General features: G+C 36.0%; 2 protein-coding genes across 3 annotated transcripts; both read right to left on the reverse strand.

Moving 5' to 3' along the window:
- Window positions 1–295: 295 nt before the first annotated feature.
- MTCL1 (microtubule crosslinking factor 1) lies at window positions 296–89722 on the reverse strand. 2 transcript variants are annotated; one of them, XM_087931056.1, is made up of 16 exons: window positions 88160–89722; window positions 71003–71227; window positions 69194–69352; window positions 47198–47257; window positions 38916–40241; window positions 37914–38069; window positions 28180–28272; window positions 24691–24921; window positions 23220–23408; window positions 20491–20658; window positions 18733–18981; window positions 14690–14992; window positions 13035–13066; window positions 11164–12703; window positions 6930–6987; window positions 1360–1450 (listed from the first exon to the last, which is right to left on the reverse strand). In XM_087931056.1, exons 1-15 carry the CDS (start codon window positions 89129–89131, stop codon window positions 6949–6951), a joined length of 5742 nt encoding a protein of 1913 aa, XP_087787182.1. In that variant the 5' UTR covers window positions 89132–89722; the 3' UTR covers window positions 1360–1450; window positions 6930–6948. The 2 variants fall into 2 exon arrangements, with proteins under 2 accessions (XP_026555170.2, XP_087787182.1); XM_026699385.2 differs by lacking the exon at window positions 6930–6987 and having other exon boundaries at window positions 296–1450.
- A 21072-nt stretch (window positions 89723–110794) lies between these two features.
- Window positions 110795–130033, reverse strand: RAB12 (RAB12, member RAS oncogene family). The gene is made up of 6 exons (XM_026699384.2): window positions 129587–130033; window positions 122659–122719; window positions 115796–115934; window positions 115026–115115; window positions 114358–114462; window positions 110795–112975 (listed from the first exon to the last, which is right to left on the reverse strand). Exons 1-6 carry the CDS (start codon window positions 129837–129839, stop codon window positions 112862–112864), a joined length of 762 nt encoding a protein of 253 aa, XP_026555169.1. The 5' UTR covers window positions 129840–130033; the 3' UTR covers window positions 110795–112861.
- Window positions 130034–144179: the final 14146 nt, after the last annotated feature.

Genomic DNA, 144179 nt, shown 5'->3' on the forward strand with positions numbered 1-144179 from the left:
TGCTATTTCTTACAAGAGACGTGTGAAAAGATACAAATCTGTTTTAAAGTTGACTTTTAATTTATTCTGCTTGATAGGTATTATTAGCATGTTCCCGTTATCAAATATTATTCATGTATACATAATAATTATCAAAAGAAATATGAAGAAAAACATCTGTCATACTAATAACTAATAATTGTCTTTTACATACACACTATTAATAGCATTGTCATTTCTTTCTAATGTTTTGAGAAAACCTGATAATTTGCTTGAATATGTGCATCATTATAACAAAATTCAAGAAACTCCAGGGATCTGTAAATGCTGACAAGTTTATTTCCACACCACATGGTCTCAAGGGACTCTTGAAACAAGACCAGTTACAGTTTAGTATGCCCAGAGTTCTCAGTGCTTTTCCCCAAACAAGGGAAAATTTTTAATAGACACGGTACATATTCAATTCAACTATTTGACAGCCATTTAAAAACCTTTTTGTACAATCAATGCAAGAATACCGACATTAAAAGTACAGTACAGATAAATTCACAACCATATAACAGTGAAAGAGATTGAGATCTAGACAGTGAGAGTACTGAAGCATCGTGTACATGCACTAAAGTGCTAACAATCTAAAGACATGCAGATCTTGAGTGTATGTTTACTGTACAGCTCACTTTCAGTCTTCCTCCTCCCTTTTCTAAACATTTCAAATTCTCTATATTCCCTTCTAATTTAAGATAATTTTAGTCAACCAATTCAAGGGCTTCCTTCACTAACAACATTTACTGCTTCAGTCATGCTAAAGCACCTTTATGAAATTTCTTTTTTTTAAACGAAACCAAAATGAATAAAATTAAGAAATCTGATATTAAACCAAGGAGGCAGAAAAATAGCCAAATAACCCAAATCTCAACAGTGCAAACGTATTACAAGGCAGTCAGCAGTTAGAGCAAGAGAGAGAACAGAACCCCCTGTCTCTTCAAAAATGAAATTTATTTATTTAAAATCTTACCTTAATCTGTATAATTTTTAGATTCTTTTAGTTAATATACTGTGTGTAGAAAAGATGATGGCAAAAATAGTTTTCTGAGCTATGAAAAAATAAGTTATTAACAGGCACATTAGCTGTTTCATTCTAGAAACATCATGGTTTCTCTAGTTGTGTACTAAGAAGCTGCATTCTAGAACATTCTTTGAACACTGGAACTTGATCTCTTCTCACTGATAGAGACTGGCCATGATAATGGATCCATCATACAAAAGATAGTAAATTATTATGTGACAATTCATGCAGGTTTGTGTCATTGGTTTCAATTCTCTAATAGCAGTTCCTGGTTTACATAGTCTTCTGAAGTGAGGCAGTAGGAGAATGTAAAGCCCATCGGGAAGGTGGGCGCTGATTTGCTGGTCTCTCAGGTCTGGAGAAGCAGGATTCTAAGGATGGAGCTAGTGCAGAACAAGGTAGTTCCTTAATTGTGAGAAAAATGAAAAAGAACAAATTTACTAATTCATACATTGTACAAGGGAAGAAATCAATATTTAAATATGTACATATATAACTTGAAAAAAGCATTTTTGCATTTTATTTTGAAATGATTGGTCTATTCCACTTACAGAATAAAATGGATGAAAGAGTTGTATGTAGTAAAGCAATCTGTAACCCATTCTCATAACAGCCCCAGTTTAGCAAGAATAATCTTAATAAGATGCTGGGATTGTACGTCAGCAATCTCTAGAGGATCATAGCTTACATGGACTTAAAGGATCTGGTAATCATTCATTCACATTCTATAACCACATAAATAAACAAAACAAGATAATGGTAAAATTCAGTCCTGCCCAAAAGATTGAAGAACAGTGTCATAGCTTTATAGGATAAAAGGGTGTCACCAATTATGCTTTCCTACAAATTTTCTAGCCAGTTGAGGGTAACTTCTAAATTTGCAATTCCCATCCAAAAATAGGACACAATTTGCTATTCAAATTTCATCTGATCATGCAACCATCATGCAACCATCTGATCATACATACATCATGTAACATTCACTTTAGGTCAAAATACACACACACACACACACACACACACACACACGTTTGCTTCCAAGTTCAATTTAAGATGTTGATTAGCATCTTTAAAGCTCTTCATGGCACGGGTCCAGGTTATCTGAAGAACCTGAGGGTATGCTGCGAACCCCATAGTCAAGGAAGTTCAGCTGACGGGATTCAGGAGAAGAACCTTTTCTGCCATGTCTCCTCTCCTTTGGAACATTGTAGCCCCTCAGGTGAGATCCACACCCTCTCGTTTCATTTTCAATAATGGCCTGAAGACTTGGCTCCGCCAATAGGCATGGGGACCCATTCTGGAGATGGCTATTTGATTAGGAAAGATCCCACCTCTCTCCATGTATTTCTTGTTCCATTCTTCCTCATCTTTTAATGCTTTTTATTTTAGTTTTTATTGTTTTATTATTTTAATGTGTACTAATGTGTTTTAATATATTTAAGCCCGCCCAGAGTGGCCTCTAATGAGATGGATGGCACATAAATTTAATAAACAAACAAACAAATAAATATCCTTGAAAATGATATATATATATATTCATCATTGTTATGAAATCTAGCTAAAATACAAAATGTAGCTAAAATAGATGATCAGATTATTTATTTTATGTAAAACCTCATCCCCAGCATCCATTAAATAATTCTGTATTATGTTGGCCCTGAGTTAGGCTATTTAAGAATTACAGCCTTCAAATTAAAATATAATATTTAGTTGAAGAAAAGACATAGAATGTAATAACTTTTAGTATATTAAATTTGAACCTAAGAGCAACAAGCTCTGGTATACAGGTAGGCCTCGACTTAACAACAGTGACCATTCAAAGTTACAATGGCACTGAAAAAAAGTGACTTATGGCCATTTTTCACACCTATGGCATCCCCATAATTAAATTATTTATATTTGGATGTTTGACCACCAACTCACGTTTATGACAGTAGCAGTGTCATGGGTACTTTGATTACTTTTGGCAACCTTCTGACAAGCAAAGTCCATGGGGAAACCAGATTCACTTAACAACTGTGTTACTAATTTAACAACTGCAGTGACTCAGTTAACAAATATGGTAAAAAAATCGTAAAATGGTGCAAAACTCACTGAACAAATTTGTCACTTAACAACATAAATTTTGGGCTCAATTGGTATCATAAGTTGAGGACTACCTGCATCACAAATCATCATCACTAATTTAAAACACTCCTAAATAAACCACAGCTAATCAACACTTACTACTAATAGAATCACCATGTTGCTTTCATATAGGCAACTTTTAGTTCTGTCAACCCAAATTTCATTTTATGTAAATAGTTCCAGTTAAAGACAATCTGAGATATTTTTGTATTTATGAAAAATCAACATGTTTCTTATTGCTCCCACAACTCTTGATTATTGTTCATCTAAAAAATGGAGACAGCACAGTTAAACAATACTGTAGATATAAATTTGGTGCCACATTTGGAATTTTTAATTAAACAGTTCCAGATTGCTTCAAGTTGTATTCTGTAATTGTATAAATTTGCTCTGCAACATTATATTAAAGGGGAAAACTAAAAAATTAAATGTAATGGAAGGTTATTCCATTATCCCATTATATTAGCACAATATCAAGACCTACTTTTGTTTGAAAGATGTTATATTGTACAGTGGCAGTTTATTTATATTTCAGAGCCGATAATGATTGTTAACAGGGATTGAGTTTTCAAAACAGAACAGAACAGACCATTTTGCACACAGTATGCTGCAAGGTAAAATAAAGTTCAGAGGTGTAAAATTATAAAAGCAGAATTTCAAGAGCCCTTGAGCTTTTTCCTTAAAAATCTAAAAGGAAAAAAGTGTTGGAGTTGCTGAGATAAAAAGGTGTGTTCACAAAGTTCTAGTTCTTTTGCAGGTGAGAGGGACATGCAAAGACATGCTCAATAAGATACAAATGTACCCAGCAACATATAAAATAGAATCTTTTAACACACAGGTAAGAGTAAGGAATGGCAAGTGCCAAAAACACAAGTTAAATAAAGCGATGGATTTTTTTTCTCTACTATGCTATACAGATGGAACAAAGATTACAGAAAATGGTATTTGATAAGATGATCTGAAAGGGACCAAATACTATCCCAATTTGTTTATCCAAAGAGAAGTCCCATGAAAATTCAGCATGTACACAGGAGAAAGAACATATGGAAGCAGAAGATGTAATGAAATGAAGAAAGAGAAAATTGTTGTACTTATGCTGCTGCCTTTAAACTACTTCAAGAATCAGGTGCTTTTACAGAGACAAAAAAAATTCAAACACTTTGTGAACAATGTCTGAAAATGAGTAGGAAATATTGTATATAATTCTCACATACATACTTCCCTGAAACTGCTGGTGCTGGAGATATTACAAGAGCTAAATATAAAGTAATCAGTCTAAATGGTTACTTTTCAAGATCTCTTCACCAGTATTTAAAATTAGGAATAGCATGAATATAATGGAGCTAGGATTTTTAAAAACAAATCTATATTTTTTTTTGTTTTAAAAGCTTTTCAAGAAACAATGAAGGTAAGAATACAGCCACCCGCCCATTTTAAAGGCATTCATGATTGCTGCATCAAGTACTATTCTGTGGCTTATTTCCTGACTGCTTGTTCCTTTACCCTTGATAATTGATGCTAAAATGCTGAAGCTATCTTGGGGTGGGTGGAAGTGCTTTTGAATCAATACTGACTGGTGATTGCCTGGGCTAGTCACTGCGTTTTTCAGATTTCAGAAATGCTTTGCCAATGCCTTCTTTCTAGGGCTGAGAGGGTGTTGCTGGTCCAACATTACCCAGCTGATTTTGTGCCTGTCAGAACTAGAACTCACAGTCCGATTTCTAGCCCATTGCTTTAGCCATTGTGCTAAACTGGCTCTCACTAGCCTGAAAACTGATTTTCAGAGGCTATCTACCAGATCAATGACTTTGTTGTCAATTTTAGGTTGGTATTCTTTAAATTTGTTCCTTGACCTTTAGTACTAGGGCTGGCAGATCCCTTGCATTTTCAGCCTTTAGCATAGAGCCATTAGCATAATTCAGGTTATTGATGTTTCTTCCTCCAGTTTTTAAAACATGCTAATCTTCTAGTCGGACATATAGGTTGAATAAATAAGGAGCAAATATATAGCTTTGTCTCACTTCTTTATCAATCTGGAGCCAGTATATTTTGCCATTTTCTGTCTGTATGATGATTTAGGAGTGTGTATAAGTTTCACCTAAAGACAATGAGATGTTCCAGGATTACTATTTTTCTGAGCATATTCCCTACTTGATGTGATCCACACAAGGCCTTTCTATAACCAATGGAGCACATACAGTACTGACTTATTTTTGATATTCTTGGCTTTGTCAATTATCCAGTACACAGGTGTCAAACTCATAGCGTCACATTGCCATCACGTGACATATCGTAATGTGTTCCCCCTTTGCAGACCTGGGGGTGGGCGTAGCCTAAGGGTGGTGCATCCAGCCTGTGGGCCACCAGTTTGACACCCCTGATCCAGTATATCTCAGCAATAATGTCTTGTTTCCCACAGCTTTTTCTAAAGCTAGCTTGAATATTTGGCATCTCCTTTCCCATGTAGGTCTCTAAATTGTGTTGGTTGAGCTTAAGCATTATTTTACTAGCACATGAAATTAAGGTTATTAATTACACTGTGCGCATTAGATTGGAAGAAATAAGTACATTCTCCTCCTTTGTTCTGACCCAGCTCCCCAAACACGACAAACCCTCTGAAGTTAACTCAAAGATTCCTTTATTCGGAGTGCCAGCATCCCCAGCTAAAAGTTGCTCTCTCACCGGAGGCTAACAAGTCCATCTGTCAGTTTAGGAGATGAATAGTTGTCTGCCACATTATAAAGTTCTTCTATCCTTCACGCTCTTAATTAGATATAGTTTCAACTGAACCATGTGACTTAAATATAAAAAGATATGATTGATTGTGTAAGCTATTTATTCTGTCTTCCCCATCTGTGTTTTCAAGCAGAATTTCAATGTATTAATAATATGCATAACTGGCTTTACTAGAAATATTTGGGATTGGTTTCTTCTGTAAATTGGAACTCTGGAAAAGTCCCCAGAAGTCGTAGCTCTTGGATTCCATAGGTTAGTGCATACTCTTAGAATGAAATAAAATAATGAGATAATGTCATCCATTTTTCTTATATGTCTTGTTTTCTTTCTATTTAAGATAAATATGTTAAGTATCTATGTAATGAAAGCTTTTGCACTGATGAAATTAAGATGCTGTAATGGAACTCATCCCATGAATAAAATGGAAACCTGTATGTCTTTTTGGTCCAGAAATATTACATATACAGAACCTGTGATTCTTGCCATTTTACCTCTAGCTTTTTGACTTCTAGAATTAACTTTTACAGACTTTGATCTTATAAATGAATTTACATTATTACCTTACAAACAAAGTAAAGTATATAGCATTGTGTCTATAGCTGATGATTTGCAGTGATTTAAAACTGCAAATCACCTAGTGGATGCAAAAATGATTGGGAAATACAAAATAGCAAAGATAAAACATATCCCTTTGAACATTCAATATGGCTGTTATGGGAAGAACCCTAACTCTAGCATATTTCTGAAAACTATGTCTCATGGAATGAATCTGGTTTAAGATGAAACACTTAGATTATATGATTTCAGAGCAATCATATAAATAATGATCCATAAGAACTATTTTAATGACAATCCAGGACTCAAACGCTTGCTAGCCATTTCAAATCCAATGCTGCTTTTTGCTAAGATCAGGAATGCTGTTGCTTATGCACTTCATACTTTTTCCATCAAGCAAAAGTTGTTGTTTTTTCTTCTTTTTTTAAAGTAAATACTTTTTGAAGCAAAGGTAGGAAAGACTTACAGTACTGAGGCAGGCAGGGTTAGGGTCCCCAAGGGGCAGTTAGTAAGACAGTTTGGTTCTGGACACAGACAAGACAGGGGAAAAAAAGCAAGCAGATTGGAATGAATATTTAAACAAGAAATTTTTAATCAGCACTGAAGCACTCTCCCAAATTTAATTTATTAGTAGCTTTTTTAAAATTAGCAAGGCTGGAATATAGAAGAGATAAACTTAACTTTACATTTAGAAAACAAATGCAGACACATCCTAAGTGAGATTATGATTGTAAAGAGTACATATATTTTTTAGAAACTATTACAACTTTCATTTAAATCAGAATTCATTCCAAATGAGAAAGTTCCTTTTCTTACCCCCACCTGCCCCTCCCCCACAAGCTAAGGAAAAATGTATTACATGGTACTATGTTTAGTAGACATGAATTTACCATCAGAGATCTATTTAGCAAAGAGAAAATGAAATATAAGGTAAAGAAAACAATATATTACCATATGCTATCCCCTATAAAATTATGTCAGAGGTTAAAACCGCAAAACTATGTTATTAGGAAGAAAACATGGAGGAGAAAAAGAACATCATCTAGCCTTTTTGTCAGATAATATGACTTTCTTCAACTTTCTTCAGATTCTTGGAAAAAAAGTCTGATGACTGATTTTTTCCTAGCTCAAACTGGAAAATGTTTTAATTTAATTTAAGAGTAAAAGAATCAGTATTATCAGTATTGCAGCTTAATATTTAGCTTAATACTATAATTTCAATGTAATGAAATGATTGTCCAACTACTTAAAACTGCAATTTATTATCTAACCCTTGGCACAAGTAAAATAATACCTACTCCTAAGCATTTTATATATCTGTAACTAAATCTATGCCTGTCTATCTACCTTTGTGTGAACATATGTGTGTGTGTGTGTGTACAGACAAAATACATCTGCATTTCTCAGACGTGCCTATGTTTTATCAAATATCACAGAATGTTTCCTAACTGAATCATTTTAAGATTGCAGTGGGAAATAGCACAAATGAAATACTAAAAATCTCTTCCATTCAAACATTCAGAACCAGCAAAACCCATGCTAAAACAGCAGGATTGTCCTTCAAAATAATTGATTAGCAAAGAAAAATAATACATGTTTTCCAACAAACAAACGAAACGTATGCCTGACAAAGCATGGCTTTACTTCACACAGAATGCCATTTCAGACTGCAGCCTAGAAATTCTGAACGGAAGCCATTAGCTGTAAAAACTTTTGCAATAAGCAACTTCTTATTATAAGCTTAATCACACTTTTTGAAAATCTATATTTTGATGCTGTATTTTTCAAAGCTTGCATTTAAAAATTTACACATTTTTAGAAAATTTAAATTACTATAGCAGCAGCACATGGGAACAAAGAATAAAATTAATAGGACATTGGCATAAACAAGACTTGTAAATAGACTTATTAATACAATTCTTGCAGTTAGTCAATCTAATAAATTGAAGGTAGTCTTATTCTGAATGGATTTGCACTGATCATGTTCAGTACAGGAGGGCTTCTTGATATACAATTATCACTGGATTTACATTTGATGGCTGTGATCAGCAACACATTTACACAGTTGCAATTAAAATACCAATTTACCAAACTTTCTAAACTAGTCCTGTTCAACAATTGCCTGATAGGTATATTTTAAGGTGCTGGTATAGCCTAAAGCCCAGAAGTTTAAAACCTGGTTTTCTTAGGTATCATGTCTCCCACTGTGAATCACCTCTCCAATCAGCAGTAAAGTCTTTTTTGAAGTTCCATTATTGGCTATATATGGGAATCCTATGAATTCTGTGTGATTCGCTGATTCTTGAATATATTTATCAAGAAGATAATATATTTATTTGGCTCACATATTTTAGAATTTAGATAAATGGCATGAACAGCCAAGCTTTCAATTGTTCATAATGTTAACGTTAAATTTTAATATTCCTTTTAGTTATATTAATTTCATTATGTTTTGTACAATTTTATTGTTGTAAGTTAGAAATGTTGGAATAAACGGAAATGCAGTATATAAATAAAAAAACCAAATACACATAGAAAAAAACAATATATACTTGTTTTTTTGAATCTAGTTGAATCTATTGAAGACAGTAATTCTTTTAAGAAAATATCCATAGAATTACACTATAAATTAATTCAAGTGAAGCTGCTGTCATTTCAACAAGGTCCACTCAAAAGCCATTATAAGAATTGCTGCATTAAAAATAATCAGCTGTGCTTTCCCCCTTATTTATGACAATTTGATAAATGTTTAGGGAATTTGTGAATATAAACATATCTTATTTTTATAAGGATTTATTTTTGAATTTGATAAAGGTAGTCAATCTTTAATGAATAGAAACATTAAAAACTTCTAACACACCATTAGAGCTGTGGTTACACAGTGGTTAGAATGCAGTATTGCAGGCTGACCGTGTCCACTGTCAGGAGTTCGATCCTGATGGCTCAAGATTGACTCAGCCTTCCATCCTTCTGAGGTTGATAAAATGTGGACCCAGATTGTTGGAGGCAATATGCAGACTCTGTAAACTGCTTAGAGGGGGCTGTAAGGCACTACAAAGCACTACATGCTAATTCTATTACATACACATTAATCTATCAGTGCAAATTAGATATATTTTCTATTATTGTCCATTAAAAGTTGACTAACTTTATGCACTTCAAAAATAAATATACTAAACTGTGTTTAGCTATCATAATGAAATTTCATTCAGTCATATATCCTATATACTGTACTAAAGAAGTTCCTCTTCCTCCATCCCTAAACCTGAACATTTTTATTTGGAAAAGGACATTTTACTCTGCTAGAATATGCCAATTCAACTACATGACCTAGAAGAATTCATTTGCACTTTCTTTCTCCATGTTTCTTTACATTACCCAAACCAGTTTCAGTGTACTACTGTTTGAATTCCGCACTAATTTGGAAACTAGTTTAGTTGGAAACTAAATTAGTAAATATACAGCATGCAGTTAAAAGGATCCAATTTGTTTTCAATCTAATAGTTGTAACCTCACATTCAATTCTGCTTAATCAATGCACATTCTAGAGAGCCATTCTTTGCAGCTGTTATATAAGGATGGTGTAAAATGGGAGCACAGCGTGATATGTAAAAATATTTCCTGAATGCTATACTTTCCTGAACTTTATCTTCTAGGTATGTTCACTTCCCATAATCTTTGCCTCACTTCTCCTCACTGTACTTGCTATCTCTTACTCACTCTACTTGCTTATGAGTGTTAGTAATAAAAAATAAATAAAAATGGGCTACTAGGGAATTAAAATACAATGCATGTAAAGGGTATTACGTGTTATATAGAAAGTAACTGATATTAATATGCACACTTCAGTTATTCAGTTATTCTAACTGAATTCTAACCATACTGTACCAAATATGCAAAAGATATTTGAAGTTTGAAATTGCAATAGTGGCACTATATATTATATATATTGATGTATTTGCTACCTTCCAGATAGGAGTACCATCATCAGGATATGTAGTCTTGTGAAAAAATATTCATATCTTTTTCTAATTTGTTATTTTTTATGTATCTTTGTAATTGATTGTTCTCAGAGCTTTATGTAGGAATCTGATGAAAAATGCCACCAGATAGCAAAAGTTGTACAAAATTTATTTTGAGCATGTTTTCAATCTGTATGGTGAGGATTTCATTATTACAATAATGAAAGTCAAAGCTATTAGATTTATATACATAAATCAGTCCTTATTGTTCAATGAGCTAATAATAATAAATACCTAATTATCCCTGCAGTTGAATTAATTAAATCAAGAAATAATTATTTTTCCATATTGTTGAATTCCTTTTTTATTAAATAAATGAAACAAGCACCAAGTCTCCAGTAGCAGTTATTTTGGGCATCATTAGGGCCCACATGAAGCTCTGATAATATTAAGTGGCAGAGAAATGCAAAAATTCCAAAAGAGAGTGAATTTTTTTTCCCACAGAATTACGTTCATTTTAGAAATCCAACTTCAAGTGCTCTGTGATTTATCACATAGAAACACTATGTCTCCAAAAATCCATTTGGAAATTAATGATGTTATCAAGTTCTTCAAAAATTCACAACATACATAATAGCAATTCTTTTTAAGTCAAAACAATATAAGTATTAAACAGCACTTACAAACTACACGAATATTTCTAATTTGTTTTACTAATATAAGGACAAAACTTATTACCTCAATGGATCCTGGGTCAACTAGGACTACTTCTTTTGGGTGATAGTTTTCATTGCTAAGACTTGGAGGGGTATGTGAAGCTAAAGCATTCTCTATAAATTTCTTGTTCAGGATTCTGGCAGCATTTTCTGTTAGCATGTATCCTGGAGGAGCAGATAAATCTTGCCTGATACTTGTAATTTCACCTGTTTCATCTTTTTGTGGTTCTGTACCCAAACGGAGAGGACTGGGTGACCTGCCCCGTATATCTGTGCACATATCTGGCATAGACCCAAGTTCTGGCCTGGGTTCGGCTGATCTTGATCGGCTGATGGACCTGGAGCATCTTTGGAACGTATCATAAGCGATAGGGGTATGGTCAATGATATTGAATAAACTAGAGAGGCCATCATTTATTGTAGTGTGAACTGGACTCTCTCTTGTAGTGGTGGATCTGGCCCAAGCAGATTCACTAAATCCTTTCTGAGGTGTGCTTGGTAATGTCCGGTTAATTGGCTGGTCTATTTTGGAACAAACTTTTTTCTGCAATTTTGGGGAGCCATATTTTGGAGAACAACATGGTCGTTCATATTTGCCCTGGACCTTTTCAATAGCAGTAGCCATTTGCCTGCTTCTTAAACTTCTTGATGGTGATGAAATAGGTGTAGAGCCCCCCTTTGGTGTCAGACATTTATGTGGACTGCTGGTGATTGTACGCAAAGTGTCTGTCTGTAAGCCCACATTGATAGTTTGAGTAGTCTGGGTCCCCATTGTTCTCATTCCATTAGTTTGACAAGCTGTGTCTCTGAATTGAAGATCTGTTGAGCTTGAATGTATTGCGTTTCTGACAGAAAAAGCTACCTCTTTCATATCATCGCTCATGTTTTTGGACAGCTCCAGATTGTGCAAGGATGAGGCAAAACCCACTGTAGTACAAATTGGATGTTCAATTGGATGAAGGCCAGTTTCTAGGAAATCGTGATGATGTTTGGAGAGGTCACAGGACCATCTTCCAAATACTTCTGATGAAGTACTTTTTATCTCACTCACATTTCCTTTAGCTTTGGTCACAGGAAACAAAAAGTCTGTCTCAGGGTGATTTTTCCCTTCATTACCAGGGACATGTGAATTATCAAACCTGCGAACCAATGGAGGACTATGGAAGACTCTAACTCCTATTTTTTCTGTGACAATGTGACTTCTTAGTGACTGTTTCTGGCAGTGTTCAGGACTTGTCATGGTGTTAGTTGTCATAGTAACACTTGTGGTAAGGTACCATGGAGATGGCTGGAATGGATCTGGAACAGAATTATTTCCTGCCTTTCCCATCTCTGTCCTTTCTGCCCATGTATCTGAAGGCCTTTCTAAAGTTCCACTCTGGCTTCCAGTAGTGTTGTAATCCCAAGTTTTGTTAAATTCCTCTATGTATTTCAAATCATCAGGAGATAGTGGAGGTGTTGTATCTTCTTTGGTGTTAGAGGATGGCATAGTCTTTTCAGGAAGAAAGGGAGAAATGTCCATCAAACGCTTGAACTCTGACATGGAGGAAACTGACATTGCCCTAAAGGAAGGAAGAAAGGAAAGAAGGAAAGAAAAGAAGAAGAAAGGAAGATAGGAAGGTAGGAGGGAAGGAAGGAAATCATATGAAAAACCTTTAAAAGATATTGATATTGATTCATTCCTACTTTAAACTGTGGACTTCATTTTAAGCACTGAATGCTTGTGCAAAAAAAATAAACACAGCTACCAAACAACTGTCAGAGAAAAATTCTAATAATTTTCAAATGAGAATATTGAAAATGAAATAAAAAAGAAACTCACTGCAAATGTTGGTAAATGTGTTAATATATTACAGTGTTCATTTGTGATTTCTTTTTTTCATCTTTACTTACCTTTGTAGATTTCCCTTGTGCATTTCTTCTTCCTGGTGAAAAATTAAAAAATTAATTTTGGATCTTGCATATATATACATCAGTGGCTGTGTTTGCATTAATTTACTTAATTGTTGGAATATATGCAAATCCTTTGAATTATATATAGAAATCCTTTCTACATAATGGCTTCTGAGAGGATTTTGATGCCTTGATAGTTCACGTAGAAAAGTATAAGAAGTTCTAGACAATTATAGAATTTGTAATTCTTTAATTCAATATCATCAGGGAGGGGACAGGATGCAAAAGGATTCATTATTTTAAGGGATCATGGCACCTCAAAGTTTGAAAACCCTCCATCAAAACACATTTGGAGCTTTATTAGTATTAAAAGCATAATGCCTCTTCCAAAAAAATGAATGACATAAGAGTAGCATCTTTTTTCTATCTTTTGTTTTGAAGTAAACTCAATAATACACTACCACAGCAATACAATGAATGCCAATAATACATTCTCTATGGATAAAGAATGCCCATTTCCCAAATTAAAAAAGCTCCAGAACCCTTTTCTTTCAGCAAACTACACTACACCGAAAGGCAGTAGTAGAGCTTCTTCTGCTCTAAAATAATTGATCAAAATAATTCTTGGATATTTAATTTTAGGTTTGGGTTAAAAGCACTTTTGAAAAGTTTACTGAATGGCATGGCTGGACTTGAAAGTTAAATGCATTGCCAGCCTGGACTCCTGCAGATCACACAAAATGCAAAATAGTAATTGTCTTGGCCTTCAATTAAGTTTGTGGGAAAACTTTTATATTATGTTAACATCTATTAGAATATTTCTGCTTCAAAAGTTGCCATCCACAAAAATCTAGCATGAGTATCTCCTATCGAATATTCTTCTTCCTCTTCCAATGAAATTCACCATTTCACCAGTTCCCCATAGAGAACTTTAGTACCTTGCCAAGAACATCTTGTTCTGGTACTTTGAAAGGTAAGATTCTTAAGTCTACAGAAGGTTTATATTTGCCATATAACTGCAAACTCCTCTAGAGAAAGATCTATCTATTTTTGTCCAAATTAGAATCCCTTTTCCCTAACTTATCTTGATATGCTGAAATTTTCCTTAAAATGGTTCAGGAAACTTTTCACATGATAACATTTGTTTTTGTGTGTGTACATACATGTTTGTCTATGCATGTATGAATATATACACACACACACGCACATACATAACTATCTCTATTGCATTATATTTGGGAAACCCTTTCACTTTGATTTGGGTTATTTGCCCAAGGATGCAAATACCCAAATAAATAAAATAAATATTCAAACATTAATATGCATCAAGAATATCCCCAAGATCAGGCTGTCTAGAGAGCAATATAAGAAGATATAATGTTATGTTTAACGTTATGTTAATTTCCCCTTATTTGCACAGTTTCACTACTGTACTTTAGAAATATTATTTGATTATGTTACTGCTTTGTTTTTGTACAAGGCTTATACTTTAAATACTCTTGATATTTGATTTCAGTTCATAGTACATAATAAAAATAAAGATCAGGATGAAGTTTCCACTGGCTTATAAACTATAGGTATTTGATGAAAACGTATGTCATAATAGCAGTATTAATTATCATATAATTGATAGCATAAAAGTGAAGGCACATTACCTCACTTACACAAGTTAACAACCTCTCCCGTTCCGCTTTTTGAGATTGTGGTTCATCAGAATCATCTGGAGAATCGAGGGACAAGGTATCTAGAAATAAGTTTTCTGTGGCAGTGCATCTGTCACTTTCCTTCAATTTAGACAGTGATCGATCTTCAAATTGCATGGTTTCTGAATCAGAATAGGACCTTGACCCCAATGAATGAGGCACATGATGGCTCCCTTGGTGTGAAAATGAATGAAAGGCAGTTTCTTTTGAATCATAAAGGATGCTGTCCCCCCTTGATGGATTTACTTTTGGAGGCTGAGAAAGAGATTAATAATGGACAAGACATTAATACAGAGACTTTTCTTAAGAGAGATAGAAAGTATGCAAGGTCTTCCTCGGTATTTCAGGCTACTTCTTTCTATCTATCTATCTATCTATCTATCTATCTATCTATCTATCTATCTGCATTATTTATATGAAACTTAATTATTGCACCCAGCCAAAATAAAGGTAGAGGTTAAAACTGTACAGTGTCTAAGTTAAAGTATCTGAATAAATGCTGGAAAGAATTGCACTACTATTATTGCTTTAAAGCACCATTATTCTATAGTTGCTTTAGGATAAAAATTGGAGGGGGTAAAATTAATGTGGTAAAAAGTCTAACTGATGAATTCCTCCTTGCAGGCATTACTATTGCAGTTCGGGTGGAAAAATTAATCCCGGAAAAAGTATTCTGTTTAGACTGTTACGTTTTCTATTGATAGTATGTAGGAAGACATGCCATGGATACCATATTAAGTATAAACTGGACATCATTCCACTTGCAGTTATTAGAACCACCATTTAGGATAATCAAACTTTTTCTAGATGTATATGACAAAGGTGAGTCTGAATGCTGATTAGTCTGAATTGAATACACTGAAAACACTGAATTTAAGATTAATGTAGGCATTTATTATTTGGCATTGAGTTTTATGTTTATATGTAATAATCTGGAATAATAAAATTGGAGAATAACAAAAATGATCTGTGAAACATGTAATATCAGCAGTCACAGGCAGGATAAAATTAGATTTGATAGGTCTGAGGAGAAACTATAACCATAAATTTGAAAGGTCTAATTCCTTTAAAATGTAGGTCAACAATATATAAGCTAATACTACTATCACAAATGAGGCATACTTTGTATTTTTAGAAATATTTCTCTTTTCAGTCACCTGAATTAAATTGTCAGGATAAAATGATTAAGGATTACGAATTTGTTTATTTAGTTGTTTAGTTATTCAATTTCTATAGTCAATTTCCCAACTCAATCAAGTGAAGGTTGCGAGGTTAAAAAAATTATAAAACAATTAAAACAATTTAAAAAACAATTTAAAACAATAAAAACCTCAACAAAATAAATAAGTACAAATAGCGTCCATGATGATTAGTCAACTAAGTAAGGGGTCCCAACATATCAGTTTTGGAATCTGTTATTGTCAAGTTGTTATCTGTTAGATTGTTATATCTAGCCCTTTTTCTAGAAGCTCACAGCGGTTTTTCTTCATTCTCCACTGAGCTGAAGGGACAATCCAGGATGGGTAGTTTCTAGTCTCATAGCTCTACAGACTGAGTTGAAAAACTGAGGACACACCCCCTGGTAAAGGTCCCCAGTTCTTCACTTGGTCTCAGCGTGTTCAAACCACTCTTAAAGGGCTCTGAATAGTTAAGTGTAGAAGAATCTCCCCCTGGATTGAGTTTTTTCTCTTCGAGAGACTTAGAGCAGGTTTGACAGCTAACCGGCTTACTGGTTAGCACTTTTTTCGCATTTTTTTTTACTGCCTTTAAAAAAAATTCTTGGCTGGTGGACTGGTTATTTTGCAATTGTGATTGTAAATTTGGTTGGAGGTGCCCCTGAAAGCCCGTGTGGCCCGGGCTATCTTGGATCAGCACCTTATGCTGCCTTCCATTATTTTGAAAGTTTCAAATTATTATCTTTTTCCCACCATTGTTCATATTCAGACACTGAATTCACAAATGACCACCCAGCCCTACAAATGTTGTTTCATTGTTAATATATGAAGAAAATTCCAGATTTCCAATTGCTATTCTGTAACTGATCCATAGTCCAGTCTTCTTTATAGTTTTCTTTCATTTATTGGAAGATAACCAAAGTATTACATTTTGGAGATTGGAAAACTCAGCTAATGTCAGAAAAGCATTTTTATTATGATTTTAAATGCCAACAAGAGATATATTGATTGTGTAGTACTTTTACTGGTGTTAGGAATATCTATTAATTTCAGCTGTTGTATTCATTGATGTAGAAATCTATATGACATTTGTAAGTACAGTTTGTTTATAAAACAAAATAATAGTGATTGGGCACATGAATCTTTGGAGACTACGTATAAGCCTTCTTGAACATTTATTATAAAAATTAGGAGCACAAAATCTAGTTTAAATAATTTATGGGCAGAAATTCAGGCTAGAAAATATCCTCTATGTGAAAACATCTGTCATGCCCCTGGTGAAGACTGACTCTGAGGGAGAGGAGGAACAGCCGACAGGGAGTGGAAGTGTGGCTCTGGAGGTTGTGGAGGAGGCTGGGGAAGGGCAAAGGCCGGCGGAGCAGTCAGAGGCCCACCCCCTATCCATCCTAGGGCACGCAGGGAGGAGAGGATAAGAGAGAGATGTGGTCTACTTGGGAGGAGAGGGCCTTGATTCTCTTCATGGGCTGCAGATGTGAGAACTGCATAAGAGTTAGGACCTGCGTTCTGGCAAACATTGAAGACAAAGCGTGTTTTATTTTGGTTTGAGGTTATCTTGGTTGGCATCCTTCCAACAGACTGTGCCTTGTTATCTCTTTGAATTTGGTAAATACTTCTCCTGTTCCGTTGTAGAAATTTCATCATTGTAGTTTGTTTGTTTTTTATTTTCACCTCTATCTGCTCATTAAATTTGGACTGTATTGCTTTCTTTTGAAGACTATTTTTGAATACATTTTATCTGCAACTGAGAATTATTGAACAGTGGGGCCGAGTTGGAGGCATTAAAGGACATTTATGTACGTTTTAGATTTTGTTACATTTGTGTTATACTCTGGGTCATTACAATGTCTATCTCTGTAAAATTTCTATTGAAGAGCGATATATTATACTTTATAGGCAGGATAATCCATTTTTCATATATTTTTGAAGCTGGCCATCATATTTAAGATTATCTGAAACTTAGCTAGTTTCAACATTGAAATAAATAAGCATTTAGATTATAAGTACTTTAATAAGAAACATTCTAAATATTTCTTTGACTTTTTTGTTATAAATGCTGGGAAATGCATAAAAAGGTTTTCTTTGATGAATAAGAACATCTTAAACAGATCTGCACAACATTATGCATACCTATATTTGGGGACAAAGAAAAAAAATGTCTAAGATAAGGACTCATAACAAAAATATTTAAAACAAGCATTTCTGAGACTAAAGTATCCATCAATAAAATGAAGAAAAAAAAGTATCTAATAAAGTGAAGACTTGTTCATGAAAGTTCATGCCACTGGTTGGTTTTTAACACGGTAGAAGAGGTTGCTGCTTTTGTTACAAAAGACTATCATGTTTGCAAAATCCTAATTCTCCTGGTTCCATATACAGAGCCATAGAAACTTCAAAATACACTTGTATTTTCCTATAGCTGATCACCTGTTAGGTAACTATGCTGGAGTTTACAAATATTTTCCTGCTTTTACTTGTGATGAGAATCTCTAAAAATAATCACTGTGGATTTTGATTTTCAACAGTAAAGATTTTTTTGGGGGTGCTGAGAAACAAAACAGTACTTTTGACAAAAATGAAATACACAAGAAAAGAATTGTAATCTTTAGCAAATTTCCCAGGTACTAATAAGGGTGCTTTTGATTTGGTTGTAGACTTTGTAGAAAGGAAGCCATCTTAGTATATGATGGCAACAAACTAGAAGGAGTCTGGTAGCTTCTTTTCTGATTAACAGATTTCATTGAAGGCATAAATCTAATACTCTTAGATGTATCTTGTTTTAATCAAAATATAACAACTTACCTGCTCTATCTTCCCGAGCAGATCCTTTTTTTGCCTCTCCCACTCTCGCCGGTCTTTGTCAAGTCTTTCTAAAAGCTCTACTTTTTCTCTTTTCCAGTTTTTTTCATTGTGCTGAATCTGCCATTGCAAGTCCATTACTAATCGATGACTCTCTGCTAAGAGATTCTTGTGTTCCTCTCTCTCCCTTTTGAAAGCTGTTGTGGCATCAAGGCCAGTCTGGCTCTGTGCTTTTTCAGTCTTCCCTTCCAGCTGTAAATTAAAACAAAACTTCCCCATGGAACAATGGTATTTTATAGAAATTAACAGGATTTGCTACCAAATTTGGACATAAGCTTTGACATTTTGATTTGAAAGAACAACTATAAAATGGGAACAATGTTTATCTAATTTATAGCTTAAGATTGCAATTCAATTAAAAATCTCACTGAAGTTTATGGTTCATGGCTCAGAATGTATATTAACTCTGATGCTTTATAGTACAAAGGGAGTTCAAATGAAAACCTATTTCCAGTACCAACTTTCTTTACCTGACAGCTGGTTATAGCATCTTATGTAATTATATTTATATGATGTAAATATATATTAAATAAATAATATACATAATTATAAATAAAGAATATAAAAAGAATATGGCTATTACAACTATAGGTGATGCTGCAAGCTCAATAAGAAAATAGGATAAAAAATAATTTTCATTTTATAAGTTATAAATACTATTTTCAAAAATAGAAATGTATTATTTCTTCACTGAAACCCACAATTTGAATTGTTTAGATTTGGTACACTCTCAGATTTTCTAATATTCCCTGAGGAATTTCTACATTAGGACATTTCCACATAGCCAACTTCATCATTTTCCAAATACTCGGAGCTACTTCTCAACTGCCTTGCCTTTGTGAGAATCCAAGATGAGGCATCAGACTATACAGCTGATCAAAAAGGAAACAAGATCTTCACCTCCCACAAGAACCCCATTCCTATCTTCACAGCATGCTTATTGTATAGTGTGATAAACTGTTTTTTAAGAGCAGCTATTAATTGCAAAGCAAGTTTGAAGCCTGAGGCAAACATTTTGGGTCACTAACGAAGTTTAGCAGCTATTGCGTAAAAAACAAAAGCAGCAGACATGTTGATTCTTCTAGTAAGTAACTTTTGCCAACTGTCTCACTTCTCATATCTGTTAAGGTTCAACATCACAAATGGGAAAACTGTGATTATGCTATATGAGCTATGCAAAAAAAGGCAATCTCAGTTATTCAATGCCAATGATGGCACAGGCTCAGAAGAGGCACAATGCCAGTACAGAATACCACCTGAAAGTACACTCATTCTAAAGCAACAGAGACCTTACAGAGAAAATATACAATAACATTCCATATCCCAAGGGGTAGAACTTGTACCATAAATTAATTCTTAATTTTGTGCTTTCATGTCAGTTTTTGATGCCAGTGACTGCCAGGACAAATCCTGACAGCTTTCCGGGCAAGATTTTTGGAAGCAGTTTGCCATTGGGTCTTTCCTAGGGTTGAGAGAAAATGACTGGCCCAAAATCACCCAGTTGGACTTCATGCCTAAGGGAGGAATAGAAATCAACGTTTCCTGGTTTCTAGCCTGATGCCTTAACCACTAGACCAAACTGACTTTCATGTTTTCCAACTGTTGATGAAATCATCAGATCATGGACATATCTTTGCAGGGACCTGTACCTCACTTACAGCGTCATGCCCTTTGACTCAAATTATGGGGAAAAAAACATACCTGCTCCAGCTGACACTTCAGTTTAGTCCATTCCATTTCCCATGCAGCTTTGTCAGTGGCATATTGTTGTTGCAGATCATGACGCTCTTGCTCATCGTCTTGGAGTTCTGATTGGAAGTTATCCAACACTATTTTCAGGGCATGCAAGAGTCGGCTATTATCCTTTGCCTGAAAAAAAGTAAAGCTGTCTGCAGTTCTGAAATATTATAATTCAACCATCACTTTACAAACTGTGGGATCAGAATGTCTATGGAGATTCTCAGTCATCCAGGACATGGTTGTCTCAAAGGTGCTTTTTCAAGAGGCAACTGGACTTTCTGATTTTTCTTTGAAGATGCTTCACTTTTCATCCAAGCTTCTTGGATGAGAAGTGAAACATCTTCAAAGAAAAACCAGAAAGTCCAGTTGCCTCTTGAAAAAGCACCTTTGGGATATGGAATCAAAACATTTCTCTTCCCTAATGTATTTGTGAGCTTCAAAAGAGAAGATAATCTGGAAAAAAAAGGAATATTCAGCAAGTCCACAAAAGACTTGACACTTCTTCCAATTAATAATAAGTTTTAACAACATGATTGAACTTTTTAGAACATTCAGGAGAGTTATTTAAACAGTAAATATTGGTCCCTAACACACACACAACAACAGAAAGGGCAGTCTACAGTCTAGCTTGATGGCTAACCTTTTTGGCCAGGCACTCCAGAGCACAGATGTGCGTCAGTGCTGCAGGCTGGAGGGTTGGGGCTGTGCAAGAAGCCTGCTCAGGGGGGAGGGAGGGAAGCTCTGGCCTGCCCGTCCATGCCTCCGCTGCCCTCTCGCTCCCTGTGTCAGCAGTGGCTGTTGGGCTGCCACTTCCAGGCGGAATGCTGGAGGAGGAGCTTCTGGCAGGGAGGTGAGCTGCCTGAATGGAGATGCCGCTGAGGGCCTAATTGCCAGCGTGCTGAGCTGGGTGGGTGGAATGTCAGGGACAGAAGTGCTCATGCCTGCTTGGCAAAAGTGGTTGGAAGGGGAGGCAGTGCGGTGGGTGGCCGGCTCTTCTGGGGTGCCCAAGCCGGCCAGGCGCTCCGGAGTTATGGATGCACCATGGGCTGGAGCCGTGCAAGAACCCCACTCAGGTGGAGAGGGAAGAAAGCCCTGGCCTGCCCGTCCTGGCCTTCAGCTCTGCCCTTCTCCAGGTCTTTTGGCATGCACGCCCAATACTCTTTCCTTTGCTGATCTTTGCACCCGCATGCACACCAGAAACCAGAAGACCAAGTGGCCGATGCACATGCACACATTGGAAACAAGATCTTCCTGGAGTGTGCATGTGTTCCAGGTCAGTGCTCTTCTGGTTTTTGGTGCATATGCACATGTGAAGTCCAGCTGGCTAACGCGCTGGAACCCAGAAGAGCAACAGGCGATGGGTCCGTGTGCCTGGAGAAATAGCTCTGCGTGCCACTTCCGGCACGCGTGCCATAGGTTCGCCATCACGGGTCTAGCCTTTAAATCCTAGCTGGATTCTACAGGCAGTCAGATAGACAGCTAAAGCTTGCCAAGAATCAGTGTCCTCCATTTTCTGACACAAGTTTTAGAGATCACTTTACTTCAGAGGAAAAAAGCTGCAGAAAGTTTTTCTCTCCTTGCTAGTTTGTTCCTCTAACTCTTCAGCCTGGAGTCAAGATAAGGTTTTTAAAAAGAGATATTGGTTGGAGGCAGAGGGAAAGTTTAGTTTTAACACCTAAGTGGTGGGGGTGGGGGGAAGATTTATAGGTCAGCTTTTTGTTTTTTATTGAAGAAATATGGCTGGTGGGTGGAGAAGATCAAGTTAGGGAAACTCATCCTGAAGCTGCCTTTTATGCAAGGTCCAAAGCCTAGAGAGAGAGGAGAGCTTTGCAGCCTCTCTGCTTTTCAGCAGGTCGGGGCCAGAAGATAGGCACAGGAAACTCAGAAAGCAGCTGCCATTTTAGAGGTGCTGAAAATGGCGGCTTCTCCCAGCTGTCATGGGGATCAGGTTAAGTACTGGAGGGGGGGAGAGAGACAGGCAAGGGAGGTTTTTACAGCACCTCTGCGGTCTGTCATAAGTGCAAATGATGGGAGGAGCACTGCATCTGTCATAACTTTGAAACAGGTTCATTTATAGTTTTGGGGTGTTGTTTGAACTAAATCAGTGGTCCCCAACCTTTTTGGCCGCACAGAATGATGCCAGCAGAAGCATGGGGGTAGGGGATGGTTTCAGTGTACAACCTAATTCTGCACATGCACAAATAAAGTTTCATGGGCTCTCCCATCACTTGTACTGCCCGGTTCCCAATGGATCGTGGACCAGTACCAGTCCACAGCCTGGAGGTTGCCAGTAGTTTTACAGAAACTGAATTGAACTGAAGCTCAATGATGGTATTGGGAAAGGAGATTGCTAATTAATCTCTTGGTATATTTTGATGTCTAAACACTGCATCTGTATGTAGGTCATGCCCCAAATTGGAAACTCTCTCAATACATTTGTGAGAAAAAGATTAAAGTGAATTAACTCTTACAGTAGTGATTGAGAATTAAATTGCTATGGAAATGCTTAGGTGAAATAAACATGTATATTCTGCATACCACCATTGAACGCGACACCATCAATTGAGCACTACTTCCTATTTGAGATAATCATTTACATTACAAAATAGAATAGACAAAATGGATAAAACAACAAAATCACAGAGATAACTCTCATGACAGAATAAGCACCTGTACATTTGCCTTGATACCTGCTTTTGTAGCTGTAACACCTCTGCTGTCTGTAGTTGTGGTCCATGGCTGCGTATTTCTACTGTGGAATGATGGGAGTAATTTGTTATTGCAAAAACAGTATCTTCTTCCTCCTCTTCCTCCCCCTCTTCGTCACCTTTTTGTTCAGACTGAAAGGTGAATTCTAGCATGGGATCAAGGTGTTCCACCTAAAATTGCAAATGAATTAAAATAAATACAATCTCATATGAAACAAATAAATTCCTACCTGAAATAACTGCCAATTTTATAGATTTTCCTTATTTCTTTCTATGAGCTCATGGATGCTTAATTGTTTATGAAATCAAATTGATGAAGTGGATAAAAATTTGTTACATCCTACAAATAAGTTACTCCCTATTTTTTTAATGTATAGTTTGTTCAATGACAGGTATTAACTAGGCTTCCAACATTTATGGTAGTACCCTCAGAATTCTATAAGAGTGAACTTGGAATTAAAGCGCCTCGGTGGTGCAGTGGTTAGAGTGCAATACTGCACATTACTTCTGCTGCAGCCAGCTGCCTGATTTGACAGATTGAATCTCACCAGGCTCAGGGTTGACTCAGCCTTCCATCCTTCTGAGGTGGGTAAAATGAGGACCCAAATTGTTGGGGTCAATATGCTGACTCTGTAAACTGCTTAGAGAGGGCTGTAAAGCACTATAAAGCAGACTACAAAGCAGTATATAAGTAAGTGCTATTGCTATTGAGGACTGTAGTTTGCAAAAAGACCGATCTAATTAATAAACTTCAATATTAAAAATCAATATATACCGTATATAAACAAACCATTATTTTAATCTTATTGAACAAATCCTTTAATTTCTGAGATTTCTAGAATCATAGATCTAATCTTATACTGGGCAAAAATTAACACAATAGGCTTTGTAATTAACTTATTGATTTGGCCTCTATATTGCTGATATAGTATATAAAATTATTAGTCTATAAATGAATTTAAAAAGAGAATATACTGCTATATAATTTTATTGCTCCTGCTTTTAATTAAAACCAAACACATAATGAACAGAGTAAATTATAATTCTATATCCGCACACAGTATTTTTAAATTGGAATGTAAAATATCATTTGGTTCTTCTGAAGGAAGATTCTCTAAACTGCAGGAGAGACAGAAAAACGGGTTTGTAAAGTTATTGTTTTATCTCACAGTCCTATGGCAACTTTAGAATTTAAAGGTAATAGGTAACCTGGGATAACTGCACAAATGAATATATATTACTGCCTTTTTTCTTTGATGAGCCTGATTAGTTTCAAGTACTAATTTGATTTCTTTTCTGCTTAAAAACTTTGTGACATGAGATTACAATGACATAATGAAAATAGTTCTGGCATCTGAACTTGAAGTAATGTTATTTCTTAAAATGTATTGTGCCTATAATAAAACTATTATCATCACATTTCTAGCTTTATTAAATAATATGGGATAGTTACCTCAAGTATGTCTTCTTCTTGCTTCTCTATTTGCCTGCCATGTCGCCAATGTTTTAGCAACCATTTCAATTTCACATATAGGATAAAAATGTTCTGCTTGAAATGTCTGAGTTCTTGCTCCATCAGAATTTTCTCCTGACTCCAGGTTTTCTCTTCTAATTTGTTCTGCAAAGTCAAGCTCTGTACCTCCAAATCTTTTCTTTGTAAGTTTTGCAGATGGTCTTCTTCCAACTTTAAATAAAACAAGTATGCACAACATGAATATTGTCCTTAAGCAGCTTGTTAGTGGAATATTCCCCCTCCTCCATTTGAGCAAAAAAATAAGATTGCCAATTTTTATCACCTGATTTTATCAAGGGATCCATCTTTCAAGAAACCCAAAGATCTCAGGTTGAAGACTTAATTTAATTAACCATAATAGCCTGCTGGAAAAAAAATCACACAGCTCATTTATTGTAACAAGCTGGATTAGATTTCTGTAATGTAAGCATATGTATTCTCTGGGTATAAACAGTGTCTCTTCACTGAATCCTTTCAATGTATTGCTCACATGATTCTCAACTTGATATTGCTATATGGGGGACTACAATTTCTAACTTCATTTTGAACTAATAATTAGAAAAACTAATAGGGTTTAATGATTTCAAATTATTTCTTTTCCCTATGGATGAGGATTTTTTTTGAGAAATACAGTACTATTTTTATGTTTTAAGAAAGAGAGATTCTTACTTTCCAACCAATTTTTGAAAGGAAAGGGCCTTAGTAATGAATCATCCTTGAAAATTTTAGTGGAACAAACTATCCAAAGAATATGATATCATTATGAACTATCCAGGTACAAAATATGAAGAATCTCTCTTGATTCAAATGTTTGAATAACCAGCAAAATATTTGATATTTTACTTTCTTTAAGATGCCAATGTTGAGTTTTTAAACAAAGAAACATACTATACATATATATTTTCTTAAGTTTTCGCGGGTACTTACATGTATGGTATTCAGCTTTGTTTGGGTATTTTCCCACGTCACTATAGTTGTGCTTTTAAAGTTGTAGCAACATTTCGGCAGAATCTCATCTACCATCATCAGGCTTCTGTATTGTGTTTGTCTGTGAGTCAGACTTTCACAGCTGTTTCAGTTTTAAATTTGGGTCTAGCCTACTGCTGTGCCAGAAAGGTTTTTTCTTCATCCTGATTGGTTGGGAGTCTTGGTCTGTGTTTATTGGTCTTGGAGTTGGCTGTGTTCTGCTTGATTGGTGTTTCTAATATCTTCTGTCTGTTTTGTGGCTTTTTTTTTTTGTCTTGATTGGCTGGCAACATTGTGTTCCTGTATTGGAGGCTTTTAGTGTGGCTTGGCTCCAAGTAAATGGATGGCTATCATTTATTAGGAAGCTAGGTTTCACCTGGGTGCTGTGTTTGAGCTGGAGGTATCAGGGGGCATCTGTTTGTGCCCAGGTGTTTGCCTGGCTTGTGGTATGGAGATTTTTTTGTTTGTGAGTGCAGGCTTCCAAATAATTGACAGATGTCCTGCCCTACATAAGAGGTACTACAGACAAAATCAGTAAGATACTACACAGGCATCACATCAAGACTGCCTTCAAAACAGAAAGAAAAATAGCAGCCATCCTAAGAAACCCCAAAGATAAAATTGACCTGGAAAACCAAGGCATATATGAAGTCCCCTATGCATCATGCCCTGTCACATACATTGGACAGACCAATAGAAGAATAAGTACCTGCCTAGATGAACACAAAAATGCAGTAAAAAAGCTGGAACACACTTCCTCACTAGTCCAACACATGAAAGCCACAAGTCATAGCATCAACTTCAATGGCACCAAAACCCTAGCCACTATAGAAAACCCCAGCTACAGAATTATCAGAGAAGCCATAGAGATTGAAAAAAAACCTGAAAGCATGAATAGAAGAGATGACTCCACCAGACTGTCAATTATCTGGAAGCCTGCACTCACAAACAAAAAAAACCCTCCACACCACAAGCCAGGCAAATACCTGGGCACAAACAGATCCCCCTGATACCTCCAGCTCAAACACACCCCAACCAGGCACCCAGATGAAACCTAGCTTCCTAATAAATGATAACCATCCATTTACTTGGAGCCAAGCTGCACTAAAAGCCTCCAATACAGGAACACAATGTTGCCAGCCAATCAAGACAAAAAAAGCCACAAAACAGACAGAAGATATTAGAAACACAAATCAAGCAGAACACAGCAAACTCCAAGACCAATAAACACAGACCAAGACTCCCAACCAATCAGGATGAGGAAAAAACCATTCTGGCACAGCGTAGGCTAGCACCAAATTTAAAACAGAAATGGCTGTGAAAGTCTGACTCATAGACTAACACAATACAGAAGCCTGATGATGGTAGATGAGATTCTGCCAAAACGTTGCTACAACTTTAAAAGCACAACTATAATGACATGAGAAAGTACCCGAACAAAGCTGAATACCATACATATAAATACCCGCAAAAACTTAAGAAACTATATATATATATATACAAACATTATATACATATACATACACACACACACACACACACACACACTATATAGCCCAGTGATGGTGAACTTTTGGGCCCTGATTGCCCAAAGCGTGCGTGCGCATACAAAAAATGCAAAGTGTGCCCCCATGCATGTGCATGCATACATACGCCCCCACCCCTGCACGTGCACCCTGCCCCTGTGCATGCATGACAGAGACCGAAAGGCCAGCTGGCTGGTGGGAGGCATGTGTGCATGCACGGTGGAGCTGAGTTGGGGAGACAGCACATGTGCCCACAGAGAGGGCTCTATGTGCCACCTGTGGCACACATGCCATAGGTTCGCCACCCTGGGAATAGTCAATTAATTAACTATCACTACTAAAGGTTCACAGTTCTGTAATCCATCGATCAACTGATGCTGTCTATATCTAAAAAAAACCCATTATGCAATCATATCTATAATTTCATATCTGCTTCATCCATAATAAATCATATTAGTAGAATAATTTTAAAGGATAGCAATTTTTAGATTCTCTATGCAAAATTCTTTTATAAAAAAGATTAGAAAAATAATTTCCACATGCTAATTATTTTCAGTAAATTCCAATTATCGGTACAGTTTTATAATAGCAGCTTACAATATATAGAACTGGACACACACAAAAAAATCAAAGTACGAATGACAAAACTTGACAATACCATATTATATTCCTGTAACCAACAATATTCCTATATTCATGTAATTCATTTTCCAAATAATATGACTGGCAGCCAGAATTTGATTTCTATTTCTACATGAAAATCAGATAGATTTTTTAAAAAATCAATTGTCCCTTAAAGCTGTTTCAGCAGTTCTTAATTATCCACAACCAAACATATATAATGTCTGAACACTTTTTCAGAAATACAGTATATGGTGCTTCTAATAGTAAGCATACCAGATGACATTTTCTTCCAGTAACTATTTAATGTATTTACCTGAATTATCCTTTCTGAAAAGGTTTCTTGCTCTTCTTGTCGAAGTTTCACCTCTTTCTCTAGCTGAGCCTGAAGCTCTTGTACCGATACATTCTGTGCAAGTAAAACATGGCAGTCCCTGAGTTGATAAGCGGGATAACAGTTCTTACAAAGGTAACAAAACTTTAAGATATATACCACTGAGACTTCAAATAATACAATCAAGATACACCTGCTATGTTCATAATTAGTGAGAAACCTTCACAAATTTTCTCTGGATTAATCTGGTGGTGCATTCTTTGATTGAATGTATATTTAAAATCAATATAAGGATCTGCTTTAGCTAGGATTTAGACAGCTAGATTATTTGTAACCATAGTTATCTATTCAGACATACACATGGATTTTTGAAGTGCACAGAAGCACTTACAGAAAGTTATTATATCTGAAACTTTGCATTTAAAGTTTATTTTGGTTTCAGTCTCATCAATGCAACACTCCTGGAACCAGAGTACTTACTGAAGACATGCACATGAAGTAAGTAACTGAAAATTAAAAACTTGACGAATAGTGAATTTTATTTATTAAATTTATGGTTTTGTCCTGGAGGAAGAGCCGATATCTCACTGAGCTAGTGATTGGCAATATGAATACACAATACGCTTTGTGCTTTCTGACTTATTGAATTTATTTCTGACTCTGAACTGATGTCTTTTGTCTCTGAGAAGACAGATCAACTGAACTGTATATGATGAACCTATCAATTATGCTGCAGGGTTTTGAAATGAAACTGAAATGTCATCTGGTGTAAACATGTGTGTTAGTATGGAAAATACAGACATTTGTTGACTTGTAGTAAGCATGGTACCATGGTAGATCACCACTGAAGGTGCTATGTTCATAATTAGTGCAAAACCTGCACAAAAAACTCTCTTGATTAATCTGTTGGAGTAGTTTCATGGCCAAAGTCAGTGGTGAAATGTGTATTCATACAGTATTTCTCCCATTTAATTTTTAAAGCAATCATTCACATATGCATTTTTCTCATCCACAGCCTCTTGCGCTTCATTACTCCAAGTTTCCATATTTCAAATTTATTAATGCTCAAAATTACATAATTTACTTAGATAACTTTCAATTTATTCTGGAAAGGGTACTCTCTAATACTTTTTTGTACAGGATTTGTATTTTCTCTTCTGGCAATCTTTATTATTTTCTTGTCCATTTGTCTCCCCACCACAATGAACTACTCTTGATGCTACCAAATAACAGTGTTTCCAGATCCTTTGCATCCTTCATTAACTATTGAGTATTTTATCATAAACTAATCAATTATAGTTTTAGATATGTATTTTTATGTCAAATATGTATGTATACTTTTGCTTAAACTATGTATTTGAAACATAGCCCACTTATCTTTTTTCCTGTATTCTCTCATTTTCAGCATCCACAGAATGCTGCATAGGCAGGCAGATTGAGTTACTCACAGAATCACAGATTCACTCAGAGATCTACCATTCTGCAATCTGCTGAGTCTGCACTGAAAAATAGAAGCTTCAGTCCTAAGGAAGATTCAGCACTGCTTTTAGATTAGCTAGAAAGCAGGAAATCCTAGGACTTCCTGCTTTCTAGCTAATCTAAATCTCCCGGCAGAGCAGAACAGCTGGTGGTTGGAGAAAAAAAAGGAAAAATAGTAACTTACCAAATGCAGGCAAGTTTGATGGTGCACATATCAGGTTAAGGAGTGAGTGGGTGGGAGGAGAGGGCTAGGGCCAGCCAGTGGCACAATTTGCCATTTCTCTGAACTGTGCAGAATTGTAACAACAATTTTGATTAACTAGAAAGCAGGAAATTGTGGGATTTCTTGCTTTCTAGCTAATCTAAATCACTGTTGTACTGTTGCTTTGCCTTCACCCAGGAGGCTTCTCTGAGGCCCAGTCAGGAGTGGTAGGGGGAGGGGGAGAAGTAGCCTGAGAGCACAGCTGAACCTTCCTTAGGATTGAAGCTTCTATTTTTCAGTGCAGACTCAGGCAGCAGATTGCAGAAAGATAGATCTCTAAGAGAATCTGTGATTCTGTGAACAACTCTCTCTGCCTGCCTGCTTTGCCTGAATTTGAGTAAAAGTTGCTCTTTTTTAATTAAAAAAAAATCAATATTTACATACATGGTGTGTTGTGAGATAATTTTGTGAGTTTGCTTGTTAGCAAATTTTATGAGTTTGCTTGCAAGCAAATTTTATGTGACAGACTTGGGTAGCAGATTGCAGAATGGTAGATCTCTGAGTGAATCTGTGATTCTGTGAGCTACTCAATCTGCCTGCCTGCTTTGCCTGATTTTGAGTAAAAGTTGCTTTTTTAATAAAAAAAATATCAATATTTACATAAATATTTATAATATTTACATATAAGCCATGCCCAGCCAGTCACATGACCACCAAGCCATGCCCAGTCAGCAAGCCATGCCCACACAGTCACATCACTACCAAGCCACACCAACAAATTAGGCCATGCCCACATAACCAGTTGTTAAGAAATTTGAATCCCACCGCTAAATGGAACCCCATACATGGAGAAGATTAATCTTTACTTCCCCAGGCATTTTTAAAATTCTCATAGCTGAACATGCAAGTAAAAGGAATTTTGAGATTTATGGGCTGTGTTTTGTTTTCCCAATGTTTTCACACCGTGTTTTTTGCAGTTTGCCACTGAAATTCAATAGCAAACTTAGTAGGTCTGAGATATCATTTTTCAATCTTGGCCATTTTAAGAAATGTGGACTTCAATTTATAGATTTGCCAAAGTTAAAGAAATATTACTTTGGGGAATGAAAAAACAGGTCTGAATGCTATATATCTTTTGTAAGTAAAAAAAAAGTGATGTGTTCTCTGTTGAAATATTAGACATATTCTATATAGTACAGGACAATCTCAAATGGGAACAGTGACAAATGATTATTTTAAGAGACAAAAAGCAAAGCCAGTGCCTACTATAGAAGAATTAATTCAATTGGAAATAAATAGATGAAAAAAACTCCTACATGGCAGTATATAAGTTAATTCATAAATTAAAATGTCTTGAACCATTCTGCCCTTTTTGCTCAATTTTAATTCCTTAATCTGAAAGCAGAAAAATTTAGACAAAGTCATGTAGCTAAAGCTTCTGAATTTCAGAAGGTAATGCTAAAATAAAATTAAAGAAGGAAGTACATTAAATAATAATCACATTTTTAAACCTGATTATTTATTTCCTGACATCCTGTCAATGGGTTTGAATAGCAAAGGGTATCAGAAATACTATCTATTTTTTTAGGCAGAGGAGTCTGGTTTATGCTTCAACAATGGTTAATTAATTGGAAGTTACGGATGCTATCTGACCTTTGCTTGAACTACACAGCATAACTGAAGCTTACTTTTTGTCTTGAAGGGTTATAGTTAATTTTATTATGCTGACATATAAAGAAACTGCAGGTGTATTGACCTTTATAAAAGAACATTTCAGTTACCTGTGATGTGATCCTGCACATGTTTAAATCAGAAATGTGTTCTACTGTGTTTGATGAGTTTATCACCAGGAAACTGGTGGGTTGTTGCTATAATCACTGGAATTATGTTGTTGAATGTCACCAAAACTACAATTCTTAACATTCTTTTAAGATACATTTTAACCATGTAATATACATTTTACACAAATAGTTGTAGTTCCTTTAACTACACTATTTAGTTAGGGGCCAATACATCAGGCTCAACTTTTAATTAGTCCATGAATGAATATTCGCCATCACTATTTGTCTGAGGTAATAACTTCTTGCAGTTTTTCCAAAGACATTCTTATCATCACCTTGATCCTATCCATCTGCTTTATCCATTATCTTCTTCTTCAACTTCCTTCAACCTTATCATGAGTAGTTGTTTCTTTCAGCTTTAATCTTTTTGCATCAGATATACAAAATTTTTCTTGTTCATCATTATCTGAAATAATTTTTATAGGTCCAAGTTTGACTGGTTCTTCTTGCAGCCTGTGAAGCTCTTGTTCAGATTTATAATCTGGTCTTCTCTCACTCTTTTGCTTTTCTTCTATGTCCAGTTTTTGCAGCATTGTATTTTAATTGGAAAGACTGCTGCTTCATCATTTGTTGCCAAAGAAACATCCTTATACTTTTCCCAAAGGTGCTTTTTCAGGAGGCAACTGGACCTTCCTGTTTCTTCTTTTGAAGATGTTTTGCTTCTCATCCAAGAAGCTTCTTCCGCTCTGACAAGCTAAACGTCTTCAAAGGAAGAAACAAGAAAGTCCAGTTGCCTCCTGAAAAAGCACCTTTGGGACAACTATGACCTGGATGACTGAGAATCTCTACAGATCCTTATATTGCTCTAAGTTTGTCATTACCGTCTCCATAATGAACTTCTCTCTCCCAGTGTGTTGTCCATGTTCTTGAACTTAAGAAAACAAAACTATCAATTTCACTTCTTGTATTTTCTTTCTTTATCATTAACTATACATGGATTTATTCTTTTTTGTAAGATGTTAGGTAAAACTTTATGTGAGCAATTACTGCAATGTTTTAATAATTTCCATATCTTATGCGTTGCTATTCTTAGTATGAGAACATACACTAATCTTTTCCAATCTCCAGACAAGAATCTTTATTCTGTATTTGTTGTCATAGAGTTATGGTCACAGAAATATAGAATGCCAAAATTCTGGTTAAGTATATTTACTGAAACAAAATATATCTAATGCAAGTGCTATTTGGAGAGAAAGTGAGATTCAAATTCTTATGCCTCTTTCTCCCCAAGCATTATAGTATGTAGCAAATAGGCTAAAAGTCACTCTCAGGAAGAAAGAATAGTTTCCATCTCTCTCTTGTTTAATAATGGGTTATTTTATTTGTTTGCTTAAAATTACTTAAGAATTTTCTGTCACACCATATCCCATAAGATTATTTATTTGATCATGATCTCTATTGAAGATCTCCTTTCCCTTTTCTCCTCTGGATGGAATGAATTTCTACTTTAACCTCCCTTTTCTCCAGTTCAAAATGCCTAGAGAGGGTAGGGGGAGAAATCTCCATCTCTTCCAGATAGATGTATATTGGGGGAGGTTCTGACTTTATAATCAATAATACAGCTCAAATTAATATTATTTACCAGGATCAGAAGCTATAGGAAAGAAAATTTCTCACACAATTTAGTCATTGTGGTCCATAAGTATTCTGTGAATGCTGATTTCTATCTAAGCAACAAATCCATTATTTTCTTGTTGTCCAACTTGGTTTCCACTACATCAGAGTCTGAAAATCCAATAGGTGCTTTGGGAAAATTGGAAGGCATATTAGAAGTCCCAGACTTCTGTTGTATTGCAGACAGAATTGGCAAAGATATCTATGTCTGGTTATTGTTTTTAAATGAATCCAAATATTCCAGTCTGTACCTTCTACATTAACTTATATAGTCTAAGGCTATTTGCTTCTGACAGTGTGAGAATTTACTCTCTCAGCTGTTAGCACTTTAATTGCTTGTTCTCTTGCAGTTTTAAATAGTTCAATGGGCATCTCATCTGATCCGGGTGCTTTCTTATTTGACAGCTGGTCCATTGCCTGTCATACCTCATTTTGTAGGAAAGAAGATTCATTCACACATTACGTCTGTACAAATTGTTCTATGATTCCATAACCCAATTTATAAGAAGCTTCAGTATAGCCTTTCTGTCCTCCTTTAATTTAATTTATATTAGATTTTTTTCCATAAGTACTAGATCTATCTTTTGATTTTTCCCATGAATACCGTACTCTGATCTTAATTTTTTTTTCTTTAATCTCCTTTACTTATTGAAAGTCTTTATTTCCTTATTTGCTTGATGTGATGCAGATGTATTCAATTGTCACACATAATTTTATGTCTTATTTTGGCTTGAAAATCAGCTGAACCTTTTCTTTGGAATTTTGAAAATACTTTTTCACTTAGTTTTTATGAAGTCTCATTCTTCTATAGCTCCTTAGTTTCTTTTCTGCATGGCATAATGAATCTGTTTCTTTCACTGATGTTGCATTCTGAATGATTTTCCTCAAGTCAAATCTTGTTGGCATCCTTACTCTCTTTGGTCACATATATGGCACCTGTATATATGGTCTGTTTTATAATCTGTATTTCAGAATGCTATGGTGCAATTCTCTATGTTCTCTTTCCTATTATGTATTAAATGTTATTTTAATATTGTATATCCCATAATGCTCATGTGTAAATTATACACATTTATGTGGCTTTAAGTTGATTCACTTGATAAATAATTATCTTTGGAAAACTCTGTAACCGACTCCATTATTACATTTTACCTAATCCACTTCTCCTGTAAGTCCAGATTTTTCAATTTCTCCAATGTTTACATTCCAGTCACAGATTTGTAGTAGTGTACTCTTTCCTAATATTGCATTTAGCCCTTCTCAATTTTGCACTTAGTAATTTTTTTAGCATTTTTCACCACTTGCCCCTTAATAATTGCACATTCTTGTACAACATTAATGTTGAATGACACTTTTTGAATTGTAACTAAAGACATACTTGCAATATCCTTCTGAAGGATCATTACCATTCTTTTGGTTGGCTTCATGCCCTGATACATATATTAACTGAGTGGAAGAAACCCTGTTTATTTATTTCAAAAATATTTTCACTTCAAAAAAAGTTGTTTGTCATTGTTCATTCTTCTCAAATTCCATGTATTCCTGGTACATATCTCCTTGTAAAATTACTGATTAGATTTCTTTGCAGGTTTGATCTGACTACATTATCATCTCCAGTTCTATTTTGAAAATGAATGTCTTTCTGTTTAGAATCTCTTCACCTACCACATAAACTTGTCTCAATGTTCCAGCCATCTACATAGCGTTTTCTTGGATCTATGCAGAAATCATTTGCCACTGTCTTCCTTTGAGTTTGAGTTTGGAATTCCTTCTTTTAGTAGCATTATCTTGCCTCAGATCTGTGAGCCTTACCTGCCCTTTTCCTTATTGTGGACAGCTGTTAATGTTACACCACTGATTCACCTTATCAGCAAGGGTGACCTGACATGGAACGCCAGCTATCGCCCCACCCCAGCTCCACCGTGCATGCATCTGCGCCTTCTGCTGGCCAGCTGGTTTTTGGGTCTCTGCTGTGCATGCATGGGGGTGGGGCCTTCCCTGATCAGTTTCCCCCCACCCAGTGGACCCTATCATTCTCCCCCTGGGGCACCCTAACTTTCTCCTGCATTCCTGCCACTCGTGCCTTTCCCGATCTATGCAGTTTCTCCCCCAACGCGCCCTAGATTTCTCCTGCATTCCTGCCTCCCGTGCCTTCCCCAATCTCCACAGGTTCCACTCTCCACAAGTGCCTCTCCGTGTCAGAAATGGAGGAGAAAGCTTAGAGTGCACTGGGGGAGAAACTGAGGAGATCAGGGAAGGCGTGGGCGGCAGGAATGCATAGGAAAGCTAGGGCGCAATGGAAGGAGAAACTGTGGAGATCGGGGAAGGCACAGGCAGCAGAAATGCAGGAGAAAGCTAGGGCTCGCTGAGGGGATAAACTGCTGAGAATGCGAGGTCTCCCCGCATGCTTTTTTGGGCCTGCAAATCTTCCTGCATCAACCTAGAAGCCAAAACAGGGGCTGGGGGGGGGGCGCATGCATGGGGGGGTGCATGCATGGGGGAGCTCACATTGCATTTTGGGGATTGGGGCACGTGTGCATGCATTAACACGTGCGTGCACGCCATCACTGACATATAAAGTCTCTGCTTTTGGGACAGTGCACATGTTTTTCCTCCATAAAGAGGGAATCTAGCACCAAGTTGGCAATATTGGACCTTAGAAAAATTTTAAGAGATCATGCTTTTAAACAATGTAGGTCATTTAATTTATTAACATACTTCTAAAGAATATTTTGGTTCTTTCTATCTTGAAGATATCTTTTTCATTATTTTTGAGCATAACTAAATCAGAATTCAATCAATCAATCCAAGATTTGCAAATGAGAATGCTACATGCTTTGCTCCCTGCACCTTTAATTTACCCATTTTCAAACTAAAAGGTCAACTTATAATGTACTTAATGGCCAGCAAATCAAATGTACAATTCACAAATTTGTCTTCCTTCAGATAGACTTTTTATTTAAAATGTTACTACAAAATTTAAGAAATTAAGTATACATTAATTCCCCATTTAAAAAGATTATTGAAAATTTATTTTAGAAAAAATCTGAATTAAGGAAATCATTGCTTTCCAGTCAATCATTTCTGGTTATTTATTGCTGGCTTTTGATGTAGATATAGAACCAATTCAATCCAGGTTATAGGACTGTGCAATTGACAAAATGAGATACCGTTAAGTGCTATTTCACAATGAATATTTGCAATCATCCACAGCTAAATGTTCAAAACTGGCTAGTTCTAGGCCAGTTTTATAACCTGACATTCAAGTAAGAATTTTCTTCTAATTTTTATGGCTATTCTCAATATAGCATATATGACTAAAATAAGACCTAACAGTCTAGTGCCTTCAAAGTGATCATGGACCTCTATGTTTTGAAGGCTGTGTTCTGATCTAAAAAATTGGAAGAGATGAACATACAATACAATCGCTTTTTGCTCAGTTTAGATTCAAATGGGCTAGACTTTAATGCCCATTTAAACTCTGAAACAGTACAGCATTTGTATAGCATCTACATGAAACTGCTGGGTAAGTTCATCCATGTCCATGGATCACCAATACATTGATGATGTCCAGCCATACAGTATATCTCTGTTCCTGGTGAAGTGGGGGTTGCAGTGGACATCCTTTTGTAATGCCTGGAGGCTGTGGGATGGGAACAACAGATTTCAGCTGAACTCTAATAAGATGGAATTGCTATGGGTGGGCTCCTCTGTACCCAGGAGTTTATCATCTTCGCTCTTGGATGCAGTTGCACTATCCCAGACAGACCAGGTGTATAATTTGGGGGTCCTCTTGTACTCATGGCTCCTGCTCGATGAGCAGGTGGCAACCATGGCCAGGAGCGTATTTGCTCAATTCCACAATGCATCAATGATGCCCTTTCTAGGCAAGGAGGCTTTATGCGTGGTCATTTATGCCCTGGTTATGTCCCGATTGGACTACTGCAACATGATCTACATGGGCCTATCCCTGAAAAGTAACTGGAAGCTTTAGCTGGTGCAGAGCACAGTTGCACAAGCCATACTGGGTGCCTGAAGAAGGACATATATAACACCCTTGTTCCCTGAACTGCACTGGGTACTAGTTTGCTTCCAGGTTCAATGTTCAATTTAAGGTGTTAGCCATCACCTATAAAGCTCTACATGGTATAAAGCTCTACAAGTTATCTACGGAATTGGCTTCTTCCCATCTCATGAGCACATCTCATCTCACTCAATTCAGCAAGGAAGGTAGCCTGCACACCCCATCAGTCAAAAGTTTCAACTGGCAGTGTCTGCTGCCCCCTTGTTATAGAACATTCTGACCCCAGAAAATCATAAATGCAAGAACACAGTTTCTCCCCCATCACCATTATAGTGCAAATGATTGCTAAATGAGTCAATTGCTAAACAAGTGCTATCTGGTATTGTCTATCATGAGAAAAATGCTAAAAACGATCATATTTCCATTTCATTAAAATATTAGGTGAAGTTAAATACAAATTATAGGGCTCAAAGGAATGATTCCCTCTGTTTTGCCCTGGCTTCTATTACAAACAATTACTGTTCCCTTTCAATGAATTTTTATTCAGCTGGCTAACCTCTAGACTGAAACAATTCTTGTTTTCTGGCCTGTAGAATTTAAGGTCTCCATCAGTTGTGCCAGGTGGTTCTGTTGTGCCTTGTTGTTGATGGATCTCTTTTTCATCTCCATGGTCTGGGCTGGGCTGCCATTCCATCTGATCCTTTTGTTTGGACTGTTAGGTGCATGGGTGGGGATTGTAACATAAAAAAAATCAGGACAGGGAGATTAAAAAAACAAACAAAAATGGATAAGGTAGGCAATTGAAAAAACTACAAGACAAAAAAAAGCGTGAACAGAAAAATCAACTTAAATGCAGTGTCATAAGCAAGTGACGAGAACAGAACTAAAATAAGGATGAGCAAAATAATGGGCTGAAACATCTGAAAAGCAAGAGAGGGAAAAGAATGCAAATACTGGTTATGAGGCGCATGCAATGGGGATGCATGAATCAAACCAACAGCAAGCGTATAAATCATGGAGTATATGGGGACACAAGGCTCTTACAACCTTATCTGTGCTGTGCAGAAAAATCCCTATTCAGGATGGCAGCTGTGAGAGTATGAATCCAAGGAAATGCATTATGAAAGACAGTCTTTTGTTAGCTACAGGGCCTTTTTATTTGCCCCTTACTTATGTGAAAGAACTAAAAGCAGGCTTTTAAAGTATATTTCATTTTGGATTTTTATTTTGGCAAGACCTTTTGAAATACATTTCATATTAACAGTATAAGAGATAGTATGTGCTATGTGTTTTGTTAAATATCAACAAAACAGTAACTAATGAAATACAGCATCCAATATAATAAACAAAACAAAAAAATTAGGTGCTGTTTTTTTCTATTAGCCTTTTTGTCATGACAAACAGCCTCTGTATGAAAATAGCAGAGTTAAAAAAAGGATTTACAAATATTTTATAAATTAATTTCAAAATCATAACAAAACAAACATAGGCAAAATTAGCACCAGAATGCAGCAAGAAAGACTAACAAAACCGTAAAAGAAGCAAGAAGTCCACCTACCTGGAAATCTATAATTAATTCCTTTCCTTGATTTCCAATGGGAGAATCTCGAGAGATGGATGTCATTGTGGACAGAAAACTAGAGGACTCTGTAAGGTGTGGAAGAGGGGAAAGATCTTCCAGTTGTTCTTTGAAGCCAGCCCCAATGTTATCAACCTTCTCCAAGAAGCTTTGCAGTTCTTTCTGAAAATGTTTCATCCTTGAATTAATAGTGCTTAAAAGTTCTGGTTCATTATTGTTCCCCTTTTTCCTCTCAACTTTTTTAAAAATTTGCTCAGAGGAAGCACTGTTATTTATTTGGACTTTTGTTTCATATATTAAATTGTCTGTATCAATGATAAGGTGTTCCATAGCTCTTTCAAGCCTTTCAGCCTCATATCTGATGCTGATCAATGATTCTGAGTTCTCTTTGGCCCTTGTTAAATCAGTGGAACACAAGTTACTAACTTCTGAGTGTTTCCCACTCCCAAAACCTGATGTCTTTTCATATAAATCTTCAGAATCACTTTCACCTCCAATAGGTCCTTCTCTCCTTGGTTGAGGTAGATGACTTTCTTCATTGTCATATTCTTTCTTTCCTGTCTCACTCTCAACATCACTATCCCTGGGACTGCATGTTCGCAATCCTAGGTGAGAGGCAAGATCATAGCGCTGCACATTAGATAGCAGCACACGATTTTCATACTGGAGCTTCATCACTTTTCCACTCAGTTCATTGATTTGCATCCGGGCTGACTTCAGTTCTTCTTGTAAGGATCCACTGCATTTGGATGCATTTTCATCAAACCAACCAGATTCTTGTCCAGGGTCAAACTTGAATTTATTCAGTTCATTTGTTAGCTGCTTATTGTGATCTTCAATTTCAGAGATTGATCTCCTAAGAAGTTCTGCTTCTTCTTCTACGAATTGCAAATGATGACGCAACTCTGCAGCTGATTCCACAGGGTCACCATAAGGTGAGGTAGGAATGCTTGAAACACGTTCCTGGTTAAGACATACTCTTTCATACTGGCATCTCATATCCTCCATCTCAGCCTTAATTCCTCTGTTTTCCACCTCTAGTTCTACTAACTTTCTGCCCAATATGTTAGCTTCTTCTTCCACCAATTTTAAACGAAGCTTCAGTTCAGCTTCTCTTGTGCTGGGTGGCCCTCCAGCCTCTCCAATGGGGAGAGGACTTTCCACATCCCCATAGATGGATTTGTACTTTTGAAGCTCTTGTTCCAGTTCATCTTTCTCTCTGCTTAGCTTGGCCATCTTCTTACGCATCAGTACTGCTTCCTCTTTGGCAAACTGAAGCTGGCACTTCAAATCAGCACTGTCTTCCTGCCAATAAAAGCAACACATATGAAGATAAAAGGAAAAAGACAAACATGTTCTGGCCATAACTCTTTAAAGCAATTTTTTTCTAACCTGTTATGTTGGATTTCAACACTATCATGAGTATATGCAAACATAAAATTAGAGAAGGGGTGTGTTTGTGTGTGTTGTGTGTTTGTGTATGCATGCGTGCATGTACAACATGCACTTTACAAAATTCAATTAAGGAATTGCTAGTTAAAGTTGGTAAAAAAAAAACTTGCAATAAACTTCCAGAAACTGATAGCTATAATACAAATGTTGCACACTTTTAAATGAAGAAAAACCAATAATGTATAATGGAAAAATGGAAAATCCTTTTTTTACATTAGATTATTCAGAATATAGACTCTTAAGATTCCTTTCCACAAAATAAGTATTTATTCCAGCAAAAACAAGTTATAGATTAAGTGAAAAACCAAACTGTGTCCTTTTAAAAAAAAACTAGATACATAATTTCCAATAAAACAGAATATATGTAACTCAGAGTTGAATTAAGAGCCCTTGGAGCTCTCGATGCTTGGCTGTTTACTTGCAGACATTTCATTACCCAACTAGGAAACATCAATTTGAGTAAATGTGAGGCTTAACTTTGTCTAGGATGCTCATAGCTTCCCAGTTGAACCTATGGTTGAGTCTGTCCATGTGTTGTGAAATTAAGGAGTTTTCATCATGTCTTCTGAATATTTGTCAGTGTCGTGGATGTGCTCTGCTAATCTTCTGCCTGCCTGTCCTACATAGTAGTTTTTGCAGCTCTTACACTCTATGTTATAAACTTTTTCTTCTTCTTGGGCTACTAGGTCTTTTAGTTTATTTAAGATGTTTTGGAGGGCTGTAGTGGATTACTGTGCTATGATGATGCCATGTGATTGTAATAGTCTGTTGGTTGTTTCTAAGTTATTGATGTATGGTAGTATAATAAGCAGAAAACAATACCCCAGTGAAGAAACTATCAAGGAAAAACTGAGCAAGGCAAGCTACTGTATCTAGGAACAAACCCCATACTCTCACACACTGACCTAGTTGGGTAATAAAACATATGTATGCAAACAAATAAGTCTAGAGAGCACCACGGACTCAACACTTCATAGTCCATCAGGCATGCTCAGATATCCCATGTCAAATGTATATTTTTCAAAATAGGGACAGCCAATCTGCTCCATTTTGTATAGATACGTTATGAATATAATGCAATATTCATATAGGCACAACAAAGGCAAGCTGTTACTTATAATGCAGGTCAAATATCTCTCTGGAATTGGTAATAATATAATCTACTGTAATATTATATGTCATCTATCTTTTGGCAGTCTTAACAGATGGCAGCACTTGTTTCATTTTGTCAGAACTGGAAGCTAAGTTGGGTTAGACTAGTTAGTACTTGGGATGCCTGATACCAAAGAGATTCCAAGAGGGTAAAATAGTCTGGGATATCAAAGAAAACATAGAGAAGATGGCATCTGCAGAATACTTCTAAACTGTTGCCAGGAAAATTGCATAGATGTGTCATGCCTTCTTCAAGAGGCTGTATGTTACTCCTATGAAAAAAAATGTAGGTATTAAATAGAAATTAAAAACAAGGCAACATTTAAAAGTGTTACATATAATCTGAATGCCCATTCATTTCTGTTATTATTCATTGAATTTACTGAAGTTTTTGTCAAGGAATCCGTTTCTGAAAAGTGAAAAAAGCAGTTTCTTAAAAGAGGAAAATTCATCAACAATTGATGAGTAGCCTACTAAAAAGAGTACTTTAGAGACATCATTTTAGAAATAGTTTTCTGGCATGTTTATTAATAGAGACAGATTGGTGGACTGAAGTAGAAACTGAATTTTAGCCCTATCTTAGGCATAAAATCAACTAGGTGGTTTTAAGCTAGTTACTCTCTTTCAGTCCCAGGAAGGAAGCAATAGCAAACCATTTCCAAAAATGTTTCCAAGAAAACTGCATGGACTTGTCCATGTAATGGCCAGGAGTCAAGACTGACTCAAAAGCACAAAATGTCTGTATATTTTGATTGTCATGTTGAAAATGAAAGCTATTGCTACAGAATCAAGAAGATAAATCATTTTTTATTTTATTTCTGTGAATATCCAAAATGTCTTTATTACTTTGTTTTTTAATGAAAAAACCCTCAATTACTATCTTACATATGAAGCCAAACATTCAAAATTATTCTTACTACATATACAACTTTATATATACTTTATAATATGATAGGGGATAACTGGCAGAGGAGGCATGCTGTGGATCCTGTCATTATTCCAGCCAGCGAGGTCCAAGGAAGGGCCTTCTCTGCTGTTGATCCTACTCTCCAGATTATCTTTGCTCCCCAATGTGAGGTTGGCCCCAACCCTCCTATCTTTTTGTAAGGGCCTAAAGATGTGGCTTTGTGAGTCGGCTTGGGGCCCCAGTGGGGGAAGAGTGCAATGGAAGTGGTTGATTAATAATGGATCACCCTTCTCCCCTACTCCGCCCCCTCTCCATTTATCTTTGGTTTTAATGTTCAATTTTTATATTCTAACTTAGGTATAACTCTAAGCCACTCAGAGTTACCCTATGGTAAGATGGGCACACAATAAATTGTATAAATAAATACAATAAATAAATATTTTATAATGGTATGCCAAAGGGAAATACATAAGCAAAAAATGCAAATCCAGTAGCACTGAAGTTAAATAAGCAATGTAATAAAATCTCAGTCCAATAAAATGCATAATATTAAAACAGATTTTGTTTAGAATAACACTAGTCTCATTAATTCAATTTCCTTAGAATTCTGGGATATAAAATTCCAAGAACGGAAGAAAATAGTTTTTTATTTTATTTACTGTCTTGTATTTTATTTTTCCTCTTGATATGAAATAATTTAACTATTATTTATCTGTTTAGTTCACTATTTGCCCTCTGAAATTCTTAAAATGTACATGTTTGTATGTGCATGAAATCAGTCTGTTATGAATTATTGTCATTTTCAGTGTGGCATCTATAATATATCTGTTAAGATTTTTCCTGATTTGGATATTCACAGAAATAAAAAAAAATAAAAGGAAAACAGTGTGTAATAAATAGAAATTTGTTTTCATGTATTTAAAACTCAAATGATAATAGAAAATAGCCATGTGCAATAATAGCCTCTTAACTAATTTTAAAATTATCAAGAAAATTGCTTAGAAGCTACTCGTAGTATTAAGAAAACCATTTGATAAATTGTTACATTTCCACCAACAAAACTTACAAAAATATGTTATTTAAACCTTGTTTGCAGATTGACTATGAACAAACATATCAAGAACTTAAATATGGGCAACCACAGTTTCTGCTGCTTTCAATAAAATGATGAAAACATTTTTGTGCCATCTTTTTTAAGTGTGCATGCAATGTTTCAATATATGTATATGTGGTGTGGGACAATCATGATTTCATGAGATTGATTGGTTTGACTCCCCCAATAGACATCACTGAGCTTAGGTAAATGACATTCCAAATCCAATTCCAAGTTTAATATTTATAGCATATAAAATTATATTCGTTTATTTAGAAAAATGCCTGTTTGGATTCAGTAAGATTTATTTTCATATAACCATGTGTAAAATGGCAGTCTAAAAACAATTTTGATATTTCTTAATTTGTGCGTGTCTATCAATACCTGAGAGACAGAGAGGCAAAGAGTGAAAACACAACAAACATCTGTAAATAGTTTTGAAACAAATTCCACAGCAAACATTTTAATTACAACAAACGTGAATGCTATTTATAGCTTACATTAAATCTAGATAAGTTTAATTTCCCATCTTTTCATGCCCCCTAGCCTTCTGTATTATATGGATACACACATAAACATTACATAAGTATACAATAATTGCCAAACTGCATGCTAAATAGGTTTGTATGGTTGGGAGAAAGACTGTTAAATGTTACACAGCATGAGAACAACAAACTAATATTGTAAAAGATGCAAATGAAAGCTCCATGCATTGGAATTCAGATGAGCTTATTTGTTATTAGATAAGCCCATAATGTGAAAATGAGCCAAACAAAAAGTGTTCCCAATTTTTAAAAATTCACCTGTCAGATTGTGAAACAGCATACCAGCGGAATCAGATTTCTCTTAAAGCTTTCCTATATACAGGTAGTCATTGACTTACAACAATTTGTTTAGTTGACCATTCAAAATTAACAATGGCACTGAAAGAAGTGACTTATGACTGTTTTTTACACTTACTTTTGCGGCATTCCCATGATCACATGATCAAAATTTGGTACCTTGGTAACTGACTCATATTTATGATAGCTGCAGTATCTTGGGATCATGTGATCACCTTTTGCAACCATCTGATAAGCAAAATAAATGGGAAAGCACTTAACAACCATATTGCTAACTTAACAATTGCAGTGATTCACTTAACAACTGTGGCAAGAAAAGTTGTAAAATGAGGCAAAACTCATTTAATAACTGTTAAAAACAACAAATTTTGGGTTCAGTTATGGTTGGAAGTCAAGGACTACCTGTAATCTTTCCCCCCCATTATTTCATTTACCTGACAGAATTATACACGCTTAAATTTTAAGATGAGCTATCCTAAATATGAAACAGAAAAAAGTCATATACTTAATGAATCTAATGTGATCCTCCAATTTCAGGGGTAGATTATCTGAGTTATCTGGGTTATATTAGTTCTGTCAATATGAATGAATAATCATCATAATAGAGGGTGGTGGAGCCATCAGCCCCATGCCCTTATTTGTATATAGCTTTGTCTGCTCATATAAACAATTATTTTAGCATTTCATATAATGTATGGATGCATATGTATAAAATGTATTGAATTATTTCTGCCTTACTATACAAAGGGCTCTCAAAACAGGACTTTCTCCTCAGACACCAGTATTGGAAGAGTGTAGGTGCATGGACACAGCTTGACTACCAAATAGCTTGAAATATATATTACATGCACACATGATGAGAAACACTCAATGTGAACAAATTAGGGCTGCGGTGCTAAAGCTGTGATGAGGCTGAAACTTAATCACAATTCCATACATAAAATATGTATATATTTTATATATTTGATTAGCTGGGTGATACAAATAAAAAAAAACAATATTCCATTACCATCTCCTCGGTGGTTTTGGCCAAGCAAAATGCACTTACTGGAATGTCAGCAAAATGAAATGGCAACATAGCTGTTGCTCAGGAAACTGGGCCAGTGCCAACATTCCTACCTTATGCTGAAGAAACAGTTTTCTTTGTGTTCTGACCGCTGCTTGGCATTTTCCAAGAAGTTCCATTCTGCAACTCTGCTGAACAGAAACTATTTTTTTCAATAAAACTAAATGCAGAAAGAGTGCAGTTCTATTTCCTCTGTTCTACATGTTCTTGTAGTAGGTCCTGGAGTGATCCAGTATAATTCTAGTTGTACAGCAAGCTTAACACAGTAGCAGTATATTCATGTGCAAAGAACAGCACTGATAAGGGTTGCAAACTTCCTACTTTTCCATCATTATTGCATCACTGGATCATGTCCCAGCAGACCTATTTAGGATGACTCATTTTCATTTGAGGACTGGGACTCAGCAAGGTCAACACCAGGCTGAAGTGAGAGTTTCAGGCAACATTTGCCAACAAACTCACTCAAATCTTAACTCCTCATGGGCAGGAACAATAGGGTTGGCAGAGGGAGAGTCTTGTGATGTGATCTGGAACTCATTTTATCCTATAAGTAAATGTGGTACCAGGTAGGACGAACTTCTCTACATATGAGCCACAACCCATGCTGCTTCAGAATTTGGATTAGAGAGTGATCAATACTGTTAGGAGAGGGTATAGTACCACTTTCTTTGAAAGAGATGGTAGTATGTCTCTCCTGAAAAGGCCATCCCTGGATCTGGATCTGTTAGAAACCAGACTCCACTACTCCTTTTTGTGGAAGATATATAGGGAATGTTAGTGCTCCTACTGAAAAAATCCCAGAGAAACTAAATTATCTGGATTCTTTCTAAATCCTGGAATTAGGCCTAGGTTTGAAATAGAATCACACTGGCTGCACTGTTGGATGACTTAACTAGATATCCAAGCAACTGTCAATATTCCGAATCTCTGGGCTGCCTGTGAGGGTCAGGAGTTGAAGATATTGTTGTACAGTGAGTCTGATGTCATGAAATCTCATGGTGTGTATATATCATGGTATGGTAATCCATTTAAAATAATACAGCACTGTATATTGGCTGTATATCTTGGCAATATAGTTCAGCAATGCTGTTCATATGGAATATTTGAGTGAGAATGCTTGCAGCTGGTAGCGCAAGTCCACAGAAATTGTTTTACTGTTGAGGAATAAAAGCTTTTCAGGAAGCTGCAATGATTTTTTTCTCACCAAGTAGAAACCCAGTCCTTAAGCCCCAGCTATTTAACACTATTACTATGAAAACTGAGTGAGGAGGAAAAAAAATACAATTACTTTATATTTAGTTGAAGAAAGAAAGAATATCAGGCTTCAGAAACTTAAAACCTAATTCCAAGTGAGTCTTCATGGATGGCCTCAGTTTCCCATTTGAACAAGAGAAACTCATTTTCCTGATATCACAACTTTTCTCCTGGGGGAAAAATACCAGATTCTTTAAAAATGACACAAAATGTGTTTTTAATGTGTTAATTATATTTTGTGTTAAGATAATCATTAGTACATAACCTTAACAACAAGGATGAATTTTTCTGCTCCAAATATTCTGACAAGGATATTTTTTTTTATTTTTTTTGCCTCTATCTGCAAAAAGAGTTATCAGATCAAAAAAAGTTTAAAACAAACATTTCATATAAAAATATTATATTCTGAAATTGTATTACATGTATATGATTACTAAAGGTTACTTCAGATAACATTGTTTTAGCATTGACATATATATTTGTTGGGAACCATACCTGAGCAAATGCCTTCTTTTCTTTATGAATATCCCTGCTCCCTCTTCTCTTCAAGGAGTTCTGAAAGAACAGAGAATGTATAATAAACAGATTTTAAGAATGCACACAAGAGTCCAAAAATAATAATGTAAAGTTTTTTGACACTGCCATATCAATAACCGACTGCATGGCAGTCATTAATGTAGAAAGTTAGCGCCCACCCTTCTCCTAGAAGAATTAATATTCTAGGAAATATTAAAAAGGCAGAATATTATATTTCCCTGGATGAGAAAAGGAGAAACATGTTTTTAAAGACAAAGCAGCTCCCTACAGCTCCCTGCCCCCACTTCAGCTCCAGGGTGATGGGATTAAGACATGGCCCTCAGGAAATGATAGGATTAGCCCTCTACCCATCTAACAGCAGGGCTCACTACAATGCGAAATCACCTGGGAACATTACATTACTCAGCAAGATTCAACCAAGCCTGGGATTCAAGACAACCTACAAAGTTACCCCTGCATGGCCCCATGGGAGTCTGACAACTAATCAGGATACAGTTCTTGCCACAGGAACAGGAAGCAAGTTCAAAGCCCAACAGAAGGTATAAATCTGTCTCCCTCTCTCACCCATGTGCTTCATTTTGCCCAGGACTTCAAAACCCACGTGGTCCTGTCCACCATTAAACCATCCTTCCAAGCAGTCCCTATGTTTCCAGTGTCTCTCTTCCCACTTGGGACTGAACCCAGATGGACATTTCTTCCAACTTTAATAAGAAAATGTATGCATTTTAGATTTTGCTTGACGCATTAGGTCATAATAACAAAAGCAGGTATCATTATCCCACAGGAAATGTAGCTGGAAAACCCAAGTATTTCTAGAGATTTTACAGAGAAAATGAAGCAAATTTGAATGTACTAGTATCCAACTTTATAATTCACAATTTATGAATTTATAAGTATTTTTTTTTTTTTTAAAGAAAAATTAAGAAAACAAGCATAAGATGTAAGTCTTCTGAAGGGTTCAGGAGTGTTGATGAAACTAAAGTCAAAATCCTACATGCCTGGGAATCAACAGGATTTTCCTTAAAACTATGTAAGAGTAAACTTTAATTTTTTTAAAAAAACTCTAGTTCTCTGCCATTGAAGAGAAGGCTGCACCCACTAGGAACAACAGATGGGTTGATCTTACTTGGTCCACTCACTTCCTTCACCAGTTTACATAATTCATTCAATCTAATTCCTTGAGTAGTTGCCACTCTCCAGCCTGACAGGCTCCAGGCCTGCATGGCTCCATTCTGTCTGTAAGGCTATGAAGTACCTGATGCCTTTCCCCAGTATTTATTTATGCTTCAACCATACTTAAAATATTTTAGCAATAAAATTTCCATCATGTGCCTCCCTCAAAAAAAAAAAGGATATTAAAAGGATCTTTATCCTTGAATAATTTTGGAATCACTGGACTAGAGGAAACTATGTTCACTCGTATATATTGTATATATGGAAATTCAACATAATCAACTAAATTTTTGTTACTTCCTATTTAATTAGAATTATCATTTCAATTACTCAGAATGCTGAAGGTTACAATTTATCTGATTTTAACAGCTTTAATCAGAATGCTTTACTGGTTACACATACGTAGTGTAACATAAGCTTGAATTATTATGTGATTTATTTCTTCATATTCCGAATGAAATCTGCTTTAAAACTTATTGTGATTTGTAACTGCTTATACAATTATTTCTATTGTGATTTGTAACTTATACAGTTAATGAGCGTTCATTCAGTTAATGTTTGAAGGTAGGGTTGTTGAGCATGCTCAAAGTTCCAACCGTTCAAAAACTTGCCATCACGTAATTGTGATGTGGGCGCTCAGCAATCAGCTCTTACTTACAATGGCTGTAGCATCCTGTGGTCATGTGATCACAATTCCCAACCTTTCCCACTGACTTCCCCACCTAGACCCCCTCTCTGAGCTCCACTGTGCTTCATTTACCTGCTTGCTGGTAACCTACCTGGAACGTTCATCTTCCTGCTGGCTTCCTCCCTGACTTTGACTCTCAGAAACCAGCAGGAAGTTGTGAGAGGAGGTGTTTGCTTAATGACCCACAATCCTCACTTAATGATGCAATGGGGACTGCAGGAATTGCCATTGCTAAGCAATGCAGTCATGGGACTGGATGAGATCAAAGACCTAATATCTAATTGTCAAGAGTTATCAATTTTTTATTTTACTCTCATAATCAACTAGGATGGAAAAATAATTGTGGTCAAGGGGACACACAAACTGGGAAGAGTTTCCACTGCAGTTTTCACTATGAATCTTACATACATAAGATTCAACTTCTTCATTTTTGTAAATAATGAAATGCCTATGGAAGTCGACATACCTATACAGATTTAAAATAAACTTTCATTTCCCCCAATAAGTGGAATTCAATGGAGTCTACATTGAACTGTTTATTTCCAACTCTCAAAGGAATATGCAGGCCATCTAAAAATGGAATTAGGTGTTCAGTCTCCTCATATTTGTCATCATTATCATAGATTAGAGTTTTGTGCAGATTTTAATAGTAAAAGGAGTAATAATATACTCATCCATTTTCTTTTGGCCTAAAAGATAGAAAATGCATTAGTACACTACTACTACTAATGTTGTTGTTGTTATGATTATTATTTATTTATTTATTATTATGATGAATGAGTCCTGTATTACATGGCACATACTTCTACTTATTCTTGTTCAATGTCTGCGCTGTTATTATTATGCCCACATTAATTCATTGTAGTTGGAGGCCTCTTCACTGAAGGCTAGGGGCTTCTTGATTTCCCTGTACAGCATTGAAAAAAAAAACACTGAACTTCTTCGTCTAAGAGAGAGCTAGAACTTAGGTATCTCTGTTTGTCATCTTTAATCACCATGCTATGTTGGCTTAATGTCTGCATTACTAGTCTATACATTTTATTCTTTTAATAATCTACATAAGCAACTGTTGAACCATTGAAATGAGCGCAAGAAAAAGAGCTACAACCATAGGACAAAACTATGTCTCAATAGTGATTTACATAGGAAATGTGTCATACTGAGTAATGCTCCCTTGTCAGATGAAGCACTTGTTAACAAATGACTCCTCTACACAGCGCCTTTTCTTTCAATTCCAATTTTTTAGGCATTCTTGCTGATAGCTTCCTATATTACAACTTTGCTTTAACTTCATATATCAAAGAAAAATAACAAAATCCACAGACTATTGTGGATAATTAATTAGCTTTCAAAGAATTGTCTGGTTCCAAAATCTGGTGTAGCTGCACCATCAAGTTAACTTCCTCAATGCTTCTACTCCTTTGATATTTCCCAAAGCAGAGAGATACAATATCATCAAAGACAATGATATGAGCACATGACCTTCAACTGACCCTTAATATCCTTTAAAAAAAAGACTCAACTGCCTAGTAACAATTCGTTGCAGTGAAGTAAGAAAAGCAGTGTGAAATCCAGATCCACCATGCTTATATATAAAACAGATTGTAGCAAATACAAAAACTGGAAATAGTTACAACATTTAATGAAATCTTTACCTAAGAATGAATTGGCTCGTATTAAAGAAGTCAGCACTAGTGATATTACAAATATTATTAACAGAATAATAATTTGGGAGGAGAGGTCTGAAATCTCACTAGCATCATTGAGACTTGGAAGAGGGGTAGGATTCTATAGAACCGGTTGTTATGATTCTTCACAGTTTGGAGAACTGGCAAATTGTGTTTCTGGCTGGCTCTGCCCCTCTCCGCCTGCCCCTCCCCTCCCAGTTAGTCCTTATTGTACATACACAACATTGCACGCATGTCTGACATTGCTGACTGCGTTCTTCCCTGCCCAGTCACTTCTTAAAGTATTTCTCCTCCCCCCGCAACAATCAGCTGTTCCAATGATCAGCTGTGCCGGGATTTCCCTTGCTTATTTACTGCTTAGCCCAGGAGGCTTCCCTGAGGCCCAGGAAGGCAAAAAATGGAGGGAGGGGGGTGCGCCTTCCCAAGCTGTGTTTTTTCCCTTCCTGGGCCCCAGGGAAGCCTTCTGGGAGCAAAAATGCCCCACCAGGAGGCTTCCCTGAGGCCCAGAAGAACCCAAAATTGGGGGGGGGGGCATGCTGCCAAAAAAGAAACCATGCCCACCCAGTCACATGACCACACCCTCACAGCCACACACACATAGAATCGGTTGTTACAAAATTACAGAATTCTACCAGTTTGCACCCTTTCGCTAGAACCAGTTGTTAACATTCTAAGCAGTTTGGAGAACCGGTTGTTAGAAAAAATTACTGCGCAAAATGTGCATTTGGCGCGCACGTGCACACAAAGTGTGTGCATGCACGCAAAGCGCACCCACCAACCCGCGCCCCCCCAGTGGCAACTTTATTTGAATACCACCACTGGTATGTATGTATGTATGTATGTATGTATGTATGTATGTATGTATATGCATATACATATGCATACGCTATGTTTCTTTTATTCAAAGAAAGCAACACTTCTAGCTATACTGGCACATTAAATCCATTAAATCCACCAGAAGACATAACAATATATTGTTAATGCAAAACAATGTATCATAAAAACAGAAAAGTTCTAAAATAAAAATGAAAACATAAAAAACAGTCTAATTTGTTTTCAAAGCATCTATATTCAGTGTTAACTTATGAGTTAAAGTTTTAGAACTATAAATAGTTCAGTCTTTCCAAACTGACATAACCGCTTCTTGCTATGTAATATTAGAAATTCTGAGAGATGGAATAAACCATTATAATCCTCTTTGCAGAAGACATGTCTCAGGTAATCTTTATAATCTACTTTTATTCATCTATCCATGTACTGCCTACAAAAAGAATATTGTTTACTGCAACTGTACTTGTACTACTTTGTTTGGCTATATTAATTTTGTCCAAATCTCATAGCACAAAGGAGCCAGAAATAGTTTCAATCTTCTACCAATGAAACTTAAAAAAGGTTTCTATATAAAAAAAATATGAATTCAAATAAACGTCCAGTGTTCCATCTCTTCTAGAGAAGCAAAACACATTTGTCCTACAGTCCCTTGTGAGACATTCCTGGAAATGGAATAGGTGCAATAATAGTGGGGAAGAGGAGAAGGAGTCACATCTCAGGAGTACTAACTGAAAACACAAAAGAATACAAAACACTTGGATTCTGAATTGTAGTCTTAATGTAGGACAAAATGCTACAATTTCATATATATTTTTTCTCAGATGCATGTACTAGTTTAAAGCAAGCTAAAATCTTCAGTAGCTGTAATTTTTAAAAAGGGAAAGGAATAGTTAACTTGAATACATTTAATTGCACAAAATTGTATATTAATCTGATAATGTAAACTAAAATAAACAGATCTTTAATTTTATCAAAAGAAAACAATCCTAAGATGGGTAGCCAAATAAATACATAAATACATACATACATAAATACATACATATTTTATTATATGATTAGTACATGTCCAGGTCAACTCCTAGGCAGTGAATTTTAATCATTAAGCCTGTGAATTAGATTTGATGTAAATTATACGTGCTATTTTTTCTGGCACCATTCTGAATTTGTTTAAATAGATCTCTGTAGTCTGTCAACCAATTTAACTGCTTCAGAGCTTTTTATCAAGTGTCTAAAATAGATACCATACCCTGCACAAAGTAAGAATTCTGTGAGCTCTAATGACTCAATATTATTTTTTTCCTCTTTCTCTTTTCCAGCATACTGTAACTCAGATCATGAAGCTACATGATTATTTTTGTTACATCAAACATTATATAATGTGAACTTATAACTGCCATATATTTTGAAGAATATCTAAATTAATATCACGGGTAGTCCTCGACTTATGACAGGTTACTTAGCAACCATTTGAAGTTACAAGAGATACTCCAACAGTTATTTATGATCTAGTCCTGTAGTTACATCCCTGCAGTTTGCCCTTATGATTGATGGGAGAGACATTGCAGAACAAACATTCCACCTAGTTCCCCCCCCCTTCCCATCCTGCCCCGCCAGGTTGCCACAAGCATTGGGCCTGCTTTGCCATCCCGCTGGGTCCCACAAACTCCTCCCCACTCCCAGTCACCATTTGTTCATTTATCTTTTGAAGATATCCAGACCTCAGGAACTTGGGGTAGGAAAAGAAGAGAGGATAGTCTGTTGTTGGGCCACATTGCACAATCAAGGACAGGTCCTGCTGGTTTTCCTTTCATTGCTAGTTTTAGCTCCCCCAATGTTAGCTGCTAATGCTGGGAGACTAAGACTAGCACTGAAAGGAAAACCGGCAGGATGTTTCCTCACTAGTACTAGCCTTAGCTCCCTCAGCATTAGTAGGGCTATTGTAGCTAATACCGGGGGAGCTAAGACTAGCAATGAAAGAAAAACCATCAGGACCTCTCCTGCTAAGCACTAGCCTTAGTTCCCCCAGGATTGGCAGTGCTAGTGAAGCTAATGTTGGAGAAGTTAAGATTAGCAATGAACAAAACCAACAGAAATTCTTCTCCTCCATTGTGCTACATGGCCCAGCAACAGAGTGGTCTGTTCTCCCTCCCTATCCTGACCTCCTCATCTCTGAGGATATTTAAAAGGTAAGTGTGCAATTGTGATGGGGTGGGGTAAGGAGACAGCCCATAGGGGACCCCAAAGGGCAAGGAGCAAAGCATGGGGTATTTCAGAGGGTGTGGGCCTTAGAAGGTCCAATGCAAGTGGACCTGTGCCTGCACTAGGCCTCTCAGGGTCTCCCCCCACCCCTGAGGCATCCCATGCGCCACTTAATGACCCACATGTTTGTTTAACAAATGCATTGGGAAGAGCAGGGTTTGGGGACAGGTTGTTACTTGAGGCAGTTCAATTAATGTTTGTCCCAACTTCCAACCTTAATGAACCCTAGGCTTCAGTATAGTCATAACTCAAGGACTACCTCTATATTATGGTTAAAACATACATATCTTTCTGATCTAGCAAGAGTTTTCATATGCCTTTAATTATGCAAGAGGGTATATTGATCACGAACTTTTTGAAATTGCACAGTTCTGACCATGAATGAATTTCTCTGCTCAACACAGAGATATTACCAGATCAGGGTGTGATTCACACTGCCCAACATGGAATAAAGATTGTTTTAGCTTTTTCCACCACTATAACTTGAATTTTAGTCACATGCTCTATTGATAGAAAAGTATTTAATTATTTCAGTTGGCTCTTTTTTTGGCGATACAAATAGTCAGACTATTTTCAATGAGTCATAGATTAGAGTAGGGGAAAGAAAGATTAAGCACTCTTATCCTGGGGCCTTATACTGGCAACCTGTGGGAAAGCAACCATGAATAAGAATGTGCTCAAGATATACAAACCTAAGCTAACGCATCTTTTGGCAACCAAAAACACTTCAATAAATTAAAGCAAAAGTCTCCTTAGAATCAAACTTCATTCCTGTTGACTGTATGAACAATATGTAGGAAAGTTTGGCAACAACTGGACAGCAAATTCCCATTCCATTCTTCCATTCTATCCCCTATACTAATATTTTCAGGTAATCTCCTATCCTTCTGATCTACACAGGTTTTCTAGGTCAGCCAAGGTTATGCAGATGCTACTAATGATTTGGGTTAAATTTCAGCCAACATGAAGCACTGGATAATTTATGTAATATACTAGAGTAAGAAAAGACCTGAACTGTTTTGCAAGAAAGCCAATGAAGTGTCATGACTGGAGAAGTAGAGTATATAGGATGAGAGAGATTTAAGTGAAAAACAATTAGCTCAATAGGTAATTTAGATGTAAAAGTTGATTACCACATTGATAGATTCAAGAGGTCATTGTGTAAATAGCAGTTGCTAATTCTTTATGGTTTCAATTAAAGTCTCAACCTGTTTTACATGAAATAATATTGCTTCTAAATTAAAAATACTTTAGCCCATCTTCTCACAAAAGACCACTTCTTAATGTAACAGCTATCGAAGAAGCTGGCATTAGGCAAACCGCTATCATCTTTTGTAAACCCACAGTTGTGACACTTAAATGGAGAAAACCATATATATCACCTTGAAGAATAAAGTAGCTATAATCTCCCCAACTCCAATTATACTTTTAGTCAGTGCCATCACCTTTCTTTTTGTTGAATGTTACACAGACTTGATTGCATGTTGCATGTGGTTTTATTAAGTGATCAGAGTCAAAGCCCCACCTTCAGTTCTGCCTGCTTTTTTGTATTCTATCTAGATTAGAAGAAGCAATAGAAAAAGGAGGTATGTTACTCAATGCTTGAAGCAGTTCTTGCTACAATTGCTTTGAAATGCAAATGCCAGAATGATCCTTTGCATCTTAAATGCCACTCATGTATATTTACTTCTGCTTTAGCAGTCTATAAAAGATAAACAGCTGTAGACTCAAGCATGAACACTTTTTAAGAGTAGTTCCTAATGCTAAAACTAGCATATTTCATTTTACAAAGAAACGGGGAAATAGAGGAGTATTTTAAGACTAGAGAAATAGTGTCACAAAGAACAGACTGATATTCTTTCTCAACAGGCCAGAGGCCTCACAGACTACTCCTATGGTTATATTTTAAAGAAATTAAAATAATTAAAGGAAGGGCAGGGAATGTTGTTGGTCCCATTCCCTAGGGAGATATACCTAATGGGGCCTAGAAGAAGGGCCTTCTCCGTGGTGGCCCTCTGTCTCTGGAACATCATCCCCACAGAAATTAAAATGGCCCCCACTCTAGCACTCTTCTGGAAGGCGTTGAAGATTGGTTCTGCCAGGGGAACCCAGAGTGGGATGGAGCCCATTAAATGGCTCATGTGAGGTGTGTTGCCAGGACAGGTGTTGGAGGGTGATTTTAGTATATTAATTTATTATATGACTTCTTTTATTAGTTTTATTGTTCTTATATGGGGTTTTATATTCTGTAAGCTGCCTTGAGTCTCCATGTGTGAATAGGTGGCAATATAAATTCCCTAAATAAATAAATAAATTGCAAGGGAACTAATCAGAGGTATTTCATTTGTCATCTTGTTTGACTGTCTCGTCTAACAACCAATAAGTGCTAGAAATACCTACCCTCATATGCATCTAAAATGCATAATGAAATATAGTCTCATATATAGGTTAAATTACAAATGGTAAAGGCTTTGTTATTTTGACTAACATTATATACTATCTATTATGACTTCTGATTTAACCCAGAAGCTAGAGAAGGCCCCCAAATCTAATCCTTCCCTTTCAGATTTTCTAACAGCCACATGGAAGAAATGAGCAGAATTGTATCTTGCCTACTTCCGTGTCCTTCTGTGACACTCTGAAAACAAACCTATCCATAATCTCTGTAAGAGCAGAGGATTTTCTTTATTCAATTAGCAGCCCCACTGCACCATTTTTGAAAGACTGGAAAAAGATTTCCATAGATATAGCTGGACAAGAAAAGGCACATATATATAACAAGTGTGATCATAATATTAAGTAGATTGAAGCAAAATCACAATTTGAGGAAAGAGGTATCATATTTGTTATTTTATTTTTTTCATCATTAACATTAATGTTCACTAATTTATTTCAATATATATTTAAAATCTTGCATCATTACAAGATTTGTCAGTTTTCCAGAAGCCACCTACTCTATATTAATAGAATAGAATAGAATTCTTTTAATTGGCAAAGTATGACTGGACACACAATTTGTCTTGGTGCAAATGTCAAGAATCATCAGGTACAACCCTTAATAATAGTCATAGGGTACAATAAGCAATCAAATCATACTAGGAAACAGTCCATATAAATCATAAGGATACAAGCAACAAACCTACAGTCATACAGTCACAAGTGGGAGGAGATGGGTGATAAGGAGTGATGAGAAGATTAATAGTAATATTAATGCAGACTTGCAAATGGTTGGACAGTGTTCAGGGAAATATTTGTTTAGTAGTGATGGCGTTCAGGAAAAAACCTGTCCTTGTGTCTAGTTGTTCTGTTGTGCAGTGCTCTATTAGCATCGTTTTAAGGGTAGGAGTTGAAACAGTTTATGTCCGGAATGTGAGGGATCTGTAAATATTTTCACAGCCTTTTTGACTCGTGTAGTATACAGGTCCTCAATTGAAGGCAGATTGGTAGTAATGTTTTTTTTAAAAAATTCATTGGAATGTGAGTACATACAGAGTAGTATGTAGTGTCACACTGGTGAGATTGACAGCCATATAAACTAATGTATATATTTTAAAAGAATATATCAGAGCATGCATACAGACTCGGAAAATACCACGAAGTGGCAAATATAGGCATTATAGTAGCAAACCAGGGACTCTTAATAGCCAAACATGTATTTCCATTAATATTCTCTTTTCCCACAACAATTGATGAATGCTCAAGATAATTTAGACTTTACCTACTTTAAAAGAAATGAAGCTTCATATATTAAATATACAATAGTGAATCTTACACTTTATTATTTTTTTTACTTAAATTACACGTTTAAGTAAATCATTTCTTTTATCGGGAATCTTATCAGACATTCAAGAAGATATGTGTAGTGCAAATGAATTTGTATGAGTGTTTTGATTTGTTTCCTTGGCTATTTATGGTATTCACAGAAGTGTTCTCCAACATGAAAGTTCAAAAGCATTACTACTGTTTTTATCCTGCTTCTTCAAAGTCCAATTTTCTTTCTTTATAAATTCTTTACTGATTCTTTTTTTAAAAAATAAAAGATAAATGAGTGAAAAAGAAAAGTCAGGAAAAAATCAATATAAAAGTACAAAAAGAAAAAAGTAAATAGGATAGAAAAATAATACTTTAATTGGTAAACATGTAGTTAAAATACATCAAATTCTTCCTCCAAAGTTCACATTTATGTTAATTCCATAATCCCATATAAATTCGGATATAATTAAATCCCAAAATCAAATTTTCATTTGTTTAGTTTCTTGCAAAAACTCCAAAACTGGTGTCCATGTAGAAATAAAATTGATCAAAGTCTTTAATCAAAGCTGTCAATTTTATCATCTCTACCAGTTCCATCAGCTTCATCATCCATTCTTCTATTATTGGCATTTGTAAGTCCATCTACTTTTATGCAAACATTGTTATAGTACATAAAAACAAAGTTTGAATTACTTCTCTTATGCTACAAACATTTTCTTTATTGAATAATGATTATAAAGCATTCATATTAATTTTGTCTGGTAGATTAAAATATTTTATTCGAGTTTATCCATGAAGATTAATGTGGATTTTTATCTAAAGGAATAGTAAGAAAATAGTTCCAGATATAATAGAATATTTAAAAAACATAATGAAAAACAAGCCAAGTTAATCTTCTTAGATGCAGACAAAGCTTTTGATAATTTGAAAGCTGCCCTTTTTGTTAAAGTTATGAAAGGCATGGATTTTGGTCAGAATTGTATTCAAGGAATTACTTTTCATATAGATTGTTGCTATGTGCTCTGCATGTTACTGACTTTGAAGATTACTCAGAAGCTGTACTTAGTAGAAAATGCAGTGGTCTGTTTGCTGGTAACTGAAAGCTGCTACATACCTACATCTTTGTTGCTACAGACTCTGTATTATTTGCCAATAAGCCTCTAGCTACAATTCAAAATGCAGGTTTTGGCTACTTCAAGATGGCTATGTCATTCAATAATCTTGTCTTAGTGAGATTGTTGAAGGTTTCTTCAAAGGAAGATTTAAAGGACAGTAGGAAACTTCTGTTTTTTTGTTGTGTTACCAACCATTTGGAACAGCCTTCTACAGGAGATCTACATCAGTAGCCCCCAACTTTTTGGCACCATGGACCAATTTTGTGGAAGATGTTTTTTCCAATGGACAGGGGAAAGGGAGATTTTGGTTTTACTCACTTGCCTGCGGTTCACCTCCAGCTGTGTGGCCTAGTTCTTAACAGGCCACAGACCAGTAGTGACCAGTGCGCCAGGAGTTGGGGACCCCTGATCTACATGACACCTTTTCTCTTGAAGTCAAGTGGTTTCTGAAAGTTTTTGCCAAGTATTTTTTAATTAAAAAATTGGATAAAACTTTCTGTTACTTTTTTCTTCAAGTTCTTTTTAGCTGTATAAATTTATTTCATCTTTTTTCTGCGTATTTTCCACTTCAAGTAATTTTGAATTTGACTTTTCTCTGGGATGTGTACAACTTCTAATACTAAATACTTTTGAGTAGTATAACTATTATGAGCTAATGGTATTTTATGAATAATCAAGACACACCTCATATTTTTCAGATGAGGATGTTATTACAGCACAGTGAAGTTATTATGGACAAACACCCTTCAACCTTGAATACTTGGATGCTGTCTTAATTGCATGAGCCATGGGGATTTCAGATTTTTTTTCTAAAAAATTTGCAGTGTGAAAATTGAAACACAACAGAAGTAGAGACGAGCTCTAAGAGAATGCATGAAATTTACTTGCTGCAGTGTTGTTGTTGTTTTGTGTGTGTGTGTGTGTGTCTTTGTTTTATCTACAAGGAATATATTAAGCTTCAGCCAGTTAGTCTTGCTGGAATTTCCAACAGATCTACATTTTCAACATTCTTATTCACTCCCAAGATTAATTTGAAGTTATTATTTATCAATTAGAAGACAATTTTGTGACCTAACATATAGCATTTTTTATGTGATAATTACAGATAAAATACAAAAACATCCTTTCAAATGTTCTGCATAATAAACACGTTACAGACTATTTTCAGACTCTAAGCTTAGCTTTATGTTATTAGCCACCCACAAGTATTAATATTAATCAAAATGAAACTGTATTTTCTTATTTGCTTCTTTGCTACCCAAAGAGGTGGCAGCATCTATCTGACATCTACATAATCTTGAAAAGCAGAATGGGACCTATTTAATATGGGACTTAACCAGCAAATCTCAGGCTTGCAAGCTAGACTGCAAAAATAAATATCTGTCTGTCTGTCTGTCTGTCTGTCTGTCTGTCTGTCTGTCCATCCGTCCATCCACACATCCACACAAGTTTATTCATTCATTCCTGGATGGAAGCACTAGTAAAAAATTTTTATTGTGGACAAGAAAACTATCAACTTGTAGTCAAGCTTGACACAAAGGAAATCTCACTTTGTTTTTTTTTTCTCTGCCATGCCAAACCTTGTCCCTAAACCCTGCTTCTCTTGTTTAATTTCTATCCTTCTTATTTCATCCTGCTAACTTTGTCAAACCCTGCTTCTAAAGCCAGCATTTTGTCTACCTCCATCTTCTTTCCTCTATCCTACAAAGCTTTCCTTCCAGTTCTGCCGAACTGTAATTCCCCCATTATGTTACCCTGAAGCTATTACATAGATCTGCTGCTTAATGGTCTTCCACCTGCTGACCACTCATTAGTTTAGATTAGGGAACATAAAATCTCAGGCAGCAGAACAATAGGTAGATTTCTAATTAAGGAAGGAAAGTATGAACAAGTATCAATAAACTGATCAAATGTTTTATGAAAGTAATACATTTATAACAAATGAACAACATAATATAGAGGTGAAACTCGAAAAATTAGAATATCGTGCAAAAGTTCATTTATTTCAGTAATGCAACTTAAAAGGTGAACCTAATATATGATAGATTCATTACATGCAAAGCAAGATAGTTCAAGCCATGATTTGTCATAATTGTGATGATTATGGCTTACAGCTCATGAAAACCCCAAATCCACAATTTTAGAATATTACATGCAATCAATAAAACAAGGATTGTACATAAAACAATATCGGACCTCTGAAAAGTATAAGCATTCATATGTACTCAGTACTTGGTTTGGGCCCCTTTTGCAGCAATTACTGCCTCAGTGCGGTGTGGCATGGAAGCTATCAGCCTGTGGCACAGCTGAGGTGCTATGGAAGACCAGGATGCTTCAATAGTGGCCTTCAGCTCTTCTGCATTATTCGGTCTCATGTTTCTCATCTTCCTCTTGGCAATGCCCCATAGATTCTCTATGGGGTTTAGCTCAGGCAAGTTTGCTGGCCAATCAAGCACAGTAATCCCACAGTCATTGAACCAGGTTTTGGTGTTTTGGCAGTGTGGGCAGGTGCCAAGTCCTGCTGGAAAATGAAGTCAGCCTCCCCATAAAGCTTGTCTGTGGAAGGAAGCATGAAGTGCTCCAAAATCTCCTGGTAGATGGCTGTGTTGACCCTGGACTTAATGAAGCACTGTGGACCAACACCAGCAGATGGACTTCAAGCATCTTGCAGTGTGTGCCTCTCCATTCTTCCTCCAGACTCTGGGTCCTTGGTTTCCAAATGAGACGCAAAAGTTGCTCTCATCAGAAAGAGGACTTTGGACCACTGAGCAATAGACCAGTTCTGTTTGTCTTTAGCCCAGGTAAGACGCTTCTGATGTTTGTTGTTCAGGAGTGGCTTGACAAGAGGAATATTACATTTGAAGCCCATGTCCAGGATCTGTCTGTGTGTGGTGGCTCTTGATGCACCAACTCCAGCCTCAGTCCACTCCTTGTGAAAGTCCCCAACATTTTTGAATGGCCTTTTCCTGACAATCCTCTCCAGGCTGCGGTCATCCCTGCTACTTGTGCACCTTTTTCTTCCACTTTTCCCTTCCAGATAACTTTTTATTAATGTGCTTTGATACAGCATTTTGGGAACATCCAACTTCATTTGCAATTACTTTTTGAGGCTTTCCCTCCTTATGGAGGGTGTCAGTAATGCTTTTCTGCACGACTGTCAGGTCAGCAATCTTTCCCATGATTGTGATTCCTACTGAACCTGACTGAGAGACCATTTAAAGGCTCAGGAACCCTTTGCAGGTGTTATGGCTTAATTAGCTGATTAGAGTGGGACACTTTGAGCCTAGAATATTGAACCTTTTCACATTATTCTAATTTTCTGAGATTGTGGATTGATTTGGGGTTTTCATGAGCTGTAAACCATAATCATCTCAATTATGGCAAATCACAGCTTGAACTATCTTGCTTTGAATGTAATGAGTCTATCTCATATATTAGTTTCACGTTTTAAGTTGAATTACTGAAATAAATGAACTTTTGCACAATATTCTAATTTTTTGAGTTTCACCTGTATTTTAGTTTAAAATAGTGTAAATTTATTTCTATTTCTTTTCATACTTCAATGTGGAATTAAATAGGAGTCCATTACTCAACACCACCAATTTTGTATTCTGGGTTTTAAAAATGTTCAGAAACTAAAATCTAACATGAATGTTAAGTTTTCTCAATTCTAATTCAAAGTATTGGCATTTATAGTCACAAAGATGCTAGCTTTTACATGATAAATTGTTATGAAGTATGAAATATTTATTTATCATTTTAACAATCTGGGAAACCTTCCAAATTTATTTATTCTTCAACCTCTATCAAACTAGAGGAAGAACCTAAAGCAAAGGCCATTTGTTTGCACAGCTTTTCCCAATGCAGTGCTTTCATAAATATTAGATATCAAATCTCACAATTTTCAGCCAATTTGGCTAAAGGCAAAAGAAAAATAAAAGCACAATGGAACTAGAAAAGAAAGAATCTGTACTTATGCTGAGATTACTATTCTTAGTTGGTATTTGTTATATCAGGGATACAGATGGACCTTGCTTAATGACTGCCTTCTTCAGTGACTTATTGAAATTATGATGATGCTGAAAAAATAATTTTACGACCAATGTTCACATTTACAAGCTTTGCAGCATCACATAGCCATGTGATCACCATTAACAGTCAATAAATATCCTGTATTTGACCTGTTTACTTTTTCTTTTTAGAATGTACACAACTGGAGAGGAAGGGATTACAAGAAAGTAAGAAAGTTCACAATGGTGAATTCACACTGTAGGAATGCAGTTCAGTAATGTGAGCAGCCCTGAGCATACTGAGGCTAGCATGTGACACAAATAGACCAATTTATTCTTTATTGTATGCCTGGTCATTCTCTTGTAGTCCCTTCCTCTCCAGTTTCTCCACTGTCCTAGTGGGGGGGTGAGGGAGAAAAAATAGGTCATGGGATTCCCTACAGAAGTCACTTGTTTTTCCTTTTTCCCTTCCTCACAAGAGATTGCTTAAATAAGCAAACATGGGAGGAAAGAGAAAAATCAAACCATCTCTATCTGCAATTTCTCAAGTGCCTGATTTGTTTTTTTCCCCTCTACTCTCTCCTCACAGAGCAGAGAGATTGAAGAGAGAGGGATTACAAGACAGTAAGCAGGCACACAATGGGGAATTCAGTGTCTGTGTGCACAATGGACTTTAGGTTGCTAGTGCCATTGTATTCCTTTTAATATGTATTTTCATTTATGTGCCTCCTTACTGTTTTGTAATCCTTTCCCCTCCAATGAATGTAAATATAAACATAGATTCCCTTATGGCAAATTATCTCAATGCTAGGGTGAACATTCCAGGTGAGGGAATGATCGGGAAGCAATTAAAAGCAAAAACAGGCAGGCGCTGTAATCTGGCTATCCCAGCACCTGGGGACTATTCCAAAGGACAGGGAAATGGTGAAAAGGAAAGCATAGTTGCATTCATGATCTGGATTTCCCACTTAGCGACTATTTCACTTACCAACAGAACTGCTAGTCTCAATTGTGATCACTAAAGAAGGACTACCTGAATTTAAGTTACATATCTCATGATCATAGAGTATCAGATAATACAGCTCAATCTGTAATATTTTGAATTATTTCTCCCAAAAGGCAACGCACTGTCACTGTTCTGGTTTCTAACATACTTTACATTGCTAGCAGTTGTAGTGCTGGCAATTTTTATGCACTGCAATCAGTTGCTGGCCTGCCACTTTGGTGTTGTTGTAAACATTGCTAAATGTGGGTTTTATTTATAAAATGAGTTTTTGAATGTTTTCTATTTTTATGTAGGGGCTCCCTGAGACTTCAAAATTATTTCAAGTGATCTTCTAGGGTGAAAAGGTTGAGAAAGGCTGATTTAGAGGATTAAATTTGGAGGATTATATTAATGTGTGATGGATAAATCCCCATCATTTCTGGAAAGCAATAGGTTTATAAAATGATTTCCTCTCTAAGATTATATATTTGAAACTTGTTGCATAAATTTAAGTTCTTTTTGTCTAAGACACCAGGGCAAAACAACACATACAACTTTACAATGTTAACATATACTATACTTCTAATTACATTTTAGACACTTAGAGATTTATTATTTTAAATAATCCCTAGTTTTTCAAGATTTTTATGAATGTTTTACATGCAGGATAACATTTTTATCGTAATTCAAAAAGATTTTCTTAAACAGTACATCAGACCTATGTAAATAATTTGGTCATTCTAAATTACAGATAAATTATGTGGAAATTGTGTGGACCTCTGGTTACTTTCTCATAGCTCATGATGTATTGTTATATAAAGCATTGCTTCATTAAACAGGTTTTAGCATGCTTAATTATGAAATGAATTAATTCAACTTTTTTAAAAAAAATATAAAAAGTTCATTTGTTCTCTACTATTGTCCCATCAGTGATAGAAGTGGTAACGAAATAAGGGGCAGTCTTCTGAGGCATTACTATAAGGACACCAGCTTAAAACATGTATTATAAGTAGCTGACCTATCTACTTAATATAGATCTACTGTGATGTAAGTTCAATGGGACTTGCTCCAAGGTAAATGTTTAGGATTATACTCTGTGATTGTTTCATTTCCCCCCATTACAATCTGGAGGAATGAGCCATATTGATGATTAAACTCCAGGCTACCTTATTTACAAATACTGCCAGAGGCAACTACCTGCTGTAGCAGCCCATCAGTTTGCCGGAAGATTTTTTCTCATCTATTAATCTGTAGCAAGACAGCATATTATAAAGAGAGAATTTTATGTTATGATAGCTTTTTGAATCCCTATCCATTAGCTTACTAATTGGGATGTAATAAACACTGATCCAAATCACTGACCCTTGCTGCCCCCCCAAATTTCAGTGTATCTATTGGATGGCCACAATATCTGAAGGGTATGAGTAAATATATATTGGGGTGGAAGTGGAGGGCTGGCATAAAGACTATTTCAGTTTAAATTTAAAAAAGTCTCCCATGAAAATATGGCAGTGAAATGGATTGACATAAGAAAGGGGCTACTAAAAATTGACCCAGTGATCAGGATCCACCTTTCTCGATAAGTCTATCTTCTATTTTATTAATGTTGTTAATGCCAAACTGGTCAAAATAAAACATTTATGATGTGTGAATGAGGATAATGAACTTGTACACAGGACAGAAACCTGGAAAGTTGGCTACAATGAATGAAGGCAAATATACATGGCCCAGGATAATGTTGCAGGATTCAATCTGGCTCAGTCACTGGGACCAGATGTTTAGTCTTCTGAGCTTTCGGGCTTGTGCTGGAGCCCATCCCTAAGGAAACTTCTCTCACACCAGAATGTGTTGTTTTGGGCTATTTTATTTGTAGTATTTATGCGGTGCCCAGTTTTGTGTGGCTTTTTGGTTGTCGATTAAGTCATTGGCTGTTGTTTCATTATGCTGCCAAGTCCTCTGGCTCTTAAGTACCTGATAAACTGGTGATAAATCAGCACTCCTGTTGATTGACAAAGGGCCTCTTTCTCAGGCTTCAATCATTTCCCTGGCTATTTTTGTACTGCTCAGCCAACAATCTTAGTAGCTGCAAAACTGAATGAATGTCCTTGTTCATTGTAATGGGAGACTAGACTACCAATCAGTTTGTGTCATCTTGTCTGACTGCTCGCTTGTTTTCTTGCAATCTGGTGGTTAGCTTCTAGTAGTTAGTTGGCTACAAGGTTAACCCTGTTGTGGCTATCAGTTCTCAGTATAGCATAAGCATGAACTGAAGAGGTAAGTTGAACATTCCATTGTCTTCACAAAGACAGCCTATTATTTTAAGATTTTAGGATATGTACCTGATATTAAGTCATAGAGACAAAATGGAGGACTTGTTGATATATAATCTACCTTATTGCCCAAACAGTCACTTATCTTCCTGAGCAAGTAGAATGATTCGGGGCAGTGCCAGAAAGCCTAAGGGACTTTTTGGAAGCTTTACAATTCATATCAAATCTGCCTCATCATTGGAATTTTAAAGGTACTATTTGCCCGTGATTTACCATTTCCATCCACCTTCAACACTGAGTTGGTTGTGAGAAGAGGACGGGAAATTTCCTCACCTAATGGTAGTGGGATTCAGTTAATGACAGCAACCTGGAATGCAGGAATTGCTGTCAATAAACAACATGGTTATGCTTTTCAATTGCATTGCTTAATGATATAAATTTTGGTCCCAACTACCTATAGAATAGCAAAGAGCACTTAGACTTATATACCTCACAGTGCTTTACAGCTCTCTCTAAGCATCAGCATCTTGCCCCCAACAATCTGGCTCCTCGTTTTACTGACCTCAGAAGGATGGAAGACTGAGTCAACCTTGAGCCACTCAGAATCGAACTTGTGGAGGGAGCAGTGAGTTACCTTGCAGTGCTGCATTCTAATAACTGCGTCACCACAGCTCTATGTACCAGAACATAGAACTGGTAGGAATAGCAGATACCTTTAGGAGGTAGCACATGCTCATTGCTGTGATTGTGACATTCTTTATAACTATTATTGCTTTACAGCTTCATCATTCTTTGTAACTATATTCTTAAGGAAGGCACTTCAAAAAGTTGTTAACTATGTAATTTAATATTTATTTGATGCTTGTGAATCAATGCAAAGAATGAATGTCATGGTTCAGAAACTTGTTATTCCCTTATTTGTTTCAAATAATAGCTCAGAAAATATCAAGTGATGGCACCATGTTGCACACAGCTGACATAAATCTTCATTAACTGGTTGGTACCATGGTATAATTGCCTTTCTTTTGTAGCAGCACTACAATATCACAGAGAGTTCTAAAATAAATCCACAATCAGGGCTTTGTGAAGCAACTTGATGCTAAAGATTGCTTTTGCTGTTTTGTATTTGTATTTTCTTCACGTGTTTAGTATCATTAGGATAAAGATGAGCACAGTTTTAAGTTTCTTAATATGGGTATGCATTTTAAGTAACAAAATTTATTGGAATAAACGTTTTGATTTATATAACTACTTTTCCACTTCCATATTTGTACTATGTAAAATATGCATAAAAGAGGTTATGGCATTTCTAAGTACAGAAATAAATCTAGCTTTTATGTTACTTGCTTAATGATCCTTGGCCCACAAAACAAAACAAAACAAAACAAAAAGAGTACCATCAGCTGTTCATATAGTTGTTGTCCAGAAAATAAATCCCTCTATCGAGGGTAGAACTGTTGTAGAGGCAAAATATAAGGAGGATTAAAAATAGAGTGGCAGCTGCAGAATGATTTGACATAACGCTGTAAAACAAGTTAGTAAGAAATGAATGAGATCTGAAAAAACATTTAACATACAAAAATGTTACAGTATCTTGCTAAAAACTAATGGTTGGAATAGTTTTAGTGGTGCAGAACTATATAACTATGGCTTAATTGTAAAATGTAAGGAACAGGTTCTTCCCATCAGTTTTCTTCCCAGCATACAATAACATGAACATCTGCAGAGCATCATGTTAGAGAAAAGTGGAATATATCAAAAACTAATCTTTCAAAATGTTGCATTTACAGATCAACTGAAAATCCAGATTTTATTTATAACTAAAGCATATAAAGAAGTTACATAAAAATGGATTCTGCTAAGATTACATAAATTTGTTGTCATGCGCTGTTGAGTTGTAGCCAACTCCTGGTGACCCCATGGATAAAAGCTTCCCAAGCTATCTTTTATCTCACAGATTATGCAATTCTTGCAGGTGCATTTCTGTAGCTTCTGGTATTCTGCCTATGCCCTCAGACATTGTTAGTCTTTTCTTTAATTTCACAACATATGGACAGACTTAACCATAGTTTCAACTGGGAAACTGTGACATCTTAAACCAACCCAAGTCCAAAAACATAGAGAATTTCTGGAAGCCTGGAACTCTGACAAAATTGGTGATCAACAGATGCATAGATATAAATAACATTTACACATCGTACAAAATGGTCAATCAACAAACCACAAAAATGAACAAAAAGACAAAATACCTCCCCATGAGCAATCAACATCCAGATGAGCAACACCAAGATTAACATCAGATCAACAATCAACAAGTAAACAATACTCCAATGAAGGAACTGCCAATCAAACTGACAGTAAACAATACTCCCTCCAACATGACAGGGCAAGCCACAGGAATATAAATTGAGAGCAAATCCCACTCCTTACTAGCACTGATGATGTTACCTATGATGTTGGGTAATGAAATGTCTGCAAGAAAACAGAGAGCACCAAGGACCACACATTTCAACCCTGAGCTACAAATATTCTCCTTTATCAGTCTGATGTGTGTTTCTGTCAGGGTGGATAAAAATCAATGGTGGTGTTTTTTTTTAATCGGATTTTTAAAATTTAAATCGGATTATTTTTATTATGATCAAATTTATTTTAATAAAATGCTTTTGGAGTAAAAAAATCTATCTAAAGTTAGTTTTCTATTTAAGATACAATAATTTAGTTAATTCATCAAGAAATGGAGTTTAGTTATGTAGCATGAGGCTGTATATTCTACAATGTTGGGACTGTTGGTGAGTCAACAGCAGGTCAGAGGAGGAGCCGCTGTGGGACAGAGATGACAGGTGCTCTTTAAAAATTATGATTTAAATTGAGTTGATTTAAATCAAGCCTTTTTACTAATGATTTAAATCATGATTTAAACCCACCCTGGTTTCTGTGATTAGTAGTTGGTAGCCTGATCCATAGTCATCAAATTTAAGTGTTCCATACCAATTTGTTCTTTAAATGATCCATATCTGTAGTTTGTAGTTTTGATGTATGCATTAGTATAGGATCCAAATTGCTCCTTATTCATTTATCAAATTGAGAAACTGCCCATATCATTCACATAGTAAGCAATGACAAATGCTATGACAGCTTTTCACTTTATTTCTAATTCCCAAAGTAACACTGTTGCCACTTACCTCTTTCAATTTATCTAGCTCATTTTGCAAGGCCTGTTTGGATATTTCCACCTCAATGATTTGTTGACGAAGAACTTCATTTTCATCCTCTGCTTTAGCACGCTTTTCCTCCACATTTTCCAGTTCATGGTGCAGCCTGACAGATACATCTTTGGCTACCTGTTTTTTTTTTTAAAAGCAGAGTCGTATTTAATAATTTAAAAAAAATAGATAACCCAACAGATTACATTAATTAAGAATAGATAAAGAAGTAAGGCTTTCTGATCCCCTCTCCTTCCATAATCAATACTATCTAAATTATTGCTTTTATCTATAAAAGCAGTACGGAATTAGTACATAGTCATGGGAAAATATCAACAAATAAATTTTTTTCTCTTTTTCCCTGGTTGAAGTGTTATGAAAGGAATAAGTGTTCTTCCTGGTAAAGGAAAAACTCTTCCAAATCCAAGATAAGAAACTAGTTATCATAACAAATATGGCCAATTATTATATATACATTTCTTTCTCCAAAATGTCCCATAAATGTTTTTAAAATAAATCTATCCATTATCCAGATGATGTACATGTTATTTCAATAATATCTCAATTTTTTAATTGTTCTGTTTCATTCTGAAATGAAGAATGAAAAGTGAAAAATGCTAACTGTAAAAATACAATTATGTACTAATGATCACATCATTAATCACATATTATTAATAGTAATAACAGTAGTAGTAATATATTAGCGATAAACAAATTTAAATACTTCGAGATCAGTATTATCCACAATATTCTTAAATTAATTATTCCACAATGTTCTTAACTTAATATACACTACAACTTTAAATTCTTGAGGTATTAAAAATCAGTTAATATCATATTTAATATAACATAATAAATCATATAACATTTGGTTTCCATTTTTTTCCAATTAAGAAAATATATGTATTATTACAGACAAAGTACCTATCACATATAGTAGAAAGGAACCTTGCTATATGTGTGTGTGTGTGTGTGTGTGTGTGTAGGCTTTGTTCTTCTTATATAGCTTATTCAGCACAATTTGGAGCAATGAAAAAATATTTATTCAAACAATGAAAAACTAGGCCTAGTTCTGAACCATTTTAAAACACAGTCCTTCAAATTGCACATAATGGAAGGAATATTTCAATGCTGCTTCACCGAAACATTTCTCTAGGATTAGAAAGGTAGCACCTCATTTGAAAAGTGTTTCTAAGTTTTAAAGTACAATTATACAGTATTAAAACATGTCCTTTTACATTATTTATAATTCTAATAAATGAATACATGAATTAAGTTATATCAATAAATGAAGCTCTAGTTTAAACCTGGCTTCGTAACATGGTTATCCAATGCAGTTGTTTCAAAACAAGTTGAACAATGTGTACAGAGCGGTGCCTCAGTCAGCTACTTCACTCTTGTATTCTAGACAAACTACTGTTTCCAAAAGGGACATACATTAAGTTTCTCATACAGAAGTTATCCAAATGTGAGATGACCAATATATAAACAATTGTAGCTTGGTTGCCCTATACATGAAATAGCTTACCTACGATAAGTACGACATTTTTGGCCATGGGGTCACATGTATATCTATGTATTCTTTCAGAGTTATGAGACTGGGGTGTTATAGAAATCAAATTGATAAATAAATTGACTAATTTACAATACAAAGAACTCTTTGATTTCCATTTATAAAATGTGATGTCCTTTTCTAGTTCTAAAATGTCAAGTGACATACATCTTGCAATTAGGCAGAAGATGACTTTATTTGACTTAAATACAACTAGATCTAAATTCTTCACCCACCTTTAGATCTTGTTCTAAGCTTCTGATTAGTTCTCCATCCACTTGACCTGTTTGTGCAACTTTCAAGCTTTTCTGTTCAGCTTTCCTGAGACGATATTGCAAGATACGACAGTTCTTGTTTGCACGATCCAGCTCTCGTCGAAGTTCTTGTAGTTGGTAAACATCTTCTTCAAGATAGCTGTCACGCATCTCTTCCATTTCAGCCCGGAGTTCATCCAGTTCATCCTGTCATAACCCAAAACAGTGAGATAAATCCATAAAGTTGCTTAGTCCTCACTGAAAGACATGTGCTTTTTGTAAGATTTGTATTCTAATACCTAGCATTTATAGCAGCAGCTCTATCTCGATTTACTATTGTGATTGTAGAAAAAATCATGTTGAAATTGTATTAAAAGCACTTTGAAACATTTTATAATTTCCCTCTTAAGAAATAATGTAAACAACAACTCTCTAGACCAGAGCAGAAGTGTCAAACATGCAGCCTGCAGGTGGCCCACAAAAGTCCTGAGTGTGGGCCGAACCAAATTAAAGTGCAGCTGGGTAACATTTAAGAAAATACAATAAAAATACAACAAAATATAAACATTGAATTTTAAAAGTAAATACTTAATTTAGTCACCAATCACCAAAACTCTGGGCTTCCAACTTGCCAGGAGTTCCCTCACAGTCTGCTCTGCACCAATCTCAGGCACCCTGGGCTGCTGCAAATAAGCTGAGGCAGCAAGATTGTACTTTTTTCTAGACAGCAGGTGGCCAATCGGTCTTCAACCAGTAACTGATCCACTCCGGACCTCAGAGCCCCCAGGGCGTGAAAGCAGATTGAATTAATTTCTCTAGTCCCTTCAAAAAAGGTTTAATTAGTATCTGTTTGGCCTGCATGACATCCATGTTCAAAATTTCAAATTTTAAATTAATAATAATTAAAGTTTAATCAAGTTGAGAATACATTCAGAGAAGAAGGAAAGAATGAGGGAAAATGAAAGAGAAAGATGATTCAAATGCTTTTTATATAATGTTTTCCTTTTTCTTTCCATTACTATAACAAATTCTAGAAGGAAAGGAGGGAGGGAGGATTAAATGCTTAGAAAGTATTGACTGCAGTTATAAATGACTATGACTTTATATTATAATCCATGGAGATGTACATTTGGTGCAGTAGTTAAAGGGTTAGATTAGAAACTTGGAGATGATGAGCTCTAGTCCTGCCTTTGGGCGATCTTAGGGCAGTTACTTTTCTTATCCTTGGGAAGAAAAGATCTTCCAAGTCATTTCTGAAATATGCTGTCAAGAAAAGTACAAGAAGCAGTTGCCAGAAATCCAAAGTGACTTGAAAGAAAAAGTTTCCAGCATGTATGCCATATACTATAATACTTTCTACCTTTTGTACTTTAACTAAGAAATACATAAAAAATATAAATATGTCATTATTATATATATTTGAAATTTACTCTTTGCACTGTATTCTTGTACTGTGGTGCACAAATTTGCACATGGTTTAGAAAAAGCTGCACAAAATATTTTTCCACATATGAGATGTCAGAAAGTAGAAGGAACATAGCAGGGAGGTGATAAGTGGAAGTAGGAGGTGTGAAAGCGATTTGTGTGATAATTTGGCAGTAGGCCAGGAAGCTTAGAATGGAGTGGGAAAGATTCCACTCCACATATATAAATATTAAACCTAAATTGTCAAATTTGTAATAATATTTCTTTGTTATGTATTAGTTAAATCTATTGTCTATCTAGTCGTTATATTGATACAATAAGTCAGGCAAACGAACAAACAAATAAGGTTTTCAAAGTCAATATGCAACCTCCAGGGATCCTTATATATGTTCAGTAGTTAGTATTTCTGACATTACTGGCCCAGAGTACTTCTAAGAAAAATGCTTTATATGCCAAAAATAATTATATGCCATCAAGTCAATGTCAACTCTTATTGGTCACACAGATAGATTTGTCCTTAACCTAATCCTTTAGATCTTCCAACGGTGCACGTATAACCAATGTAAAAAAGTCTATTCACCTTACTATTAGTCTTTTGCTTTCCTTCCACCTTTCTCATCATTAGAACCTTTTCCAGAGAGCTAAGTCTTTGCATAATGTGTCTGAAGTAGGATAATTAAACAGTCATTTGTGATTCAAGTGAGAATTGCCTGGCTTGATTTGTGATCCATTTGCACAATGTTTGATTTATTCGCTTATCAGTGAGGTTCGGGATTTCAAAGTGCTTCCTCATTGAAAATGATGGGTATATATATTCAAAATCATAGAGTTGAAACTGGTTGGCTTTCTTCTACTTCTTTAACTTGGACCTTACACTTGAGTAGTTCATGATTTGATCCACAGACAGCATCTGCCCATGCTTTTGATGCTATTACTGAGCCTTTCCATCTCTTTTAGTAATAATAAAAATAATACAATCAACTTGGTCATTAAGGGAAGTAGTAACTAAGTGAAACAGCAACTGTGCTTATTATCTTCCTTCAGCTTTCCTTTCCTTTCTAGACCTGTGAAAGTGGTAAATATGAGAATTGGTGGCAAAGTTACATTTTCATCACTGTGAAACTGTGAACAGTCGCTAAATGAGGCTGTCACTAAATGAGGATTACTTGTATAACCAAATTGATTTTTATATACTCTATCTAATGGCTTTATATAGAGGTGTCATTTTGGTTATCTGAAGAAAGTGTTAACTATGAAAAAAATTGGAATGGCCAAAATTAATTAAGTCAGTCCCCTGTTTTATTTCAGATTTTTAAGCCATACAATCCAACTACATTTTTACATTTCCTCTTTAATGTTTCCAACTTTAGTAGTGCAGTCTCTAATCACAAGCAGCATATTTTGCCTCCATGTTCTGTCATTTTCAAGTTGAATTTGATCATAAAACCCAACAATCTCCTCTTCTTCGGCATCAGTGATTAGGGCATAAACGTGGATTGTCATATTAAAGATCTGTCCACAAAATCTAACTGATACTACTTAGTCACTGATTGCATTGTAGCCAAGTACTGATCATCCCAGATATTTCTTAATTATAAAAACAACCATGATTTTTCTTTTCCATTTCCTGAATAATGAAGTGTGATCTTCTGACTATATCTAATCCTGGTCACTTTGCCAAAAACCTAATCTATCAACCTGTACTCATTTCATTTCATGTTTCATTGCGTTCAGCTTTCTTCTGTCCCTGCTTCATGTTGCATAATTCCACTGTAATTCTGTCTTTACAGAAGAAACATACAGTATATCCATGGAAAATATAGAAGCATTTCCAAACTGAAAACAATTACTATGTCATTATTGTTTTATTTACTAACTCACATATATGTACACATATCAACACGCACATACATATTTATGAATTTAAAAAATACTTAAGGTAAGACTGAACTATAAGGTATCTCAGCAAGGCACACTACTAGTCTAGACTGTCCTGTATACCCTAACAAAGCAGAATTTAATATACGTGATGGACTTTTGTGATGAATCAGACTTTGAATTGTAGAAAAAGGAGCCAGTGGGATCTCAGTTATCTGCAGATGAGCCTCAGAAATAGAAAAACATGCTGGAGGATGGGTCTGGCATTCTGGGGCAGTCAAATAAACAGTTATCATTACAGAAGCACAGTAGCAGGCTGAATCAACTATTTCAGGGAAGAGATCCCTCTGCACACGCAGAAAGATCAAGTAAATAGAGCAACAACATCCAATAGGCTGCTTGAAAGAAACAGCCGTGACTCAGGAAAATAAGCATGTATGAGCCAAAGAAAAGCTTAGGAGGCAGATTTCTGTTGGCAAACAGCTTGGCAAATTTGAATAAGAACTCCCTTAAGGTTCTTGCAAACAGTAGGATCTATAAACCTGAAGTCTGTTTACCGTCATTTTAGTAAATATGTCTCTGTATGACTCACATTGATAAGGATTAATATTATTTTGCCTCATTACTTATAACTAAGGCAGGATAACTGGAAAAAAAATTGTCAATTTTTTTCTGGAATTGGGCTCAAATTATCAGCCTGCTAAAAAATGGCTGTCAGAAGAAAACAGCATGGTGTTATTTTGAGATTTCAGATTTTATATTAATGCAGTAAATGTGTAAAAAAAAAAACCCGAACAAACTGTAATAGGTGGCATAAGCTAAGCAAGTGTCCAAAAGTTTCTGCTGGATTACAAACACAAGGGGCCATAACCGAATATCTTCTACCTGTAGGACAGAAGCGTTGAAGGGACAGACGATTAAAACTCTTGCCAAACACAATTTTCTTCCTCTTGAAGTTAGAAAGCCAGGTCTTCCTAGCTGATCTTTGTTCTCTGGAAGCAGAGGTGACCAAGGGAGAAAAATTTAAAAACCTAATCCAAATTGTGGAATATGAATCTTCAAGTATCTTAGAAAACAAAAATAATTATGGAAAAGCAAAAAGCTGTGATTTGATGTTAATGCAATGTTAACACTGCCCTATCCTGTAATGGGATTTGTTTGGTTTTGACATGCTGTGTTGTATAAATCCAACTATTTTTTTCTGAGCTTCGTTTTTGGAACGCTGCTTGCTGCACACTGTTTTACTTATGTAAGTTTTTGACTAACATGATATTGTGATAGTTCAGTAACTGAGTAGAAATGCTATCTTAGGTCCCTAACTCGTTAACATAACTCCCTAATTCTGTAAAGGATAAGGGTAGTTTCTAAATGAAATAAACACAGTGGAACCTCAGGTCCGAATGCTCCTGTTCGTGACCAAATTGGGTGTCAAACAAAAAATTCACCCGATTTTTGAATCAGGTCACGAATCAAAAATCGGGTGGCAAACAAAATTGGTGTGGAAAGATTTCCTTTCCGTGCCAATTTTTCCCTTCGGCGCCAATTTTTTTTACTGCACGTATGCACATTCGGACGTGCTTCCGGACATGACCAAATCATGTGACTACCTGACAAGCAAAATCAATGGGGAAGACAGATTCAATTAACAAGTGGGTTACTAACTTCATAACTGCAGTAATTCACTTAACAGCCATGGCAAGAAAGGTTGTAAAATGGGGCAAAGTTCACTAAGCAACTGTCTTGCTTAGCAACTGAAATGTTGGGCTCAATTGTGATGTAAGCCGAGGATTACTTGCATTGCTGATTCTTCAATTGACTTTTTTATTAATACCAGTAAAGCTGCTTTGGGAAAGGTTCTTCTGAAACTTATATCGAAAGCCAGGCCTGGTTGATCATGGATAGATCTGAGTAGAGACAGGGCTTAGTTAGACGGCCAGAAAGCTGTTTGGGGAGAGTTTGTTCTTCCTTAGCCACAGGCATGCATGAACTAGCTATGGATATGGTTGATATATAGTTGATATAGTTGATCTAGCAGTCAGCTAGATGTCCCAAAGGTGCTTTTTCAGGAGGCAACGGATAGTGCTCCTGGTTCCTGTGGTCTTCAAAGAAATCTCTTCAAAGAAAAAACAAGAAAGTCAACTTGCCTCCTGAAAAAGCACCTTTGGGACAACCATGACCTGGATGACGGAGAATCTTTACAGACTTTTAGCTATTCAGTTTGGGATGAGCATCCTTTGAATGGTGTGGGAGTAGGAATGGATTTCCAGAGGAAAAAAAATCAGACTACAGGAACCATTCAAGTGATCTGAGGACACAGATAAACCTCAAAGTGCTTCAACGATCCTCTAAAAGGATGCAAATGACCAGCTCTCTGCAAGGAGTATAAATCCTTCCATTCCACTCCATCCAGTCAGAGCTGAAGAAGCTTTTTTTTAGAATAGATAGAATACTTTATTGGCCAAGTGTGATTGGACACACAAGGAAATTGTCTTGGTATAAAAACTCTCAGTATACATAAAAGAAAAGATACATTCGCCAAGAGTCGAGAATCATAAGGTACGACACTTAATGATAGCCATAGGGTACAATAAGCAATCAAATCATACTAGGAAACAGTCAATATAAATCATAAGTATACAAGCAACAAAGTTACAGTCCTACAGTCACAAGTGGGAAGGGATGGGTGATAAGGAGTGATGACAAGATTAACAGTAATAGTAGTGCACACTTTGTAATAGTTTAACAGGGTTGAGGGAATTATTTGTTTAGCGGAGTGATGGCTTTCGGGGAAAAAACTGTTCTTGTTTCTAGTTGTTCTGGTGTACAATGCTCTATAGCCTCGTTTTGAGGGAAGGAGTTGAAACAGTTTATGTCCGGGATGTGAGGGGTCTGCAAATATTTTCACAGCCCTCTTTTTGACTCGTACAGTATACAGGTTCTCGATTGAAGGCAGGTTGGTAGTAATTGTTTTTTCTGCAGTCCTAATTACTTTCTGAAGTCTGTGTCTGTCCTGTTGGGTTGTAGAACCAAACCAGACAGTTATAGAGGTGCAGATGATAGACTCATCTTGAATGAGAAGCAAAATGTCTTCAAAGAAAAAACAAGAAAATCCAGTTGCCTCCTGAAAAAAAGCACCTTTGGAACAACCATGACCTGGACAATTGATAATCTATACAGAAGTCAGCGAGATGTTTAGCTTGGATGTGCCATTTTTATTCACCTATCGAATCCTTCCCAAGAATGTGGGATAGTCAAATGTTGCTGTTTAATGAGGTTAAAAGATACTGTTGCAAGATGTAAACTGTTCCAAATAAGGCTGCCTTTTGGCTGGTGGTGATTTTTCATTGCCAATGATGCTTAAGTGGTGCTCCAGATGTCTTTTGGGATTGCTTCCAAAGCTTTCTTTTGCTACATTTGTTCTACATCTATTTCTAGGTTTTTGTAGTTTGTGTTGTTCTCACATTCTTTCTCTTCTATTCTGCAATTCTTATCTACAAATTATGACATCAGATTCCAAACATTTTGAGGAATTGTTTCACTACAGTGATGTTAGTCCATGATATGATTTGTGTTTTTTTTAATACTTATATTTATAAATTTATATTTATAAATTTAGCCACAATAGTTTATCAATTTACCTGTTTATATGCAACATTATGGAAATAGTGTTTAATTAAACACATTGGAAATAATTGAAACATTATCTTAAAGCTATTAAATATTTCTTTACTAAGTGGCTTCAAATTTAGATTCTTCAAGTCTATTAGGGACTGGTGTTAAACATTTAAATATAAGAGAACTTATTAATTGGGCAGTAACTACATGTGGTTGCTAGCTTCAAAAATAAACTGTAAGTGAAATTAGGTCACTTTTATTTATATTCCTAAGCAGGCATCTAACTTTTGGGATCCACATTTAGAAATAACTTTAGCTGCTTTTTTCCACTCACAAGCATGTTTAATTATGACATTAAGACCCCTGACGCTGTAGAAAAAGAGTAAAATAAAAATTATGATTGAAATTTCATATATTTGGTACATCCCCCTCATCCCACAAAATCAACCTACCACTCCCTTTTTCACACCTCATCAATCACATGAACCAATGATCTGCATTCTCAATTCTTTGCTACGCCACTCCCTGTGACCTTGAACTAATAACTCATAATATTTTTTTTTCCTAAGAACTATTCAATACATCACTTTTTCCCTCCAGAATTCTATGGCAACAATGAATCCCAGAGATGACAGCTAACTTGGGTAGAGGCATGGATGGTAGGAGCATGTCATCCTTACTTGTCTGGAGTTTCTGAAATGTGAATTGCGGTATTCCTCTGGATTGCTGCTATGGCTGGGTGGCACCATTTAAAGTACAGATATTACTTTAATAAAAGAACTTTCAAGTTGTAAACTTTGCTGATACCAACACTTGTCTGCAACCGGAAGTTGAGTAAAGGCGAGAAGGCGAGAAGGGGCAGTTTTTGACAAGCTGCATCCATATGGAGCATGCCAGAAACCAAAACCATCATTCCCACTCCCGACTTCCCCACCAGGGACCCTCTAGAGCAGAGGTCTCTAACCTTTGCTGGCTGAGGAATTCTGGGAGTTGAAGTCCACAGGTCTTAAAGCTGCCAAGATTGGAGACCTCTGCTCTAGACAAGTGCAGCACAGTTCTCACCCCACACAAATGTTGAGGTAATTCCCCGTTCGGAGAATGAGCGCATACAGGGAGACGTAGTGAGAGTAATGTTGAATAATACACCCATAGCACACAGATACACTGTACAGTAAATGTAGGTTTTTACTTTCAATAAATGTTTAAGCACAATCCAAGATAAGCAGTCCAAGTCATTCACAGGTAAATCAGTCAGTGTTCAGTTCAGGGATAATCCAAATATCAAAGTCCAGTATCAAAAAACAGTTCAGTAACAGACTTACATCAACGATCAGTAACAGTCATTAGGAGGAAGGAAACTCTCTCCAACAGAAGGAAACTGAGACTCACTCACTTCTGAGACTGAGACTAAACAATCCAGGTTTCTGGCTCCATCTTATGGCTGTTTGAGAAACCACACCCAATTACTATTTTAGGATTCTCTTAAAGATACAGTATTAAAATGTCTATCCTAGTTTATATATTTCCAACCCAAATAACTGTTAGGTGACTTACATTCCTAACAGTAGCCTCACAGCAAACAGGTCCAACAAATCCTTGGGTGGCAGTATGGGGAAGGCAGGAAAAGAAATTGAGAGAAGGTAGAAAAGGCCCAGGTTTTATATATGTAGCAGGCCAGGTTTTGTGTGGCCAGCAGCTGCCTCACCAAGGGCAAGACCACACATGCTTGGTCAATAGCAGTAGCAAGAAGACAGGAAAGGTCGACTAGGGTAGTTTGGGGCATAGATGTGGGAGATAGGCAGGTCAGAGGAGTTAAAGTGTCCCAATGGTCCTAAGTGCAGGTGGGTTGCCAAGAACCCAAATTCTGATCACATGATCATGGGCACTACAATGGCCATAACATTGGGGAGCAGTTTAAGTGTTGCTATAGTTTCAACTTGTTGCTCAATGAATGGTTGAGGACTATCTGAATTACTCTTTGAGATGTATTTTACATCTTGTTGCAACTCAAGGATTGTTATTATCTTCAAAACCTTATATGGCTTGGGTCTGACTATTTAAGATATTGTTACCCCAAGTAAATTCTGCTTGCTCATGTTTATAAGATTTGTAAATGTATGTTTATAAATTTTATAAACTATATATAACATCTAGAGTGAGGCAATTTTAGTTGTTCCTGTGATTTAAATGGTTTCAAAAGAGTAAGCTTAAGGGACAGTCTCCCCAAGGTTTTGTTTAAAAAAAACAATCAAAAAGTTTAGAAAACTTAACTATCTAAATTCTATACTTTATTCCAATGAGTTAATCTATTTGAAATATCACAAATTAATATATGAGTAATCTAATATATTTGTATCAAAATATACTTATTTATTTATTATGGAGCTACAGTTTTTAGAACAATGAACATTTCTCAAATGTTATGCATTTAAAATGTAAAACAATTATGATTATTACAGAGTCAGTTCGTTTTCAGTTTTCCTACACTTAAAATAGTTTTAGTGGTCCCCAGTAGTCATCTGGCAGATTATATGTTAATATGATCTATTAAGAACTACAGATGGCAATCACTGTCACGTTATACAAATAATCCACTCAAGCTTCCTCTGGACAATGTGATGCTTCAGTAGAGCCACAGCTGTGACTAACAAGACACACAGATCCCACGCATTGTTCACCAGCCTGAACTTTCCCCCTAGCAGCTGACTGCAAAGTTTGTTAGGTGAGATTAAATCTTCCTCACAGTAAAATAGATTATAGGGCCAGAACAGTGAAATATTCATTTCTTAGTTCGTCACAAAAAACTTGTTATCCTATGAAGCTTCTACAATACACAATACAAATGTACAAATGACTTCATTTTGTCTAAAAATAGCTCAGATTGTTATATATTGTAAAATAACATAAACTTCAGTCATGAGTCAACGAGGTCAATGTCAAACTATCAAGTGCCTTTCAAAGCTTTCAAAAACAAATATCATTTAAATGAAATGAATTTGTACAGTGATGCACTTAGAAATACAAGGTGATGAAATTCACTATACTTTAAACAAAAGGTTGCACCCGCATTTATTTTTTGGATGATAAGATGCTCTGGACTATAAGATGCACCTAACTTTTGGGGAGGAAAAATCTGCCTCTGCCTCCCAGCAATTTGCCTCCTTGCAGCAAACAGCAAACAGCCTGGTCAGATTCAGCACAGCCTGATTTAGCATGAGCAGCTGATTGGCAGTTGGATTGGCCTCCCGGAATACCACCCATCAGCTGTTCCAGGCTGTGAGGATTGCCGCTGCCCATTGCCACCATTGCCATCCATCACTGCCACCTCCACATGCCCCATTTTCAGTCTCTGCATGTTCCACTTTTGGCCCGTTCCAGGTGGCAGGTATCGCTGCTGCCGATTGTCACTGTCAATAGGCAGTGGCAGCAATCCCCGGCGCCTGAAATGGGCCAAAAATGGGACATGAGGAGGCAGCGATAGATGGCACCAGTAGCAATGGGTGGTGACAATTCCCGCAGCCTGGAGCAGCTGGGCGGTATTCCAGGAGGTGATCCAACCGCAAATCAGCTGCTAGTGCTAAATCAGGCTGTGCTGAAGCTGACCAGACTGTTTGTTGTTTGCTGCAAGGAGGCTGAGGCTGGCGGGTGGGGGCTGGCGGGTGGACAGGGCTTTGGCAACATTCGCTCTATAAGATGCATAGACACCCACTTTTGCAGGGGGGGGGAGTGTGTCTTACAGACCGAAAAATACGGTATTTATTTATTATTCATTCATTCTTCCTATTTCTTAACCTCTCATCTCCTCAGAGAGGGGTTCTGCGTGTAAAAATTACTCAATAAAATTAACATTAAAATCAGAATAAATTTAAGATTAAAAAGTTTTAAAATTATAAAAATAATGTGAAATTTCTTAAGGTCAAGAGATTGCACAGGATTTTCCATAATATGATGGGGTGAAGCTGGTTTTGTAGATAACCTGCCCCTATGCCATGTAGCGCTTTATAGGTGATGACCAACACCTTGAATTGGACCCAGAAGCAAACTGGCACTCAGTTTGGCTCACAGAGCAAAGCTGTTGTATGTGCTCTTCTTTGGATACCCAGCATGTTTTGTGTGTGGCCACATTCTTTACCAGCTGAAGCTTCCAGATATTTTTCAAGAGTATTCCCATGTAGACTGTGTTGCAATAGTCCAATCGGGAGATGACCAGGACATGAGAGGACTGGACAGTCACTTGGAGATAACTTAATGTAGATATTTCCCAGCAATTTCATTTACTGTTCATAACCCTGACCCTCTGTCTATCTACTTTCTATAACAAAAAGTGAACATTGATTAGAGGCTGAACTCTTTCCTCCCTATCTGAAGAATGAGAACAGAAGCTATACTCCCCACAGAAGTCCTTTAAATAATATAATGCAGCAAGGAAATAGAGGAAGAATATTTGTGTTTGTAACCATGTATACAGTAAGTAGTTTATTGATCTTTTTCACTAGTTTTATTTAATTTTGTAGCATACACTGGACCTCTTAAATCTGGATAAAAATAGAGCAGACGAGGCTACTGTTTCATGTCTGTCTGGCCATAAACTAATCTAGCCTTGTAAAGTATCCATAAGAATGATGACCACGATGACACTATCAGACACCTTCTATAAATAATCATAGTCCTTTTTGTTATTATTTAGCCTTTCCTTGCAAGCTTTTTCTATTTATAATCCATTAATTTGGCCTCAATTCTGACAAGAGCCTTCAATCATCAGAACTCCTTTAAATTATATTAGTATGAGGCTACAAGCAGAAGGTTTTGTTAATGCAGACTCGAAATACAATATTCGAAATACAATATTCATAAAAGGGTGAGTCAAGTGGCACAGTATTTGTGGTTACCAAATCAGCTCAGTTTCTTTTATTTATAGATCTTTCTGAGCATAACTTCACTGCTTCAGTGCCAGAGAATCAGACTTTGCTGAAGTTCCAGCTCATAAAAATGATCCAGGACCATTTTAAATAGTAACTTCTATATATGGATGAGAAATTTTAATATTAAGAGAAATGAGTGATACCTTTTTGATGTTGTGATCTATCTATCATAGGTTCTTATGGCACTTATGGCCATTAATAAATTACTAACGAGTTTTGTTCTCTCAAGTCAAGCTTAAACTCTTTGAGATTTGATGAACAAGATCCCTGGTTTTTCCTTGATAGAAATACATAAATGGTTTCAACGTTCCTGTTTAACCCTGCAGCCCTGGGATTACTTCGTGGGTTTTCCTTCACATATTAACCAGGTCAAGCCCAGCTTAGCTTTTGAGATCCTGCTGAGGATTTTTTTATGGAACTAATATGCAAATCAGATACCACCAGTGGTTAAATAGAGAAGTTGAATTTTAATTAGCTAAAAACAAGTACAGTAAGCATGTATTGTCCTCATGACATTTAAAAAAATAAAAATGTACATACTCCCCAGCTATATGGTTTATTTCTTTGTATCTAGGTTAGCTACAACTCTAATACTATATCCTAGGTTATCTGAATTAGGATATTGTGCTATATTTTCATTTAAGCAATGCTGAGAGTGAGAAAGAACCAATTAGGATGGTATTCCATTTCACTTCTTTTCAAATGGTTACAACTGACACTGGCGTTGCTATTCCATCTCTGCTTCCATCCTTCTCTGGGTACCCACATTAAAAATCCAAATTCTGAACAGCAATATTCTTGTCATAGTGTTCACCTCTAAGCCCTCTACCAGATCTTATACTCTTTGGAAAGTATCTGCTAATTATTTATAATTTTACTTGCTGGTCCAGTACGTGAAATATTCTTGTTCCCTGAGAGTGTGTCTGAAACCTAGATTTAACATTAAAACTCCTGTGGTTTAACTAATCTAGCTAAAAGCTGAGAGAGAGAGACTACCAGTGATCATAGGACAGGGGTCTCCAAACTTGGTAACTTTAAGACTTGTACACTTCAACTCCCAGAATTCTTCAGCCAGTTGCAAATTTGGAGACCTCTGCCATAAGACATAGAAGACAGTGTACTCACTTGAATATAATATAATATTTAATTTGTTATTTGAATAAACGTAAGTAAGCTACAAATCCTGATAACATCCCTATCACTGCCAGCAGTAGGAACAATCAGAAGGAATAATTCTGAAATATTTATTCTTACTTTCTCTTAAAACTGGCATTATGTTCAAACATTATACCATAGTTATTTTAATTATTGTTTAATAAAATTCTGTTTCCTAATTCCTAACCTAAGTTGGTTTCCATTAATTAACCATATTCAAGTTTCACTGAGGCTTCATTTAGTGAATTTGAACCTATACATTGGGGGAAAAAATAACAAAAATCTACCAACCCCCTTCCCAGGTAGACCTGAAAGGAACTAATTCTATTTTATTGTAAGGCTATATTAACAGAATCCTGTGAGTCTGAATGTACAAATCTCCCACGGTCTCTTTTTACAGCCTGGTTAAGTTAAGGGAAATGCTTTCTGAGTTTCTTTGTCTTTTTTTTTAATGCAACTGTGGGCTCCCTTCCTTATCTGATCCTTCCCCCACCCCCATCCCTCAAGGTCATTCCCACGTATCATTACACCTAGTGTCTATTAAGGAAGATAATGTAACATACGAACCCAGGAGTCACAAGAATGACTTCACATACAGCACTTACTCTTTGCTTTTTTAGCTTAGGCATAGTAAAATGCACAAAATCATCCACCGTGGTTTAAAAACCATAATTTATGATTTAGCTTTATATGTCTAAAACCAGCCAACTGTGCTTATTCAACAAAGCATGACTTAGTTCAGAGGCAAACAATCTTTTTGAAGGTAGGGGCAGCAAAAGTACAGGGAGACAGAATGTTGTCCTTTTCAAAGGAATTTTTTTTTTTGTTAAATGAATACGCTTATCAACTCCTGAAATTTACTTTTGTGCTCATTTTAAATCAAAAAATAGTGCCATTAAAACAGTGGTTTTGATTGCATAACCTTATAATGGCTTACAAAGGCTGCAAAAAGGTGATTTGTCTACATGTAAATGGAGATTCAATCATCCAAGCCAAAAGTATTTTAAAAGGTTAAATCAGGGCAACTGGATCAGAGTTTAAACTTTGGCCCAATTGCCACAATTTAACCTTTGTCTACAAGTTGCCCATATGTATTTACTCTAATCGAAAGGATGAAAAATGTGCAACGAAGTAACAACACAAGCCCTGCCATTTTCTACTTGCATCAGTACATTGCACATAAATAAAAAGTAGAATTTGTGTCATAGCACACATTTAATCATTCACCCACTGAATATGCTAATGTTGTTGCTCAGTTGCCTAGCTCTGGCTTAACATGATGCATAACTAAGTCATAAACTCATTTATATAATATATAGTTTACAACTGCATCTAAACAAAGTAAGATATACTTGACATACTCCTTAACTCTGGAATTCTTAATCCTAACCCTTTAACTAATTTGTTCTATTTGTAAAGATCTTCCCAACTGGCTTATCTTGCCAATCAATTTGTGTTCAATAATTGTTGTGTGTCTCATTATGCTGCATAGCCCTCACCTTTAACAAAACTTTTAAAAAATGTTATTCCAGGACTCAAACTACAATATTTTTTTCTGTGAAACAAAAGGCTACATATTTTCACCTGGATTATTTATTATAATTCTTGAATAATTGAATAATTCTTGCTTCTATCATTTGTGATGTGGTGGTCAGCGTATGATACAAGCCTCTATCCCGTTTCATTTATTTATTTGTTTGTTTGTTTGCTTGTTTCTCAGTAGCCAAGAACCATTCATTTATCTTTTTAAAAAAATATACTAACCATAACCAGTCTAAATGGGCATGCTAAAACAAAAGTACATGTATGGTTTAATGGGTTTTCCTTAAAAAAAAAAAAACACTGAGAATTTGCTTTTCTAACTTCCTGATCCAGAATACATATTTATCCCTTTCAGAGGACTGCACAAGGTACTGCATTTATCCCATCCCATTATTTCTGGATAGGATATCATAACAACACAGGCACTGAAAAAGACTTGCAAAAAACAACATACACTGAGGCAAGATTATCACCCTTTTTGTGATGGAATTTCTGCCTCTTTATCTGCTGTCTGGAAGGCATAAGTTTAGCTGAGGCAAATTCCCTATCATTTAATATCCATAGCAGGAAAAGCCTTTGCTGTTTGCTGCCAAGCAGCTGTTATATGGCATAACATAAAAAATGTTGACAATTCTACATTCAGAAAGTCTTTCAGTGTCAACTCTCAGCTGTCATTTCTTTCATAAACAATGTTTTATGAAATGCTTGATAGAAAGAATATCGAACCCAGCTGTTGTAACATCATAATCAACTTTTCTGATTCTATTTTTGTCTTTATAGTTTATATAATGATCAATGATTATACTTCCTAAAAGGCAAAAATAAAATCATCTAAAAAATCCTAAAATAATCAAGTAGTAACAGATATGAAAAATAATCACATTCAATCTAATTTTTAATTTGAGGGCTGGCACTGCAAACCAATCCATGTAAATCAATCCTTCCTTCCTTCCTTTTCTTCCCTCCCTCCTTCCTTCCTTCCTTTCTTCCCTCCCTCCTTCCTAACTTCCTTCCTTTATTTCTATCAGACTTCTTAATCAATCCATATAAATCAGGTAACATTTATTTATTTATTTATTTATCAATCAATTAAACTTCTTAACTGTCTATCTCCCTCATAGAGGGGGGTCTGGCAGTGTGCAATTTAATTAATATAATAAAATGAATTGTATAATTTAAGATTAAAAAATTAAAATATACAAAATAACATTATAAAATTACAAAAAATCTTAAGTAAACATGCACAGGCTAATGTTCCCAATTTCTTTCCTGTCATTTTCTTATTAATATCAAAATATAATTTTCCATAAAGGATAAATCATGAAACTTTATAGTAGTCAGATGTCTGTTTTCTTAATAACTCTGTCTAAACTCTTGTAGCACTTCAAAGCAGGATTGGAAGAAACTGACATTTCCTACACTTAATCCCATACTCTCAATCCTTCTTGCAAAGTTCAAGTACCAATGCCTAACCCTATCACTGAGATGAATTGACAGCACATCTTACTTCTCAAAAAGCCATTTTCCTTTGCCCACAAAAATATATTCATCAACAATTCTATTTCTTATATACATTGTTTTTTTCCCCTGGAATTAAAATGCTTCATAAAGAAAATCCAAGTCTTTCTCTATTTAACTCCATGATTCTAAAGAAGGTTTCTCTAGACTGATATCTCCAGATATATCAGCTTTGAACCCCAATAATTCTCAGCTACTATGAAGTCCAATAACTCTGGAACACACCAGTTGGGAAGTGCAAAGCTGTTTCAGAATTCAACATATTTAAGCTACCCTTAAGGGAGTTTGCATGTCTGTATGTTAAAAAGTTCGATGTGACCCAGTTTCAGTTGCACCAAACCAAATAATGTCAGGTTGATTATTCATTAAAGTAACAGACTAGTAGGGAAAGCCAGGTTCTAATCCATCTCAGACACAAAAGCACAACCAGAGATGAAGGCAACTCTCAGTTCAACCTGCTTTGTAGGAATGTTGTAGGGAAAAAACAGAAGAAGCTCTATGCACATCACCCTGAACTCCTGGATGAAAGAGAGTATCTGAATTTATAAGTAATACAATACTCCAATAGGAAAACACTGTAGATCTACCAACTTCAAATGCTTTCCTCTGTAGAATAAATAAGGTGAAAGTATCGGTGAATAATGATGAACCCATGTCCAAATGGTTCTGTAGGGACTTCAACACACAAACCTTATTTTCCACAAAGCAAAGGATTGGCACAGGACTGTTGTCCCAAAGGTGCTTTTTTCAAGAGGCAACTGGACTTTCTGGTCCGGTTGCCTCTTGACAAAGCACCTTTGGGACAACCATGACCTGGATGACCGAGAATCTCCACAGACATAGGACTGTTGACTTATTCAAAGCAACCAAGAGCAATGTCCTATGAGCAAGGGGGAAATACCGGAGCTTCTGGTGCCCCGAAACAATTGTGTGACAATTGGCTTAGGAAGTTCCTTCATATTTGTTTTTTTGGGGGTCCTTTTCTCAGCAACTGGTCTTCCGTTATTTCACGTCCCCAACCGGCCCCTCGGTCCCCCACTTTCAGGCCCAGTCTTCCCTCTCCCTCCTGCCTCCTGCCATTTACCTTGAGGTAATCGTTTTCTGAGCGCAGCTCTTCTATCTCTCTCAGCAGCTCTTCTTGGTCTGCCACTAGCTGCCTTTCATAGGAGGGCACCACCATCGGGAGTTTGCCGCCCAGGCGCAGGCTCCCAGCAGGCTGCGCACTTTTGGCGGCCGCTTTCTCCGGATCTCTCCCCCAGATCACCTCCTCGCCATGGACGCCCGAGGGAGCCGGCGCCGTGGCCGGCCCTTTGCTGGATTGCTCCGGAGAAGGCAAGGAGTGTTGGGGGCCGCCGCCTGGCCCTGAGGGAAGGTGGGGAGGAGACGGGGGGGACTCGCGCTCCCGATCGCTAGAGCCGGTCCCGGACTCGGCATCGCTGTTGGCGGCCTGAGACAATCTCTGTTCATCGGAGAGCGGCTCGGAGGGGCAGTCCGAGAGGTCCGAGCTGCTGTCCGTGTGGCTGATCCTGGCAGCCGAGGCTGGGGACAAGGCACCTGGCTGAGCCAAGGAAACACACCGCCTCCCCTTCTTGGTCTTGCCAGACGGGTGGCTCCCTTCACCCCCGACCTGCCTCGCGATGGCCTTCCCGCCCGCCTGGTCCTGGGCCCGGGCTGCTTTCTTGCTGGAGAGGACGGATTTGGCGGTACCGACTTTGCCCGGCCCGCCGGCTCCCAAAGGCGCCGACGCTGCCGCCTTTGCGCCTTGGGCGCAGCTGCGGCGGGAGAGGCGGCATTGGGGTGGCAAGAGCCCCGGCGACTGCGGACGGGGTCCCCCCTGCTGGGGTTGCGGCTTGCCCGACAGGCTGGGCGATTTGGGAGGCACCGGCGGAGGCTTGGCCGAAGATGCCCGGACGTGGAGATCCTTGAGGAAAGGTCTGGCAGGGGAGGGAACTCGCTGGAGCCGTTTCTTCTCGGCGAAAGAATGGTGGGGACTCTGCGGCGAGGGCGGCCGCGACTTGAGAGGCTCGATGAGGCTGGTGTCGTTTAAAGTCTCCATAGTCCCGGCTGGTGGAGGAGGAACAGCCAGGGAGTGGCGGACACTTGAGGCTCCTCTAATCTTTGCCAAGAGCAGCAGGAATAAGCGGAGCGGAGACGACGGTCCTCCTGACGAAGCCCAGCAGCAACCGCGGCTTCCTCAGCTTTTCCCGGTTGCTCTCTCATCACTCCGACTTCTTTCTCGCCAGAAAGCTCACACTTTTTCCTTGGCGCTATTGTGATTCAACCGCACTTCTCATCCTCCCCCTGCCCGTCTCCCCTTTCCCGCGCCGCGTCGTGGCGACAAACACAAAACCACAATCCGTAGCAAAGCTTACTTCTTTTTTTCTCTTTCTCTCTTTCTCCCAATCCTCTGGATGCTCTGAATCTACCAAACGTTGCAGCCTGCAACAGCGACTCTCTTCCCGCCTCCTCCCATGAAGGCAACTGTTTTCCGGATATCTCCTCCGCTTTGCTAGCTCACAGACCAGCGCTCATTCATCCCCCGGGAGCCCCCACCCCACCTCTCCTCCTCCTCCTCCTCTCGGTATCTTCCGATCTTTCCCGGCTTCTTCCTCCTCGCTTTCGCTCCTGAAATAGAAAAAAAAAGAAAAAAAAAAACTGCAAACGCCGCTGTCTCCCCTATTGACGCTGCCCCTTCTGTGCGCATGATCCTCCCCTTCTGACACCCAGCCAAACTGCTCTCGGCGCAAGCCACTTTCCCTTCCTCCCTCCCTCCCCCCAGGGCTTTTTTTATTGGGGCTCCTGGGCCAATTAAGTCTATTATAAACGGGGAGGGGGTGTTAATGAAAAGAATCAAGTCCTTTTCTTAACGATTGCTGCTTGGGCAAAAAACAAGCCCTTATATGGGATCAGCAGCATCCATGTACCTCTGTGTACCACCTACTGGAACACATGCTGACACAATAAACAAGTTTTACGTTTGGATGGAGGGCAATCAGGTAATATTACCGAACATCCACCATTGTGCTGCACAGATAGGATGGCGTCCCCACTGGTGTTCTTAAGACTTGCCTTAATGTTTTATTTTTCTGAAGTGGGTTGCTATGCATGATGACGAGACGACGACGACGATGATGATTTTTACTCATCCATGCTGATTGTTGTTTTCTGTTATACTTGTAACTTTTAGAAATCTTTTGAAATTATCTGTTTTTCTTATTTCTGATATTATTTCTATGATATTAGGTCCCAAGAATATCTTTTCCAATGTTGAGAATGAAGTGCTCTATATCAGCGGTCGCCAACTGGTTGGGCCGTGAGAAAATTTTGGTGGGCCGCAGAGAAATCTCACCCCCAGAGCACCCCCCACAAAGCAATTAATCCAGGCTGCGCAGAAACACAAAGCTGCTCGGCCCACATGGCCCACGGGAACCCTCCCTGCCCACTCACTCCTTACCTGGCAAACTTACCTGCTAAATTGCTATTTTTTCCTTTTTCCGACCATCAGATGTTCTGCTGTGCCGGGAGATTTAGATTAGCTATGAAGCAGGAAGTGGTTGGATTTCTTGCTTTCTAGCTAGTCTTTAGATCTTCGGCTCTGCTTTTAAGCACAGCCAAACCTCCCTTAGGACTGAAGGTTCTGTTATTTAGTGGCGACTCACAGCAAGCAAATTTGAGAGACTGAGCTAGCCGGTGGCAGATAGATAGATCACTGAATGATTCTGTGAGCAACTCAATCGCCCTGCCTGTTTTGCCTGATTTGGGGTAAAAGTTGCTCTTTTTTTAAATAAAAAATTCAATATTTACATGCATGGTGTGTTGTGAGTTAATTTTGTGAGTTATTTTATGAGTTTGCTTGCAAGCAAATTTTATGTGACAGACTGAGCTAGCCAATGGCAGATAGATAGATCACTGAATGATTCTGTGAGCAACTCAATCGCCCTGCCTGTTTTGCCTGATTTTGGGCAAATGTTGATCTTTTTAAATAAAAAATTCAATATTTATATAAATATTTATAATATTTACATACAAGGCATGCCTAGCCAGTCACATGACCACCAAGCCACACCCACAAATTAGGCCACACCCACAGAACCTATTCTGTCCTGTACAAAGGCAGATAGATAAACTCCACAAAGCATCCATACAAAGTCTTTTTTATTAGTTCATCAGGCATCCTCAATAACTCACAGTTATGACAAGATTCTTCTCAATGTCCAATCCTTTGCATATCTGTCTTTCTGGGTAAAAAGATGGTTATCTCTTATCCCTTTCACCCCATATCGTAGAAGCAGGGGGTAGGGATGCTACCATGAGGCTGTGTTCAGGCAGGAGTGAAGAAACCTCTCCCAACTCACCAAGGGTCAATTCAGTGACCAATCAGGGTTACAGATGTGGCCACATGACATGAACTACATTTCCCAGGATACCTTAACTACATTTACCATGATGCATTCCCTTAAGGGGACAGCTCTCAATTCCTAACTAACTATCCCAAATCCCATTAACTCTAAACTGTCTGGTCAGCACACAACTGATTAGTGGTCCCTGGGATTTTAAATTATAAGTTTGGTGGCACCTAAGGTCCAAAAGGTTGGCGACCCCTGCTCTTTATTGTCTTTAGTAGCAAAGTTGCATTTGGGCATAAATCAAGTAAATCAATGTTACTATAGTATGTGGAGGATAAAAATAAGAGCTGAACACATTTGATAAAAAAAAGTATTGGAAGTATATGTATGTAAGGCTTTTAAACATTTATTTTTTATTTGTAAGGCTGCCTAACTTAATTCTAGGTAGTGTACAAATTAAAAAACAGATAAAAAACACCTAAAACAAAAACTAAACATAATAAGCATAACTAGGAAATTACACCCACTCTAATTAAAAGAGGTGGGAACAATGATGTATCCAGAACTTGGGGCGGGGGGGAACGACACAATTTTTTAGGGATTGTTCAAAGGGTTGTAGGGGTAGGATGAATCTGAATGTCTTAGGAAATATTGTTCTAAAGGGCAGGAACCATGACAGAAAAAGCATGCTTCCTATATCTCATTAGATGATGTTGCTTAGTTCAGGGTCCTACACTATTGTTAAAAGAAAAAAATGTTTACTTGAACACAACCAAATTTCTATGACTTAACCTTTGCTTCTTTTCTATGCCTTGAGCTTTGCTTCTTGATCAGAGATTCCAGGATCTTTTTGTTTAGCAAGCAGGCCTCACAACCTGAAAAAAGATTGAAAAATTCTAACTTAATGGATGAAATACAAAACACTGAGGGCTTCTGCACCAGAGACAAATTCCTTGTGTGTCTAATCAAACTTGGCCAAATAAAGTATTCAATTCAATTCAATTCAGTTCGGTTCAATTCAATTCAATTCAAATGCACCTCTGTTGGATTTTATAAGTCCCACAGGCAGCCAGGTCCTATGTCATGAAGCATTTAATAACTAGCACCTTGAATTGCTCACTGGTACCCAGTGCAACTTGCATGACAGATGTTCTAGATGAGGATACAAAAGTGCACTCATAACTGCTTGTGCTGCTGTCTTCTGAACTATCTGTAGCTTCTAAGGATTCCTCTGAAGAAATTCCATTAAGAACAGATTGTAATAAACCACATGCAAGATGATTAAGGCATGAATGACCATGGAAAGAAATTTGTGATCCAGGAAAGAGTGTAGTTGGCACACCAAATAAAACATTCTTAGCCACATTTACTGTTTTTGAGAAGGAGCTATGAGCCCAGGAAGTCTCCAAAATTGTGTACCAGTTCTATGGGGAAAGTTCACTCCATTCAGAATCAAATATGGAAAATCTCCAGCACGGGAAGAATCATACACCCATATCCAATGGGTTTTCTCAGGGTTCAGGGCCTGTTTCTTGCCATGCAGACCAAATAGTTCCAGGCACTACCTAACATACCTCACCCAATTGGCAGATGAGCTCATTATTTCATGTAGATGTAACCAACCACTGAGGCACCTTGTTAGGAATGTAGGTCACCTAATAGTTGGGTTGAAAAATATATAAACCAGGATAGACATTTTAATACTGTCTCTTTAAGGGAATCCTAAAAGTGTAATTGGGTGTGGTTCCTCAAAGGGCCATAAGATGGAGCCAGAAACCTGGGTTGTCTTGTTCCTGTTCTGTTGTCCTTTTCTGGAGAGTGTTGCTGATCATAGTTGGATTTGATGTAAGTCTGTTACTGAACTGTTTTTGATACTGGACTTTGTTATTGGATTATCCCTGGACTGAAAACTGACTGCTTTAACTGTGAATGACTTGGACTGTTTTGTTGAACTTTGCTTAATGGTTTTATTGGAAGTAAAAACCTACATTTTATATACAGTGTGGCTGTGTGCTGTTTGTGTGTTATTCTTCACCACTCTCACTACGTATCCCTGTGTGCGCTCATTCTCCTAATGGGGAATTACCTCAACACACCTCACCAACCAGGGACTTTAATCTTTTTCCCACCCGCCAACATTCTGTAACAAGCCAAGGAGAAAGGAAAAGAACCACTACAACAAAATTCCTCACACTCCCCAAACCCTAGCCAATCCAAAATAAGCAGATAATCCGCTACCTTCAGGAATCTCTGAAGCTCTAGATTGACTATTTCTCAACAACCTTACCACAAAAGGTGAATATTGTCAAACCACTGAGATAGTGATGACTTCCTGAGAACATCGATACACTTGCCTCTTTCAAGGCAAGAGAAATTATACCTCGCCAAGGATGAATTTAGCTGAGATATTCTAATAAGAATGATTGTCATTGCAAAGAAGCTGAAGAAAGATGGACTGCTGTAAGAAAATCACACAGACTGACTACAAACAACAGTATGACAAAGTAGCGACAATTGTACATTGGAAGATCTGCAAGAAATACCATTTGCTTGTAAGCAAGAACGGGTGGGGCCATAAAATAGTCAAAGTAATTGAAAATAAAGAAGCTAAAGTACTCCGGGACTTTAGAATTCAAACAGACTGCATAACATTTAGACAATTGTCAATAAGAATGACAAAAAAAAGTCTGGATAGAAGATGTGGCAGTACCTGCAGAAAAGAAAAGAAAGAACTGGAGAAGGTAACAAAATACAAAGACTTGCAAATATAAATAGAACTGTGACAAAAGAAAGCATACAGTACATAGTATAGTAATAAGCCCTGTGGATGTACCCCCAAAACCATTGGAGGACTATTGACAAAATCACCATCAGTCAATTGCAAATGGCAGCTTTACTTAGAACAGTTTACATCCTATGATGATACTGTTAACACCATCAAATATCAAACATCTTTCTATCCTAAGTCCTTGGCAAAGATTTCATAGATGGATAAATTTGCCAAATTCAGTCTATAAAAATATAACTGTGCAATAAACTTATTATTATTGCTGTTGTTGTTGTTGTTCACAAAAACTGACAGTGTACACAGCAAATGAAATCACTATGCTGGGTTTCATATCACAAATCACTAGTTGAACACTTCCCAAGGGTTTAGGACTGTGTGATGTATCGGCGGATTATGCGAGCAGATCCCAGTAAGGTGGCCTTCTGCAGCTGACCAATGGTGATTTTGTCAATGCCAACTGTTTTTAAGTGCTTGCGTCGGTCTTTAGGCACAGCACCCAGGTCCCAAGTACCACTGGAACCACCTGCACTGGTTTATGGCAGAGTTTCTGCAGTTCGATTAAGATGATGATGATGATGATGATGATGATGATGATGATTAAAAAGATTGAAGCTCTTCTTTTAGAAGAACACAAACCTCAGATGCGGTACCTACAATATAGAGAATTTTATTTCTATTTTTTAAAAAAATGCTTGCAGAAATAAAGAGCTTTATTTTTCTCTGGGAAAAACAAAACAAGCTTAATTTTAAATATATATGAGTAACTAGTATATTTGCAAAATATGTTTCTTTTACTGTAAAAATTCTCTCTGTATTCATAATTTGGCTCTATTTATCCTTGATAATTTATGAATTACTCCAGGAGTACTGCAGACATTGTGAATACACAGCTTATTTTCTGGGGAAATTCCTTGTATTAAGAATACTTATCTTTCACCATAAAGGTAACCCCAATTCAAGGGGAATGATGGACTAAAGATGGCCAAAAAGCTGAGGGAAGATCATTTTCAGGTCAGTCTTTAGCGTTGGCATGAATGTCATGAAGTAAATGTCCCCCTCCCCACTCCCCAGTCTGCAGATGCTGCAGTTAGGAGCATAAACTTTAATTTTGTAGATTTAATTAGAAGGCATTTTATTCAATTCACTTTCTCAATGAAAAGTCAAATTGAATTAGCTAATCAATTCAGATGCCCAATTGATAATTCTCATAGTTGCCTTGATTTAAATAAATGAATTAATTTAATGAACCAATTAAATTTGTGCAGATTATCATAATCTGATATCCTTTGACAATTTTTATTCTAAAATTTGATGGTTTAATGAATTTCTTAATTTTATATTCATTCAACAACCCACAATTCAAAAGTGCTTGAATCAATTAACTGTAGCTATAAATCAATTATGGTTTTATTTATTTGTATCCTGCCTTTATTATTTGTACAAAACTCAAGGTAGTGAACATAGCCAGCACACCTTTTCTTTTCCCCACAACAACTCTGTGAGATGGGTTGAGCTGAAAGACGGTGACTGACTCAATGTCACTCAACTGGCTTTCATAGTTAAACTGGGATTTGAACTTATGTTCTCCTGCTTTCTAGCCTGGTGCCCTGACCACTAGTCAAAACTGGCTCTATATCAAATAGTGCATAAAACTTTTATGTTAAAAAAATTCTTATTCTTTGTGTTTTGCTTGCAAGCAGTATCATTTCAGGTTGCCTTTGCAAAGAAAAATAAACTTGAAATAAAAGCCATAATTGAGACATCAACATATCGTGATCAACAAAATAGCTTTAGATCAATAAAACAGCATGTAACAATTTATCGATGCTAATAATAAATATTCTTATGTAACTTAACATTCATGTTTGCCCATAATACAGTGTCAGATGTTTGATAACTCAGTTGAGGGAGAGGGCTGTATAAGGGAATTGAAAAGGAACTTCACCAGTATCTGTTTTTCTAAGATAAAACACTTGAACTTAAATCTTCAGAATAGAATAGAATAGAATAGAATAGAATAGAATAGAATAGAATAGAATAGAATTCTTTATTGGCCAAGTGTGATTGGACACACAAGGAATTTGTCTTGGTGAAAATACTCTCAGTATACATAAAAGAAAAGATACATTTGTAAAGAGTCAAAAATCATAAGGTACAACACTTAATGATAGTCATAGGGTATAATAAGCAATCAAATCATACGAGGAAACAGTTAATATAAATCATAAGGATACAAGCGACAAAATTACAGTCATACAGTCACAAGTGGGAGGGGATGGGTGATAAGGAGTGATGACAATATTAACAGTAATAGTAGTGCAGACTTTGTAATAGTTGAACAGTGTTGAGGGAATTATTTGTTTAGCAGAGTGATGGCTTTCTGGGAAAAACTGTTCTTGTGTCTAGTTGTTCTGGTGTGCAGATTAAACAGCTTAATCAAATATCCGAGTAAAGGGTCATGAAGAAATTCCCTAAAAAGTAATTTTGAACTTTTAATCCACACCAAAACTTGGGCTAAACAAGTTATACTTTCTAATCCTTTTTTTCCCATCATGTGCTCCAAATTCCTCTGGGTCATTGTGTACATTTAGAATTTGACAGCATGCAATGGGCATTCCTTTGGAATATATGGGGTTCCTCCTTTCAGAAAATCTAAAGAAGTCTATGGATTTATCAAGTTCCACAGCTGTTTGGATCCAGGATATCTTCTCATGAAGAGGAAGTCATTTCTCATAGGCTATAAGTTATCCTTCCCCTTGACTCCGCATGACTATTGTCATATAGTACATGATGAAAAGCTCCTGTGCTAGTTGTACACAGGTGGGAATATATTTTATTGTCTAAGTTGGAGTTATATAAAAAGTAGCTAAATTGGGATCTCTACTTTTGTATGTTATATTACCAAGGACGTCATATTAAGCCATTATATTTACTGTAGATAGGGGTGAAAAAATAGCATTTCAATTGTGTGCATGTGTGTGTATTACATTTTGTTTAGTGTTTAGTATTGGAAAATGCTTCAAATATGTGGATTAAAGGTGAAACAGATTCTTATTTTTAAATACTGTAGAGGTTGAGAACTTTCTGCCAGCTGAGGATTTATAAGAAGGTGCCAAGATATGCAGAGTGAATAGGCTGTGAGCTGAAGTGTGCACTGTACTTTTACACATTCTTAGGATCTGAGATGTTGGAGCTGAGAGATTTTTAATATGCTAACTGTGATATAGTTTGTTTTTAGAAAATGAGGTGCTTAATTTCATGCTTCTTCATGTTATTTCCTTCATGTTATTTGAATATTAATTTTCTGATCAGGTTTGAAGTATTTTTCCATCAGAAATTAACTACAGGTGGTCCTCAACGGGGATCCAAATTTTTTTGTTGCTAAGCGAGACAGTTGTTAAGAAAATTGTGCTCTATTTTACTACCTTTCTTGTCACTGTTGTTAAGTGAATCACTGCAGTTGTCAAGTTAGTAACATGACTGTTAAGTGAATCTGGCTTCCCCATTGACTTTGCTTGTCAGAAGGTTGCAAAAGATGATCACATGACCCCAGGGGCACAGCAATCATCACAAATATGAACTAGTTGCCAAGTGTCTGAATTTGGATTACATGATTATGGGGATAATGCAATGCCGTTGTAACTTCAACGGTCACTAAATGAAGTGTTTTAAGTCGAGGACTCCCAATATTAAGTGTAAATAAATAGAGGTTTTTTTTAAAAAAAAACAACAACTGAAATTTGTCTTAGGAAGTACAGTATCTTTATTTTAAGAAAAATGTGTTTACCAACAAACAGCAACTCCTTGGCTTTGGCTTTATATCAGTACATCTAGAAAAATAATAATAGTTGATATTACAATCTTCATTGAAACCTTAAGCCAGAGTAACATTCCTGGAAGATCTTCTAACATGGCCTTTTTAGCTTAAAAGCTCAAGTAGCCTACCCATTCAGTAGTTCAGATTAAGTATTCCACAGTTAGCATTCATTGGTGAAGTAAATGTGCACTAGATTGGAAAGGGCTTGGGAAGATGCAACCGATCAGTTGCCCATCTCTTGTCTTTGCTGGTAGTTGCCCTCTGTTAAGTAGGGGTCAGTAGAGCTGTAGAATCAATAGAACCGAGATGCCCAGCCTGTGGTCCCAAATCCATTTTGCAGTTTCCAAAGCCACAACAAGCTTTAGCAGCAAAGTTGCTATTTTTGGCAGTGTGGTGTTTTACACGTTTCTTCAACATCAAGACTGGCGTAATGTATTAGACCAGAGGTCTCCAAACTTGGAAGCTTTAAGGCTTGTGGAGTTCAACTCCCAGTATTCTCCAGCCTGCACAGTTGAAGTCCACAAGTCTTAAAGTCATCACGTTTGGGGACCTCTGTATTAGATTATGCAAGGCTTAAGGCACTTCTCCGTCCTCAAGTCTTGCAAAGCTTACAAAGTCCTTCCCTTTTCCCAGGTGAAAACAAATCCATTTCTTTGCTGTTTCAATCTACATTGATGTCATAAGCTATTTTTTTTAGAAGCAGTTGAGTTTTACATATTTGTTAATCCATAAAGTCAAGGTTTGTTGTGTTTGTACTGAAGAAAACATCTTAGGTTCTGCAGAGAAAAAAATAGTTCGTATAACTTCCTTGATGAATGCACTCCTGAACATCTTCTGCTGTTTTTTAAAATCATTCTTTTATAATAAAAGACCATGGCTCAAGCACCTGATTCATTTGGAATAAAGCCTTGGATCAGATCAAAGGCTGAATACTTTTAAGTTACTTGCCACCATATTTCCAGGTGATAAATATAAAACGTGCAAAGGGAAAACAATCATCCTTGATACATATAATATCTCTGAGCCCAATTGTTGCTGTTCTTGTTGGTCTATGTGTACATATTTGTAGACTTATGTGCAGATAACTGAAGCAAGTAAAATAAATCTGAGTTCTATCTACTTATCCTTGAATACAAACTCTGCTGGCAGTCTGGACCTCATAAAATTAGCACTGGTGTTAACAGCTTAAAGTTGTTTTTATTTTTTAGAACGGAGTGACTGAGTTTAGTGGCAGAACTCTCCCTTGCTTCCAATCTTAAGAAAAACCTTAGCAGAGTATAGAAATAGCTGCTCAGTGCTGAAACAACATAGACATTTATGACTTCTGCTAACAAAATTAAACAGATACTTCTATTGATTTATTTGACAATAGAATATAAGAGATAAAAGGTACTTTGGAGAGATCTAGTTCAATACATGAATCTACTACAGTCTCACTTGATAGATGGGCATCCAGAGGAAGAGACACTGTCATCTTTCCTGACACAGTATCTTCCATTATTGAACAGCTTTCATTGTTACAAAATGTCACCTGTTGTTCAACCAAAATTTGCTGCCTTACAATTTAAGCCCATTGTTTATTATATTTTGTTCTGGAAAAATGCTAAATAATTCTACCCCGTGTTCTGCATAACATACATACCCTTCAAATAATTGAAGACAGTCATTATATCTTCCTTCAATCTTCTCTTCTGGAAGTGACACATATCCTGTCTTTCCATTATGACTGTTTGTATTTCTGTTAATACAATCTAGAATTGTATGTGCATTTTTGCAGCTGCCCGACACTTGAGCCTCATATTTATTTATGATGCACCAACACCCAGATCCTTGCTGAATATATTTCTCTCAGAGTGGTTCTCTCATGGCTTTGAATGTCCTATCCAAATATAGATTTCACAATTGTTCCTATTGAAATTAATCTTGCTGATCCTCCTCAGTGTTCCAGCTTATCAAGATTCTTCTGAACGTAAATGCTGCTTAGAATGTTTCCTATTCCTCTTTTTAATAATCACATTTTCTAACTACTCAATGCTTCTTTCCAGCTAGACCCAAAGGCACTGGCATATTCTAGGACTAGGTATAATTGTTCAACTAGCTGTCTGTCCATCTGATGGTAATGAAGTCCAGTCCACATTGTGCAATCTTACTAAGTAGAATCTCATGGAAGGCTTCGCTTAAGTCGAGGTATCCTATGTCAGTTAAATTTCCATGGCCAGTGTGGCTGGTTATAAAAAAAGAAATCTAGACTGTTTTTACTGGAAATTTGGGCATAATGTAATTGCTATCATTAATCATCTGTATTCATCAATGAAAGCAATAATCAGGATTAGTGGAATAAATTTACTTTCTTTTGGAGTTGAGTTGTAACAAGCAATTTCCCCTATCCATTTCTTATAGTTGAAAAGCACACATGTGAAGGCAAATAGACCATGAGGATGAGAAAGAGATGAGTAAACTGTTAAAAAGGGAGATTTAGAAGAGGCTGCGTAATCTTGAGAAAGAGAAAAGCATGAGAAAGAAACTCAAAATAATTCTGCCTTGATTTGTTTTGTTTAAAGCAAACTAGAGAGAAACTTTGATATACTTTCAAGATTCTGTCATTCTATTTTACAACAATAAAATACATTGCAGGAATTCTTTCTGTGCCTGTTTCTTGATCTTGTTAAACTTTGAGGGCTGATAGTGGGTTTCAAAATGGAAACATGTGTATCACCTTAGGTTATAGGCCCAGATATCAATCATTGGTCTCACAATATCTCCTTCCAGATACAGTAGACCCTCTGGTCACAAATGCTTTTGACCACAACCAAATTGAGTTCCGACCAAAAAATTCACAAAATTTTTGAATCTGGTCACAAACACATACTCGGGTGGTGATCAAACACGATCCCTGACCCAGAAATAACTGAAGATGAAACATTGGAAGATGAAGAAATCACCAAAGTTATGGAACGAATTATGGTTGTAATAAGAAGTTCTGTTGTACAGACTTCTGGGACAAACCAATCCCAGTGCATAACAGTGTTCCCAAGACTCAATCTTGCCAGATGGCCCAGAAGGATACTATGAACAATGATATGAAAACTTGCTAAGAAATTCAGAATTAGTAGGGCCACTGTTGCACAATCACTTTCCAATAAAATCACTACTCAGAGTTGTTTTCCAAGATTGGCAGCCATAGAATGAATGAACAAACGAATGAATGAATGAATGAATGAATGAATGAATGAATGAATGAATGAATGAATTCAGTAAGGCAACCACATATTGTAATCTGTATGGTATCACTATAAGAGATTAATTTTCTGCAATGAATATACTGTACTTAGTTAATATTCTAGAAAACTCTTATTGTTGCATTTGATAATGAAACTTTGATTTCAGTATTTTATCTAATCTGAGAATCAATTGGTGTAAGTTCAGAAAATTATTCAGATGTCAAAGCTAAAGCAATTAACATTATTATATCAATTAATATAACAGTTACTTGTAATCAACAAATTTTGTTGATAACTTACAATCTTATAAAAACTCATACCTGTACTGTAATATAAGAAAAACAAACTGTTCACAAAATTAAATAAGGTTATCTTGCTTTCCTTATAGCAAATGATACTTCTGGAAACTCAATCCATTCAAATGCAGATTTTCTAGAGTAAAATGGTTTACCTTTCACTGACTCTATTAACAAGAGCTACATTGCATAGCAAATTGGAGTGAATCAAATTTTATTTATGATTGCTCACATGTAATATAAATCAGATTTATTAACAAATGTAATGTTGGAAAGCTGCCATAAGAAAAATCAATATCCCATTCTACAAGGTATTATCTTTCTTTGCTGGCAAGAGGTTTTTAGAGTTATAAGCCTTTACCATGCCTGCTTTTCTATGCAATTCCTTGCTCTGCAATTAAGCCACACTATTAGTGGAGCCTGATGGAGTAACTGCATTACAACTGTCAGAAGGAAGACTTTCAAATATTTTTTTTCACTTTAACCATGGGAACTTTGAAAGTACTGTTTCAAACTACTGTTTCAAACTTGTGTTACAGTAATAAGAGCATGGAAGAAGTATCAGTCCAGTCCAGTTAGCTATTGTGGGTTTTTTAAAATTATGATTAAGTCCTGGATTCACACATATTACTATGACAGAAATAAAATGTGCCAGGCAAGTTAAAAAATGCTGTAAAACAGCATAACAACAAAAACCCTATATGTCTTAGCGCTGTAGGTAAATTCCACCAATAACTATCTGTAAGACAATGGCAAATCACAATTTGCACTTTATTTTGAAAAAATAACCAATATTTTATTCAGCATAGACAATTTCACAAAGGTTCTCTTTTGTCCACTTGTCAAAGAACATTGACTTCTTTCCTAAGAATAAAACAAAACAAGTAAAAATATTAACCAGTAAAAAAAGTATGTTGTGTTAAATACCTTCACATATTGCCTCAGAATACAGATAATTGCCACAGCATTACATCATAATGTACTGTATTATAAAAATTTTAACAAATTCTGAAGAAGATTGTACCAGTATTAAATACAATCTATATAATAAATAAGCAAGAATTGATTTCTGTAGCATGCAATATATATAATTGCTAAGGTAAAAATAAACAATTTGCAAACCGAATGAAATTAATAGAGGAACAGAGTCTCTAGAAAATCATTTCAATACTTCTTCATGTCCATTGGCAATGGGGGAGACCTGAATTATGAAACATCAACTCAGATCCTAGTCTAGTGAATACAGGTAGCCTTTGATACAACCAATTGGAAAAGCCAGATTTGCTTAAAGGCTGCATGATTTACCTAACAACTGCATCGACTTGCTTAACAACTGTGGAAAACGAGGTCTTAAAATGGGCAAAACTTACAGAACAACCGCCTTGCTTAATAATAGAAATTTGGGGCTCAATTTGGATAGGCCAAGGACTATCTCTGCATTTAATGAACGATGTGTTGGAATATGAATACAAATATTAAAAATTGGTAAGCAACACTTTTAAAGTGCTCTGTATTAAAGACAGGTGGGTTCTGGGACAGAAATTCAAAATGTGTGCATTACTGTACTTCAGTGAAGATGGGTTGATATATAAATACAATATACAGTATCTTAAAAATCACAAAAATATTTTGGTTAAGGTAATATTGCACTGAAAGACACTTCTGGTTTTGGATCACCTGTAGTGATCCAGATGGCACTTTTAGTCACCTGAAGCTGATATATTCCTGAGGTCCAAGGTGATGTTGGGTTTTCCTGTCCAAGGGATCATGTTACATCAATTGTGTAAGATACATTGATTACCAATTTGCCTCTGAACATAATTCAAAGTATTATTGATTGTTCTTATGGACCTTCATAATTCAGGATAAGAGAAATATAATCTCCTCCCATCATGCTACATGCTCTATAAGATCAGAAAAAGAGGTCCTTCTCTATATACAGGTAGACCTCAACTTTCAACAGTTCATTTAGTGACTTAAAAATTACAATGGCACTGAAAAAAGTGACCTATGACCGGTTTTCACACTTATGATTGTTGCAGCATGTTCATGGTCACGTGATCAAAATTCAGGTGCTTGGCAACTGGCTCATATTTATGACTGTTGCAATGTTCTGGGGTCAGGTAATAATCTTTTGAAAACTTCTGTCAAGCAAAGTCAATGGGAAGCCAGATTCACTTAACAACTGTGGCAAGGAAGGTTGTAAAATGGGCACAACTCACTTAACAAATGTCTCATTTAGCAACAGAAGTTTTGGGCTCAATTATAGTCATAAATCGAGGACTACATGTACTAGGAAGGGTACATTTAGTAACATGTTTTTGCCTACTTATGTTGAAACCAACATGCATTCAGCTGCATATGTGTTAAGGTATTTCTTCTGCAGATATCACATAATGTAAAAATATTTCAAGAAACTGATATCATTATAATGATGCTGGCAGAAGGAAGTGGGCTTATATGGAAGTACGGTATTTTAGCTGATACAGTATAGAATAGGCTCATGTGTATCTGGAAAAAACCTCTGTCTTAATCTCTGATGATTAGTTGTCAACCAATGTCAACAAACAGAGAGCTAAATGGACCAATATTTTGACATTAAAAACCAGCTTCTTATTTAAATCAGAGGGGCCACTGTTAAGAAGTGTGAACCCTGATTTCTATTCATAATGAGATTTATTTTGAAAAAAACCTGCTTCAACTGTTAAGAATCACACAGTATGACACATATAGCTATGCAGAAAATGCTATGACAAAAGATTATGATTCACTACTTTTGTTTGTTTTTTGTTGTTTAGTTTTTTGAGCAAATTTATGTCAAATGATTTTCTGAATGGTTAAATGGAAATTGGCACTCTATCATATATACCTCTGCAATTTTTCATGACATAGAATTAATACTGGTGTTTCTCCATGCCTGCTTCTTCTAGTTAAAGAGAATATTATATTTTCTAGTTACATTTTTATCATGCACAATTTTATCACCTATAGGAGCTGCAGTTTTGTCCTTGCCAAAGTTTGAAATCCAATTCTTTAATTTTTTCTGAACATTCCATTCATCTCATAGGAGTCTACTTTGAGTAGATGTGGGATAACTGCTTAATTGGTTCTTCCATGATTGCTGTGCTTCACCTAAAGTAAACCTTCAAGACTGCATTTAGTAAATGAGTTTCTTTTCTATTCTGTTTTAAATGAACATCACCATACACTTAAATGAAGGGATAGCAGGATCAAAAGTTTCAAACAAATGTAATTAGTAAAACGTTATCTTTAAGGGAAAATTAAATTATGAAGAAGTGGGCTTGATGTATACTCTGGTTACACCTTAGCAAAATTATCTACATTAACTTATTTCCTTTGTCAATATCAGACTACTTATTCAATTATCTTTCAATATCAGATTTGTCCTAGTTTATAAACTAGGCAAAAATGAGATGATGTGTCAGCCGTTTCTCTTTAATAATTCCTCTTTAGCAGAATTTCTTATAGGTGGCAAGTACACTTTTACTTCCCACCTATCGCTTTCTCATGTTATAATTTGTTTGATTACATATCCCAGTTTCTTCCTTTCCATATTGCTTTTCTGCCCTTTCTTTTGCTATCAGAATAACAATTTAACAAAATTAATTTTGAGGTGATAAGTTGATTGATCTAAATAATGATTTTTGTAGTATGTCTTGTATAGCAGTAAATACCATTGTATATACAAATATCAGGCCTTGGAATTATAGTTACTGTTGTCTTTTCACATTTGAGGTTGTGGAAATCCATGGTAGTCTGTGTGTCAAAAAAGGTATCCTTATGTGACAGAAAAAGCAACAGAACTTCAATTATGTGGGTGCAGTTGCCATCTTGATTTTTGAATTCATCCACCTGATGTGTACTGGATGTGTTATTCCAGAATATAGAAATCTCTATGTATATAGATATACTATGTACAGTATAACACAGTAGGCAATACATTTGTTCAGCTCCAGGAATGAAATGCTTCCTTACACACACATGCATACACATGCACCGACACAAAGATGGCAATCACTTCACTGATTTTTCTTACGTTTACCTTAGAATAAGTATAATGTGTGAAGATGCAAAATCTTCTTGGCTTACAATATTCATGGATTAAGCAAGATTGCATGAAAAACAACTCAAACTGAATCTAAACATACCTTCACTTGTTGACATTCGCAACATTATCTTTTCCATTTCTTTCTCTTCAGTAAGAATGATAAGGAATGTTTGAAAATGTTATGGAGCATTTTAAAAGAGCGAGCTTTTCCTAGCATTAGGTCTTTCATCCTTACCTACTTTTAATGACTTTCTTTAACCTAGGCTCCTTTCTTAGGCAGCTGCATAACAGGTAAATAAAGATGCTATGTAATTAGTTCCACCTAGGAAACTGCATAACAGGTAAACAAAGATCCTATATAATCAGTTCCACCTACTAATCTTGTGCTCTGCTCTTGTGAGTCATGCTGCATAAAAATAACAAAGCGGCTGGATGAAATGGATGCCCTTCTATTATATATGAGCAAAATGAGCCTCTTCTTGCTGATGCAAAAGACATAGAACTTTGCCTAGAAAAGATTATATGCTTCTATCCAGGCATGTATGTCTACACAAGCTGGAAAAAGTGATATGCAAGAATTTGTTTATTTTGCCACAAACATACTTTTTATTACTTCATTCAAAAATAGAGACTTTGCTACCATTTGAACATCAATGGCTTTTGTTGTAGTGGTGGTTCTTCAGAGAGTAGGTAAAACAATTTTACTTCGAGAAATATACACAGTTCAGTGAGAACCAATTTGGTCCAGTGGTTAAGACATCAGGTTACAAACTAGAAGATTGTAAGTCTGATTCCCAGAAGGGAAGGCTACATTCCAGAGTGGGAAAAGACAGAGAAACATAGTTGGAAGAAAGAATGTGAAAATGGCTCTTCCCAGAATGTTATCTATAGTGATGCAAATAATTGCTTTAGATTGACCATATTTTATCTATAAGTGAGAAACAATAAATGAAATTGCTCAGAAATAACTCCACATGTTACTCTCGATTCTTAGGGCCAGGTTGAACGGAAGGAAATACCCCTCTTACTTTTAGTGCCACTTTGAAATCCCTTATTTAAACAAACCAATAGACATATAAAACAACTCTATGTCACTTTTATTGACCTTATCTTCACTCTAATTCCCTTGACAGGTCTCAGTTTTGGGAGAAACTAGCCAGGACAGATACCTACAAGCACTTTCTCAAACTTATAATTGAATTATATACTAACATTAGAGTAAGAATAAGCCCACAAGGGTCCTTGTCAGGCCCTGCTTTATCGGAGAGGAGTTAAACAGGGCTGTTTACTTACTGCCTTATTATTTAACTTACATATTAATGCTATTGTAGTGTCCATTAACGTATAATGTTTTTCCTCCCCATTTAATGGAGAGAAAATTTCTATGTTACTATATGCTGATATCATCGTTCTTATTTCTGGTATAACCAGTGGTGGACTTCAAATAATTTAACAACTGGTTCTCTACCTGGTTGCTGGGTGAGCATGGCCATAGTGGGCATGGCCTAGTCAGCCTCCTGCACCATCCTGGAAGCTGTGGAGAGCCTGTTTCTCACCTCCCCGGACTCCAGAGGCTCTCTGGAGGCTGGAAATAGGCCCATTTTCAACCTCCACGAGTCTCTAGGAGGCCCATTTGCCACCTCCCTGGGCTCCACAAGCCCCCTGAACTTACTTGGTATCTAAAACGGGCCACCTGGGAATTCCTAGGAGAGGCGGGGTGGGGTGTGGCCAATTGGTCATCAGAATTACCAGTTCGCTGAACTGGATGCCAAATTAACATCCGGTTCGCCCAAACTGGCATGAACTGGCTGAAGCCCATCCCTGTGTATAACAGATTATTAGCCAGATTAAATATTTACTGTGGAAGGGAAAAACTGAGGATAAATTATAACAAAACAAAGATAGGAGTCTTTGGTAAAAATAATACTAAACACAGACAATTAATGTTTAATTTCATTGTATGAGTTGCAATGACAAAAAAGTAAACTAAACTAATGCCCAACAAATTGAGCAATACCTCTGTTTTAAATACCTAGGTATCACCTTTCCTAAGCCCCTTTTATAGAAAACACATTTAACTACTCTGTAAACAACTGCCCACCATACGGTAAACACTATTCTGAATTGTTCTATTTCTAAAGTAGGGCAACTATAGCCTCCACACTTAAAATTTTCCAAGGCCAAGATATCCTTTGGGGTTAAAATATGGTGATTCTTTTGTGGATTTTCAAAAACAAGGTCAGTCCACATGTGTCCAAGAAATAATAAATGCTAGTTGCATGAATAGGTCATTGAACAGTCAGGGCTATTTGGACCAACCCGATTTTGTATAAATCTCACATATGTTGGCTAGTCTTATCACAGGGAAGTCCTCACCTTTCAAGGATCTAAAAACATACCATGGAAATGCAAAATCATTGCTTTACTGCTCTTGTTATGTATTTTCCTGCTCATTAGCATGTTAAACTTGTACAAATATAAATTTGACAACCAATTTTTTCAGAATTTTCAGCTACACCAACCCAGTATCCCATATAGAGCATAATATTGATGATTTTATAGTATATAGAGATAAAAAAACTGAACAGAACATGTTCTGTTTTATTGCACCAAAGACTTTAATGTAATGTAGAATTTGCTACATCCTGCTCAACTCTAGGTACAGATAAAACTGTGGCGTTAATACATTTTGACAGCAAGAAAACTGAAGGACATACTGCTTTTAAAAGTTTTTCTTCATCAAATATTCTACAAATGTTATCTATTTTATCTTCTAAAAATAGAAGCCCATTTCAGAGATGGCTGACCATGCTGAAATATATCAGACTGGCTTAAATGATATGGTTCATTTTTTGAAAACAAGTCTCTGGCAGAGCTATCGATTGTAATTGCTAAAGTGCCTTCCATTGTCCTATTTCAGGATTCCTCTTGGAAATTGTTTTTATTTTTTTCATTTTGCTTGTTCCAAACTTATGCATGTATCAAATAGATCATGCTATCCCGTCCTACTTTCTTTTCAAATGACACTTCTTTATTAGTGCAAGCTGTACCTACTGCCACAATCCTAGCTGTATCCAAGAGTTTCAAGAATCCAGCTTTCTCTAAATTTTTATGAGTGTATTGTACCAACCAAAGGTTATCAATAATTTGTCCAATTTCTTCAATTTAAGCAAAGACTGGACATGAACATATTTCAAAATTGTTTCTAGGTGCCTCCCCCACTTTTAAATGGGTAGATAGAAATCCATTACAAACACTAATGCCATTGGTTTATTTCTATGAAATGTATTATTCACCTGAAATGTGTTTAGAAACATTACACAGCTGTGACACAAAAATGCATTTAAACAGACTTGGAGGATCCATTTAAGTCAACTGATCTATATATTTCTGAGATTTGAGGCACCTTAAAGACCTTTTGCATGGCTGCTATCTTAAACATATGTGATTTATATTTTAGTTACTGAACCAAATGCATCGTGTGTGTGACTGCTTTAAATTATCAAAAGGCTTAACTTTAGTGCAGATATCAAACTCACAGCATCATGTTGCCATCTCAAATTTCATGACGTTTTCTCCTTCACAGAGCTGGGGTGGCCATGGCCTTGTGTGACACATCTGGACCGTGGGCCACCAGTTTGACACCCCTGCTAGAGCAAAGGAGGCAACTCTCAAAGTTGGTCAATTTTGTCAGACCCAACTAGCATGACTAATAAAGAGACTGGAAATTATAGTTAAAAATAACTGCAGAACATCAGAATGCCTCCTCAGTGTCTTACCCTATAACATAGCTGGTTTTCTGTATCTTGATGCCAATTGTTAAATTCTACACTGAGTTTTAGAAAAAAGTACAGTTCTCTTTTTAAATGCCGCCTTTGTTGTTTTTATAAATAATTCAAGATGACAAAACATTTTCCCCACAATTGCAATCTTGTGAGTTGGACTAAGATTGGCCCAGTCACACAGCTGGCTTTTCCTGCCTAAGGCAGAACTAAAACTCACAACTTCCTGATTTAAGAAAGCAGTCGAGCAGACACACCAGGAGCAAGTAACTGACATGACCTTAAAATCTCTACGAATAAAGAGATTAAATGGTGGTGGTGGGAGTTAAGCAATCTAGTGAAATATTGTCAATAAAGCATTGGCACCTATATAATTCTGGGCCAAAGCAGCATTCTGTTCCCTTTCAGAGACCTTGTGTGTTATCCAGGAATTTTTCCCAGGAATAACTGCCATCTTATAGCAAATACCACCTCTAGTGAAACTAAAATACATGAAATTCTCAAAGCTACTGAGGTGAATAGCATAGTGAGACAGCCTAGTTCTAAAGAAGGGCAATGAAGAAAATCAGAACACTACAAAGTCCCTTGGAGAAAAACATAATATGTATGTTTGATTGAGAAGAGTTACCAAACTGGGATAGCATTCTTCTAAAAAGATGCCACATAGAACACCACGACTTATTGTATTTTCCATTGTTAACAGAATACAAATATGGAATCATGGTCTTAAATTACAAGAATGTGGATTCTGACAATGTTAGGATAAAAAAAAAATGTCATTAAGAGTAATTGGGCAGTAGACTTGTTGTATAGAGAAGTGGCTGTTCCCATCACTGGGAATCTTTTAAACAAGGGGGATAGATGGTGATGATTTCATACATTCAGCAACTGCAACTTTAATTGTTTTTGAAATCTGTGATTATTTCTTATTTACATCCTAATCAATAATAGGTTTTCTAATTTTCCAGAACTATTGTTAAAAAGGGCCTTAGACTCTAAGCCTTAGCTTAGATCATCACTCCCTTGTTCCCAAGTAGCTCACATTAATGGAATTTCTTTGATTATGTTTTCCCTAATGCCCTTGTTTGGAGGCGCAAGCTTGCTTTTTGCATTTTTTGGGGGGGCAACAATTCTGTTTTTGTATTAAACCTGTAGTAAAGAAAAAAAAAAGTGCAGTTCAAAGTATCAGTTAAGAAATATTGTGCAATAGCAAAATATTTTATAGAAAGTGAACCAGTGACCCCTAATGGGCTTTCCTTGTTACTACGGGTTTTAGCCAAGGTCTTTTAAAGTCTTATGGGTATTTAGTCATCACCTGAAGGCCTGCTAGCATCAAAAATCTATAAATTCCTCCATGGAATGAATTAGAAGAAACAGTGCCAGTAGGATATAAACATGTATATAGATCTGTTTTCTTATACTTTTATTCAAGAATTGAAAGCAAACAACACATTTTAAATACAGGGAAAAATCACCTAAATGTTTATCAAGTTTAAATGTATTGTCCATAAGTCTGTTTTCATTGTTATCACCTATAATACAAGTTTACAGTGGTACAAAAATGGCAAACTTCATCTAATTATCATGGTAAAAAGCCTTAAAGTATCTGTATGAAGAATGACACTTGTATAGGCACATTGTGGTAGAAGAAATACATTTCAATTGTGCATTTTTTTATTATTTGGACCTAAATGATTTAAATGAAGTGTACTGAGTTCAATAAAAACTATTTTGTATACTTAAACTGTAGCTTTTTATGTCTCAGAAATCTGAAGAAAACATTTCAGAAAAGTCAAAATCCAGACTAATTGCTTAGTATATACAACTGAAGTCCATGCATTGATAAACCATCATTACTCTTGCTACAGTATTTTAAAATACTGTAACAAAATAATGCCGCAGAGTAGCAGTTTTAGTCCTAAACACCGATATTGGATTGAATTGCATTGAATTCAATAGAATTCACAACTGAGAAAGCATGCATAAGATTCTTGTAAGTCAATACATCCACATATACAGGTTTAACCAATTATAGAGATAATTTTATAAATTTCTCTCAAAATTGGATCTTCAGGAGGACAGTATTTGAGATTTGGCATTCCAGTAAGAGATGCAGTTCCACTGTCATTCATAAATACAAAAGTTTATTGGCACGTCATTAGTATAGAACGACAATGCTTTTCAATACCACAACATTAAAGACTTATCAAATTATTCAAATACAAAACTACTGGTTTACCACAACTAAGATATACAGTGCAGATTTAATAAAGATATACCAAAAAGATACAGTTCGCAAATTCCTTATGACCAAAATAAAAATTAAAAAAAAAATCAAATCCCTCTTTAGCTTAGAACTTTTGATTGGAATAAAGTTACATACATACATACATACATACACACGTGTGTGTGTGTGTATATATATATATATGTGTGTGTGTATATATACATACACATATATATGTGTATATCTCCAATTTATTTCAGACAAATAAACATACATTATTCCTTATAACATAGGAAATGGTTTAAAAATAACTTTAAACAAATTTATCTATGACAGAAGAAATAACTCTTAAACCTTTTTTTAAAAAATAATTTGCAAATATTTCTCTGCTTTATACAGTATCTGACTGCTCATTAATTTATGTTTGAGACACTAATGAGGTCAAAGTGCCAATTCATCCTTTAAAAACTACACAGAACACAGTGCCACATACAGCCCCTTCCCCAAAGGTGAAAGTTAATAAATAAAGAAGTACTGCTGACACTATTTGCCTGGGTGTTCAGAATTCAATCCTTCTGTTATATTATCCATCTTCACCTCAGCAGTACCTGCCTGAAATCACCTGTTGAAGTGATTGGAGGCCTATTATGATACTTGATGGACTGCATTCAAAGGCTTCAAATCTATCGATCCCTACCATAGAATAAACCTGTGAACCCAGGGACCAAGAACTTACTTCTGAATTATCATACACATAAGTGTTTTACCAGAAATTTATTTGAATTTATAAGAGATAATGCTGCTTTAGAAAGCTTTATATATGTCGAGTTGAAATTTAAATTTTTTTTTTTTTAAAAAAACTATCAAAGCACCATATACTAAGAGATTCTGTTTATACTGAGGACTATTACAACATTTATGTTGAAGATAATTAAGTATGCATTTAATTTCTTACATCCTAGGTTTGGGAGTGCTGTACTGTGTTTCCCACCAAATTGTACAATATTTATAGGGCTGAGAAAAGAGAAGTGAAAAAAAGTGTGGAAAGAGCAATATTTAACCAGTTACAGTCTTATCATATCTAGTTTGCATATCTGCATATTTACAAATTAGTGTGTAGCTCTGACTCTGAATCAAAGTGCAACAAACAACAGCCATATGATTGTAGTACAGAATGAAACAGCTTTCTCCCTTTCTTTTTGCTTGTCATCTTTTCCATTCTGCGGCAAGCAATAGCAAGTCAGCAACAACGGACATGAGGTCTTGGAGGAGGCAGTTCTGGTGGAATCTCTGGTTCTGGCTGTAGGGACAGGATGCTGTTGGACAATTCATTTCTTATTACATCCAAAGGCATCTTAAATGAACACCAAAAACACACGTCAGCAACATCTTACACAGAATTCTACTGAAGCAGATATACTTATATCTATAAGTAGTCCTCAACTTACAATAGTTCTACACAAGCATCGAAAAGAGAAACTTATGACAATTTTTCACACTTATGACCATTGTAGCATCTCCAGGGTCACATGATGAAAATTCAGACACTTGGAAACTGGCATGTACTTATGATGGTTGCAATGTCCTGGGGTCATGTGATCACCTTTTGTAACCTTCTGACAAGCAAAGTCAATGGGTAAACCAGATTCACTTAACAACTGTGTTACTAACTTAGCAATGGTGGTGATTCATTTCACGAATGTGGCAAGAAAGTTCGTAAAATGGGGGAAAAACTCACTTAACAACTATCCTGCTTAGCAACAGAAACTTTAGGCTCAATTGTGGTCATAAGTCAAGGACTAGCTGTATATTTTCTCTACATCAATGTTCCTCAACTATGACCACATGAAGATGTATGTCTGGGGAATTCTGGGAGTTGAAATCACATAACTTCAAGTAGCCAAGGCTGATATTGCTTTACATCTATTTTCAAGTTAAAATAGTCATAAATGCCATGCAAAGACTGGTTAATTAGCCTGAGAATGGCAGCTCTTTAGTTTTTCATACAAGGCACTTTTAAATAAAAAATGAAGAAAACTAAAAATATCATTGTATACCATTAAACATAAATTAATTAAATAGAAAAACAATTTTTATTATGCAACAAGGTTATTTTCTTAATTATGTTACTTTGGCCACTATCTGACAGCATTTCTCATTCTTCAGAATATCAGATTTCGGTTTTATATTCAGAGCCATAGTCTACCTTGAGTTCAAAACAGACAGAACTGAATTCTCTTCTACTGTGTTTGGGTGAGTCTCACAAAATGACTTGAAGAGCCTTATGTAATACCTAAGCTGTAAGTACGAGATACGTAATCTAGAATGTAAGCATAGAATGCTTTTACAACGTAGTCTACATTTGTACCTTAAATTAACATTATGTTAATTTCTTAAGTAATATTAAAGGAGTATCCATAAAATTTCCTATTTCTTATATAAATTAACATTCATTCACATTAATTATCCTAGGAAACATTTTTATTTCTGCCAACTGAAACAAGCAAAAATAATTCAGCAATTAAAAGCTCCTAAAATTGTTTCATAAATATATTTTAAACAGTCAACATATTAAGGCTGCAATCTTATATACAATTAAGGCTGCAATCTTATATAGGCTGCATATTAAGGCTGCAATCTTATATACAATTATCTGACTATATCCCACTGAATTCTAGGTCTATTTATATTAAATTTTGTAGGAAGTTAGCTTCTTACAGTATAAAGATCATTTACCTTTTTTAAAATGTCATCAACTAGTTTTAAAAATATTTCATCCACATTAAAATTATCCTTGGCACTAGCTTCACAAAAACGCATCCCAGTTATCTGCTGAGCAAACTATTAGGGAAAAAACAACAAAAGTTTTATATTACTGTGTCAATTCAGTCTCAAAAATCAAATAATCTTTCATTGAATTGAGAAAAGTAACCCTAAAACTTACTGTATATTACAATAACATTAACTAATTTTAACTATAAATAGGCAATATTTTGAAAATCATTTTTTAAAAAACAGTTAACATTGAAAATATGCTGATCTAGTCTTTCAAAATTTTATTTTTACTGTCATTATGGTGATTTCTAGTCCTATCCTAGCAAATCTTTATTTCCTTGCAAATTCCTCAGTGTCAGAATTCCTCTGAAAAAAATTACACCATTTTTTACATATCAAGATTTGGAAACTGACATAAGAGATATAGACTCCTGATATAAACTAATCAGAAATCCTTAGTGATCACATTATTGGTTTATTCTGTATATCACTTGTAAGACCTTAGCCTTAAGAAACATTTAAGGGCAAACAAACAGAAATAGATTTGATAATACAAATATATTCAGTTTTAAGCTTCTGTGAACTTCACATTTCCACAAGAATGAATGTTGACTTTTATCTTCACCTACTTTTTCTCCTTGTTGCCGACTAATCTCTCTGTCCACTTCACAGTCTAACTTATTTCCAACCAATAGTAGCTCTGCATCTTCTGAGGCATACTGGAAAGAAAAATTGGGGGGGGGGGGAAACGGGACCACAAAATCATACAATGGACTGTTTCCAGATGAGCCTGTAGTTTTCATATAAAAGAGAGTGAAGATATTTGACCAGTATGTTCTTCATAAATCACACTGTTGACCGGTGCACATATTATCATGAATGATTATGCTTTATTTTGGTGGCTTTTGATGTATATTGATTTACTATTATTATGTAACTATAAAAGAATTGGAAACAGATAGAAAAATAATGTACAGAATAATATTAGATAGGGAAGGCTTTATTTCAATACTTATGACATATAACTACCTAAAAAGTTGTGAATTTTAGTGCTATTTTTTTGTTTTATGTTTAGAGAGCAGCCTTTTCAATGCCTTGATGCTTAAATATCAATCAATGAAATGTAAAAATCATAAACATTTCCTATTTTAAAAGGGTCATACAACTCATTCATGGAATTTAATTTTGTACAAGGGGTTCAATTTTAACGATTAACAATGTGGAAATACCTGATTATGCAATACTATAGAGAATTAATAGTTAACACTCAAAGATCTACATAATGGCCACATTGCACTAGAAGAACTCTTCAGAGCTGTACTGCTAAATTTAGCACTGGCATTAAACCTATTTTAAGGACCAAAATCAGCCCTGTTCATTTTGAGAAACTGAAGCTTACCTTATCAATCATTTTCATCCATTTTGGCAAATCATCAAATGTCTCCTTCTTTGTGATGTCATATACCAATATTATTCCCTTGGCACTTCTGTAATAGGCTGAGGTAATACTGTTGAATCTTTCTTGACCTGCTGTGTCCCTAGGAAGCAGCAGCAAATGTGGATAAAATAGTTTTCCATTTTACAGATCACTTCAAATTTCTACAATAAATAACTTCTTGGAAAGGAATATGCATGCAGAAGCTATTTTGTTTCTATGTATATATTCAGTAAGTGATTATAGTAGTAAATTCATACAAGACAACTATGTGACTGTGGATTCAAGCATGCAATATGATGACCATAAATCTTGTTATTAGTGGGCTAGCTTCTACTTTAGAATCTCACCGGTTATGGCTAGACATATATTGTGGTATGTTGAAAAACAACAACAAAAGAGCATAAGCCAAGTGAAAGTTCAAAGAAATGAGACATGGAATTACATAATCTCAGAATTTCAGTCAGATATGGGTGTTATTTTATGGCTTCCTCTGATAGTACAAGACAGAGAAGTATCCAGACCTGCTCCATTTGCTCATGGGCAGCATTGATGGCAAAAGATAGGCCTTGAGCAAATGTTTTACGTTCCTTCATAGTCAAATCACTTATCCCAAAATGAACACATTTTCTCATAATTAAATTCTCCTGGTTCCAATGAGAGATTTTAAAGGTGTTAAGGTTCATAAGAGTTTGTTTTTAGAATTTCAATCCTGCTTGAATTAGAATAACTATTAATTTTCACTAAGGTATAACTACAATTTTTAATAAAAGTATTTAGGAATCCTGTTACAGGTTTTATTCATGTGAAAGAGAAAATCCTTTCAGTTTGTCATACGGTTTTAGATTTACTAGGAAGAAATGAATACTTTTAGTTTTCTTTGCCAACAATGCCATAATTGCTAACTTTACTATAACAACACTGTCACTATAAATGGCTCCAGATGGAGCAACTGTGAATAAATAGCCTTTATTTTCTTTTTATTCCTAATTGTTTTCTTCCCCTCATTATATAAGCATCCCAGAGCCACTTAGGTATTTTTTGTCTGTATGTGTGCGTATGTGTTATAAATGGAATAAACAGATAAAATAAAGTTGAAATTACCCTATAAGCTGTAAGTTTTTATAAAATTCCTTACATAAAATATGCATACTTTAAGTTCCTAAAGAAAAGTTCTAATCTTGTTCCAGATAATCAGTTGCCTTAAACAAAGCACAATAATTTCCTATAAATAAACACACCCATATTACATACATATATACCTTACATTAATACACTCAAATATCAATGTATCATAAGTACTTTTTCAGACAAGGCATTTAATAATTTTAGAGTGCATATTTTATAAATATTGGAATAATTAAATATTAAGTATTATCTACACAAAAATCTATGACTTTATGAACATCTTTTTCCTGAATGTGGAAAGTTAGATCTTTTTTATAACACTAGTCTTTCAAGTGGCATTCTTGTTTATCAACATAATTTGTTTGATGAGGAAAAGCTTGCAATTCCAGTACTATTTTCTAAGATCCTGACCAGGAAAAGCAAATACTACCTTATTAGCACCTTTCCTAACACACATTACAATTTTCATTTTTGTCATATAAGGAAAAGAGTATAACTCCAATAAATTGACAAGGAAAGAGGCAGTGTAGGGGAGCTGGGTATACAGGACAGAGAAGCTTCTTTTTATCTACATTTTCTAGATGTCAGAAGGTTGATTTGGCATATTGTGAACAGCTTTTGTCTTGATATGACTAGGAAAGGATTTACACAGCTTCAGCATCAGGAATACCTTCAAGGTAAGTTCTTCTAAGATAATAGACTTGATCAAGATTCCCCAAATATTGTATTTTCTTATCCAAGACAGATTGCAAAATGTGCCAAGCCACATTGTTAGGTCACAATAGACAATCCATTAAATGGGGTCAGACAGTTACAGAAAATATAAAAATGGTTGAGGACTTGAAGTTTATAGGAAGGCATTGATCCCTGGAAACTATTAAACTCCTCAAAGAGAAATTATTCTTGATATTAACATTAAAGCAGCCATTTAAGAAAATCAATTTTATTGGCCTGGAAACATGGGGCAAAGGAGGCCTAAACATCTATTTCAGTCAGAAATTGAAGATGTCACATAACTCTGAACTGCAGTGTTTCCCCAAGACCCTTTTCTGGGGCCTCAGAGCATGAGTGTTGAAAACTTGAATTGGGAAAAATACACAAAAACCATAAAGTACGTTCTAAAATAGGCATTAAGAACTCTCTCTTTTCCTCAAATCCAGGCCCACTCCATATATGGCCCCACCCATCTTGTAATCAACACTCTTCCCATGACAACTGGTAGCCCTTAGCAATTGGTGGTCCCCATATGACTGTTCAATACATATGTAGACAGAGTAAATGAACATTCTGACTGAGATTCATTAAATTCAATGCACATACAAAAATGTTTCTGTGTGCCCAGCAAAATTCCCCCCTCCCCAATATCTCTTTCTTAACAAGGTTGGTTTGAAGGTTATCCCAATCAACAGGATAAATGTTTACAGAGACGAAATAGCTACAGTGGGAAGACAAGCCACAAACACTTCAATATGCATATACTGAAGACTTAATAGTACCAAAGAACAAAAACAGCAGTACTATATAGAAAAATTCCACAGAAGACAATGCTACACCTCAGATATACTTTGCAAAACATGTATGCATTCCCTGAGTTCTCCATTTACAAATCCTAGCAGATTCTAAGGACAGATATAACTCTATTGAATCCACAGATCAAATATAACTTTGTATTAAATAGTGCAGAATAAGGAAATATATATGTAAAAACCCAACAGCTAGTCTCCCACTTTAGACAGAGAACAAATATTTGATTAGTTTCCATTATCAGTATCCATCATTATCATTGATCTTATCATGTACATTTATCATTACAATGATAATTTTTACAAGGAGGCTCAAGCTGCGCAATCATTTTCATGCCACTGAATTTTGCAATTATATTCACCTTATCTATTTTGGTATCCAAAAGGATACCAAAAAGATAGGCTGTCCAATTTGTTCTTCATCCTTAATAGTAACAACAATGCTAAATTTGATATTTGGTGGCACTTTTTCACAGCCAGTTTTCTACTCACTGCTGTCAAGACATTTCCATTTTTATTTGATCTGAGCAAAGTAATGCTATCAAATTGGGGGTGGCTATAGCATATTTAATTATTGTACAGTAAAAAGCATTTGATGTCCATGAAGTCAAATGGCTGAAGGAAGTGTGGGATATGCAGAGGAAAGCAGGAGCCAAAGATGATTTCCTGCTACTGGAGAAAGTAAATGGACAGTAATGTTCTCAGAATTGCTTTTCTTCCTTCAGATCCAAACTCTTTTACAATGGCCACAAAGAACTGGAGGGGAAAGATGAATTAGGTAACACATTATTTTGAGAAGAATTCCCTGAGCACAAAAATGAATAGAATCTTCTGTTTCTATGCAGGTTACATTGTGATCCGAATCTTTTGCAATCACTGTGGCCAGAAGTTTTGATCAAATGAAGTTGCTTTAAAATATAATTATCCAATACAACATTTGATTTATCTATTCACAATAGCAAAGCCTATAAAGAGTCTGGGAAGACATGATTTTAAAAGTTTGTTCCCAATAACAATATTTCTTTTGGCACCACAATCCTTAGAGAACAAATTTTAAATAGGGAAGATGCCAGGGTAAAAATATTGTTAAACCTATGGTTAAGAAGAAGACAACTATGTAAGAAGCCAAATATTTAAGCTTTATGGCTCTAAGGGAAATATTTTTCTTTTAATAGTTATACCTTTTTATGTTGCCTACATTAGTTTATCATATAAGTTAGCAAAAGATTAACGTGCAATATGTGAAAATCCTGCTGTATGCCATTGTTAACAATGTTTTTCAACTATTTAAAAAAAACTGCCTAGATGATGAAAATATTATTCTAAATAGAATGCAAATAAGGTGTGATAAGTATGTACTACCATTCTTAACATAATGGGAGTAACACTACCATATCTAATATAATATCATCTCTTGACGGTCTACTTTTGCTGAAAATCTAAGTCTTAATTCCATCTGTTCAACAGAAGGCTTAAAAAGAGAGGCATACTTAAAATGAAAATCATATATTTGAACTCTTTGATTAAATAACTGTTTTGTGCTAAACGTAAGGTAACAAAATAGAAGAACACTAAAACGAACCATACTGATTTACGTAACTGAAACTAAAGTGTCCTGCAAACTGGATAACCCCCCACATCCAATCTGGAATTCCCTGATGCTCTCCCATCCAATGCTAAAGAGGTTTATTTTTACAGAAAATAAAAGATAAGCAGAAACATTGTCAAGCTTGAAGCCCATATTCTTTACCATTCTTTCTGTTTAATTCTACACCTGAATTCAGTTCTTAAGAAAATTATGCAACAACGATAGAGAGTAAGATTCCCAGTTTTTAGAATATGAATTGGGAAATGGTGGAGAAAAGACAATCTTACAGCTTGAATGAGAATTTTGCCCAAATATTAAAACACAGAGTATCAGTCACATTTGTATTGTGAATGTCTTTCATCTAAAGTATATCTTCATTAACTCAAATGGACGAGAAAAACCCTTGTATGCTTCACTCATCTCCACAGAATTGGGGAAAAAAAGGAAACAATTGTATGGTCATTTCCAAGGTGGGACTAAAGAATGCAGAACAAGGGCAGTTTGAAGTAGAGGAGAAACTTATTCTGAGAGCACAGTACAAGATCTGATGGTCAGAGGTGGCCACATTGAGCCCTCCCCCACAGGCCCCTTGCCTTGTGCCACAAAAGCTCACAAAAGATGTACCCATCCTCTAGGAATTCCAAAAAATGTGCTTAACTGGAATCCCCAAAGGGGACGCTCTGGAGTCAGGCACCCTGTTTTGTTCTGGGTTTTTTGATTCTTTAGCATTGCAGATAGTCATGGCAATCTGTCTGGGGAAAGGATCTTTTATTATTTAAGATCTTTGGCATTCTGAAAGGAATGCTCACCTTTTGCTATTTTGAAACTTCGACCCAAGTCTGTTATACCTTCTCAGTCTTTGTTTCTAATGTAATTTCTAACCTTTTCCTCCTGGAAAGGGTGGAGATATTTGAATGACATGGAACACAGAGAAGATTGAACAACAGGGAGGGTTTGATTTTTTCCTATATCTTCAAGGAAAACCTTTATATACATAGTCTGAGTATTAAACAACTAACTAAGCAAACATCATTAGCAAATTTTATTATATTAAAGTGTAAGAAATCTCATATGAGCTTTATTTTCAATGAAATACTATTCCATTTATTTAAGGACTAAATTTAATGTATTTTTAAAAACCTTTGTTGGAATATTTAAAGAAATACTATGCATGGAGAATTTCAGAACTAAAAGGGTCTCTATTGTGTGCTAGTAGGGACTGAATACCCAGTAGCTTTTCAAAAGCTAAAATGTTCTGTATTACTCTAACCAAGCCACAATAATTGGTTAACTGTACTATAAAAGACAGTGGCACATTAAAAAATCAACATTACCTCATTATTAGCTTCAGTACAAACCATCACGGCTAACCATCATTCTGGCTCAAGTACCAATTCTGTGGCCTTAGGATTCCAGATGGGAACACAGATGAGGAATGAAGTCATGCCAATAATTTTCAAATATTAGAGTAACGGATGATACGAAAGATGCAACAGCAATTAACTCAGATGGAAGCAAGACAAACACAAGGTGCGACAAACAGACTTGATGGTGACCTGCCAAGAGGAGTTAGTAAACTGAATTGGCTGTATCTGTGCAAGAGAAGTATCACTAAACCGTTTCTATGGTATTATCCAAACAACCACTGCATCCCCCTCATCCCTACTAGACTGTTAACATATCTACCAGTTATTACTACTATTAATTATGCAAGAAATACTATCAATAAACTGGGTGAATAACATTAGCTAGCTTACAGAAGATTGTCTAAATAAAGCTGGATTAATCTCTCACAACAGCTCGTTTCACACCACTGTGAATAATTTTGTGATATGTAATGTGCTAGTTTAAAATTTCATCAGAAATGAAATTGCTTATGACAATCATCACACATATTTTGGCCATAAGAAATTAAAATCAAATATTTTCTTATTAGAAATCACCAATCACAGAACAGTATTTTTTTCATTTCATTTTTTCATAGAAGCAAGTATTATAGCTAGGAGGGTCTTTCCTAACTCTATCCAAGTGTAATACTGTGAATAAACTACCAATTAAATAATATTTAGATTCAAAAAATGATGCTGGAATTGCTGCACTATTATTTTTCCTTGAGAATGTATGTTTTTCTGTAAAAAGAAAGCTAGACAACCCAACTCAGCTTTTTTTAAAAGCCAAAAAACAATTGATAATTGCTCAAATATGAAATCATTAAAATATATTCTCCTTGTTTAATTGATCTTTTTTGAAGTTGCTGAAGTTTGAAGTTGGGCAGCATATAAATTTAATAATTTTTAAGTAACTTAAGCAATAATTTAATGATTATGAATTACTGTAGTAAACTGATTTGGCTTAAGATAGGAACACAACAGTTCAATAAATAATATAATATGTCCATTTCAAATTAGTCTTTCTACTTTCTGATCACTGCTTCACAAATTGCTTGTTCCTATGGCTATATGCTGTGTGAGAGAAAAAAATTCAGCAGCAAGTGAGTTAAAAGTTAATTATATTAGGTAGCATACCACAACCATGCAAGAACATAAAACTTAAAAGAACATTCTGCTGGTTGCATTTTTTTTACTTACCAGATTTGTAATCTAATTTTCTTTCCTCTTAGTTCTACTGTTTTGATTTTAAAATCAACACCTATAAATAAAATACAGTAAATAAAAGAGGAGGAATAAGCAGCAAATACAAATACAAGTATGATAAGCAAGCTGAACATAGGACCTGTACTATCAGGGAGATAAAAGACAGATATTGTATATGGATTTAAGCACTGCAAAACTGAAAATGCTTTCAATAGGTATAAAGGTTTCGATGTTATGATTACTTTACTTACATGCCTCAAACCTTGACCAATTTTACAGGAACCATCTGAAACTTTACATTAAAAAAATACTTCTAGTTTGTTGTAACTCAGTGGAAGGAAAAATCATGCTGGAAAAATCAAGGCTGATTTCTTACTGAAAGGAATTTTGTTCAATTTTAGTGTGCTCATAGAACGTATGTGGCATTCTGTGATATTATTTCACTATTGTCAATAAAAAACCCAAAACTTCAAAAAATGATCCTCTATTAATTCCATATATCATATATTCCCCAAGTTTTGTAACTTATACCATAGTATAATGAAATCTGATCTTAAGAATACACTGCAAATGGATGAAATAAATGGTCGGTCATGACTGCCATATCAATGGCTTCAAACAGTATTTATTAAAAATACATTAGACTTACAGAAAACATTATTCACTGACAAAGTAAAGATATGCTACATACACAATGTTCTCTAATGTACATAAAATATGACAGAAACAGTTTTTAGAAATATTGATAAGATCTGCAGAGCATTCAACTTGTTTTATGTGCCTGAAGGAATACTGGTCCTTTACTTTTCTAGTAGGTGTTAAAGCGTAATAATTTGATAATTTTCTAAAAAACTGATCCGTGAAAAAAATCGGTCAAATTTTCTTAAAAAAATTGACCAATGAAAGTCTGATACATGTCCAGTTGCTCTTTTGGATTTTAAGACATGTTAAGTCAAGTCTCTAGATGTAGATTATCTGATCTAAGAGTTACATAATTGCTTGTCTCTCGCCTTCCTGCGTCATTGTCATTGGCCACTTTTATTTTTTCGTTCCATTTGAACATGAAATGCTTACAAAAGGCTAAAACAGTCTGAGGTACTTACATTCTCCCCCAATCTAGAGGCTTTATCTCTAAGTCACAGGAAGGAAAATTAAATGTACTATTTTAGAGACAATTATTAGCAGTTATTCTTTGGCACTGTTTATGTATTAGGACAGGAACCCCAAGGATTGCTTACAAAAACATAAAAGCAGCACTTCTTGACGAAGACAGGTGAGAATTATGACAGGCAGAGGAAAAAAATGCACAGGAAAGCAATTAAAGGGGTTGGCAATTCCCATTTATTTACTACTCATGATAGAAGGAAAAAGCCAAAAGTCATGTTCAGAAGTGATCTCTTCGCATCCATTACAGTATATTCCCAGATGGCAGTGCATAGAACTGCAATCTATGTAAGCTATGTCAGCTGGGGAACAAGTAGGCCAAAGGGCAAAAAAGCAAATACAGAATTAGATGTGGCCTGGCATGACAAAATCGATGTTAGAAAGATGGCCTTCATAATGCTGCAATAGACTGTAAAATCAAAACCATGTTTTATCAGTGCTATTTACAGCTGTGTAACTCTACAAGTCACACCTATTAGCATAGAGGTCAGTGTATTCTGAAAAATGCAAGGATAAAATCATGTGGAATTCTCACAGCAATTTTCCTGCAACCTAGTAAATAAATCTTACAAGGCATATAATCATTGAAAATAATAAGAATCACAATTGGTTTATTATCCCAAAACAACAGTGAAGTTAATCATAAAATAAAATCTTCCCTGTTTTGCTTATTCTTATACTGCTTCAGATGTTTATAATGAGACACTGATCTCGATTCTTATTTCAAAACCAGCATTTATTTAGTATACTATAAATTTTGTTAGCTGTCACAAATCATCCAATCCAGAATAAATGGTTGTTCAGTCTTAAAACCAAAAGTTACAACATACTTAAGTAAATTGCTCATTTTACTGCTTGCCAACTGATTTAGGGCAATGGGTTATTTGATTCCAGTATAATATATTCTTATATTTCACTATGTTTGCCTGCACAATGTAGATCTGAATCTGAACTTGGAACAAAAACCTTTATAGAGAAATGCAGAGGCTCAAATGTTGGCTTTTTATATGGGGATTAAATGAAAAATATTTCTTGATTAGATGTGGACAAGCCAGTTTCAAAGAAACCAAACCAATTCTATCCTTCCTTAAGGAAAAATGTCAAATACCTGTCTGCCCAGAGACTGAAAATCCTCCCTGCAAAATCCAAGCAGAATTTTCAGTCCCTGAATGAAGAGAGACTCATATGGGGCCTATACCAGGCCTCCCCATGTGCCTGAGACACCCTGCAACTTATTGTGTTGCCTCTCAGCTCAGGAGCTAAAAATCCTGCAGTATTTCAGCTCCCTCATGTCTCTAGGGCTGGCTGAAAAAACTTCCTGCTGAAGGATGTCAGCGGTCTTCATATATGGAAGAGAACTTCTTTCACGGGGTAAAGAAACAAAGCTGAATTTATCAAAATTGGAGCTCTGTTTCTGCACCCTGCGGGAGAATGTCAGATCTTTTCCATGTGCACTATGCACAGAAAGGACCAACTTCAGCAGGGTGCAGGAATGGAACTGAGATCTTCAGAACGTGAGCTGTTTCCACTTGACCAATGGAATTTAGCTCCTCTCTACACACTGAAAGAAACACATTTGGTGGGGAGCGGAAGCCAACAAAGATTGCAAAGGGCGATCACATGATTGTGGGACACTTGACAACCAGTTCAAGAACCTAGATCATGAACATGTGACTATAGAGGAAGGAAGTTTCACAAATAGCCAGGTTGTTTCCAAGGCTGATGAAACTTCAACCAGTCATTAATAACCAGTCATATGTTAAGACTACCTATAAATACAGTAGTAAAGCCTTTATATCTATTGCCTTAAGAAGTATTAGGTTTGTTGAAGGAGGTTTTGTCCATTTCATTTTCATAATTACTTTGTAATGGTGTTAGACCAAATTACATTTAAGATACTAAAGTTGTCTTCAAACTTATATTTTGGGGACATTGGTGTCAGGGATTGTGATGATTTTTCTTTATAGGTTATACAGCAGTAGTCTCCAATCTTTCTGGCTCGGCGGACTGGTGGAGGCAGTGGGCAGAGGTGATGGTTTCACGTGCGTGCATGCCACTTTTACATATGCAGCTTCATGCGCATGCTTACCCACCACTTCTGCAGCTTAGTTCCAGATGGGCTCAACAGAACTTTACTAAGTGGCTGTTGGAAGCTCCTAGGAAAGGTAATTCTGAATTCTGTCATTAAATATTACCAATATATTCTCCCTCCTTTCAACTGATGCCAAATGCCAAAATCTTGGTGGCAATCTTATAGTACTGTTGGGCTATAGCAGTAGACTGGTCAATACAAACCACTGATGATTAATGGAAAAATTGGTTTGGGAAATAGACTACTTAGGATAGTGTAGGAAGACCTGAGGAGTTGCAGTTTGCAGCTTGAAATGTTTCTGGTTGACACTATTCCTGCAATTCGTTTAGGGAAATATTGCTCAACATGTCAGCTGCATCTATTCTTGAAAAAGATAAATGAAGCACATCAAATAAACATGTTTTTTACAACTAACTTCTGAATTGCCCTTCAATGCAGAAAAGAGACAATTTAAATTTGCCCCAAAACTTACATGTGTGATTTGTATATTCATATAGAGGTTTAGGATTATGCAGTAAACTAAGCTACATGTAACCAAGTAACCAAGCAAAGTGTGACTATGTGTATTATGTATGTATATAATGCTTAGTATTATATAGTAACCAAGTTACAGAATACTAAGTAACCAAGTAATGAACCAACAAATCAAGTAACCAACCAAAGTGTGGATATGTGAGAAGAGGTTTACAGAAATAGAGTTTATCATTTTGGCTGACTGTGTGGCATAATAACCATTTTCATACTGTAAAGCACAAGATAGGAAGATGGGAAATGGATTTGACTTTCCTGTTCCAGATTTTTAAGAGGCATTTTGTACATTATGTAGGAAATACCAGCTACTAAAATACTAAAAACAAGTACAAAATTTAACTAAATTATATGAGTCAGAGCTATTCCTTAACTTCTGCAATCTTTGTTTCCAGTTTCTAAAGTTAGCGTACATATGAGTGTTGGTAAGTTACTATTAAAAGTAACATGTATTGCAACCTGGTACATGTTTACACAGAAGTAAGCCCTCCTGATTGCAACGAGATATGCTTCAAGGTATAGGACCAAAGCCAAAGTAATGTTGTTATACCTATAATATAACTATGTTCTGAGTTGTTACATGGATTTAAAGCAATTAACCCAACATTAAATAAAAAGAAATCCATCTTTTAATCATAAAAAAGAAAAAAATCAAAAGTGTGAACTATCATATTTAAAAATCTAATGAATGTAGTATATGCAAATCATATGTATTAAAATATATTTCAGTGAATCTTGTATAAATCCATTTAAATGTATATCGATCTATCATTAACATGAGTAAAATCAGAAGCATATAGAAAAATTCCCTGTAATTTTATATAGTGGACAGTCCTATAAAGTCTCACAAGCATGCAAACATCATTGATCTTGAGTTAAATATTATGATTGCCTTAAGATTCTACTACAGTAAATGAATTCATGGGAATAAAGAATGCCGACAGTTAAAACAAGGTATCAATCACCTTAAAAGCCAAATCCATCCCCTTCCTCTCAAGTTTCAGCTGTATTTTTTCCACAACTATGAAATAGCCTGTGAAACAAGCAATAAACATGTTTATTTCATCAATATTTTAGGGAAGATAAATCTGAGCTGGTCCAATTAAGGAAATTAATTTCTTAATGTGTCTATTCCAATAAGAATAATTTATCTATTTATAGGTACAATAAACTACTAGAATTACCTATGTATTTGGTTTCTGAAGTGTAATTCAGGATAGTGGTTTTCAAGACATATCAGGGAATATTTCTTTTAAGAAGTCACTACTGTCAGTATAATTTTTACAAAAAGCAGCTTGTTCATCAACATCATTTCATTAATTCAAACTACAAATTATTTCCAATTCAAATTAAGTATACAAACCCAGAGGTTCCCCAAGAGACAAAAAAAATGTGTGAAGTATTATTAGAAGCAGGAATTCTATAAATTACTAAAAGTAATCCATAAATATTTCACTCAAAAGAATTGTATTAAAATACTAAGGCTGCAGTCCTAACTACACCTTGGAGTAAATCCTATTGCAAACAGTGAAATTTATTTCTAAAAAAAAATATTCATAGCACTGCCACACGACAACCCCAGGTTTTCCTTAGGAAAAACATATAAACTATAAAGGAGTATTTCAAATTGTTGATAATTTTAAAAGTAAACCTTTCTCTGATCTGTTAGTACTGTACAGATTTTTCTGGATACCAAGCCAAAGAGACAATCTTATATGTTTAAGTTTCTCTCTCTGGCTTGTTCCAATTAGAAAAAGCTATCATGCTGCAGTTGAACACAACAATCCAGAAATAAAACAAGGAAGGGAGATCTATAGCCACATGCCTTTAAAAAAAAGCTTTGTAAATATTTGCAGATAGATCACATTTGACCATGGCAATTTGTATCCGAATTATCAAAAAGAGCTTCAAAATGTGCCCACAGTAGCAGTGGACTGATACTGTTTTGTGATTATTGAAGATCTTTAGTTAAAAAAAACTTTTTAATAGTCACTAAATATCTTTTCTGAGGGTGTCTTTGAGGTGGCAACTGTCTGGACAAATTGCTGCAGTTTTCTTGTCCAGATTTTGGAAGTAGCTTGCCATTGCCTTCTTCCTAGGGCTGAGTGTGAGTGACTGGTCCAAGGTCTAATCTTCTAAATAACCAATCCTAATTACAGAAATTTTTGTAACATTCCTTTATGGAAGAATAATTCTAGTCATTTTAATCAAGGATTGTAGGTTCTTAATTTACACTTTATGAAGCAAAATAATATTACTTATGATGAGAGCCGGGCACAATATCGCAGATTTAAGTGCCCACAAAAGTATATAAAAGGACTGATGTATTGGCAGCCTTATTTTTCATCTCTTTCCCCTTACGAATTAAGAAATACCGCCCTTCCCATCCTGTTGATAAAACAAGGAACTCTTATCAGTGTTACTCAATTCGAGGCAGTTTTAAGACGTGTATGTATATATATATATATATTTTAACTCCCAGAATTCTGCAGCTGGGGAATCCAGCATTTTGGTTCTTTGTTTGCATAATAATGATGATAATAATAATGATAATAATAATAATGGTGATAACAATAATAATAATATAGCACAATCGTGCCTACTGTTCCTGTCCTATTGTCCCCAGTTAATTCCTATTTCTTGTATTTAAACTTATGTTTATTCTTGTTTCTGTTATATTGTAAGCTTTTGACAAATAAAATAAATAATAAAATAAATAAATAAATAATTTTTTTTAAAAAAAATCCCCGAGAGTTGGAAGGTACACATCTCTTAAAAAGCAAAGTTCTAAAAGTGGCATTTCCTCGACATCCATCCTGCAAGTGGGGGGTTACTGTCAGCCTTTCCGATTGGGTCGCTTGGGCGCGTCTGCTGGAAGCGAAGAACGGGGAGAGGATTTCAGGCCAGCCGTTGGCCGGGGACGTTTCCCGGCATAAGTGGGAAGCAGCCTCCCCAGGAAAAGAGAAGGTGGAGGAAGAGTTCAAGGAGCGCAAACCCAACCCTGTCCCAGCCCTGAACGGCGCCCTTGGCTGCCCCCATCCCGCCGCCCGCCGCCCCGACCCCCCACTTCCCCCGCATCCGCCTGTCACGCGATCGGGCGCCTCTTGCCGCTCCCTCCCTCCCCGGCCCCTCTCCTACCTACGGTGGACTTGCAGGCCTCGCAGAAAGTGTCGTCCGTGAAGCGCTCCATCAGGCTGGTCTTGCCGACGCCTCGCGAGCCGATGATGATCACCTGCAGCTTGAAGTCGGCCGGCCGCGGCGGCTGTTTCCTGCGGCGGCCCTGAGGCCCCGATAGCGCCGGAGAGACCCCGGCCGAGCCCAGCCCGCCGCCGCCTCCGCCGCCGCCGCCGAGCCCCGGCCCCCTCCGCTGCAGCCCAGAGCCCGGCTCCATCCACTCATATGCGGCTCGCGCGGCCCACTCCCCGCCACCTCAGTCAGGGCCCGGCCCGAGACCGGCAGCCCTCGCCCGCCGTGCGAGAGACACCTTGGCCCGGCCTGACAAGAGCTGAAGAAGAAACAGAAAAAGAAAACCGAGCTCCAGCCAGTGGGCGCAACCGCCCGGAAGTGAGGCCAGAGGCGGCCCTAGGCGGAGGTTGGCAAGAGGCGCCCTCTTGCGGCCAGGAGGACTGCAGGTGGGAAATGGGAACGGTCTATTATTTTATCATTATTTTATCCGCCTGTTTGATCATCTGAATCATTAGTAGCCTTAAAGAACGGGCAGGTCGTGTACCTCTCGTTTCCCCATATTCTATGGCTGTGGGTACAGTACTTATAGGGAGTGCGTTTTTAAAATCTCTGTCCTTTTAAATTACCATAGTCTTTTATCTTCAAGCACCACTGCTCTGTTACTAATGGGCAAAGCTGATACGGAAGACTTAATCGACTTTTCAGCCATTACTGCATTTGAATAATAACGCTGTGAAATGGTTTGCAATGCCAAAACCCAAAGTGGTGGTCTGAAACACAGTTCCTAATCATTGCAGGGATAGCAAGAAAGTCAAAGTGGCAGCTACAACTAGGGAATGCCAGCTGTACCGTTCCCATTTCCCACCTGCAGTCCTCCTGGCCGCAAGAGGGCGCATCTTGCCAACCTTTTATGTGTGTGCTGCAAAAAGGCAGGACCTGATTGCACCATCATAGCTTCCATCTTGATTTTTTTTTGAAACCTATTATGGAAGCCCCTTTAACAAGACTTATAGTACACTTTATAGAGGTAATCATGTTCATTTAAAACAGTTTATTAAAGTCATTTGTGGCTGAGAACTACAGTATTCCAAATAGAAATGCTGTTGGAAGTTAGTGCCTTGCTTGCAGGATATCATTTTTTCAATTCAAAAGCATTTAATTCTTTGTTGTCATCTAGGACAGGGCTGTCAAACTCCTGACCCGTAGGCCAGATGTGTCATGCGTTGGCCACGTCCACACCCGGTTTAGCAAAGGGGGAAAAAGTCCCGATATGTCATATGATGCCACCATGACGATGTGAGTTTGACACCCCTGATCTAGGAGTAAATTGGATATTCACAATATAATGGTTTTACTTTTAAGATCTTAAAATTGTAGCATTGAAGAGAGCATCCATGGTGGAAGATGTATCAGAGAATCTCTGACAGAAGGTCATCCAAGCCTCTGTTCAAACCTATCATGCGGCAGCCTGTTCCACTGGTAACTGGTAAAAAATAGCTCATACAATCAGGAAGATCCTTCTGAAGCCTAGCTTGAACCCCATTCCTGTAGTTTTAAATCACTGGTTGAAATCCTGCCTTCTAGAGCAATGGGGACTGAATCCACCCATTTCTGGGTGTTACTTTTTCATCCTTAGTAAATTTTTTGTGTAGAAATATCCTGATCTTTTAATGCTTCTTCATAGGGATTGGTTTTTTGTACCCTTTATTTTGGTAGCCTTCCTCTAAACTGGGTCCTATTTGACATTGTTTCTTTTCAATTATAGAATCCAGGATTGGGCACAATACTCCCAAAGGTGTCTGACTATGGTAGCATAGTTTGGAAAAACTACTACTTCTGATTTGAATTATATGTTGCAGTTATTGCTTCCTGATATAGTATTTGCCTTTTTAGTAGCTGAATTACAGTATTGGTTCATGTGTATCCTGTTTAACTATTTAATTTGTTGAATAAACAATAAAAGGCAAAAGAATGGATTCTACCAATTGTCTTCCCTTTTCTGGACAATACATTAATTATATTATAGCCAAAACTGTACTCTTTGCTTATTGACTATTTTGTTCAGCAATTATTTGAAATTAGGGTAGTACTGAAAAAAAAACCTATGACCAATGCCTGCATTTATTATCTTTGCAGGGTCTTTCAGTCACATGATTGCCAGTCAAAATTCATTGACTTGTTGTCTAACATGTTTTTCTCTCCTATCTCCTTTGCAGAGTAGACAGGTTGGAGAAAAAGGGATTACAAGAGAATAAACAGACACATAACGGGGAATACACAGGCTGTTTGCCAACTGCATTCACAACTGGTGGCATTGTTTTTGGTATGTACTCTATGTTATGTGCCTGCTTACTCTCTTCTTTTTCAATGAATATAAATACAAACATTAATTCTCTTCTTGCTAATTATCCCAGCATCAGTTGAATATTCCAGAGGGTGGGAGAATGGCTAGGAATGGCTAAACAAAGGCTGGAAAGTGTGAAGTTGATTAGTCTTTTTTTTTTTTTTAAATAAATTTTTATTATTTTTTTAACATAAAAAACACAACAACAAAACATAAAAGTATCAGCTCCCCCATATTTTTGTACACACCGTAAGTCGGTTGGTCCATCGGTTTTGTGCATTCACCTCATAGTCGCAATTACAGTTACTTTATATAATACTCTTATCAATACAAATTTATAAATCCTAGTATCTCTATTAAAGAAAAAAAAAAAAATTTGACTAAACTTTTATTCGGTCATGCCTTTATGAGATAACTATATTTTAAATATTTTATTCTAAAACAAATCTTATAATCATACCAATTCTATCCCAAATATGAAAAAGAAAGAAACAAAGAAAACTATTATATAAATATAGTATCAAAAACCAATAAAAGGAGAGGGAAAATAAAGTCATTATTATTCCTTATTATCTAACTTTTATATTTTAATATTTCATCATTCAACCATTGATAGAAAAGATCCCAAACTAAATAAAATTGTTTATCTTCTTGCTCTCTAATTTCAAAAGTCAATCTACTCATCTCAGCACATTCCAAAATTTTCTTTACAACTTCTTCTTGCAATGGAATTTTCTCATTTTTCCAATTTTTGCAAATACAATCCTAGCAGCAGTCAATACATTTACAATCAAATATTTCAACTCTTTACTATAAGTATCTGGTAGTATTCCCAATAGAAAAAACTCCGGTTTCAAGTCTATATGCTTCTTTGTCATTTTTTCCAACCACATGTGGATTTTAGTCCAATATTTTCTAGCATCCTCACAAGTCCACCACATGTGATAGTATGAACCAGGTTTCTGATGACATTTCCAGCATTTTTCGGATTTGTTCTTAAACATTCTTGCTATCCTTGTCGGGGAAAATGCCACCTGTAAAACATCTTATACAAGTTTTCTTTATAGGCTGTAGACATTGTCATTTTATAATTTTGCGACCATAATTTCTGCCATTTCTCTAAATCAATCCCATATCCAAAATTCCTCCCCACGCAATCATAGTTTCTTTAACTTGTTCTTCCTCAAGCTTAATTTGCAATAAATAACCATACAATTTTTAATCACCTTTTCATCAGTACCCATCAAAATCTTATCCAAGTCAGTTTGCTTATCATAAAATCCCTCTGCTTTGGAATCCTCATAGTACTTTGAATATATTTGCAAATATGAAAACCAATTCATCCGTATACCTTGTTCTTCCAATTTTTGCATCGATTTAAGTTCACCCTTTTCATCTAATAATTCCCCATAGTTAACTGTTTGTTCCTTTTTATAGATTATAGGATAAGAAAACGCTTCTATCGTCGATAACCAAACTGGAATTTTCAAATAACACTGTTTTTTTATCTTCTCCCAATTCAACCACAGAGACTCCCGTATATAATGCCTTCTAAAATACCCCTGTGTTTTAGTTCCCTTGTACCATAAAAAGCATGCCAGCCCAACAACAAATCATGACCTTCTAATGTCAACAATCTGGTTTTCCTTAATGTTATCCATTCTTTAACCCACGTCAAGTTTGCAGCTTGGTAGTACAACTCCCAATTAGGCAGTCCAAACCCTCCTCTAAATCTAGCATCCTGTAAAAGCTTTAACTTTATTCTTGCTTTCTTACCTTGCCATATATACTTCAAAACAATTTTATTTAAATCCTCAAAATATTCTTTTCCAAGCCTAATTGGTATTGTTTGAAACAAAAATAAGACTCTGGGTAAAATGTTCATCTTAATTGTTGAAATCCTTCCTATTAATGACAATTGTAAGTTCTCCCATTTTTTCAAGTCTTGAGCTATCTGTTGTTTAAGTTTAATATAATTATTCTCCTTCAATGTACTACATCTTGATGTCAAATATATCCCCAGATACTTAACCTTGTTTGTAACTTGAATTTTTAACAGTTCTGCCAACTCTTCCCTTTGTTTCAGCAACATATTCTTTGACAAAATCTTTGTTTTATCTCTATTTATTTTCAAACCAGCCACCTCCCCATAGACCTCTATCTTTTCCAACAGTTTCGAGGCTGTTTCTATAGGGTCTTCCAAGATAAAGACTAGGTCATCTGCAAAGGCTTGTAGTTTAAATTCTTCCTTTTTAATTTTCATTCCTTTTATAGTTTTATCTTCTCTGATATTTCTATTCAACACTTCCAAAGTCAATACAAATATCAAGGGAGAAAGAGGACAACCTTGTCTTGTGCCTTTTCTTATATTAATAGGATCTGTAAATTCTCCCTCCATCATTACCTTAGCTGTTTGTTCATTATAAATTGCTTCTATTGCCTGAATAAATCTTCTAGCAAAGCCCATCTGTTCCATTAAAAGTAACATAAATCTCCAATTCACGTTATCAAATGCCTTTTGAGCATCTAAAAATATCAAAGCCATTTGCTTTTCAGGATGTGCCTCATAGTATTCCAGGGTGTCCAGAATTACTCTCATATTGTCTCTGATTTGTCGCTTTGGCAAAAACCCATTTTGGTCTGGGTGGATAAAGTTATTCAAGTACTTTTAAGTCTTTCTGCTAATATTGAAGCAAAAATTTTATAATCTGCATTTAGTAAAGAAATCGGTCTATAGTTCTTGATTTGCAGTAGGTCCGCCTCCTCTTTTGGAATAAGTGTAATGTAAGCCTCTGACCATGTTTTAGGTATCATCTTTTTAACATAACTTCATTCATAGCTTCTAACAGTGGAATACACAGTGATTCTTGAAAGATTTTATAAAATTCTACAGGAAACCCGTCTGGACCTGGTGCCTTTCCATTATTTTGTTTCTTAAGTGCTTGACTTAACTCCATCATTGTTATATTACTTTCTAGCATTTCTTCAATCTCTTTAGGTATCTTAGGTAGATTTGCATTCTGTAGGTATTGTTTAACTTTCTCCTCATCAATGTCTTCTTTCTTATACAAATGCTTATAAAAATCATAAATAATCTCTTTTTTTCTTTGCTGCCATAACAAATTTTACCTTGGTCGTCTATTAACTGCGGTATTTTCCTCGACTCTTTCTCCTTTCTCAATTTGTATGCTAGCCATCTACCTGGCTTATTTGCATCCTCAAAATAATTCTGTTTAGCATTCCTAATTTTCTGTGCCAGTTCTTCTTTCTCTATTAAATCCATTTTATGTTTAGTTATATCCAGTTTCATTTTAACATCTTTTCTGTGTGGCATTTTCTGTAATTCTTTTTCAAGTCCCTTATATTCATCATCCAAGGCTTTAAGAGTTCGCCTTTTCCTGTTGTTCTTTTTCTTGTATAGTCTATTATCAAGCCTCTAACATAGGCCTTCATTGTGTCCCAAACATTCTGTATTGAGGTGTCTTCTTTTCTGTTCTCTTTAAAGAAGAAGGCCAATTCTTTCTCCATCCATTGTATAAATTCCTTATCCTTTAAAATAGAATTATTTAATGTCCATCTCGATCTTTTCCTTTGTCCCTTCCATTCAATTGTCAATGGGTTATGGTCAGCCCAAGTACTTGTTTCAATATTTACTTCTTGAATACTAGACATTAAATCTGTTGAGATCCAAATCATATCCAGTCTGGACCATGATAGATGCCTATTTGAATAGAACGTAAATTGCTTAGATTTATCATTTCTTTCTCTCCATATGTCTTTTAAAGTTAATTCATCTATCATTTTAAAAAGGATTTAGGAAGAGTTTTCCTGTTATGCTTTACTGTTGTTGCAATATAGTCAAGTCTATTATCCACAATTCCATTAAAGTCTCCCATCATAATTACATTAGCATAGTCAAGTTCGGCAGTCTTAGTATGTAATTTTCTATAGAATTCTTCCTGTTTATCATTCGGTTGCATAAATTGCAATCAAAAGTATCTTTCTATTATCGTCCATTATTTCTACCATTAATATTCTCCCATCATCATCTGTATAAATCATTTTTGCTGGAATGGCCTCTTTAATATATAAACCACCCCTCTTTTCTTGGATTGTGTCAAAGAGGTAAACAATTTCCTAATTTTGGTTGTAATAACAATTGTTCATGTTGCTTTTTAATATGAACTTCTTGTAAACAAATTATGTCGAACCTTAATTTCATTAATTTATGGAAAATCTTCCTTCTCTTAGCAGCTGAGTTCAGTCCATTTATATTCATTGTAATCAATTTTTTTTCTTCCATAATTATGTTTTATATTTAGATTTAACCACTCTCGTGGGTCTTGCCTCACGTTGATCTTTAATATCCACTTGTCCACCTACTGCACCTTCTTCTTTTCCAACCTCCATTTGTTCCTCTTGAGATTCAATTGATGGGACCTCCTTTCCTGCTCCTCCTTCTCTGCCTCCAAAAAACCTCTGCGCAAAACAGTTCTGCTTTCTCAATTGAATCAATTCTATGTCTCTGTTCCTGCCACGTAAACATCAATCCTTCTGGAATCAACCACCTGTAAGACACCTCTTTTTCCAATAACCTTTTAGTCAGGAATCGGTATTCTCTTCTCATCTCTCTCACTCTTCTAGGTATTTGTTTTAAAACCAAAATTTCTTTACTTTTGTATTTCAGTGGCTTCTCTCTTGCTACTTGCAATATTTGTGTCTTCAAAGATTTTTTAATAAATCTAATATGAACTTCTCTGGGTAGGTTATTTCTCATCGCATATCTTGTAAAAACTCGATATATCTCATCAATTCCATCCATCATCTTCTCTTCTGTTATCTCGGCGCCTCCGCCAAGATTCCTACCATTATCGCAACCAAATCTTGTCCTTTTTCTTCTTCTATATTTTGGAATCTAAGATAAAATTCTGATCTATCCAACTCCCACTTCAACATCTCACTTTTTTCTTGTTCAATCGCTGTTAATCTATTGTCTATATTTCCAATTTTCTCCTCTCTTTGTTTGCCTCCCTCTTCAACATTTTGGAGTCTCTCTTCATATTTTTCCATCATCTGTTCCATCCTACCTGTTCTTTGTTCAATAGTATCCATTTTTACCTTAAGATCTTGAATTCCTTGCATAATCATCTGGAAGGATACTCTTTCTTGTTCTTTTTCTTTCTCTTTATCTTGCTTTAACAATGTCTGAATTGAACGCTGTCCAGATGGTGGGGAGGCAGAAGCAGACATAGAGGCACCGAAGATATAAATTTCTTACTCATTTTAAGTGGTTCCAACTCTTCAAGTTTTTCAAATTTTAATCCACAAAAAAGAGAAAAAAATATGAAATTTTAATCCAAGGTAAAAAGGCCAACAATAAAAAAGCCAAAAGTGAGAGAAAAAAAGAAAAAAAGAAAAAAAAAATTTTTTTTCAAATTCTTCCTGACCTTAAAAAAAAGTAACAGTAAAAATAAAAACCCAATAATAATAATAAACAAGACAAAGCCAAAAAGGAAGAAGGGAAGAAGAAAAAGAGAAAAACAAAAAACAAAACAAAAACCAAGAAAAATAAGTTTCTTCAGATTCCACACCTTAGTCCAGCCAGAAAAAAAAAAAAAAAAAAAGAAAAAGAAAAAACCTCAATTAAAAAAAGGAAAAAGAAATAGTCCGCTAATGTACATTAAAAAAAAAAAAAAGGAAAAAAGAGAAAACAGGATCCAAATAGGCAAAAGAAAAAATAAAATCAGTTAAATCAAAATAAAATATAAGTAGAAAAAAGAAATTCAGAGGCTTCCCTTTGCAAATAAATCAAGCTTAAAAGTCAGGACCTTGATGTTAGTGAAGGGGTTGGCAGAACTCAAAAAAAAAAACAACAACACTGCACTCTATTTAATTATCCAAGGCTCTAATTATAACTCCCTTCTCTTTCCCACAAGCTTCAAAGCTGAGCCATGTATATCCAGAAAGACACCTGTAATAATATTCCACAAAGTGCTTTCCTCTATCTTATCAGGGGATGTCCTTGAGAAGAAGAGTCTATTTTTCTTTTTTTTAAATATTTCCGAGCCTCTAGGTGGCAGTGTTACAAAGTATCATAGTTCTCACTTTCCCCCTCCTCTCTTAAGGGAAAGCCGGCTTGCAATACACAAAACAGAAACCGAAAAATCAAACAAAATCAAGAGAAGCCTCTAGCCCAGAAAAATAAAAGTAAAAAGTCCAGAAGAAGAATAAAACATATGAATATATAGAAAAAGAAAACAGTCCAGTTATCCAATAAGTAACAATAGAGTCCGGAAGCAAAGAAAAGAAAAAAAATGGATTCTCTCTTTGACGTTTCCCTAAAAAAACGCCGCTAAATCAATTTTGTCAAAAAACAAAACAAAAATCACACAGGTTTCTTCAAATAATTAGAGTAAACTTTCCAAATTCAAAAATTAAATAAAAAAGAAGTTCTCACCCAACCGACAAACTCTTTCTCAAACTCTTTCCGTCTGGAGTCGCCCGGCCTCAGCAGCATGGGGGCTGCCTCTCCGCCGCTGGCAAGAAGAGCTTCACCCGGGCTCTCCAGGGATTTTTGCGGTATCCCGGAATCCTCAGGATATGCTCTTCACGATGGCTGTCCCTACGGGACAGCGTGAGGTCCGTTGGACCGGCCAGTGGCGGAGATATCGGCTGCAATCGAGGAGCTCGATTGCAGACCGTATCGCCACGGCGCAAGCTCCTCCCATCTCTAAGTTGATTAGTCTTATCAGTCAGGTATCCCTGCACTGCTGGGTTGAGTATTCCAAAGGATAGGGGGAGTAGGGAAGAGAAAAGTAAGTCATGGTCACATGATTTCCCACTTAGCAATTGCTATACTTAGGTTTCCCAATTGTGGGTGTTTACAAACCTCTAATACCCTCCACTGCTGCCTGAAATTGACAAGATTTTAATCAATTACATGCTGAAGGCTTTTCCTGTCTAACTAGCTCTAGCACATTCATGCAATTGAAGAGCCAGTCTTTATGAAACTGTAAAAAATGATTTCATACACATATATATCTCATCCTTTTTTGCATTTTTTTTTTCAATGTAATTTTGTTGCTGATGCCAAGAAACATAAACAGTGTGTCCCCCACCCCCTCCCCTAACTTGGCCTCCTTTGCTTTTTCAGGTATCTAATAATCCTAGCTTTGGATGGTCATTAAACCTTTCTCATTTCACATACTTTTTGGATTATTTTACGTATAATTCATTTCACTCTCTATTTTTTAAGATTTGTTTTCTAAATAGGTGTATTTTGATACTACTTTACATTTTATACTATAAATCACCATAGTTCCTCTCTGGGGCCAAAATGAAGCTCATAGATGTAAACATAGAATCATTTAATGGATGGCTGTATTAAATGAGTCTCATTGAGAATTGCTAATTTTTTCAAGTAATTGCTCTTAGTATGTCTTTTAAGAAGAGCACCCTACAAAGATATTAATACATGATACTTTTAATTGTAAAGTTGATTACTGTCTATTTCCATAACATGAAGAAACTGTTGCAATCACAAAAATTCTGGAACATCTTTTAAAACTTTAATTTTTAACCATAGCTCGAGCTTCTTCCCTTAAAGAACAAAACAGCTGAAGAAAAGCTCCAGATATCTTCTTCTAAGAACCTTTTGTTCATGAGACACAGAGTTGTGCTCATTTTATTGGGAAAAACAATTTAAAAATCAATAGGTTTAAAAAAAAAATCCAAGTATTGCTATTTTGGTGATAAATTAAACCACCTTTTCACAGTACTGAGGACCTGGGGACAAAAGCTGACAGAATATCTGCAGTTATAAGATTAAGAGTGAAATCATTTGAACTTTTAAAATGACATTCAGAAACAACAGCAGAGTTGTGCTCCTTTGTTTGTCTGTCCAGAAGTACAGTATTTTTTTAAAAAAAATTTATCAGCAGTTATAAATCAAGCTTCTGAGGGAACAATGTAAATACATTCTAGTATAACATTATATATACCCATCACAGTCTTCAGTTTATATGCTTTACAAAAATATTATATTTCATCAACGGAGTACAGACAAAGAGCATATGGACTCACTTTTAATTTGCTTCCTTCCAGGTCCATCTGTTTTTCAAAATTACCTTGTTTTGCTTAGTTTACATTGTAACAATAACTTGTGTTTGAGTTTGTTTGAAGCCATTATGGAACTAGCTTATGTATCAACAAAGCTGCTTCTTGTAGCCTTCTGAGAAGCTTGTTTATATGGTGGTGAAGATTCACTAAATTAGGGCAAATATTTGTAGGCTTCTAGATAATACTGAATTACAACTCCCACAATGCTTCAAAACAGGATATATGGGTGCGGGAGCTGTAGTTTGGAAATATCCAGAAAGCCAGAGGTTCCTAAATACTGCAGTAGATAAACTCAACTTTTCACAACACTGTTTCACAGGTATTTCTTGACTTAGAACCACAAATTGAACCCAAAATTTCCCTTGTTAAGCAAGACAGTTGTTGAGTGAATTTTGCCACATTTCAAAACCTTTCTGGCCACAGTTGTTAAGTGAATCACTGCAGTTGTTAAATTAGTAACACAATTGCTAAGTGAATCTGACTTCCCCATTGACTTTGCTTGTCAGAAGGTTGCAAAAGGCACCACATGAGCCTGGAACACTGGAACAGTCAAAAATGCATGCCAGCTGCCAAGCGCCTGAATTTTGATCACCTGACATGGAGATGCTGCAAAAGTCACAAGTGTGAAAAACATCATGTCACTTTTTCAGTGTTGCTGTAACTTTGAATGGTCAGTAAATGAAGCCAAGAACTACCTATATACATTTCTGAAAGCACTCTGTTTTGAAATTTGGCAATTTGTATGAATTTTTAATGGCCAGAATATGTGAATCATTTAAAATAAGTTTTTTCAGGAAACCATCAAATTTACATTAATTATGGTTTTTGAAACTTTTTTAAAGCAGCCACACATATACACAAATTTACAATGAATAGTCATAAAGTTATGAAACAATCTTCTTTCATAAATTTACAGTGCCAGTAGAGCATGGTGCTTAAGTTGTGAGGTTTTCTTTTCTTTTTAAATATACTAAATATACTACATAACACTGTTTATCCAACACAGGGGTGTCAAACTCAAGGCCTGATCAGATGGGTTCTGATCAGTAGGAAGAATTCTGTTTTGTGAAACAACTGCAACAAGAATTAAATAGGGCAGATTATTGACTGAAAGTTGATAAATGTAGAGATTTGGTACAACTTCATGAACAGCTGAGTATTAAGCTGGAAGTATGTTGGAGCTCAGCTGTAGCCGCTCTACGATAAGCTAGCTAACATTTTGTATTATTCATGAGTTATGAAATATTCAGATATTAGCTGCAGCATTGGACTAGTGCTTACATCCTCCTGTTGACACAACTAGCATTGCATTTACTGTTTTAGTACAGATCACACCAGTGTACTTTTCAATAAAATTAAAAAAACAATAAAATAGAGACTTTCCTCAAAAGTTATTGAAAGTTATTTTAATAAAGTTTAATGGTTGCATAAAATACTGTCTTGATAATTTTAGAAATCTATGCACTAAAGCCTGTTTATTTTCAAAGAATGCATTTTATTTAGCCATACTCATTAATCATTTGGAAGTTTATAGGCTTAATTTGGGTACCAGTAGATGGAAGCAAAGAGTTAAAAGTCGTCCCCCCCTCGCCTTTCTGTCCATAGATCAATATACAAATTTATTTCTAATTAAATCCCACTATCCTCCCAGAAGCATACTTTTAATCATATCTATTGCCGATCTAAGGCTAATAATATCCGATAGTTTTTAATTCTAAAACTATAGAGCTGGTTTTGTTTTCATCATTAAAATACTTTAGCCAATCCCATTTCCTCCCCTGCACAAACAGATTTCCTGCAAAATACCATTTGATTACAAAGAACATAGGTAGAAAGAATCTTATTTGTCTGAATAATACAAAAGGGAAAAAATGTTCTTTATATTTTCAACTTTGTTTTGGTAATGGGTAGTTTTTTCCTAGTATTACATTTCAATTCTATGAATATCAATGGAAACTCTTCCTTTTGTGGGTCCAAATTTGTGATGTAGAATAGTTAAATTTAAGTTTCAGTATTTCAGTGGATCCATCTTTGAAAATATCATATAATTGTAGCAAAAGTTTACATTTTTTAATGTTTCAGTTTGATCTTTAACTAATATACATGGATGTAAATAAAATATGATTTAGAGCACAGTGTGCTTGCTGTTGTTTTAGGACCTTAGAAGAAAATAATTGCTCTGCTGGTCAAGTAGCTCAGTCCAGTATCTTTGATGCATATCAACCAGCTGTCCTAGGGATGTTAATGAGCAGCACACGTTGGCAGCGTTGATTTCTAATTATTTGAATATAGCAGTTTGTAGTAGAGCGATGCAAAGCATTTGAAAGATGTACTTTGGGAGCATGAAATAAAGCCTCTTTCTCTGGATCATTAAAACAAATGAACCTTATCCAAGGCTTGCACAGTGGCTTTGTACACAATTCCTGGTTTGTGTGTGAAAATATATATACATATCCATCTGCTCTGCTGTCTTCCTGGTAATGTGATTATACATGAATACATACTGTACATTGATTTGAAGAGATGCGCTCAGTTCATGTTCCTACCTACTGCTAAATATCTCGTTTGAATGCATGGCATAGCCTCAAATTTCTAACAGTAGCTACATAGTTTTCCTTAGAGACTATATCTTTCTGGCTAATAGTCATTAGAAATTACTCTCCTCGTTTCCCCCCCCCCCTTTTCCCCCTAGCCTGTTCAATACAGTTCTTCTAATTTTCTATGTATATCACCACGCTAGTTGCAAAGGTTTATGGATCTCTGTAACTAAAAATATCCTATTATTTGGGGTATTATCAGTAAATGTATATTGGATCCATTTTCACAAAATGCAAAGCAAAGCATTTATTCTGGAAAGGTCATGAAAGAGCTGAACAAATAAAGATTTGAGTTTTTCCCTGTTTCATCCAAAGTGAATGGATCTTTATACCAGTCTATAATTTTCTTCAGGGGCTCTTGTTCAGTCATCAGAGAACATGTGACAATGTCAAAGAAAAGCCCTTTCCAATTACTGTACAGTGCCTCTTCTTTGGCACCAGATCTTTGAACTTTTCTTTTTCCTGAGGCCTTTAACTACTGCCTAATATTTTATATTGGCTTGCTGTATTTTTTTTGTGGTTTTTTCTATTCTTACTGCTGAATTGTTCTCTTCTAATTATACTCTTTGTTCATTGTTCCACTGGAAGGTTTAAAATGGAAAGATTTGATGCTTGTGCAATATATATATATACATATACATATAAAAAAACACATACAAACCGCTATCTACATGCACTCTCACACCACCACCCAGCACAGATCAATTCCGTAGCCAAGACACTCATCTCCAGAACAAAATGCTTAGCCGATGAACAACACCAAAAAACCGAACTACACACTCTCACCAACATACTTACAGCCAATGGATTCCAAAGAAAGAAGATTACCCACCTAATCCAAAAAGAAACCCCAACCAAAATCCAAGACAGAGAACAAGAAAATGGCAAAGCCCTCCTCCCATATATAAAAGGCACTACAGACAAAATCAGCAAGATCCTCCAAAAACACAACATTAAAACAGCATTCTGCACAAACAGAAAAATATCCACCATCCTAAGAAATCCCAAAGACAAAATCGAATTAGAAAACCAAGGAGTATATGAAATCCCCTGCACTGCCTGCCCCGCCACATACATTGGACAAACGAACAGAAGAATAAGTGCACGTATTGAAGAACATAAGAACTCAATCAAAAAAGAAGAAACAACCTCTTCCCTGGTCCAACACCTCAAAACCACAAAACATGAGATTGACTTTAAAAATACCAGAACCATCGCCAAAACCGAACACTTCAACAGCAGAATAATCAGAGAAGCCATAGAGATAGAAAAATGCCCACACAGCATGAACAAACGAGATGACACCTCCCGCCTTCCCGCCATTTGGAAACCCGCCCTCATGAACAGACGAGTACCTAACATGAAGAATGACACCAGACCCACACCCATGAGAGCCACACAAGATGCCACCACCACACTTCCATGTAGAAAACAGACTCACACCCACTCAGAAGATGAGACACGACCATGGACCAGAAGCTGCACT

Source organism: Pseudonaja textilis, chromosome 3 (assembly GCF_049901715.1).
Source record: "Pseudonaja textilis isolate UNSWEBS1 chromosome 3, rPseTex1.2, whole genome shotgun sequence".
NCBI lineage: Eukaryota > Metazoa > Chordata > Lepidosauria > Squamata > Elapidae > Pseudonaja > Pseudonaja textilis.

Coding starts and splice junctions, on each gene's coding strand:
- MTCL1 (XM_026699385.2), bottom strand. CDS start 89,131: ATGGAGACTTTAAACGACACCAGCCTCATCGAGCCTCTCAAGTCGCGG. Junction 69,353..71,002: donor GCTTAGAACAAGATCTAAAG/GTGGGTGAAGAA, acceptor AAAAAAAAACAG/GTAGCCAAAGATGTATCTGT. Junction 24,922..28,179: donor TTTCAGAAAGGATAATTCAG/GTAAATACATTA, acceptor TTTTATTTAAAG/TTGGAAGAAGACCATCTGCA.
- RAB12 (XM_026699384.2), bottom strand. CDS start 129,839: ATGGAGCCGGGCTCTGGGCTGCAGCGGAGGGGGCCGGGGCTCGGCGGC. Junction 114,463..115,025: donor GTCGGCAACAAGGAGAAAAA/GTAGGTGAAGAT, acceptor TTTCCCTAATAG/TTTGCTCAGCAGATAACTGG. Junction 112,976..114,357: donor TTGATGACATTTTAAAAAAG/GTAAATGATCTT, acceptor TGTTCATTTAAG/ATGCCTTTGGATGTAATAAG.